Genomic DNA, 123,792 nt, shown 5'->3' with positions numbered 1-123,792 from the left:
CATACATACATGTATAACATTGCAGTACATTAAATAACAGTACAAATCGAATTAATGTAGACTTTTTAACATTATATTGAATTATATGTAGCTAGAATATCTGGAAACATTTAAGTTGGAATTAAATAGATAAACTAATTATAAATCAATTATTAATAAATAAATGAAATACTACTTCTGTCATACGTGTTCAATTAGTGTGTAAGGTGATGGCACAGACGTATATATCAAATACATTTACTCAGAACTAGTACTGAACGTCTTTTGTAACGAGAACGTCAATACCATCTATTTCGTTTCGTTTCTATTTATATCGTACCATTTCTAGTTTCATAATAACCATGATTTTTCGAGTATTTTGAAAGGTATGTTATTGTTCAAAATTTTTCATTTGTATATTTTTGATCATTATACTAATGTATTATTATAACAACAACCAAACAATGTAAACTTATCTGATATATTTATTTATGTTTATTAATAGTGTATCATGTGACTTTTTGGTTTGAACAAAATGGCGACGCAGCTATGGCTTCCTGTCATATCGAGTGTTTGCAAGATTGAAGCGACGGGAGACATTCCCTATCTAGACGTAAGATGTGACAGTGGTATATGAATTTAATTCTACCAAAATGCTAGATTTGATCTTTGTTTATCATCATATAACAATTATGTGGATTGCTTTGGGGAAAAAACAAAAACTTTAAACTGATTAGCTAGCGGGAAAAATATCACATACTGACATGAAAAGTCGTGCTACAAAACTAGCGAATCAAAGCTCTAAACTGAAAGAGAAATTCAAGTTTTCAAAATTTTAAATCCATTTAAAGGCAATATATTTTAGTGACAGTGAATTTCACTTTTCAATTTCGATTTTGTAGCAGAATTGTGCAATATATCGTGCTGCATGACGGAGTACATCCTCGATACTCCAGGGTTCCGATCACTTACGATCTCTACACCCCTGGACTATCTCATAGTAAAACTGGAGGCAACAGAATAGAAAAGGTAATTTAGTAATTTGATGTACATCAAAAGAGCCGTATAACGGTACACTGTGGTTGACTGTGTGGCTTTGATGTTAGGCGTCGCTCTCTCTGTAGTCTTCAAAGGAAGTCTTTGCTAGCCTGTGATTGGTCAAATGTTTTCCGCTGAGCCGCCTTCAATTTCACTATGAGATAGTCCAGGGGTGTAGAGATCGTAAGTGATCGGCAGCCCTGGAATATCGAGGATGGACGGAGTACATTATAATTGTTGTAATTTCACATCTCTATAAAGTTTGTGTGCAGAGACACCGTAGCTTCATGAATTACAATTAATAACTCCTAGTGTCCGAATTTAAGACTTGTGATGTAATTATCAGGTTGGAGAAAACCACCAAAATGCGTATTATAGCAAACTAGAGAATTATACTCTAATTGGAGTGTGGATTTGTTACTAAAATATATATAGATACAAATGCTTTAAACTGAACTTCTCCGAAATATTTTCGCAAATCACATTTATCTAACTATGAAACATGATAACACAAATGCAAAAATTAGATTTATTTGCATGCCAGAAAGTAGTGGTGGTTAAATCTTAATGTATCCCGTACCACGCCTGCGCCGAGCTGTGGTTATTTTCACTTTTCTACTTAACGAAAGCATACATTAAAATTATACTTTGCAAAATTAGTCTTTGTGTTAATCAGTATCTTTCCGTGTAAGTTATGTTATTTGAGATGATTCGAAATTTTGTAAAATCAACAATTTCAGTTGGCGAGTCAAATTTGTTTACCCTGGACTCAAGCGGTAGGTTTCAAGGTTTTATGCAGATTATTTAAAATTTAGGCATTTATTGTATGAATTTTTATAATCCCAACAACAAGTACTCCTAGCTGATATGAATAAATAGATATACATATTTCAACATAAAGTACAAATCCTTTCATTACAAATTCTGCCTTTTTTGTAACCGTGTCTACTAGCGCGGGCCTTGTTGATCTCATTCGTTTACCTGAGACGCGCCTGCGCTAAGGGTAGACAACTCTATTGACCATATAAAACGCACGTGTTGATAACCAATTACTTCATTCCATGCAGGATATAGTACTTTTGAAATAATCTGCATAAAACCTTGAAACTCAACGCTTGAGCGCAGGGTAAACAAATGACACATGACAAACTGAAATCGGCGGTTTATAAAGTTCCGAGTCATCTCATGTAACATAATTTACACGGAAAGATAAAATATAATTCTCAGAATATATGTACAAAAATTGTTTTCGTTAGAGAAAAACGAAAATAACCAAAGCTCGGTGTGGGTCCCCGGCACGGGCGCGACACTGGATACAAGATTAAACCACCACCCCAGAAAGTATTGAAAATCGATACAATGCTATGACAAAACTTGTATCAAGTTCCTTAGTAACTAACTTTTCTACTGCACAAATAGTAGATTGCAATTAAATTTGGTATACCGGTATATATCAATGTGATTTTTTGGAAAGTATAGCAAAAAGTGAAACTATTTATTAACAAATCCATACTCCAATCTTGGGCTATGATATGCTCATTTGCTTTTAATGCGCAAGTTGGTGATTTTCCCTAACCTAATTATAAAATTTCACTTTCATCAACGTCCTTGATATGGCTTTTTGGAATACTGGTGCTGAAATCAGGATTATTTAATGACCTGACAGTTCAATTAAACAATAGTTAAATGTATTCTATGTCATATTGGAAAATTTTAAGTAATACAGTTAACTGTGATAATGTAGCCTTGCCGAAATACTTTTTAAGTTATGATATATACATACTGAGTTTGTTACCTGTCCTAGAGGTAGGCCGAAGTACTCTCTGGCAAGTCACATTTAATAAGCGGAACATCTTTAAAGGCCCACTACCTTTCCGAAACGGCTTTTAATTTTTAAAATTGGAATGTAAAATGAGATTGATGATTTTGTAGAGTCGCAAAAGTTATTAGCTTACCGTTTAAACTACACCTATCGTCATCTTCTGAACAATTATATCTAAATAAATTAAATGTCAAATGAAGGGCGTATTATGTTTCCCGCCGTCGTCCTAATTACCGAGCTTTAGTTGACTATCACTGCGCCAGACGTCAAAACAACAAAATTAATCTTCACTGTAAACATAGTTTACATAGGAAATCTTGCATTTGTTTTGTATTGTAACTTCATCTTAGGCCATCGATATATATTTCCTGATGTTATAAATGTTTTTAAGGAAATTTAATTTTTGGTTTCGGTAAGGTAGTGGGCCATCTTTTAAAGAATATGTCGGGTTTCTGCTTTATCTACGTTTCACTTGGGTGTCTAAAGCTAGCTGTTTCATTTTATATTTCCTGTGTAACTGTATACATATTATACTTCAATTCTGTTAGTATTGTTATAGAAATATTTTAAATAATTTCTTTTAAAAATCTCTTGTGAATGATTTTATCATTCTATATATGTTTAGTTCAGATTCCTGACCATGATCAATGTAAAATACTGCAGATTAAGCTAAAATTAACATGATGTTCCTGATAATAAAAATTCTACAGAGATTAATTGTGAAAAATTTTCATGTTTGATGGATTGGCTGAGAAAGAAAATCAAACATAAATGAAAAAAAAATCCAGGAATCATTTGTTAGTTTAATTGTACATTTGTATTTCAAATCTGTAATGGTATTACATGTACATACCTGTATCAGGGCAGTATGATTTAAGATTTATTCTCAGCTTTCCATCTTTAAAGATGCTCCACCTCTGACAGAGCATAAATGATATTCCTCAGTTGAACAATAATTGGCGTTTGATCGTGATATATATGTCTAATTAACACAAAAAATAATATAAAAGAATTTATTTTGCCTTTGGTGCATGCGCAATCAGTACTTCCTTCCATATAGGATATAGTGACACGGAATTTTTTCGGGATGCAATTAATTATTTGTCATATTTTTAACTTGAAGTAAAATAAGAAGCTCAAACTTTTCAATGGTGGTAATGGTGTAAAGTAAGTAACTTTTGTAACTGAAGAAAAATACTAAATCGTCTGCTCCTGTTTTTGATAGTGAAAAAATACCATTTGTCAGCGATGGAGCATCTTTAAAAATTCAAATTATTAGTTTTGTTATTTTTAAAACCAAGAATATTATAAGAAGTTCCTCTCTTTTTAAATTTAGATTATAAATCATAGCTAGCTTGGTGTGTAATATGATATGTATGCTTGTTTAATAATAATGATAATAATAATAACTTTATTTAGAGTCGATAACACTTTGAGTCAGAGACTCGTCTTTCAAGTGGTCGACATAAAAATATACAATATTTAAAACATGGAATATATCATAAACAATACATATTACAGTGCTACATGTATTATCATAATGGATATCACAGTCAGATTATCACAGAAAATAGTATTAAAATTAAAAAGGCACCCATAAAGCTCATGGTGCATAAATATATGGAAAAATAAAAACACATCTTTATGAATTAGTGTCTAATATACATACATATGTGCCAATATGACAAAAGAATAAAAATTGACAGAATATATGTTACTATAGCTTGTTTCCGCTTTGTTTGCCCCTGTGAATTATGATTAAAAAAACGAAATGCAGATTTCCTATGTGTCATCCCATACAAAAGGAGTTTATAAATATCTTACATATTCATGGAAATACCAATTTCTATCTTGGAAAGGATGTATTTGTCATTGTTTAAATATGGTAGCTATTTATACATCGACCTAGTTTTTAACCTCAGGAGCAAGAGGTTATTGAAACAGTGGATATGACATGTCGTATTTCTTAAGTCAAACATCAGTGATAGCATGAGTACCTATAGATTAAAGGGATATTAACCCAAATTAAGTTGTTTTGTATGTTAAGATATGACTTTCAGATGCTTTTAAGTGTTTTCGTTACGATGTTTGCTTATCTAAAACATGGAAAAGGGTGGTATATCTGACATGTCATGAATGTATGCATTTACTCAAGTTTTCAAACTTTCAAGTTTTTTTTTTTTTAATTTTTAATTTTCGAACATTTTACACAGTATATATAAATGGACACTAACACACAAACACTTGCATATGCACTCATTCACAATACTTAAGAACATCAAATTGTACGTTATGAGACATCCATAAAAACATATATTAACCATTAATAGCAAACCATAATGCACATATATGCATGCTCTCACTCTCTCTCTCTCTCTCACACATACACACACATACACACACACTCACATAAATACAGACAGACAGACATACTAAAGAAGAAAGATTTCAAGTTTTATTTAGGTTCATGTCCCTTTAAAAGTAAAAACAAAGTAAGTAGTCATTAGGTAAGGTTATAATCACATGTAGTAAAGTTTTACTTGTATTTTTAATCAGTTTGTACAAGGTCTTACAGGGGTATATCAATTGTTGTCACAATCAAACAAAATGAAACAAGACTTTTATTTTGCTAGACTTGCACTATTCTGTAGTTACATATTACAGAGTTGTCTGCCCTTGCGGGCAGCTATTGATTTGTGATGTCACGTTTTACGAGCGTAACATCATACTTTTCAGAGACACAATAATGATGTAACGATAGATACATGTACCTACCTGCAAGGGAGCTAACTCTGTAATTAGCAAAGACAAAATAAAAATTCACTTTCACAAAGAGACAAACATACTGCAGTCTCCCAAAACATGCACACACATCATACTGCATACACTGTTGGCAATCCTTAAATTACCCTAGCTAGCTTTTAATACAATGGTAATCTAATTAACCAACCAAGCCATGCATCCGTATTTTTCATTACCTCCAGTGAATGTTTATTATATTCTATATATATACCAAATCAGATGAGAATATGTAGATGATATTTCTTATTAGCCTATAAAGACTTGTCGCTGAAATTTTAATAAAAGTTTTGATAAAATAAAAAATGGATAAAAGAAAATTTTTATATATATACAATGGCTTGTACTCCTAGACCTTTATTGAATATTGGAGGATGTGGTTTGTATACTCAGTAACAGGTATGTTTAAAAAAAAAATCAAAATCTTAGGTTTATATTGGGATGCAAACGCTGGGGTGACAGTATTGGGTCATAGTTATTGATAATACAGGTGACCTATATATTTTTTATGTAGGCTATCTGGTATGATTCTAAATGAATAAAAGTTCTAAAAATATAAACAAGTGTATTTGGTGATAATGCATTGAAGATTAGATGATCACCTTATTTTTAAACTTACTGTTATCCTATATTTATACCATATTTATTCAAATCAGAACCCATGGCGATGACTAGAAATATTCAGAAAACATACTGTAAATTGAAACTAGAAATGCTTAATACAAATTGCTTTGAGCTAAATGTTTTTTTTTTGCTTTAAATATATATGTAAAATGTTAATTGCGATGTTTCCAAAGGCTAAATGCAGAAAGCAAAATATCTGTCTATAAAAATCATTTTTAGTTGCTTTATGCATCACAATGATACTCTATTACAAAGTGGAAAAAATGTTGCCGGTACAGTACATTGTATTTATGGATTCATAATACATCAACACTTCTCATTTAGTAATGGGTATTTCCCATATAACGATATACCTATAAGCATTTCACTTTTGGCAATATCAATTAGCAATGCATTTCACATGTAGGGCAGTTGCCAGGTACTGACTGCTGACCAGTGTTTTTTTCCCTGGTACTTAGGTTTTCCTCCATCAAGATTCATTTAAGGACATTCAAGGCTTAAGAAGTGAAGGGAAACTGGAGTACTCGGCAAAAAACCACCAACTTACAGTCGGTTTATATGGTAACTTCCCCACATTCAAACTCAAAACCCAAAGGTGGAGATATATAAATGTAATATGTCATAACACCTTAACTCATTCACCCCTGTAGACACATTTAGACTCTTCTTAATCAAAGACTAGACCAGTCCATTATGAAATCTGAGGGATGAGTGAGTTAATCACTCACCCACCAAAATAAACAAAACTAAACATAAAGAAACCACTTTAAAAATGCTAGAAATGCTCCTCTTATAAAGAGGCTTATAAAATAGAAATATTAAGATCAGGATTTGCTATCAAGCTGTCCCCAATCATATCCTTTTTAAGCATAGAAAATAAAAAAAAACAAACCCCAATTTCTGTCTGAAACTCCACTCAAATTACACAAGGGACCCCATTTTATCTGGGAAGGACCCGATTTAGGGAACACCCAACACAAACCCTGGAGATGATTATATTATTCTGGATAAGATACGGCATAAATCAGTTATACATTGAACTGACCATGCATATTAGGTAATGCCTATTATGTCTCACTTAATATCCCCTATCTTCTGGTATATCTATACATGTACATGTATACTATAGATAATACCTACATCTGTTGTATTGGCTGTCCATATCTATATCTTCAACCTACCAGGTATGAAATGAAATAATTGATAATGTAGATATATATGTACATAATATTTAAATTGTAACATTATTTCCTAAATTGTCTGTTTTTAACCATTTTTTAAATATAAATGTACTAATAACTGTGAAATAGTATTATAGTGGTTCTAAGTTGGGTTAATCGCTGGTGGTCAGTTATTAGAGCAATCATTTTATGTGTTTAGGTGGTCCAAGGTTAGCGTCAGGTTTGTCTTTGCATTTTTCACATCTGCTTCGACTAAACCTTGTTTTAAGTGAGGTTGACACATACCTAGGGACCCCATCCTCGATACTCCAGGGGTTACTATCACTTATGTTATACCCACCCCTGGAATACGTCATAGCAAATCCAAAGGCAGTTTTACTATGAAATGATATGGATATTAACATGGATATATAACGACAGTGATAGTAACCCTTGAAATATCAAGGATGGAAGGATTCTTGATAATCCGGACACTTTATTCACCAGCCCAGCCTGTCCGGATTGCAATTTTCCATACTCCATCACTTATTCAATAATCAAATTCTTTCCCTGGCATTTTCATCCACATTGAAAGTTTTCCGGGCTATCAGCGGGCTATATTTCTCCATATGTAAATTTCCATGTTTACATTATAGTACATGTATAACCATTCATGTAAGATCCTTGATAATTTACAAGTACCTTATTTGACCCAATAAGCCCCCATGGCGTTTAAAACAGTGAATCACCCAGGGGGCGCTTAATAGAAACAAATTTGGACTTGCCTTTCATAAAATTATTCTACAAATTTAGCCATAAATCAATTTTCAAAACAAATTGGTAAGAAAACCAACAACGTTTTCATATTTTTAGTCTGCATAAAATTTAAAGTAAGTGAAATTGAAGCCTAAAAAAAGGGGGAAGGGCACTTATTGGGCCGAATACGGTATGTGTTTTATCAGATTGTATATCTACCAGTTTTTGTGATAGACATATATAATAATTTTATCAGGCTTATGGTTACATGTTGATAACATGATAGCCAGTTGGTTTTTCCCTTGGTACTCTGGATTTTTTTTATTAACCATCAAAACGTTGCAGTACTTCAATCAATGACAAATTGAAAATTGATAGTATTGACCTGCTTTACTGAACACATTGACATGCCAGGTTGATGTGGTGGAAGAAAGCCGGAGTACTTGGAGAAAAACTACTGGGGTACACTGAGGTAGATTGCTTGTGGTAATATGTCGAGACATCTTAACCACTCGGCTACCACAACCCCATCTATATCTAAACTGAAAAAATTTCAGTTGAATCTTATTAAGGTTTATCAATGCTCATTCAAAATTGTTGTTTTATTTGTTGTAGATGATGCTGAAGTAGATTGTGTATCGCGATGGCTAAACCAAAGACTCCCGCCCCTCAGCTGCTGAAACCCAAAGTGGTGTTACAGCAGGTATCGGAGAGTGAGGAGAGATTGTGGACTCGCCTAGATCTGACAGACAGTAACGACCACACACCTGATCTTGGTAGCAGGCTCCTCAGGTGAGGATCACAAATTATGATTGATTTAAAATTTTATTCCGTCTTTGCATATTACAGAGTTATATGCCCTTGCGGGTAGGTATTGATTGTGAAGTCATGTATTTACGAGCGTAACGTCATACTTTTTAGAGTAAACAACTCGAGTTTTGCATACAAAATAATGACATCACAATGGTTACTTAACCACAAGGGAGGTAACTCTGTGAATATGCACAGACGGAATACAGTGTTACTTGTCTAAGCCGAATGTCGATGAGATCAGCTTTATTGGTTGTTATAGCCAGGTTTCTGGATTATACAGGTTTTAATCATTACAAAGTAAGAAAGAAAAATTTGCCATATAATTCCATGTTAGACAAGGATGGGTTTTAATAAGTTACACTGAATGAAATTACAACTGGACTTTAATTTGGTCACTGAAACTTGCAAAACTTAAGTTTGTTGGTTCCAACGGTACTTTTATAGTATATAATTATATTTAAGCATTGAACGTCATTCAGTTGGCATTCATAGCCAATATGAATGCCAACTGGACAGCTACAAATTCAACATGAAGCACCCGCTAGCGCTTCATGTTGATTTGCCGCTGTCCAGTTGGCATTCATATTGACTATGAATGGCAACTGAATGACGTTCAATGCTTATATATACATTTGGCTACAATTTTATGTTGAAATACCAAAGGATTTTGCATCTATAATGAATTAATTATTCGTTATCGTCAAGGATGGAACAGCCATTTGAACAGCCGTTTTCTGTAATCGCTGGCACGACAATTGTGTCGTCACAATTATAATGATGTCATCATAAGCGATTGAAGTTCATAGTCTATATCACTACCAACTGGGCTTGGTAAGGTTACATAGTGGGACTGCAGTGAAAATGTAAATATATACATATGGGGCGAATCCTGCCTTAACGACCACCTGCTTATTATGACTGCTTTCTTAGGGTCTCAAATGGCCATTTTAACACATATTGACCTGTATATAATGACCACCTGTCTATAGAGACCAATTTCCCCGTTTTCCTTTGGTGGTCTTTATACACAGGTTTCAGATAACTAAAAGTGCTAGCCATGGTCCCATTGGCTTAAGTTAATTATACATGTATATAGTATCCATGATATATGATGGAATTTATGATAGTTGAACTCTCCTGTAGTGTTTTCTATAGCAGCCATTTACTAATTTTCTATGTACATTTTAAACGTTTTACAAGTTTTGAACATGTCAATTTAAAAAAAACAACTAAATCTTGTGCTAAAGGTTCAGCAGGTAGTTATTACAGTAGTGAATGCTGTACTTAAGTTATCAGCAACAGAAATACACAGCTGAAATCTTTTACCTGAATTGTGGCAATATTTTGGACTATAAGATTGTTTGTGGTCAATCTGAACAGGATCTAGAAAACATCAAATTAACAAAGTCTTATATAAATTGCAAACATTAAAATGGCAACATTAAATCACTGTGTTAATTTATTTCTGTTTTTACTGTAAAAAAACTCTAGCAATACTACTTTTGCTAAAATGATTATTTACAGATTACCAGAATCATTTTTATTTTTACATTTATTTGATAACAATACTATTAAAGAGACGCTCCACCGCTGACAAATGGTATTTTTTCATTATCAAAAACAGGAGCAGATAATGTAGTATTTTTCTTCAGTTACAAAAGTTACTTACTTTACACCATTACCACTTTTGAAAAGTTTGAGCTTCTAATTTTACTCCAAGTTAAAAATATGAAAAATAATTAATTGCATCCTGAAAAAATCCTGTGGCACTATATCCTATATGGAAAGTACTGACTGTGCATGCACCAAAGGCGAAGTAAATTATTTATATATTATTTTCGTGTTAATTAGGCATATATGTACACGATTAAACACCAATTATTGTTCAAATGATGAATATCATTTATGCTCTGTCGGCGGTGAGATATATATTACATGAGTAAATACTACTGTATCTACAAATACACAGTATATCATCATATTGCAAGGTTATCTGGCATGCTGCCAGAAACTTATCATTATGTTCAGATATACATGTACATATTTATAATCAGGATATTTGTACCATAGGGTAGCTATAAGTGCATAGCATGTCATTAAATTAGTTTATAAGGTATTACCGGTTATTTTTACGGACCAAAACTTTCGCAATTTGATCTAAAAACGAGAAAATCCAATTTTATCGGTTTTTAATTTTCGCGATATGGAGTTAAGGGTATATATCATTTAACCATTTTTCAATATTTCGTGGATCAAATTTTCGCGATTATAGCATAGAAAATATAATTCCCCCAAAAATATCTAGGTATACGATAATATCAAAAGGATTACAAAAATGATGTAAAAGCGCAGTTAAACCTGCTCTAACGACTGCCTGTATAAAATGAAAACCTGTTTATAATGACAACCTTTCTATTTTGACTCGGTTTAGACTCCCTGTGCATTTTTATTGTAAAATAACACTGTACCTAACCACCACCTGCCTTAAATATGGCTAACGACCGGTCATTTTGGTCCCATCAGAGTTGTATAACAACCGGTTGCTGAGACCGATTTCTCGAGTTGTATCTCTTTGACCCTGACTTCTGGGATTAACTTCTTTGGTATTAAGCAAATGATGGTCACTGAAACCCAAGCTATGAATTGCTTTTACAAAACTGCATAATAACCTAGGGGTAATGATGTTTGATGAGATATGGTCGACGACTGGAGGTTTGAAGTAAGCTTTTGAAGCACAATGTTTTAACAAAGTTGAAGTCAACGTTAACATTGGTTAGAAAAATGACAAATAAATTAAAAAGAATACAAGTGTGTCTATCTACCTATGTGCATTATATATGTGGATCAGCTAGCCTAAGTAATGGTTTCCAAGCAGAGCAAAAGAAAAATGGCTACCCACATCCTTGGATACGGCACTACCATTACCAGGGGGTGTCCAAGAGTTGATTTTTGAAACATGATACTTCACATTTTTTTAACAATCTCAAATGCATGTGTTGTATCTTGCATTATCAGTTTGATTATATTCTGTCTATTACAAAGTTACCTCCCTTGCAGGTATGTATCCATTTTGACGTCATTATTTTGAGCGCAAAACTCATGTTGTTTTCTCAGAAAAGTATGACGTTATGCTCAGAAACACATGACATCATAATCAATACGTACACGCAAGGGCAGATAACTCTGTATTATACAAAAACAGACTTAAATAATTTTGTATATTTTGTACATATATATTTACAGACATGGAAAAACTACCAAGACTATACACAGATACTTTGGTGACTTGGAGTAAGTTTTTAAAAAGTTTTCCTAAACTTTTTTATCTGTCTCAAATGAACCTGTTTAGGTACATCAATATATTTACAATACAACACATTCATAAAATTATACAATTATTGACATTTTAGTGGTTAATACAAGGAATTGTTAACCTTAGAAAGATGATATTCCCCATCAAGATTTATAAAGAATTTTTTCTAATATGTGTATAACAAAGTTTTTATAATGAAGTAAATTCTTTGGTCCCCATAGATGTGTTGTGACCATGTGACATGTTGTAGATTGAGGTAGGATAGTCATATATGAAAGAAAGTTTTGACAATATTTTTTTTCAATTTTAATTTCAAAATTGTTTTTCATTTGATCTCTTTATACAGACAGAGAAAGTGCTGCCTATCTTTGACAGGATGTAAGGCCAAGTTCAACCAAGTCAGACTGGTAATATAAAATTGACGATTAAATAATATAAACTCATACAATCTCACTGAAATCAATAGTTATTATATTTATCTGATAACGAACCATCTTAATTAAGTATTGTTGGGCTATCATTATAACGGGAGTACTGAGGATGCCCTCCTGCAGGAATTGTGCAATGTGTTAGAGAAGTCTGAATTTAAATTTATTTCATTAAAAAATCCTCATTAATTATGATTTTATGTCACTAGTCAGTTTAAAAAAAATCTTCATTAATTATGATTTTATGTTAGTTTAAAAAAAATCCTCATTTATTATGATTTTTTTGTTAATTAACAGGTGAGGAATGATGGGAGAGACTCTGGAATTGAAGAAGGTAAGACACGCTATGGTCTAAGGGAGATAACTCAACACCCAGAATTATTTCCTAGCTATTTAGCAAACATTCTCTCTCTCTCTGGAGCCAAACTGAATCTGCCATCTTCTACTTCAGTCAATACTGCCAAATAGATCTTAACCACCACCTCTGTATACAGACTACCTACTTAATAATATCTTTTTCTCTGGGTACCTTGGGTGTTTTTTATAGACAGGTTTTATTGTGTAACTTCTGGCCAATGAATGTATGGCTCTTCAGCTTCTGATAGCTCTTACATCTATCAGTTGAAATATATTCGGAGAAGATTTTTCGTCTTAGAATTTTGCAAATCGAGTTGGCCTCAGGGGTCACTTATATCCTTGCTTAAATAACGACAATAATTATTATCCCCCGCCCAACGAAGTTGGCGGGGGATATACAAATGGGTTCCGTCCGTTCGTCCGTCTGTCAGTCCATCTGTCCGTCCATACGAATGGTTTCCGGAGCATAACTCTAAAACCAGAAGAGATTTTTCCACGAAACTTCATACACACATTGTTCTTATGGTCTAGTAGTGCCATTTGCTATTTTTAGGTTTTCATTTTTTGCATTTTTTCCGTAACCATGGAAACATTGCTGAAAATATCATATTTTTGTACCAGGTTCGTTTCCGGAGCATAACTCTAAAACCAGAAGAGATATTTCCACGAAACTTCATAGACACATTGGTCTTATGGTCTTGTAGTGCCTTTTGCTATTTTAAGGTTTTCACTTTTTGTACTTTTTTCTGTAACCATGGAAACATTGCTGAAAATGGCAGATTTTTGTGTAAGAATCGTTTCCGGAGCACAACTCTAAAACCAGCGGAGATATTTCCATGAAACTTCATAGACACATTGTTCTTATGGTCTAGTAGTGCCTTTTGCTATTATTAGGTTTTCACTTTTTGTGCTTTTTTCTGTAACCATAGAAACATTGCTGAAAATATCATATTTTTGTACCAGGTTCATTTCCGGAGCATTACTCTAAAACCAGCAGAGATATTTCCACGAAACTTCATAGACACATTCTTTTTATGGTCTAGTAGTACCTTTTGCTATTTTTAGGTTTTCATTTTTTGCACTTTTTCCGTTACCATGGAAACATTGCTGAAAATATGGTAAATGGTAAATGTTACTTTGCAAAACTCCACCCATCTTTGTGTATATAGTCTAATATAGATGTCAAGGCTGTATACCTGATTCAACAATTGCAGCCCCGCTCTACCCGGTACTTGAATTATACTCCATCTTTCTTTAGCTCAACTTCCCTTTTCCTGTTTTTTAGCTCACCTGGCCCGAAGGGCCGGTGAGCTTATGTCATGGCGCGGCGTCCGTCGTCCGTCGTCCGTCGTCCGTCCGTCCGTCCGTCCGTCCGTCCGTCCGTCTGTCCGTCAACATTTCCTTTAAATCGCTACTAGTCATAGAGTTCTGCATGGATTGTAACCAAATTTGGCCACAAACATCCTTGGGGGAGGGGGAACAGAACTTGTATAAATTTTGGCTCTGACACCCCGGGGGCAGGAGGGGCGGGGCCCAATAGGGGAAATAGAGGTAAATCCTTTAAATCGCTACTTGTCATAGAGTTCTGAATGGAATGTAACCAAATTTGGCCACAAACATCCTTGGGGGAAGGGGAACAGAACTTGTATAAATTTTGGCTCTGACCCCCCGGGGGCAGGAGGGGCGGAGCCCAATAGGGGAAATAGAGGTAAATCCTTTAAATCGCTACTAGTCATAGAGTTCTACATGGATTGTAACTAAATTTTGCCACAAACATCCTTGGGGGAAGGGGAACAGAACTTGTATAAATTTTGGCTCTGACCCCCCGGGGGCAGGAGGGGCGGGGCCCAATAGGGGAAATAGAGGTAAATCCTTTAAATCGCTACTTGTCATAGAGTTCTACATGGATTGTAACCAAATTTGGCCACAAACATCCTTTGGGGAAGGGGAACAGAACTTGTATAAATTTTGGCTCTGACCCCCCGGGGGCTGGAGGGGCGGGGCCCAATAGGGGAAATATAGGTAAATCCTTTAAATCGCTACTTGTCATAGAGTTCTGAATGGAATGTAACAAAATTTGGCCACAAACATCCTTGGGGGAAGGGGAACAGAACTTGTATAAATTTTGGCTCTTGCCCCCCGGGGGCTGGAGGGGTGGGGCCCAATAGGGGAAATAGAGGTAAATCCTTTAATTCGCTATTAGTCATAGAGTTCTACATCGATTGTAACTAAATTTTGCCACAAACATCCTTGGGGGAAGGGGAACAGAACTTGTATACATTTTGGCTCTGACCCCCCGGGGGCAGGAGGGGCGGGGCCCAATATGGGAAATAGAGGTAAATCCTTTAAATCGCTACTTGTCATAGAGTTCTACATGGATTGTAACCAAATTTGGCCACAAACATCCGTGGGGGAAGGGGAACAGAACTTGTATAAATTTTGGCTCTGACCCCCCGGGGGCAGGAGGGGCGGGGCCCAATAGGGGAAATAGAGGTAAATCCTATAAATTGCTACTAGTCGTAGAGTTCTGCATGGATTGTAACCAAATTTGGCCAGAAACATCCTTGGGGGAAGGGGAACAGAACTTGTATAAATTTTTGCTCTGGTCCCCTGGGGGCAGGAGGGGCGGGGCCCAATAGGGGAAATAGAGGTAAATCCTTTAATTCGCTACTAGTCATAGAGTTCTGCATGGAATGTAACCAAATTTGGCCAGAAATATCCTTGGGAGAATAAGAACTGAGTTTGTAAAAATTTTGGCTCTGGTCCCCGGGGCAGGAGGGGCGGGGCCCAATAGGGGAATTATAGGTAAATTCTATAAATTGCTACTTAATTGTCCAAGAGTTTTGTATGGATTGTAACTAAATTTGGCCACAAACATCCTTGGGGGTAGGAGAACAGAACTTGTATAAATTTTGGCTCTGACCCCCAGGGGGCAGGAGGGGCAGGGCCCAATAGGGGAAATAGAGGTAAATTCTATCAATCGCTACTTGTCCTAGAGTTCTACATGGATTGTAACCAAATTTGGCCACAAACATCCGTGGGGGTAGGGGAACAGAACTTGTATAAATTTTGGCTCTGACCCCCTGGGGGCAGGAGGGGCGGGGCCCAATAGGGGAAATAGAGGTAAATCCTTTAAATCACTTCTTCTCATAGAGTTCTGCATGGATTGTAACCAAATTTGGCCAGAAACATCCTTGGGGGAAGGGGAACAGAACTTGTATAAATTTTTGCTCTGGTCCCCTGGGGGCAGGAGGGGTGGGGCCAATAGGGGAAATAGAGGTAAATCCTATAATTCGCTACTAGTCATAGAGTTCTGCATGGAATGTAACCAAATTTGGCCAGAAATATCCTTGGGAGAATAAGAACTGAGTTTGTAAAAATTTTGGCTCTGGTCCCCGGGGCAGGAGGGGCGGGGCCCAATAGGGGAATTATAGGTAAATTCTTTAAATTGCTACTTAATTGTCCAAGAGTTTTGTATGGATTGTAACTAAATTTGGCCACAAACATCCTTGGGGGTAGGAGAACAGAACTTGTATAAATTTTGGCTCTGACCCCCCGGGGGCAGGAGGGGCGGGGCCCAATAGGGGAAATAGAGGTAAATCCTTTAAATCACTTCTTCTCATAGAGTTCTGCATGGATTGTAACCAAATTTGGCCAGAAATATCCTTGGGGGAAGGGGAACAGAACTTGTATAAATTTTGGCTCTGATCCCCCGGGGGTAGGAGAGGTGGGGCCCAATAGGGGAAATAGAGGTAAATATTAAAATTCCTTCAGAAAAGAAACAATGAACCTGTATTCAGAAAATTATTTGGCATTACAAACCAGGTGAGCGATACAGGCCCTCTGGGCCTCTTGTTTTTCATACACATAAGTCTCCACAATCAAACTTACTTCAGCTTTGATATCTCCATTGGCGGGGGATCTGAATGACTATGTCCTTGTTTTAATTAACTTACAATTAACTTACTTAAAGCTGATAGCTGCATATAATTTAGCTCGTTAATGCTCACAAGCTTGTCATGGTCATATTACAGTCACTGCTTGTAAACTCATTCACCCCTCATGAAGACACATTTTAACTCTTCCAAAAGATGAATTCAAATGCAGTAATAGTTCATTATGAATTTTGAGGGGTGAATGAGTTAATAATATAGTGTTGCTGTAAATATTTATTTTTTTGTAGGTGCCATGATGAAAACGGCAACAGACAACAGCGCTCGAGTGAATGAACTAGACGAACTGGTATGATTGATTTACTATATATATCGCTTCTCAAAATTTTTTGATAGATAGTAACAAACTTTATGACAAGTTTCAGATGGGAGAGCTATTGGAACTTACCATATAGATGGTTATGATCGCGGACCAAAGCTTTTGCAATTTGATCTGAAAAACGAAAATCATGTAATAACGATTTTAAATTTTTGTGATTTTATTCAACCATTTTTCAATATTTTGCGGATGAAATTTTTGCGATCCTAGCAATGTCCCTCGAAATCGCAAAAAATATCATCCCCGCAAAAATACCTGGCTTATACCGTATCTGAAATGTGTTATAGAGTTTTAACCAAATAAATGAACTTTTACATGAAAAGAAAGGATTTTACACCCAATTACAAAATGTGTATATTGAAGTTTTTATTGCGCCCATTTGTTTATAAAGAGACATTTTCATAATAAAATCATTGATATATTTAAACTGAATCGTAGAAGTGTTTTCCTTCTAGGAATTTTTTTTTTTTCGGAAGAAAATATAATTACATGTAATTTATTTTCACTAAGATGTTCATTTCAACATATAACTAAATAGAGAGATCGGGAGGTGAAGTGGTTGAGCTACTTATCTTTCACCTAGCCGGCCGGGGTTCAATCCCCGGCACGGACGTGAAAAGGTCAGGGATCACCTTCCCAATCACGTGGGTTTTGTCATAATCAGGGCACTCCGGTTTCCTCCCACTATTAAGACCCCTCGCGGGCTTGCATCCAGGCCATCAAAAATGATTTGTATAAGTTGCATAACTTGTTTCTTAATAAATGAAAATTAAATATAGTTTATATTTTAACATATACATGTAATTTTAAAAGGTTTGGGTTAGGTTATAGATCTCACCGATCTTGTCCAAACTTGGAGATGATTCGTAATTCATAAATAATGAAATGTCCTATCAACAACCAGGGTCATTTAAGGACATGCCAAGTTAATTGATGGAGGAAAGCAGGAATACCAGGAGAAAAACCACTGACCAGCAGTCAGTACTTTGCAACTGCCCCACTTGGGATTTGAACTTTCGACCCAAAGGTGGAGGTCTTGTATGTCCAGACATATAAACCACTCGGCCACCGCAGCCCCTAAAAATAAGTAATAAGGGTTCAACAGATAAACAGAAATATATAGGACTTTGTTCATCACTAACCTGTCAATCATGTTTACAGGAGTTACGTGTGTTTTGGTTAGCGTACATGTGTGCGTCCCTCCCCGTCCTCGGAGCGCCTGAACCACCGTCAGCTTTGTCTCCCTCTCCAGTCTTCACACCTATCGACACCAACAAAAAGTAACGATTTTTCACCACATAAATATCAAAATATGAAAAAAAAATATGTGGTAATCAATTCCTGCTAAAATATTGTAAACTATTTTTTAAATATAATCTAGAATAAAACAAAACAAAAAATAATATTCACAAATATAAAACACTGTTTTCTTAAAAAGTTATATAGCTATCAATTCTAGCGCAAAAACTGCAAATTCTTTATTTGAAATTTTGAATAAAATAAAAAAGAAAAAATTATTTATCAAAATTCTTAAAAAGTCTTGAAGAAATCAACTTATGCTCAAATGGACAATGAATATTAAATGTCTTCATTTCAAAAATGATCAAATTTGAATGCAAATATTTTTTTGATGTTTGGATGTAATTTAATTTAATTCAGAATTATGATTATTTTTAACATTTTGCTGTTTCAGGTTCACCTACAACGTTCGAGCCCGAAGTCCGACTCCCCATGATAGTGGTGTGGACGAACAAGATGATACGTCAGTTGTTCCGGCGGAAACTTTACGAGAGCTTCTGATGAGGGCCTTTTGTCTTGTTCCAGAAAAATTCCATCAATACGAACAAAAAACTCGCTACATACTATGGCAACAAGCAAGCTGAAAAGGTATATCGGGTTTAAACTCATTCACCCCTGAAATACATTTAGACTCATCTAAATCAATCGCTAGATCAGTCCATTATTGGCCTAGAGTAAAACTATTAATAGGAGTATCCTTTTATGTACAGAAAAAAAACTAGGGTCTTGGGTGAAAAATTAGGGTCGGTTAGGTAACCCTAAACAGACATTATATCATTTTTTTGGCCTTAGCCTAAACCTTGACCCAGAAACCAAGTTGTTCAAAAGCTGATTAGCTCAAACTACTTGATAAGAAAAAAACATTTCTCATTTACCTCAAAACCTAAAAATTTGTTTGAAGAAAAGGGAAAATATAATGTAAAGACTAGGTAAAATGTCATTGACACAAAAAAATTAATATATGCAGACATCACGAAAGTTGAAAAAAAAAAATATGTGAATTTTTTAAGTAAACATAACTTCCTTCTATTAGTATCCAGGCAGCTGTTTTCATGACTATCTAATCTATCTTATGCAGTTTACACATTTGCCAGGTTGATCAGATTTTAAAATAGGAGGTCCGAGTTAAATTTTGCCGGACATGTCCGTCGGACTGGCAAATTTCGTGATGTCTGTACATGTAATACCAGTATTTTATGGAAGTGTTTTCGTTCAGATTTTAGCAGAAGAATTAGTTGGACAGTTAGCAGCGCTGGAGAAAAACAGCAATCCTTTCTACAGTCCAGACACATTCATAGTAAGTAAATACACCCTAGAGGGGATTGAGCTACTAAATACCAATGAGACACATGTAAGATGCCTTAGTGTGGTAGTGCTAAGCTATTCTTTCAAAACTTTGTCTGCCATAGCGGTCAGCTCTGTATAAAGACCACTTTTTAAGGCCACTTTTTCAGGGTCACAAATGGTCAAATTAAACACAATTTAACCTGTTTTTTTTTTGTTGGCGCCTTGGTCTTAACACACAGGTTTGTCTGTATATAAACTTTTATTGGAAAAGTAGAGCTGTTGAGTGGTTAAGATGGTCTGACATTACCACAAGCCCTCCAGCTCTGGGCTGCGAGTTTGAATCCCTTGTGGGGCAGTTGATGAAAACATATTTTATTTGCCTTTCTTTGGTATTTGACAAAGAGGATTGGGCACAAGTTCTTATGATTAAGAAGTGGGGCAGTTGCCTGGTACTAATCACTGTTCAATGGTTTTTCTCCCAGTACTCTGGCTTTCCTTCATCAACAAACATGGCACATGCTTAAATGACCCTGGCTGTTAATAGGACATTTACCTAATAAAACCAAAATTTGAAAAAATTGCTTTTATTAGAAATTAGGATGCCAAGATTTAGGAGATTGAAAAATTCTTGTTTTACTACAGAACATTCAGGGCTATGATAAATGGCAGAGAAGAGAATTTGCTCATATCGCCGATCTGATGAAGAAATTCTGGCACCTGTCCTATCCACCACCATCCTCGTCGCACCTCCAAAGTCTACGTACAATCCACGACGATTACAGAACCTTGATGGAGAAACTAATCAGGTAAATTGTTTACTGTGCGAAATCAATCTGATTAAAATACAGATCCTTATTATCACTACATTTGATAAAGGATCTGACAGCATTCAATTAGGGGCCACATTCTGGTGACCTTTCAAATTGGCCAATCAAATTGCTACGTCTAGAACCTTGATGGTGAATTTCAGGGGACGAAATAATTAGCAAGAGCCGTCAAAATTATTTTCGTGTACATTGTCATCTTGCCCAAAGAGCACAATAAAGCTTAATGTATATGACATCTTACACTTGGATGATGTTTTCAGATTGATGTAGCTAGGCACACAAAATGTGTTCGAATGCATTCTTGAGATATTATGGCCTCAAGTATCATTGGTGTAAGGGAGATAACTCTTTGCAGTATCTCGAAATAGGGTAAAAAGTGTCCTGTTCTCATTTTGCTACCTTAGCCTAAGTCCTATCCCCCCTGTCATCTGATATAGCAAAGGGTATCTTTAGTAGCATCCAGGTGTTTATTATTGATGTAAGGGAGGTAACTTTTTACAGTCTCTCGAAATATCATTAAGAAAGTGACATGTAGTGCTTCCCCTTGTCCTTTATTGGTGTAAGGGAGATAACTCTTTGCAGTATCTCGAAATAGGGTTAAAAGTGTCCTGTTCCCATTTTGCTACCTTAGCCTAAGTCCTATCCCCCATGTCATCTGATAAAGCAAGGGGTATCTTTAGTAGCATCCAGGTGTTTATTATTGATGTAAGGGAGGTAACTTTTTACAGTCTCTCGAAATATCATTAAGAAAGTGACATGTAGTGCTTCTCCTTGTACTTTATTGGTGTAAGGGAGGTAACTCTTTGCAATTTAGGTAAATTCCACTCATCAGATGCTGGATTATAAAACAGGATTTCTGTATAATTGGAATGGACTTTCAAAAGAAAAGTTAGATTCATTTCATTATCTGTGATTAAAAAGGATATGGGGACGGCATAGACACAAATGCTACTCATGTATAATTGTTAGATTCCTGAAATACGTTACATAAAGGCTCGCTACCTTTGTGAAACAAAAATCAAATGTTTCTTAAAAACAATAATAATATACGCAGTTGTATATTACTTGCCTCAGAGGATGCTATAACACCAGCCAAATGCAGGATTCCCTGTGTAAACTATGTTAACAGTGAAGATTCATGACACTTTTTTGCCGTCTGGCGCAGTGATAATCAATCGACACGCGGTAATTAGGACAACGGCGGGAAACATAAAACAACAGGCGTGATGAAATAAGCATTAAATTTATTTAAATTAAATTGTTAAGAAGGTAATGGTTAGTATAGTCTTAACAGTAAATTAATAACTTTTGTGATTCTATAAAATTATCAATTTCGTTGAATATTCCCATTTTAAAAATTAAAAGCCGTTTCGGAAATGTAATGGGCCTTTAAAGTTTGCTCTGAAATTCTTACCTCATCACCTGTAAAGTGTGATATGTAGTGGAACCTGCTCAATTTGATATGTTCAAACAAATGCTGATTACTTTAAATGAAATAAATCACTTTCAACATGCTTTCTTTGTCTTTTATAATGAGAACTCAATAATGTGAAGTAATTTTTCTTTCCCCAATGACTTCTATATAATACAGTTCAACTGATTGTTTTTGATTAATCACAAGGTATGTTCACTCTCCAGATATGAGTCCCCATACCGACTGGAGGGAGAGTTATCTGCCCCTGGCCCCACAACTCCACTGTCGTCTGCTTCTCTCAGGCTCCTGAAGGAATTTGGTCTGCGATACGGAATAGTAAGTCTGAATTTCAGAACATTGGAGTCTATTTCATTTCAGATAAGTTTTTAGTGAATATTTTGTGATAGCAGAAATATGTTGAATACACAAAAGAGTCATTTTTGTTTATCTTACATTAACTCATTTTATGACAAACTAATAATATAATCCATTATTGTAAACTAACTTATTTTCACAGTGACTAAATTTAACGTTTTCATGCCTAACAACCTTTCTTCAGCGATTTCTTTTCACGGTTTTGAGTCTCTTCAGAGGTGAATGAGATTTTAGACTATGTTTCTTTGCCCGACTATTCACTTTAAAAGTACTAGCCACAAGAAATAGCATAATGGCAGAAATAGACAAACAGTACGAGCAACGAAACAGATAATAACATGTGCATTTTTGTTTCCTATCATAGCGTGAGTTGTACCGTAAGATCGTCTACCTGTTTTACCTGTCGAAGAACTTTGACCCCACCATCTGGTTCATGAAGCATACCTGTGCCGTTCTCACCTGTGTGCTTGACGCTCTTCCCAAGAATAATGCTCATATGGTGCTAGTGAAAAAGGAGGTGAGTCACATAAGCAAAGAACTACATGTACTTACTATCTTCCCTTCGCCGCTACTTTATTTTGCAATTTTCATTCCTTAGAAAAGAAGTGGAAGTGACAGAAATCTTGGCCATATTACCAAGTTAAACTTTCGATTTCTTTCTTGTGTTATGCTAGACTGTTGAACTTTAGATGACCAGGGACTTTGTTATTGAAATTTAATTTTCCATTTCTTGGTTGTAGCATGCCATACTGGTGGAAAGTATTAATGCATTAGAGACCCAGGTTACTAACACACTCACAAAGATGAAAGTCCTGTTTCCTACCAACAGGCCTGCAGACGCTATAGGTAAGACATTGATGATTAATAATTATGATACTGAAGAAAACGTTTATAATGAACACGTTTATAAAGAAAACGTTTATAATGAACACGTTTATAAAGAACACATTTATAATGAACACCTTTAAAAAGAACACGTTTATAATGAACACTTTTATAAAGAACATGTTTATAATTAACATGTTTATAATTAAAACGTTTATAATTAACATGTTTATAATTAACACGTTTATAAAAAACACGTTTATAATTAACACGTTTATAATTAACACGTTTATAATGAACATGTTTATAATTAACATGTTTATAATTAACACGTTTATAAAGAACACGTTTATAATTGACACGTTTATAATTAACACGTTTATAATGAACATGTTTATAATTAACACGTTTATAAAGAACACGTTTATAATTAACACGTTTAAATGAACACGTTTATAATGAACAGGTTTATAATGAACATGTTTATAATGAACATGTTTATAATGAACACATTTAAAAAGAACACGTTTATAATTAACACGTTTATAATTAACATGTTTATAATGAACATGTTTATAATTAACACGTTTATAAAGAACACGTTTATAATGAACACATTTAAAAAGAACACTTTTATAATTAACACGTTTATAATTAACACGTTTATAATGAACATGTTTATAATTAACACGTTTATAAAGAACACGTTTATAATGAACATGTTTAAATGAACACGTTTATAATGAACATGTTTATAATGAACATGTTAATGAACACATTTATAATGAACATGTTTATAATTAACACGTTTATAATGAACATGTTTATAATGAACACATTTAAAAAGAACACGTTTATAATGAACATGTTTATAATGAACATGTTTATAATGAACACGTTTATAATAAACATGTTTATAATGAACACATTTATAATGAACATGTTTATAATGAACACATTTAAAAAGAACACGTTTATAATGAACAAGTTTATAATGAACATGTTTATAATGAACACGTTTATAATGAACATGTTTATAATGAACACATTTATAATGAACATGTTTATAATTAACACATTTAAAAAGAACACGTTTATAATGAACATGTTTATAATGAACACGTTTATAATGAACATGTTTATAATAAACATGTTTATAATGAACACGTTTATAATGAACATGTTTATAATGAACATGTTTATAATAAACATGTTTATAATGAACACATTTATAATGAACACGTTCATAATAAACATGTTTATAATGAAACGTTTATAATGAACACGTTTGCAACAAATTCATGGTTATAACGTAATGATTTTTATTCTCCATCAAACTTAAAGATGCTCTACAAATGTTATTTTTTCAATATCAAAAACAGCAGCAGACGCTTCAATATTTTTCTTCAGTTACAAAAGTTACTTACTTTACACCATTACCACCATTGAAAAGTTGAGATTCTAATTTTACTTCAAGTCAAAAATATTAAAACTATTAATTGCATCCCGGAAAAATTCCGTGACACTATATCTTATATGGAATGAAGTACTGATTGCGCATGTACCAAAGGCAAAATAAATTATTTTATATTATTTGTGTTAATTAGACATATGTATACGTATATATATACACGATTTAACACCAATTATTGTTCAAATGATGAATATCATTTATGCTCTGTCGGCGGTGGAGCATCTTTCAGGTTTCTATAGGATGTCTGTAATAAGTGCTTAACAAACTGAAACTCATAACAAAGTCCCCAGTGGTTCGTTATAACCGTGTTTTACTGTAATGATGATGATAATAATGATGATTATGAGGATATATTTTGTAATTTCGACTGACAGCTCAATCGCAAATTCAAATGTTATGAGAATAATTGTATAAAAAGCACCATATTCGACCTGTTTTCAAGTCTCAATTTCACTTATGTTGACATAGATACAGTCGGAAACTTTGAAAATTTTATGAAATGTTAGTCCAAATATGGTCCTATTCTATCTTTGCACATCACAGAGTTATCTCCCTTGCAGGTATTTATCAATTATGTTGTCATTTTTTATGGGCGCAATTCAAGGCAGTTTCTCTGAAAAGTTTGATGTCACACTTGCAAACACATGACAATCAATATCTACCCGCAAGGGCAGATAACTCTGTAATATGCAAATACAGAATTAAGCCTCCCTTCATTTTAAATATTTTTACCTGCCCTGGGCACTTATTGGGTCGAATACGGTAATTACAAAAGTGAATATTATTAACAGCCCTTAAATGTGAATTTATGAAGTTACGAATTTATTTTTATACATGTATTCACGAATATGTTGAAAATGAAGACGTGAAATAAAGTAAACATGAAATACAATGGCTTAAAGTATACAAATACCATTTAATTAATTATTCTATTGTTTTATTTGTGTACAGACAGTTTGATAGAACTCACAACCTGTGCCCTACAGGCCAAATCCTTCCTCACTAGGCACAAGAGTGAATCCCTACAGAACTACCTCCTAAAACAGGTCCAGGTCAGTTACCATGGTAACAGTTTATAGTTGGGTAGGAAAGTATAGCTACAGAAAATTAAAAAATACTCACAGGGGCACATTTTTATTTCAATTTGATTTTTAACTTTTGATATCTTTGACATGTTACAACAATGCATGTTGATGTCCCGCATCTGAGAATAAATCTTTAAACTCCTAAATTCTGTGATGTTTTTAAAACAAAATTCGTAATTATATTTATATTATTTAAAATATAAAACCATCTTGTGATGTATATATTATATATGTTTTAATGGAAAGGGTGTTTGTTAGTTTGAATGAACTTGTGCCTGATCCTGTTGCTATTTTGGAAAAATATGTTTATACTAAAGAAAAGAAATTCCTATCAATGCAAAATAGTTACTAAACCGGGAAGAATGTATGATAAACTTCATTTGATTTCTTACAGAAAATTTTCCCAACATGTTATAAGGAACACAAGATGGTAATGAGTAGTGACCTTGGTTTGACCTCCCCAGAACAATTGTCACCAATGTTGGTAAGTGTTACAAACTTCATCCTGCATGGAGTTTTTGTGACAAGCGATTTCATTGGCTGATACTGAAAAAAAACTTTACAGGAATATCCAATTTAATTGTCTAATATAGAAAGCACCACATCACAATCTTTATTGTGAAAAACATTTCTCATCTAATATTGTAACAGAAAATGATTTAAATTTCTGTGTAGCAGTTTCAGTGGCTTACAGAAATATTCTTTTAAAAAGCAGATTCATTGGCTTCAGCAGAAATTACTGTAAATTTTCTTGTATTTGCATTGGTTAATGCAGAGATTTATAAATCTTATTGTAACAAGGATTTTCATTGGCTAACATAATAAATTTGATCTATACATTGTCTAACTTCCAGCTCAACAGGATGATTGGACAGATCAGAGATGAAGTAAAAGAATATAAGTTACATTACCAGAGCACCTTTGAAAAGTAGGTATTTACATGTAGTGTTTTTTCACATCTTATGAACAGCTGTGTTCTATCCTGTAATTTTCATTTAATCCTTACATCGAAGAAAAAATAATTGTTGAAATAGACAATATGAATGATTGTAAGGTAAGGTAGATGAATGCGATGATTGAATGAACAACATAAGATGTGATGATCATAATGATAGTGAGTGCAGAATGATGGATATGAGTCATGATTTGATGAATGATTAGAGCGCAGTCATGAGGATGAAGATAGTTAAGTGTATGTAACCCTGGTCAATACTAGCCGCAATATATCGCTGGGCTAGAGAGAACTTCTCTTTAGCTCGATCGGTTGAGCGTCAGACTAGTAATTCAGAGGTCCCGAGTTTGATCCCTGGCAGAGGCAGTTAATAAATTTATTGTAAATCCTGCACCCTGTTACATTGGCGCCCACGTATGGACTTGGGAATGATACTTCACGATACCTGCAAAGGAATCGTTGTGACCCCTGGACACTCGAGGACGAGTTTATTCCTGGAGGGGGAGTATGTAATCCTCCGGGTACTCTGGCTTTCCTCCACCAACAAACCTGGCACGTCCTTAAATGACCCTGGCTGTTAATAGGACGTTAAACTAATCAAACCAAACCAAATACTTGGCAGCTACCCTAATGACCATATTAGCCTAATTAACTTCGGACCCAGATGTGATTGCTGGGGATAAAATGGTACTCAATATGGGATTGGTTTACTTGGTTTGATCCAAGACTAATATTCAGTAAAGAAAGTGTAAAGTCAATTTGTAACCTAAATATAAGTCACCTTATTCCTCAGGAAAATGATGATTTTGGTGTCTAACAACTCAGCCAAATATCCAATGTTCTAAGCTACTGCAATTGAAAATTAATTATCTGCATCTGTTTTTCAGGCATTTTTCAATAGCACGAGAGGCCGCCCAGGCCCTGTATAAGTTACTGATGGAGGACGTCACATGGCTCTGTCAACTACGACACAAACAGATGGTAGGTATCATACGACCTGGTGTTGAGCGTAAATAATGATAATTTTGTCTTCTACTCTACGACGTCATAAATCCACTAAATCCAAGCCTATTTTTACTCTGTACGTGCATATAACAGAGTTGTCTGCCCTTGCGGGTAGGTATTGATTGTGTGATGTCATGTGTTTGCGAGCGTAATGTCATACTTTTCAGAGAAAATTTTGTGAATTCGACCACAAAATGATGACGTCACAATGAATACCTAACCACAAGGGAGGTAACTCTAAAATATGCAAAGACAGAATAATATCTTCGAAATTTTCAATCATGCAGGTGAAAAAGACAGTTATGAAACACAGTATCAGTATGTTACCTTGTAAAATAGGTATTGCCAAAATGGTTGTTAGACATGAAAATGCGTAATTAAGTCGTTGTTAACATGGAAATAAGTCACAGTGAAATGCTCGTTGGGCTGGAAAATACGAAATTAAGTTGCCGTAAACGCGAAAACAACTTGTCGCGGAAAGAAGTTGATTTACAGTATTTTAGCCAGATAACCACAAAAATAAAATCACCCCTAGAATTACTAAGTGAGCAGTACATTGATGTTTTCTCTGTTGTAGATGGTGATGGAGATTGACAAACTGATGCTGGGACTGGGGTACAGGTTGAACCAGCTAGATCAGGACTGGTCCAGTCACATCACACCTGAGTAAGAACTTGAACATGAACACTTTGTTGTTATCATGAACCATATACTGAACTGATTCCAGTCGAATAGGTTGTAAACTACTGTAATATGTGGTTGGTAGTACGATAAATGGTTACTCTGTCTCCGTGTTGAAACAAATGCTATTTATTGTAAAATGCCAAATAACCATGTAAGCTTACCATGTTTGACCCACTAAGCACCTCGTCCCTACCAGCATCATTCCCCCATTTTGAACCCTCAATTTCACTTACGTTGACTTCAATACAGACAGAAACTATGAAAACTATGAAGATTACTCTATTTATTTTCTTTTGTTAATTGGTTAATGCCTTATTATTTTTCATTTTTTAACCACCCTGGGCGCTTATTGGGTCGAATATGGTACATGGATGATAATTTTTGAACCAGCTTTTGTACGAATTGACATTTGACAGAATATTTGTCAGTAAAACACCAGTAACTTAGATGTACATATCATGAATTAATTCTCTCCTGTAATCTTACTGATTGTTGAAATCAACCTACGCCATCTTTGTATGTTACAGAATTACCTCCCTTTTTGGTAGGTATCTATTGTGACGTTATTATTTTATGAGCAAATTTAGCGTTGTTTTCTCTGAAAAGTATCACGTTACACTCACAAACACATGACGTCACAATCACTACCTAGCCTCAAGGGCAGATAACTCTGTAATATGCAGGTATGGAATAGCAACTGATGATTGATTTTATCGTATGTTCCGTTTCCATGGTAATAGGATGCAGACGTGGAGGGAGATGTTTGTGAAGGAGGAACTTCATTGGACAGTGGTTCTCAAGGTCACTCTGCAACGCCTGGTGGTACGATCTATCTCGTTAGACCAGGTAATATTTCACCTACTGAAGATAGTAGAGAAATTAAGGGGGTGTCATCAGTCTGTCAGGATGTATTACATCCTTGATACTCCAGGGGTTACTATCACTATCATTATATCCACCCCTGGACGTTGTCATAACAAAACTGATTGCTCTGTATGCGACAAAGGATGAGCAAGTTGTTTTGTCCCTTGATGTAACAGGTATATCAAAGGAATAAAAAAAAAGGTATATTCTGGTTGAATGTGTAGTTTTGAAGTTGGATGTCGCTCTATGTAAACTTCAAAGGAAGTCTTTGTAGGCCTGTGATTGAAAGGTGTTTTCTCTTGAGCTGTCTTCAGTTTTGCTATGACTTAGTCCAGGGTTGGATATTACGACGAGGATGGATGCAACACCTGGTAATTATACCCCCCATAACAAAGTTCACAGTATATATATGCATCGGTGTGTTCGTCCTTCCCTCCACTATCAATGGAGTTATTACTTAATTATTAGGTATTAGTCGTTCACTCTGACGACATTTCTAGCTATTGATAATTTTCTATAATCCTCATTTATAAAGAGATACCTACATTTTGTATTTTTTTTCTTGACAGTTCCATATGGAGCAGTTTGAAGACGTACAGGACAATTACAGCAGTTCCCTGAGTTCATATCCGTCATTTGACAACAGACGACGAACGATCTCCACCAAATCCATTACACCATCAATCAACAGTGCTTTCAGTGGGTTGGTGTCATCGGTTCACTCTACACCGGTTCACAACAAACATGTAAGTCATCAGTTCATTCAACACCTGTTTATGATAAACATGTGTCATTTGTCCACTCTGCTAAATCTGGGCAATTTACCCGAGTTCATAGGAACTAGCTTTTCTCTGGAAATATCAAATAATTTAAAGATGCTCCACCGCTGACAATGGGTATTTTTTCACAATCAAAAACAGGAGCACATGATTAAGTATTTTTCTTCTGTTACAAAAGTTACTTACTTTACACCATTACCACCATTGAAAAGTTAGAGCTTTTAATTTGACTTCAAGTTAGAAATATGAAAAATAATTAATCGCATCCCGAAAAAATTCCATGGCACTATATATCCTATATGGAATGAAGTACTGATTGTGCATGCACCAAAGGCGAAATAAATCATTTTATATTATTTTTTGTGTTAATTAGACATATACATGTATATACACAATTTAACACCAGTTATTGTTCAAATGATGAATATCATTTATGATCTGTCGGCGGTGGAGCATCTTTAATTGGTAACTTCCATGATGGTTGAGATTATGAATTGTCTCAATGAAGTACCTGACATACATATATAGACGCATGTTGTCATAATTACAGTTAGATATACAAATTTTAACAATCACTCTCTTTTATCATGTACTGTACACTGTAACCATGTATGTATGTTTGTTTGCCATTGGGCCATAAGGTCCCCGGAATAAAGAAACTTTACAATCCTCCCAATCTGTACAGATTTCAATGACTATGTCAATGGTAGCTATCTGGTATTGTATTTGTAAGGTATTTCAGTTTGGAAAATACCATTGAAACATCCATTTAAGTGACACAGGCCCTTTGGACCTGTTTTGATACTGTGAACCAGCTTGCTTTCCATAGCTACACAATTTTGTGATTTCCATTTCAATGTACTTCCAAATACTAGTCCTCTAGAGGGAGAATAATATAAACTTTAAACAGTATAAATATCTCCTTCAAAAATTTTCGACCTCTTGGCCATCTTCAGGTACATTTCAATGTATTTTTGTAATGATTAATTTTCAGGTACATTTCAATGTATTTTTGTAATGATTAAGTTTCAGGAACATTTCAATGTATTTTTGTAATGATTAAGTTTTAGTTACATTTCAGTGTATTTTAGTAATGATTAAGTTTCAGGTACATTTCAATGTATTTTTGTAATGATTAATTTTCGCGGACTTAAAATCAAATTCTCATTGATAAATTTTCGTGAATTTTGCTTGATTGCGAAATTCCTGAAAATCAGTCACACATGAATGAAAGTTGGCTTACAGTAATATTTTCTTTGATATCTCTAATCAACTGTATATTTAATCAGTGTGTATTGTTGTTTTTTTAGACCTCGCTATCCTCTGGGGAAACGCACTATCCCACCATCCATGAGACTCCGATGGCGTCTCAGCAATCAGCTCACGGACCGGAGCAGGAACGAAGCAGAACTGAGGCAATCAATATTCGAAAGTTTACGGAGATGAGAGACAGCTCACACTCAAATTATGGGCTGCACAAGACTGATGTGGACACCAAATCTCTGGACGACTTTGTCGAGGAATGTGGCAATATGGTTACATTTAGTTACATCAGACAAAGTAGTTCACTCCCCGATATCCTCAGCAAGAGCTACGATCACAGTCTTAGTGTGTCACGTAGGTACATCAGCCAACATCTCAATGATAAAGACCAATCAGAAACTGGGAAAGTGTCACATGACCAAGAAATACACCAATCAGAAGGAAGGAAAGTGTCACATGGCCAAAACATGAACCAATCAGATGTTGAAAGAAATCCACATAACCAAAATAAAGACCAATCAGATGTTGAGACCATGAAACTTGACCAAAGTAATAATCAATCAGAAATCGGATCAGTGTCATGTGACCAAAGTATAGACCAATCAGTTATCAAAACAGAGCCATGTGACAAAGATAAAAATCAATCACCAATCCACAGTCTTTCTTCAGATAGCTTGAAGAGCCAATCAGAAAATCAGAAAATGTTACATGACATTGTTATCAGTGCAGATGTCCATCAGGAATTAGACAAAGAAAAAAAGTGTTACCATGACGACGATGAAGACTCTATTGGTGGAGAGTTCCAAAATGATAGTGACAATACATTAACAGACTCTGATGAAGGAAACTTGACCGACCACACGGAATCCGCAGATGAAGATTTTGCTTTCCCACCAATAGAAATTGTGTCCCTTGTAAGCGAGAAGTTAGACTCACAAGCTAATGTATCTCCTGTGCAATCCATGCAAAAGAAAGATGATTCCATTGCGGCAAGCTACAAAGAGATGAACAGCGCTGTGGGACAGTCCCGCGTTGTTCTTGATAGACACATATCCCAGGAAAGTGAAGGACAGGATTCTTTTACTCCTGTAAATTCGTTAAATTCTCCGATTTCTCCCTCGTCGCCACTGCCGAAAGTCATTTCCACGTTACCCTTATCAAGCTCAGTGATAGATCTCATTGTGATGCTACAGCGTTTGATTGGGTTTAGTTTTACGATCAATCAGACATTCTGTCAGTCTGTCTATAGAGGACAGGCTTTCATCAGTGAGGATTCTATTCATTCTTCATCCGACCTGGAGTCAGAAAATTTCCTAGTCAGTACAAAGATGGGCGAGGCCCGTCAGAAATTATATGACAATATTTTTGAGGTTAGTAAAATTATTATTTTTCCATAGAATATTTGTGCAAATAACATTGATAGAGAAGGTTTTAAATTTTTTATAATTAATTTTTATTCTTTGTTTTCATACTTGATTGATTTGGAAAGATAATTCTTTTGAAAATTAATGGAAGAGTACATGTAAACAAATATATTTTTGTTTATGAAGTAGTGTGCAAAATTAATTATAAGCATTGATGTCACTTTTTTTATATTTCATCGGATTATGAAATAAATTTTTTTTGCAAACATTTGTGAGAATCCGCTACACAGACTCACACAGTTTGCAAACAAATTTTTCTTTTATACCCCTATGAAATTAAAAATAGTGACATTTATTCTTAAATGAGGATTAAAAATTGTCTATTCTTAGGGGCTTTCGATTGTTGAGGTACCACTCCGTGTATATGGTAGCCTTTTGATGTATATTTTAGGGGTACCAGTAACTTGTATTACATTCTACTATACCAAGCGTTTCTTTGTTGACACAGTGTGCTTATGTACCATGATCTTTTCTCTGATAGGGTTTGTGTAATACTCTGTGTGCATTTGCTGATAACATGTTATGTATGGACCTCTGTGGAACTACTCTGACGGTGGCTAAGAGGCTGGTTGGACCACAGGTAGGTGGTATTAACATTCATACACAAGCCTCAAAGAAAATTGATAAAGGTATACTGTATATTTGAACTTTTGGATCGATCTTTCAGATAATTATGCAAAGATACAATGATCCTCAGGAAGACAATCCCTTTAGCAATTATTATACAAGGTTTTACTTCAACCTGAGCCCAGTCTAATTTCATTCCTTAAATTTAAAGATGCTCCACCACCGACGAATGGTATTTTTTTACTGTCAAAAAAACAGGAGCAGATGAACAAGTGTTTCTCTTCAGTTACAAAAGTTACTTACTTTACACCATTACCCCCATTGAAAGCTTCTTATTTTAATTCAAGGTAAAATATATAAAAAAATAATTAATCGCATCCCAAAAAAAATCCATTGCACTATGCCCTATATGGAATTAAGTATGTACTGATTGTGCATGCACCAAAAGCAAAATAAATTATTTATATGTATTTTTGTATCAGTTTGACACATATAAACACGATTATACATCAGTATTTGTTCAAATGATTAGTATCGTTTATGCTCTGTCGGCGGTGGAGCATCTTAAGAAATTCTCCAACTGAAAATTCTCCATCGGAAAGCATTACATATTTTAAGGAAGGCTTCTTACCTAAAGATTTTCCCGAAACTTCTGTGATACTTTCCTATGGGAAATTTTATGTTAAAGCATTTCTTGGACCCTGCTCCAGCTAATATGTTTTTATAAGGTTTAGCGTTTAGCACGATGAGACACTTTAATTTTGAATCATTACGTCATGTCTTCCTCAATATTTTTTATCAGAAGTTTCTCAACTCTCGTAATCTAATATTTTTGGATGAACTTTAACCTTGACCTATCCTTTTCAACAGTTGGTGTCCTACCTACAGACCCAGCAGACGGGCGGCCTCATTTGGGGCTGTCGCCATGACAACACCCGAGTCAAAGATTGCTTCCTGTATGTCAACAAGAAGGCCAACCTGCTGTGTGATAGATACGAACCCATCACAAAAGATGTGGGTAACACTTCAATTTTCAATTTCAACAAATTTGATTTCAAAAGAATATGACAAAATGATCCAACAATAGGCATAGCCTATTTAAGTTTTCTTCCTTCACTTCCATTGTTCTTAATCATTGCAACAAGTACCTATTAAGATGTTCCCAATGTAGAACTTCAATATTTCTGAAGTCAGTCTTATTGTATTATAGCCTTACTGTTATTTTTACTGGTTAAACATAATTAAAGTTCGAAAAATTTAATGATTTTAATGAATTCAAATTATATGATGAAGCTATAGTCTTAAAAGGATAGTTTGATAATAAAATCTTGAAGGATTGAAATCCTTTACCTATAATTCATTGTTTGTCAGACATAACTAATTTTTGTGAGCAAAGTAAGATTTTGAAAAAATCCATGAAAATTTTATCCCTTCCCAAAGCAATCTTAAAGGAATATAATATCATTTGTAAAATGAGGAAATCTTTTGAGTGTCATTATATCCTTCATAGGCCTCTTGTTTAGTGTATAAAAAAAAATCTTATCATACATGTTGAGAGGATAAAAACAAAATTTTAAAAGATATGTGTTTGTTTTGCCAGTCATAATTTCATTTGTAATTTCCTATTTGCAAATTTTTTGGTATTTGGAATACTTGTAATGTTAATGTATATAAACCTGTTAAATTATTTACAGCTATAAATTAATATATATGTAACTGCAAGACTGGAGAGAACTTATATTAGTGTAACAGGAGCGGAGAAAATGTAGCAGCCAAATGGAATTCAAACCCAGTACTTCCGGACACTAACCCAATGCTCTACCAATCGACTGAGCTGCCTGGTCACTGATGATCGATCTAGTCTAATTCTGCTACGCTAGAAATCCAAAAGTTCTTGTTCAATCTTAGAAAAGTCAGTGACATAGAATAAATATGATAATTTTCCAGATGTGTACACGAATTAACAACATGGCCGCTGTGGCAGATTACCTAGAGAGTTACAACGTCAAACTCGGTAAAACATTTGACGTCAACTTTGACTGGCAGCTAAAACGCAAGAGTCAGACACCTACAAGTGATATGAACAGTTGTGATAGAGCAGGTAACGAAAATTTAAAATTGATATTTCAGCTCTGTGAAAATGGTCAGATTATGATTTTACACATTTGTCTGTCTCTAGAATTAATGTATTTGCATATATGTGTATATGGAATTATCAAAATAAAAAGAATACATATATGCTACCATTGTGGAATCCTTGCTATAAACAATTGCAAGAAAATTAAATTTTAATCAATCAATCTGGATATAATTTAGAGAACATGTGTAAAAATAAACTTAGATAATTTTTATTATTTCAAATCTTGTACCATAATTTTTTTTTTATTTAGTCATTCAAAAATTATTAATTCTAATGGTACATGACTTGAGAAAATAAAAAATTTAATCATTCAGTGAAATTTACTTCAAAGAATATATTTTGTTTGTCTGCAGAGTTTGAAGTTTTAGGGGGATTCTCTTACAATCCTGAAGTTGACCGCCAATTCGTCATGGAAACAGCATCCCAAAAAACGTCAACAACCACTTCGTCACGATCGTATCATTCTGTTATTGTGCAGAGTGCCACGCGGCAGTGCCACGATCACCTATTGGCCGTTCTTCGTGCCCTCAGTAGAATCATGGCCTATAGGGTAGGTTGTGCTTTGTTTAACACCATTTAGGTGACTTGTGATATATATCATTCAAATATACAAATGCACCATCTGGTTTGTGAGTTCAAATCAAATGTCGAGCGGTTGCCAGGTACTGACTTCTGGTTGGTGATTTTTCTCTCGGTACTCTGGCTTTCCACCAACAAATCTGGCACATCTTTAAAAGACTCTTTAGAGAAACTATTAAAACCAGAGGTTGTCAATAAGTCATGCTTTCCTATATACAGTGAAACCTGTGTTAGTGACTACCTCTTTATCAAAACCACCTGCTTAATAAGACCACTTTTCTAGGATTGACCAATTTCAACACAATTTAACCTGTGTCTAAAGACCACCTGGCTATAAAAACATTTTTCACTTTTTTCTGTCTCTGGGGTGGTCTTTACAGACAGGTTTGACTGTACATGTTCTAAGAAATCAAGATTGTTTTACACAAAAAAAAACCCAAAAAACTTTCATCTCATTTTTCCCCCCAACAGATAAACCTGTTCGTCTGTGATGCCCTCCATGTGTTACTCGGCCTGAAGCGATCAGATGACCCCATACAGGTGTGTCTTCTACCCCTCACACAGTTCCTCCAGAATTACTTCGACTCACTACAGGCATGGCTCTACCCAGACTGCTTCAGAAGAGTCATTGAGTGCATCTGGATTTTTATTGTACAGGTATGAAGAGTTCTGTGTAAAATCTTTAAACAACTTCTTGTGGCTAACTAAATGGCCTAGAGACCTGATAGTGGACTTGTAGCATGCTCTGAAGTCAACCAAGCTTGTTCAAATAAATGACCTTGACCACATTCAAGGTCACACATGTTAAATAGGCTACAATTTTTTACAAACAGCAAAGATGTACTAGATTTTTAGTGCTTGAGGTAAACATGAAATTCATTGAGAGAAAAGAAAAAGGACATAAAGCAGCAACTGCCCCATGTGGGTCTCCAGGATATGGAGTTCCAATATATAGAATTTTTGACCTTTTCTAATTTTAGGATTTTGAAGAAGAGTTGGGAAGAGTCATGATAGGCGAAGGTCAAGGTGAAACAACAGCTCGGACTCTCATCCAAGCCATTTCAGTGAGTACATGTGTTTAGTTGGAATTTTACTGATGACAATGGTACTGTATCATTTTAAGCTTGGCTTTCAGAACATTTAAAGCTTCACCTGCTAAAGAGCAACCATTTTATGTAAGGGAGATAACTCTATTTCTGAGAAGTTAATGCTCCACCTGTTAAAGAGCAACCATTTTATGTAAGGGAGATAACTCTCTATTTCTGAAAAGTTAATGCTCCACCTGTTAAAGAGCAACCATTTTATGTAAGGGAGATAACTCTCTATTTCTGAGAAGTTAAGGCTCCACCTGCTAAAGAGCAACCATTTTATGTAAGGGAGATAACTCTATTTTTGAAAAGTTAATGCTAAGCAACCAATTTGTGTATGGGGAGATTTAGCTTGCTCAAATAATTTTCTATATTTTTAGCAGTCATGCATGGGAGATAACTCTAAGTTAAATCTGTAACTATCAATCTCCTACTTGTCTGTGGCTACAGTTTTTCTCTTTACTGTGCTAAATAGAATTCAATTCAGTTTGTTCTGAAAAGTGAAATGTCATATTCTAGTTGCAAGCAAAAAAACTATGAACTACACTGGATGAGCTGATAAGGGAACAGTCCAAATGTATTACTGAATAAATAACTAAATAAACTTTTTGTTTTCCTTTGCCAGCACCTGCTGACGTTCATCAACCGCCAAGACAAAGATATCAGGAAAGATCTGTTACTGTCTCAGGCTGTAAGTTATTAAAAATATATGGAGGTATACACTTATAAAAAAATTGTAATCTATATTATGCCACTTCATGAAATTGCATTACTCATATCTGTCCCATCCATTTCCTATCATCTGCTTCTCACTTTTCGATGTGATGCCATTTATGTCATTTATATACACATACATTTCTAGAATTTCATAAAGTATTTTGATCTTATTTTAAGATGTTGGGAAGAGAAATCTAGTTAAAAGCACTTGAAATAGCTTAAAACTTTTAGATACCTAGTCATTGACCTTGACCTTGCTCTGTGTAGATATTAACCTTGACATTTGACCCTTGGCCTTTTTTAGGAGGATGTCATGTTCAGGTTACAGTTGTTTACAGAATCAACATCTCAGCTGATGAAGCTACACAGGGCTCTGAAGGAACATGTGAGTAACTTAATATTTGAATGAATCTACACAGGGCTCTGAAGGAACATGTACATAACTTAATATCTTGACGAAGCTAAAAAATAATGAAAGTTTTAGAATAACAACAAAACATATGTTGATGAGGTTAGAACACTAAACAAATGCAAGATGTCCTGAATCATCTATCTTAATAATGAATATTCATTTCACTGTTTGCCATTTTGCGTTACTTAGTAGTCAAATAACGTGTGGTATATGGGACAATGGCAGGTCACATAAGACGGCATGAGTTATGAAAACATTTTATTTCTTTTAATTGGATTGTTCAGAAGGTGATGATAACTTAAGTAATGGTAATGATAAGCTGAATGGTAAAACTAATGGTAAAACTTTTGCAACTCTGCAGAATTATCAATCTTGTTTTACATTTACATTTTGAAAATTAAAAGCAGTTTCGGAAAGGTTGTGAGCCTAGAATATACAAAGTTCTCATAGATGGTCATTTGTATGCTCAACATTATAAGTATACCATATTAAATGTAGTTAGTTTTCCTTTGCGGGGAGGCATTGAAATCTCAACATCTGTCACCTTCACTCTATATAGGGTACTGTTCTTACAGTTTAGGCTAAGGCATTTTAAATGTTTTTTATTTCCAAATTCTTCTCTTTTACTGTAAGGCCTAGAGACCTGCTATTTAGGGAGTGGGGAGATAGGGTCTGATGGAAAATAATGGTCTCTCTGCACCAAACTAGTTAACATTTTTTTTCACCTTCTTCTCTGTTACTGAAGGCCTAGAGACCTGCTATTTAATGAGTGGGGAGATAGGGTTAGAAGGAAAAGAATGGTCTCCCAGCACCAAACAAATGAATATTTTTTTACTTCCAACTTCTCTTTTACTGTACAGCCCAGAGATCTGCTATTGAGAGAGGGGTGGAGGGTGTGGGGATAGGGTCGGAAGGAAAATAATAGTCGCCAAGTACCAATTGGTACTGTAATTTGACCACTACTGTTTTGTAGTATGTGTGGACAGACACTTCCAGTACCTGTACGATGGACGGAGCGTTACAGGCAACCCTTCACAAGATGAGGCGAGAACTACAAATGTACAGCAAGTGTTTTAGTGGAAGACAGCTGACAGACTGGATCATGGCTAACCCTAGTCCTTTTTGTAACATGTGTAAGTGGCTTAGTGGTTAAGGTGTCTGTAATATGTGTAAGTGAGTTAGTGGTTAAGGTGTCTGTAACATGTGTACGTGGGTTAGTGGTTAAGGTGTCTGTAACACATGTACGTGGGTTAGTGGTTAAGGTGTCTGTAACACGTGTACGTGGGTTAGTGGTTCAGGTGTCTGTAACACATGTACGTGGGTTAGTGGTTAAGGTGTCTGTAACACGTGTAAGTGGCTTAGTGGTTAAGGTGTCTGTAAGACATGTACGTGGGTTAGTGGTTAAGGTGTCTGTAACATGTGTACGTGGGTTTGTGGTTAAGGTGTCTGTAACACGTGTACGTGGGTTAGTGGTTAAGGTGTCTGTAACATGTGTACGTGGGTTAGTGGTTAAGGTGTCTGTAATATGTGTAAGTGGCTTAGTGGTTAAGGTGTCTGAAATATGTGTAAGTGGCTTAGTGGTTAAGGTGTCTGTAATATGTGTAAGTGGCTTAGTGGTTAAGGTGTCTGAAATATGTGTAAGTGGCTTAGTGGTTAAGGTGTCTGTAATATGTGTACGTGGGTTAGTGGTTTCGGTGTATGAAATATGTGTACGTGGTTTAGTGGTTAAGTTGTCTGTAATATGTGTAAGTGGCTTAGTGGTTAAGGTGTCTGAAATATGTGTAAGTGGCTTAGTGGTTAAGGTGTCTGTAATATGTGTACGTGGGTTAGTGGTTTCGGTGTCTGTAACATTTGAAAGTGGCTTAATGGTTAAGGTGTCTGTAATATGTGTAAGTGGCTTAGTGGTTAAGGTGTATGTAACATGTGTACATGGTTTAGTGGTTAAGGTGTCTGAAATATGTGTAAGTGGCTTAGTGGTTAAGGTGTCTGTAACATGTGTACATGGTTTAGTGGTTAAGGTGTCTGAAATATGTGTAAGTGGCTTAGTGGTTAAGGTGTCTGTAATATGTGTACGTGGTTTAGTGGTTAAGTTGTCTGTAACATGTGTACATGGTTTAGTGGTTAAGGTGTCTGAAATTTGTGTAAGTGGCTTAGTGGTTAAGGTGTCTGTAACATGTGTACATGGTTTAGTGGTTAAGGTGTCTGTAACATGTGTACATGGTTTAGTGGTTAAGGTGTCTGAAATATGTGTAAGTGGCTTAGTGGTTAAGGTGTCTGTAACATGTGTACATGGTTTAGTGGTTAAGGTGTCTGTAATATGTGTACATGGTTTAGTGGTTAAGGTGTCTGTAATATGTGTACGTGGTTTAGTGGTTAAGGTGTCTGTAATATGTGTACGTGGTTTAGTGGTTAAGGTGTCTGTAATATGTGTAAGTGGCTTAGTGGTTAAGGTGTCTGTAACATGTGTACATGGTTTAGTGGTTAAGGTGTCTGCAATATGTGTAAGTGGCTTAGTGGTTAAGTTGTCTGTAATATGTGTAAGTGGCTTAGTGGTTAAGGTGTCTGAAATATGTGTAAGTGGCTTAGTGGTTTCGGTGTCTGTAACATTTGAAAGTGGCTTAATGGTTAAGGTGTCTGTAATATGTGTACGTGGGTTAGTGGTTAAGGTGTCTGTAACATGTGTACATGGTTTAGTGGTTAAGGTGTCTGTAATATGTGTAAGTGGCTTAGTGGTTAAGGTGTCTGTGACATTTGAAAGTGGCTTAATGGTTAAGGTGTCTGTAATATGTGTACATGGGTTAGTGGTTAAGGTGTCTGTAATATGTGTACGTGGCTTAGTGGTTAAGGTGTCTGTAACATGTGTACGTTGGTTAGTGGTTAAGGTGTCTGTAATATGTGTAAGTGGCTAAGTGGTTAAAGTGTCTGTAACATTTGAAAGTGGCTTAATGGTTAAGGTGTCTGTAATATGTGTCAGTGGCTTAGTGGTTAAGGTGTCTGTAACATTTGAAAGTGGCTTAATTGTTAAGGTGTCTGTAATATGTGTACGTGGGTTAGTGGTTAAGGTGTCTGTAATATGTGTAAGTGGCTTAGTGGTTAAGGTGTCTGTAATATGTGTAAGTGGCTTAGTGGTTAAGGTGTCTGTAATATGTGTACGTGGGTTAGTGGTTAAGGTGTCTGTAATATGTGTAAGTGGCTTAGTGGTTAAAGTGTCTGCAATATGTGTAAGTGGCTTAGTGGTTAAGGTGTCTGCAATATGTGTAAGTGGCTTAGTGGTTAAGGTGTCTGTAATATGTGTAAGTGGGTTAGTGGTTAAGGTGTCTGTAATATGTGTAAGTGGCTTAGTGGTTAATGTGTCTGTAACATTTGTAAGTGGCTTAGTGGTTAAGGTGTCTGACTTTCTATCATTATATTCTTTCTGTAACATGTGTAAGTGGCTTAGCGGTTAAGGTGCCTGATTTTCTATCATTATATTCCTTTTGTAATCTGTGTAAGTGGCTAAGTGGTTAAGGTGCCTGACTTTCTATCATTATATTCCTTCTGTAATATGTATAAGTGGCATAGTGGTTAAGGTGTCTGACTTTCTGTCATTATATTCCTTTTGTTATCTGTGTAAGTGGGTTAGTGGTTAAGGTTTCTAACTTTCTGTCATTATATTCTTTCTGTAACATGTGTAAGTGGCTAAGTGGTTAAGGTGCCTGACTTTTTATCATTATATTCCTTTTGTAATCTGTGTAAGAGGCTAAGTGGTTAAGGTGCCTGACTTTCTGTCATTATATTCCTTCTGTAACATGTGTAAATGGTTTAGTGGTTAAGGTGCCTGACTTTCTATCATTATATTCCTTCTGTAATATGTATAAGTGGCTTAGTGGTTAAGATGTCTGACTTTTATCATTATATTCCTTTTGTAATCTGTGTAAGAGGCTAAGTGGTTAAGGTGCCTGACTTTCTATCATTATATTCCTTTTGTAATCTGTGTAAGTGGCTAAGTGGTTAAGGTGCCTGACTTTCTATCATTATATTCCTTCTGTAATATGTATAAGTGGCTTAGTGGTTAAGGTGTCTGACTTTCTATCATTATATTCCTTCTGTAATATGTATAAGTGGCTTAGTGGTTAAGGTGTCTGACTTTTATCATTATATTCCTTTTGTAATCTGTATAAGAGGCATAGTGGTTAAGGTGTCTGACTTTCTATCATTATATTCCTACTGTAATCTGTGTAAGTGGCTAAGTGGTTAAGGTGCCTGACTTTCTATCATTATATTCCTACTGTAATATGTATAAGTGGCATAGTGGTTAAGGTGTCTGACTTTCTATCATTATATTCCTTCTGTAATATGTATAAGTGGCATAGTGGTTAAGGTGTCTGACTTTCTATCATTATATTCCTTCTGTAATATGAATAAGTGGCATAGTGGTTAAGGTGTCTGACTTTCTGTCATTATATTCCTTCTGTAATCTGTGTAAGAGGCTAAGTGGTTAAGGTGTCTGACTTTCTATCATTATATTCCTTTTGTAATCTGTGTAAGTGGCTAAGTGGTTAAGGTGCCTGACTTTCTATCATTATATTCCTTTTGTAATATGTATAAGTGGCATAGTGGTTAAGGTGTCTGACTTTCTGTCATTATATTCCTTCTGAAATATGTGTAAGTGGTTTAGTGGTTAAGGTGCCTGACTTTCTATCATTATATTCCTTCTGTAATCTGTGTAAGAGGCTAAGTGGTTAAGGTGTCTGACTTTTATCATTATATTCCTTTTGTAATCTGTGTAAGTGGCTAAGTGGTTAAGGTGTCTGACTTTCTATCATTATATTCCTTCTGTAATATGTATAAGTGGCATAGTGGTTAAGGTGTCTGACTTTCTATCATTATATTCCTTCTGTAATATGTATAAGTGGCATAGTGGTTAAGGTGTCTGACTTTCTGTCATTATATTCCTTCTGTAATATGTATAAGTGGCATAGTGGTTAAGGTGTCTGACTTTCTGTCATTATATTCCTTCTGAAATATGTGTAAGTGGTTTAGTGGTTAAGGTGCCTGACTTTCTATCATTATATTCCTTCTGTAATCTGTGTAAGTGGCTTAGTGGTTAAGGTGCCTGACTTTCTATCATTATATTCCTTCTGTAATATGTGTAAGTGGTTTAGTGGTTAAGGTGCCTGACTTTCTATCATTATATTCATTCTGTAATATGTGTAAGTGGCTTAATGGTTAAGTTGTCTGACTTTCCACCAGTATATTCCTTCTGTAGCATGTGTAAGTAGTGAGTGTACAATATAGCCTGTCAAATCTGACCCTTGTCTAATCTGACTCTTGTCAAATCTGACTCTTGTCTAATCTGACCCTTGTCTGATCTGACTCTTGTCTAATCTGACCCTTGTCTAATCTGACCCTTGTCTATTCTGACCCTTGTCTATTCTGACACCTGTCTAATCTGACCCTTGTCTAATCTGACCCTTGTCTAATCTGACCCTTGTCTTATCCAGATACCTATGTATGCGACATGATTGTATGATATTACGCTTCATAATTCATGGTAATTTTAAACCTGCATAATCCAGATACCTGGCTATACAGGTCAAATATGCTGGTCGATGTACTGATTGGCTCACAGTTTAACAAGGCGATGTCATACATTCATTTAATGTTTGCAGGGGAGGAAGTTTCAGCAGAGGACATTATGAACAAGCGTTCTAACTGTATTGCTGTGGCTCAGTGGCTCATGGATCAAGGTCTTATCGTGGACATAGAACTGGAACTAGTCGGACAGTTTGGTAGGTGGTGGTAGTTATACTAGAATCAGTGATAGAATTTCTTGGACTACATTTGGTATACTGAATCATTTTGATTGAATCTCAAAATAATACTGTATACCATACACTCACTGTAGCCAATTTTTTCATGGGGAAAATATTTTTGTGATTTTTCTGGGTATTCCTTTGGTCGTGAAAATCTTATCAGTGAATTATTAAATGGATGAACTATAGATAAGTCTTATTTATCATATACTTACTAATAAATATAGGCAAATTGCATATATGATACAATAATTACGTTTCTAGTCATATCACTAATTACCTTTATCGCATGTATACCCCTTTATTGCACCCCTTTATCGTAACCCTGCTGAATACCTCGGAGGGGTAAAATAAAGGCATATGATGATCTCTATATATAGCAAGATCACGAAATTTTAATACCTTGTAGTATTTAACTAATATTTAGTTAAAAAAATAAAAATAAAAAATTTAGAAAAGAAATATTGAAATTCATTTGTAGAAATAACCAGCTAAAGAGATTTTAAAATTCATTTGTAGAAATAACCAGCTAAAGAGATTTTGAAATATATCTGGAGAAATAACCAGCTAAAGAGATTTTAAAATATATCTGGAGAAATAACCAGCTAAAGAGATTTGACAATTCATTTGTAGAAATAACCAGCTAAAGATATTTTAAAATATATCTGGAGAAATAACCAGCTAAAGAGATTTTAAAATATATCTGGAGAAATAACCAGCTAAAGAGATTTTAAAATATATCTGGAGAAATAACCAGCTAAAGAGATTTTAAAATATATCTGGAGAAATAACAAGCTAAAGAGATTTTAAAATATATCTGGAGAAATAACTAGCTAAAGAGATTTTGAAATATATCTGGAGAAATAACTAGCTAAAGAGATTTTGAAATATATCTGGAGAAATAACCAGCTAAAGAGATTTTAAAATATATCTGGAGAAATAACTAGCTAAAGAGATTTTGAAATATATCTGGAGAAATAACCAGCGAAAGAGATTTTAAAATATATCTGGAGAAATAACCAGCATTTGACAATTCATCTGGAGAAATAACCAGCTAAAGAGATTTGACAATTCATCTGGAGAAATAACTAGCTAAAGATATTTTAAGATATATCTGGAGAAATAACCAGCTAAAGAGATTTTAAAATATATCTGGAGAAATAACCAACTGAAGAGATTTTACAACCACAGGGAGTTTTTATGACCAAAGAAATGATGCATGTTGTTCAGATAATTAATTCAAAATTTTTGTTACTATAAGTTATTCAAAACTTTTGATTCTTCTATTTCATTGTGTTTCAGCTCTGTAATCTACATATATATATATATATATACATATATGAGGACAAAAGCTAAAGGTTAAAAGGACATAATTAGTGATATTACACAAAGCATTCAGATTATTTTTGATCGAAATTTAAACATACAGTTACATAGTCATAGTGTGTATGGATGAAGCTCTATTCCAAATTTGTATATTTCAGAGTTATCTGCCCTTGTTTGTTAGCTGACACCGTTTGGTATTGGGCCAGGACATCTCCGATTCAGACTGACCATCAAGAAGCACCACTAACCTTAGTCTATTCAACAAATGAATATTATATCTACCCAAATATAGCAATCTGTCGAGATTAAAGGTGATATGCATACTACGGGAAAATGGCGACGACGACAAGGGAAATTTAAAGTTGCGGAAAAGAAACTACTGTGTTGACACTATAGAACGTGCATGCGTGATGAAATTGATGGCTATGCGTAGATAAATTATCCATTTGTTGAAAAATCTAAGGTAAGTGGCGATTCTCGGTGGTAATGTTTTGTAAGTAGTCTGAATCGGAGATGACCTGGCCTGATACCAAACGGTGTCGGCTTATTCCAGGTTTTCGAGTACTACTGCGCTCTGGCACTACACCAGACATCTATCTGTCATAATGTCTAAGTATGGTGTCAGGGCCAGAGTATCTCGGGCTATGTCAGATCTTAACACTAGCAACAAATGTTACTAATTAAGGCTCTTTTTGGGTATTGCAGAAAGCAGTATGGCTCAAACCCACGACGTCTACTCGATGGACGAAACACTACTTGACTACCCTGCCCTCAGTATACACAGCAGTATGCCTACATCAGGCCGGGAGACGGACGTTAGTTCCCTTGATGACACGCCCACAGGGTCACCCTCGGGACCCTCAGCAATGAACTTTGTCCCGACCTCAGGACGACTTTCCAGATCAAGAGACAGTACTCCTGTCCCTAGGTGGCGCTCACAAGGGCATGTAATTCCACAGAGTCGAAGCAGGAAAGGTACGCCATTACCACGATTCGCAAACAAATCTTTATATGATGACCAAACCCATTCATTGAGTCCAACAGAAGACGATCCAAATGATATCAGTCGCTATGGTCTCGGAGTTCGTTGTCCAGGCGAAGATTTCATGTTCAGTGATAGCTACGAGGAAAATGACTACGCAGCACCCTCTGCTGGGATTTTCTCGCCTCGTTTGGATTCCGTGCTAGCAAATCGACTATTTCAAGATGGTGGGAAGCACTTTTATCACATAACAAGTTTAATGGACTCAAATATTTCTCCCCTTACAAATTCTCGAAGTCAGAGTGTTGTCAGCGAACTCAACACACTTGTGGAGCAGTGCTTTCAGAGGAAGATTGTGCCCAACTATATTACTACAATTCTTTACAGCAGGCGAAAGTATGATTCTGTCGCCAAGGTGTTCTCACAAAAATTGCTGGATGAGCCGGACAGTGACCTACTTGTACATAAGTCAGACTCAATATGTGTAACAAGCTAGGTATCAGCAAGTGTAAATTTTGTCATACAATTATTGAAAATTAAGCTATACATAATATTGTAAAAAGTAACATTACTGTACAATAAATGTAAAATAAACTACATGAGCTTTTACAAGACCACTAGATGATTGTTTTCTCGGTCTTACTTTGAGAGGAAACCGGAGTACCAGTAATAAAACCCACCTAAATCACAGTTGACTCAAGACCTTTTCACATCAAAATGAAGATCCGTACTACATAGTACCCACCAATATTTTTTATTTTGAATTTTTTGTGCTTTACTTCTGAACTTTTTTAGATTCTTGTCCGAAAGTTTTTTTATTCAAATGGTTTGTACGTTTTTAAGAGCTATATGTACAGTGAGCCCTTGATATTCCAAACACTTGCGTCCCAAGTCAAAACCGTTTTTGATTGGGAGTTTTTCGAACTACCCGGTTCTGTTAAAATAGTAGATGATCAAATCTGTTCCCTAATGCATTGTATTTCTATCTATAATATAGTTGAAAGATATTTCAAAATGATATATGATATCTTTTAGAGAAGAATGGGATTTAAATTTATTTAATAATATATTTTAGTCACAATAGTTACATGTGCAATACACATAAATCAAATCTCCCATCAATATTTAATATCCATGTAAGTGAATAATTGTAATGATTGAATGCTTTTAAAGTGAATAGTCGGGCAAGGATGGCTAAAGTCGGTAAAAATGGTGTGAATGTATCCAGTATAATTTCTTATGAAATAGAAAAACAAAATCTCTCGTCAAAATCTGTCTGCGTACGAAGAAATTAATTTAAAGTATAGGAATCCTAAAACGTTCTCCCGGCTGACTATGTCCGTGGTTACATTTCCACGCAGCCTCGCTTTCAATGCTTTCAAATTTTCTTTACTTTAATGGTCAGAACTGGGAAACGTAAGCAGAATTTGGCCGTCGTATTAATATGTGAGAACTTTTGGAAGGCCAATGAACGCATTTAGACTGGTTTTCTTTGCCCGACTATTCACTTTAAAAGAATATATTTGTATATGTCTTTTCTGTACATGTATTTTCAGTTATTTAACACACATTTTTATGCATATCAAAAATGTTTTTGAATTCTTGTTATCTAGATAGTAGAGTTATTTACATTGGTAAAGTTATCTATCCTTGGTAGAGTTATCTGTGTTTGATAGAGTTACCTGCTCTTGGTAAAATTATTTATATTGAACTACATTGATAGAGTTATCTTCTCTTAAGTAGAGTTATCTACCTTTGGTCGCCAATACAGTTCTTTGCAATACAAACAAACAGCACAGATATATATCAGTGCAATATAATTGTCCTATTTTCCATCATGAGTGCCAAACATATCAGTGCTAATTACATGTATGAATTATTGTAATATTATGTAACTTTCAACTTTGTATCATGATAGATATTTTTTAACTTATTCATGTAAATGACATTTTAATTGAACAATATGATGTGGTTTAATATGATGTTTGTAAGAAATCATTTGCTCATACGTTTGTTCTTGTGCTGATTTTCTTTATTGTGAACACGCTAATTTTGGTACGCTCAATATTACTATTACTCTGTATCAACATATTAATGCAATATGATGTCTGAATTAGACAGAGAATACATGGTTAGTATCTTACAATACAAGGTTTATTTTGGTGCGAGACTTAGGAAAGTCGAGATGACGAGGCTCTGCTGAGTCATCTCGGATTTCTGCGTCGAGCACCAAAATAAAACCTTTATAGTAAGATACTAACCATGTATTCTGTTTATCCTGCAACCATTGTGGCATTCAAAACGAAAGCATATAGTAGATGTATGATATATCACTGAAACAAAATGAAATACTCAAAAAACAATAAATACCCATTAAAGAATTACTTTACAATACATACCTTGCCATGAGCCAAGAAAAAGATGACACCGCCATACGAGAATTTCGATGTCCTAAATATGACGTCATTCCGGTGAATGTGACGTCACGTTTTAGCGGGACTGAATGACGATTCAGTCACTGGAAGGTTCAAGTTCTGGGTCAAGTTAGAAAAAGTTTTGTTAGATATGGAACAAATTCACGTGATCGTATTGATGGATAAAGCATTTCGTATCGACGGATAAAGCACAAGTTTATCCGGCAGTAATTATCGGTCAGTATGTGGGACAGTTACAGGATAAAATTAGATACATCTTAAAAAAGCATCCACGAACTGGTGCTAATATGTCACAATTCCATGTGAGCAAAATGGAGTTCACACAACTAGAATTTTGCACACTATTACTTTACGCTAGAAATATTTATCCAGGTAATTCTACATTCATTCCTAAATGTTTCATTAATCATATTGCATCATTCCATAAATAGTTTTGTAATCTTGTATATGAATGACGAATAAGTGCTCATTTTTTACATGAAAAAATTGTATTTTTATATCAATCTATGAGGCTGTGATATTTTTTTAAGATTCCATATACATGTATGTATGAATGAATACTGTAAAGCGTGGATGTTGATGATGCGGGGTGGAGTATACGTAATACTTATTGTATTAGTTTAAAGAAACGGGAAGGAAAGAGCCAAATACTCAAGTTGGAATGCATTTTATCATAGTTCTGTAGCATTTGTTGCTAAGCTCAAAATGTGAACAGAAATTAAATTTCGGTGTCCAAGCAGAGGTAACTTATTTGGAAATATATTGCGATCCATGCATGTCTCGTTTGTCTTGTCACTTTGTATCTCGCTGCGTCTATGTCCATTTCCTGATTTACATTTCTTGTTTTGTAGATATTTGAGCTGTTTGACTTAAAAAATATTGAAAACATGTTATATCTTTATCATGAAAAGCCATACTGATTTAATATGTAAATAATTTAATTTTCAACACAAAGTGTGCTGAAGCCAATTAGTAATTATTTTCTGTCACTGTTCATACTTTAATGCAATTCACAGTGTAGTGTGTCATTATTTGCTGTTGTTTGAGACCCAAAGATGATTGCACTTTGTCATGGTATAATTACGATCATAATTATATACATATACATAGTGAAATCAACTTTAGGTCTCTATTTTGCCTACATGCAATCTAATTAAAATTAGACTCGTAATTCCGCTCCCACTACGATACTCTACATTACGCTTTGTAGTGGAAGCAGAATTACAAGTCTAATTTTAGTTACATTGGACTACATTGTACCTATTTTCATCATTCTATAATTAATTTTCTCTTTGTTTCTGGCTTTTTGATTGGCCTATTCATTTTTTTCATCCCCCAATGAAAAAAAAATATCTGAGAATGGCGCAGAAACCAGACGTTATCGTAACGTCAAAATAGAAACATTGACGTTCCTATCGATTTGGAAAAAAATAATCCCTTGGAAAAAATCAATGGAATCGTACGTGTAAACGTATTTCATTTTATAAAGTAGCCTGGAACATTAATTATAGGTATTGAAGTTACTATTTTTTAATTTCATCGGGTTGACTTCAATGCTTAAATAAGGTTGAATTAGTTTTAAAACCGTAAATTGTTGCTGAATATATATATCTATGTTCATTTCACCATAATAATTTTTTTCAATAGTTTAAGTTTTAATTTTATATCCTGAAATGTATTACAAGATGTTGTGGTGCTCAATCATCGAGGAAAGTGAAATATCATTATAGGGAAAAACTAAATCTTTGATAATGATGTGCAGTCCAATTTTACTTGTTTTTGCCAGATTAATCTTTGACTCCTTGAGGGTTAGACAGGGATAATTCTGAAGTCAAATGTAAAACAGCTAAGTAATCTTATCTCGAGGGATCTCCTTTCCTACCCTAAAGAGGGTGAATGATTCTTTTTTTCTTACCCTGTGCACCGTTTGGTGTCTCTAATAATGATTAGTCACCAGTGCAAGCGAGGATGACATGACCTATATGAATTGTTGTCGTTGCGACTTGATTTTATTGTTGTCGTGACATTATATTACTGTACCATGCTACGCGACATCCTTACATTGTTGCCGCGACGTCATACACTTGTTGAGAATGTGCAAAGATCTCATGTAGCTTGTTTTTACTCCAGGGCGAGATAGAAAGATCTCAAAATGTTAAAATTACAGATATCCCTGTGCAGGGTAAGAGAAAGTGATATTTTACTCTCATCAGAAGTGTTGCTATCCAGGTTAAGAGAAAAAAGAATCGAGGTACATGTAGAAGTGAAAATGTAGATAATGTTAGTGTGAAATGATGCGATACATGGTTAAAAGTGGATATTTATAACAAGAATCCAGTGCCTTGGATATGAATGATTGATTTTATTATTATTGTTAATTGTATAATAGAGAACTTTTAACAACTGTTAAGAAATTGTTAAATCTATTAAAATGAATAGAAAATTTATGTGTCTTTTTTTTTTTTTTTTTTACTATAATATAATGTTTTTTTATTGATATTAGAATAATATTTTGTTGTCAACAGAAGCAGGATCAATGATAATATATGGTGAGAGAGTGGTAAAGATGTCCTCACAAATTATCACAAGCACAGGTGGTAGGCAAGTTCGAATTCCTGTGACTCAGTAATAAAGATTTGAAAGTACGGCCAATACACATGTCCTTATCGCTAATGTTGAGGACATGTGTATTGGTCGTACTTTCTTTTTCCAAGTCACTAGAACTTGCCTAACAACGATGATAACAAGCCCTCCACCTCTGGGTCGCAAGTTTGAAACCCATGTGGGGCAGTTGCCAGGTAGACTATTTGTCGGTGGTTTTTTCTCCAGATACTCTGGCTTTCCTCCACCTTCCTAACTTTGGACATCCTTAAATGACCATGTCTGCACATAAAAACCTGATTGGAGGTCCTAATTTGTTATTAAGGTTTAGTTTAAGGGGCCGCGATGGCCAAATGGTTAAGGTGTCTCGCCATATTACCACAAGCTCACCACCTCTGGGTCACGAGTTCGAATCCCATGTGGTACAGTTGCCAGGTACTGACCCCTGGTCAGTGGTTTTTCTCTGGGTTTTTTTTATCTGGATACTCCACCATCAAACAAGGCACATCCTTAAATGAACCTGGCTGTTGATAGAACGTAAAACAAAAAGTTTTTTCATATTTAAGATATCTAAATAAACAAAAATAAACAAATAGATAATTAGATAATCGCAAATAAGAAATGAAAAAAAAAATAAAATAAAATAAAGGGAATTAGATGATTACAAGTGTAGCAGTGGTAAGAAATTCATACTGCTCGAGGAAAAAGAAAGGAAAGAATGTAAAATACAAGTTGATACTTTCTAATGAATCTTGACAGATTGAAAGCGGTGATAGAATTTGAGATTCGGTTCTATTTATAAGACAAATCAGAGTCATCTCAAAATTTCGGGTTCTATTATCAATATCAGATCAGTTGATTTTAAGGTGCATTATTGACATCTATACCTATATGACTCAGAAACAAACTTGATTTCAGAGCGAAAAGGCAATATCATATTTGGACACTGTGTCCAGGAAAATAAGTAAAAGCTAGTTATGACAAAATTGAATACTTTTGAACAAGCTCTCCCATCTACCCTAGCCAAAGGTTACGATCCGTACAATATGTGTACTCCTCTTCAAGAAAAGTAGGCGTATCGTACCAATCGTAACTGTTGGCTAGCGCAGATGAAGCTCTCCAACGAGTCACTTAACCAGAGATTTGTCAATTATAATAGATTGATTAGTGTGTTTTCCCAAACAAATCAAATACTTCAAAACATATTGGCTACACGACTCGCTGATATATCAGGTTATTCAGTACACTAGGACATCATGTCAGACAACCACAAGTTAAACTTCTGTCCGACTTTCTACCGCTAGTCCTCCACTCCCATGTCACAATGGCCAAGTGGTTAAGGTGTCTTGCCATTTTATCACTAGTCCTTCACCGTTGGGTCACAATGGCTGAGTGGTTAAGGTGTCTATATTTTCATTTTCACTGCAACTACTTTTCTATAAAGGGTTTTCTTTTAGGTCACAGTTACTAGGTAAATTTTAGGTAATATGACTCAAACGGTCAGGATGACCTATAAAACGTCATGCTCTGTTTAAACAATTTGTCAACTTTTCACGCAGATAAGATCTTCTTTGACCTGATCATGAATGACCAAATCTGATATTTGACAAGTAGATACCATGCAGCTGGAATAAAAAGGCTACTATGTTGGTTCAGATAATCGACTTTGACCTTCATTCAAGGTCAAAGGGTTAAGTAGACCAAAATCAATCTTATATCGATATTTCATTTGGGGGACTTGTAGCTCGTGGGAATGAAAGTTGTTTAAGTCTACCGATCAGAAGCGGAAGAAGTTAACATTTGGTCTTACTAGTAAGCATTACAAGGTAAAGTAAGTGCTAGCAAATTTATTTAAAAATAATTACTTCATTTTCCATCTGATGTCCATATAAGCTATCTAAATATGTTAAACTCTTTTAATGAGTCCTTTTCAATTCTTTATTTACATAATACAGAGTTGTCTCCCCTTGGGGCTAGGTATTGATTGTGACGTCATGTGTTTGTGAGTGTAATGTAATACTTTTCAGATAAATTAAATGACATGGATTTCGCTCACAAAATAATGAAGTCACAATTGATATCTATACCTGCAAGGGAAATAACTCCGTAACATGCAAACACAGAATAACATTAAGGACCTAATATTAATTGCTCCTGTGTGTGAACACCTTCTACTTTATAAAGTTAATTGACCATAAGCCACTTTCAAGGTCATACATAATACAGTAGTGAAGAGTGAAATGAAGGGAAGTAACACTGAAAGATCAGCACTATGTTAAATAAATTTATTCATTGGAAAACATCAGTAATTTAAAGAACATAATTACATGTACAATAAATTTCAATAATAAGCATACAGACAACATTGTAGTGACATTTTAGTATAAATTATGTGAAACACAAAACACTCCCCTGAAACATATATGTTTCTCCCCGAATACACACATTTGCTATTTTCAAATGACATCATTAAAAACAAATTAATATCATGCTGCAAGGTGCTTTTTGTTTTGTCTTTTGATCAGTTTTTTGACAGATTAATTAAATATTGACATTTAAAACCCTGACCATGTACTAACATGGGTAAAAATACAAATACTACTTTCTAGTTTCATTAATTCTTGTCGTCCGTTATTGTTTCACTGTATTTCTGCATATAGACCTTCTTCTCCTGAAAGTAGAAACAAAATTTCCGGTCTACAACTGTTTTGTCCGTAACAATTTTTTCATTTCTGAAATTCCCAAATTGATCTTTTTTTAAACGAATTTGCTAACGGTGGAAAATACTCTTTTCTGGCATCATCATCAGTTTTTCAAATTTTTAGAAACATGAAATTGTGTTATTTAGCTGTGAATGTCACATTTAATAATGCATTTTTATAAACATGAAATAGCAGGTTGATTAAGGCAAAATATGTACCTCAAATGTTGGTCATTGATTTCTCATCAAGTACAATATCTGAGCAACATTATCTAAAAATTTGCGAAAGAAATTTGCACAATCTGGTGAAAATGTAATAATTAAAACAACATCACTTATGGAAATATTGCAAAGAAGTATATTTTTGTTATGTTGTTGTATGTTGTACAGTAAAACTTAGCTATAACGAATTCCATGGGACCAGATGAAATAATTTGTTATAACAGAAATTCCCTTAGGACCAGATGAAATAATTTGTTATAACAGAAATTCCCTTGGGACGAGATGAAATAATTTGTTATAACAGAAATTCCCTTGGGACCAGATGAAATAATTTGTTATAACAGAAATTCCCTTGGGACCAGATGAAATAATTTGTTATAACAGAAATTCCCTTGGGACGAGATGAAATAATTTGTTATAACAGAAATTCCCTTGGGACGAGATGAAAAAAATTTGTTATAACAGAAATTCCCTATAATGTTTCTGAATTTATAAGTTAATGAAAGTCTTAAAAATTAGGCTGATTGCACCCTGAATCATTTTAGTTTCTAAGCTAACTCACAAATTCCAAAGTCAGCAACAATATCTTTCCTTAGTAGATTTTCCTTTATTGATATTTAATTGTATACATACTTGTTTTAAATCAAATAATTCCACTTTTTGGTTCCAAGTTTCATTTCAAATCTTGCACATACAGTAAAACCCCTATAACTCGAACAGCAGGGGACCAGGTCAATAGTTCGAGGAATACGGGGTATTCGACTCAACCGAGTTTCGTTACTAGGACATATATATATATATCGACAGTCAAAATTTCCGGTCTCAAACTATGACAAACAATGCACGGCAATGAAATTTTAATTACCCTATCTTTCTGCATTTTGGATTTCTTTATTCAAGTGTTTTGTTGATAGCAATATCAAGTTGGAAAAATATGTTCACGAGTAGAGTTACAAAATACAATATACGGGAAAAGGTGCGGAACGCACTGATAAAATGTACTTTGCAATTCGTGCAATTCAATGAATAACATTGTGTTTGCCTGTCGAATGAAAACAACAAAGATTTCTTTTTTAAAATGAACTTATATAATTAGGCGGATGTCAGCAATATCTTCCGCCTATTTTGTCGTTTCACAATGCGAACTTTCTATTAACACGGATCAACAACTTCCGTATTTTCGCATTTACAGCGAAGATTATTATGAGAGAAATATCAATAATTTAATGTCTGTTCTGAAATGTTCAATTAAAGTTAGCATCAAACAACGACTTTCGAGGTAGGTAATAATGACACCGTTAATCCCTTAATTACCTAAAGGCTTGATACGCCACCTGTATAAACACAAGGTCGTGAGCAATTATCCATGTGGTCGGTGCAGTCAGGTGTGACACAGGTAAAAAAAATCTCAAGGGCCGAATACCTGTTCGATGAATACATGGGTAAATAATATGTATTTGATGAAACGGGGACATATTTCTGTTCGAGGAATGAGGGGTATTCGACGAATAGCTGTTCGAGCTATCCGGGGTTTTGTTACATAGATTATATAGGAACACGGTCGGGACCGTACGACCAGTTCGACGAATAGGGGGTATTCGAGGAATCCGGGTTCGAGTTAGAGGGGTTTTACTGTATGTATATCATAGTTTATCTCTTGCACCAACTACACATGTCGAAAATGGGGATATTTGTACATCAATATATAGATTTTTCCATTACTATTCAAACATCTACAACTGTAGGAATTACTTGGTGACAATAAGAGATAGATATCTTTTTGTTTGTCATATCAAATGAATCGAATAACTAGCGATGTCTGAACCATCTCAGCATTACGAAAAGCTCTCCTGGTAACTATTCCTTTTGCGTCCAGAGAAGAGAGACTTTTTATAGCCAGCCAATGAGAATGCAGCGCAGGCCTCACTCATGCATATTGTATTGGCAAATGCCACCATGAATTTTAACTAGACGACCGTGAAGAATTTTGAGTACTGTTTGTCCAAATGGGGCTTCTATCGTCGTAATGTTGACACTTTGTATAGATGTGTAGGATGATTTTGAAAGGAAAATGATCACTCTTTCCAACAGTAGTAACCGTTTTTATGAAAATGAGCCAGAAATGAGTTTTTTAGACACTAAAGCTAGACGGATTAGAAATTTCGAATCTGGGAGCTTTCCACCCTTCTCGTATATGATTAAGTTTAAGTAGAGTATGATTTTTACCGATTTTCGATCTAGACTCCCTAAAACGCATAAAAATGGTTTTAGGACACTCTGGTGGGTCCATAATTATATAATCTGTAACTAATTCTGTGGGTGAGTGCATACATGTATTTTTTTTAATTTCTGTGATCTTTTTGTCCATAGATTATATCTCTGATTTGATGTGTATAATACCGTATTCGACCCAAAAAGCACCCATTTCCATATAAGCGCCCCTCCTATTTTGAGGCCTCAATTTCAATTGCCCATGCATAAATAAGGACCAAAATTACATAAAACGGTATAGATTTGCAATAATTTCGACTTATTAGCACCTTTTCATTTTTATCAATTTTTTAAGCGCCCTGGGCGCTTATTGGGTCGAATACGGTAATGGTTATATCAACATCAGTTCAAAATCATGCCTCTTACATGTAAGTAGAGAATCTGACCGAGGTATTTTGAATTACATGTAATATATATATATTTGGAGGTATGAGGGACATATTAATTCTCATACTTATGGATTTAATGAAGTTTTATTACAAAGAGGCCCTAGGCCTTAGCTGTACCGGAAGTTCTTAAACGTTTAAGACAAAATGTTTCTATTAAACCAGCCCCCTGGGATCAGTAAATGGTAAAAATAACGAAGAGCCTCCGGATTGAGGGCTTGGGGACACTCCATAAGGAATTCATATGCTCAAGTAATGATTTTTTATCCCAAGGTGAAATATTTCAGTATAGAGATGTGCAAAAAATTATATTCTGAAGACCTATTATACCAAATTGCATTTTTTTTTAAATAAAATTTGTTGAAATTCGAAGCAATGTAAAAATGTATAAAAGGTCCCCAGTGAAGAATTTCCATTTAATATGTTTAAATATTTGATATGTTGAATGTGTAATTTAGTCAGAAAATCCCATAAAAACTATGACCTTGTTTTCAGTGATCTATGGTTGATAATTTATCATATTAACAATCATTATCATGGAAACTATTTCGTTTGGTTGAAATCAATTTCCTTCTTTATCTGTGGAGATATGTGAACGGAATGAGAATCCATGTGAAAACAATTATAATACAGATAAAATTACCATAAAAATAAGATCAATGAGAAAAATCTATGAAACCCGCCATAGAATACAGGAAATGATTTCCATGTACATTACATGTTTATGCCGATAGATTACTACGTAGAACTTGAGATATTGCCTTCCATGCCATCAAAACCACACATTTTAACATTCTCAGTCTCACCTTATAGTAGTTATCCTTTTCTTTCATGAGTCTTCTCCTCTTCGTTGCCTGTAGCGTCAGAAATCAAGACAATTACTGGTGTATAATAAAAATGACTCTTTTATTGTTAGGAGGAGATTTATTTATACTGTACTAAAATTTGATGTCACAATTATCCAGCCACAAACAGCTCTTCACTCAGATAATGTAAGGCTACCCGGTGCTGGCCCCTTGAGGCTAGATAGTCAAACTTGCATTATTATAGCCTAGTAAGCCTACCATAGTGTATTAACAAAAAGAGGCAGTTAACTATATGCTACGATAGGTCGTATTCTTGAAGACAGTTAACAAAATTCACTTGAATGCATGAAATTGCATCTTACTATTAAGGAATTTTCTCTGGGAAGGTATCCCCTCCCCCCCCCTCCCAAACGCCCAACAAAATATATATATGCTCTGCTTCCGGCACTCATATTCACGGGCCTCAGAACAACAGAATCAGGGCCCGCAGCCCTTTTGGTCCACTGGGGAGAAAAAGTTAAAGAGTCTACCGTTGGATAGGTTGTATTCTTGCAGGCAGGATGAGCTGCAGCACACCACTATTTAACTTTCAATACTTCTATTAGCTTAGCGAATAGGGTATTTCAATATAGGTCATCGTACAATTATGTATATCTTATCAATATAGGTCATCGTACAATTATGTATATCTTATCAATATAGGTCATCGTACAATTATGTATATCTTATCAATATAGGTCATCGTACAATTATGTATATCTTATCAATATAGGTCATCGTACAATTATGTATATCTTATCAATATAGGTCATCGTACAATTATGTATATCTTATCAATATAGGTCATCGTACAATTATGTATATCTTATCAATATAGGTCATCGTACAATTATGTATATCTTATCAATATAGGTCATCGTACAATTATGTATATCTTATCAATATAGGTCATCGTACAATTATGTATATCTTATCAATATAGGTCATCGTACAATTATGTATATCTTATCAATATAGGTCATCGTACAATTATGTATATCTTATCAATATAGGTCATCGTACAATTATGTATATCTTATCAATATAGGTCATCGTACAATTATGTATATCTTATCAATATAGGTCATCGTACAATTATGTATATCTTATCAATATAGGTCATCGTACAATTATGTATATCTTATCAATATAGGTCATCGTACAATTATGTATATCTTATCAATATAGGTCATCGTACAATTATGTATATCTTATCAATATAGGTCATCGTACAATTATGTATATCTTATCAATATAGGTCATCGTACAATTATGTATATCTTATCAATATAGGTCATCGTACAATTATGTATATCTTATCAATATATGGTCATCGTACAATTATGTATATCTTATCAATATAGGTCATCGTACAATTATGTATATCTTATCAATATAGGTCATCGTACAATTATGTATATCTTATCAATATAGGTCATCGTACAATTATGTATATCTTATCAATATAGGTCATCGTACAATTATGTATATCTTATCAATATAGGTCATCGTACAATTATGTATATCTTATCAATATAGGTCATCGTACAATTATGTATATCTTATCAATATAGGTCATCGTACAATTATGTATATCTTATCAATATAGGTCATCGTACAATTATGTATATCTTATCAATATAGGTCATCGTACAATTATGTATATCTTATCAATATAGGTCATCGTACAATTATGTATATCTTATCAATATAGGTCATCGTACAATTATGTATATCTTATCAATATAGGTCATCGTACAATTATGTATATCTTATCAATATAGGTCATCGTACAATTATGTATATCTTATCAATATAGGTCATCGCACAATTATGTATATCTTAATGTACTAGCTTAATATTTATGACTATTTGTAGGCTTGAAGTAATGAGTTGTGACACCTTAACCATTATGCCACCGCATTTTACTTTAATATTGATAATTTCCTTTCCTCGATACTCCAGGAGTTACTATCACTGACATTATATGCACCCCTGGGTTAGTCATTATTTAGTAAAACTGAAGGCAACATAAATCACAAATAATTTCAGCTGAATTTGGTCCTTTGGTACACTGTGGTTGACTGGTGACTTAATGAATGCAGGTGCTGCTCTCTCTGCAATCTTCAAAGGAAGACTCTGCAGGGCTTTGATTGGTCAGGTTTTTTCTCCTGAGCTGCCTACAGTTTTACTATGAGATAGTCCATGGGTGGATATAAAGTCAGTGATAGTAACCCCTAGAGTATTGAGGATGATTATGTCCATGATTTGATACTTACAGTGAAATGTTTATAGATACCGAAAAGGATAATACAAGTTAATTACGATAAATATTAATAGATTTAATAATCTTATTGAAAATTTCCATGATTGGAAACTTACTGTAAAGTGTATATATTCTGATAGCAAAGAGGATAATACAAGTTAATTATGATAAATATTAATAGATTTCATAACCTTATTGATAATTTCCATGATTGGATACTTACTGTAAAGTGTAGGTAGACACCAAAGATGGCGTGAAACATGACGAAGACGACACTGAGCGACACCATAGAATAGGTATCATACATGTCTATATCACTCTCTGGACTGAATCTAGTCAGGGCTTTGATACAGGCGTTCTGTGCTGCATGTAGGGTGAGGAACATCTGGGCACTCAGCACATAAAGATCCTGTACAATGAAGAAAAATAATGTGACATTACCTCTCACTACAGGAAGAACAAAGCAATAGGTTAGGACTCCAGGGGTTACTATCACTGTTGTAATATCCACCCCAGGACTATCTCATAGTAAATCTGGAGGCAACAGAACAGGTAATTTAGTCGTTTGATGTAAAAAAAATTTTTTATTATTTTTAATTTATTTAAAAGAAAATCAGGTTAATTGATATATTAATAAACAAGAATGTATTTAATGACAATTACCTGCAGATTTTCAAACAGTAATGTTGCGGTTGGACTGTCTTAAGTGACTCCCTGTCTTATGTGACTTTTTTGTAATGGTCCCTTGGAAAGTCACATAAGACAGTCTCGACTGTATATCAAAAGATCGTATACCGGTACACTGTGATTTGCTGTGTGGCTTTTATGTTGGGCGTTGCTCTCCCTGTAATCTTTAAATCAAAGGGAGTCTTTGCAGCGCTGTAATTGGTCAGATTTTTTCTCTTGAATTGCATTTATTTTTATGATGAGATAGTCCAGGGGTGGATATAATTTTAGTTATAGTTACCCCTGGATTATCAAGGATGGACTAGGTGAGGCACCCCCATCATCCAATACATTGTCTGGACTTTACATTGTGGCTGAGCGGTAGAATATTTGTCCATTCTCTTTATATATAGAAAAATTCAAAATAAAGATGAAATCAGCAAATTCCTGGTATGAATGGGGTGTGTTGAATTGATCCCCTCCTGTGAGAGGGCACAGTTGAGACTATGTCCTGTTTGGTGTTTTGGAACAAAACAAAAGATTTTGAATTGAAAAAAAAAGTTATAATCATGCAGTGTACTACACCACAGAAACAAAGGCTTGCCCAAACTTTCTTCATTATGACTGCACTAAAAGCCTGTGAACACTGAGAAAAATCACTGACCTTTGATCAGCACCTAGCAAATAGGTCTCATTTCAACTGTAACTTGGAAGTAAACAAGTGGTTCTATGCTAATTTTAAAATGCCAATTACCTTAACCACTTAGCCATTACATGAACTGAAACGTCAGTTTTGTGTTTTTGAAGAACATTTTTGTTTTAATGATGTTGGTAGTGCTTAAATTGACTAATAGTGAAGGGAAATTGAATCAAGGTAAAATTTTACAATATCATTCTATCTTATCTTTTTAGCAACACGCGAATCACAACTTATTTCTTCAAAACATTGTCTGATTTTAGTTTTTGTTCACATATAAGTCACACTGGATTATAAGCCGCATTCCCGATTTCCAAGGAAAAAAGTAGCGGCTTATAATCCGGAAAATATGGTAAACCCAAATTTATGATTTTGGATGGAAATTAATAAGTAATGTGTTTTATAGGTCGAAATGAGTTCTTCTTTTTATTTTTCATCTCAGTAAAAATATTTGAATTAATAAAAAAATGACAATTATGTTAAACTTACGAGATTTGTGAGGTAGGATATTGTTGGGAGACTCTGCTTCACCACAAACTTGAAAGCGACAGCTGTGAGGAAGAGGGTGATCGTCACCGCCAGCCGATCCGCAGAATCTGGTTCTATAGCAAACGTAGTGTAAATGTCAAACTGGCAATCAGGAGCTGTAACAGTTTGGGACAATAAAATAAAATCTCATTCACTTTGTTGCGCATCTGGAATGAGTGAAATACGTAACAAGGACATAGTCATTCAGATCCCCCGCCAATGGAGATATCAAAGCTGAAGTAAGTTTGATTGTGGAGACTTATGTGTATGAAAAAAAAAACAGGAAAAAGGAAGTTGAGCTAAAGAAAGATGGAGTATAATTCAAGTAGAGAGGGGGCTGCAATTGTTGAATCAGGTATACAGCCTTGAAATTTATATTAGACTATATACACAAAGATGGGTGGAGTTTTGCAAAGTAACATTTACCATTTACCATGATATTTTCAGCAATGTTTCCATGGTAACGGAAAAAGTGCAAAAAATGAAAACCTAAAAATAGCAAAAGGTACTACTAGACCATAAAAAGAATGTGTCTATGAAGTTTCGTGGAAATATCTCTGCTGGTTTTAGAGTTATGCTCCGGAAATGAACCTGCTACAAAAATATAATATTTTCAGCAATGTTTCTATGGTTACAGAAAAATGCACAAAAAGTGAAAACCTAAAAATAGCAAAAGGCACTACTAGACCATAAGAACAATGTGTCTATGAAGTTTCATGGAAATATCTCTGCTGGTTTTAGAGTTGTGCTCCGGAAACGATTCTTACACAAAAATCTGCCATTTTCAGCAATTTTTCCATGGTTACAGAAAAAAGTTGGGCGGGGGATAATAAGATATTTTTTCATCTAGATTTGTATGTATAGGCCAAGGGACATATTTTACAGAATAAAATATTTTTGTTTAGATTTGTAATTGATGCATTTACACAATAAAATTAGTTTCAATATTTTTCGTTTCACAGGTATGTGCGAAAAAATATTTTAATTTAGATTTGTAATCGGTGCATATAGGCTGAGGGACATATTTAGCACAATAAAATATTTTTATTCAGATTTGTAGTAGGTGCATATAAGCCAAGGGACAAATTTTTCACAATATGATTAGTTTCAATATTTATTGTTTAACAGGGATGAGTAAAACAATATTTTTATTAAGATGTGTAATCGGCCGAGGGACACATTTTGCATGATAATATTACTTTCATTACTTTTTGTTTCACAGGGATGAGTGAAATTCATAATCAAATATTTTTATTTGGATTTGTAATCGGTGCATGTAGGCCAAGGAACATATTTTACACAATAGAAGTTGACAATGTTTAATAACATTTCACTCCAAAGGGTGAGGGTAATTAATATTAAACAAATCTGTAATACTGATGAAAAACATCACCAAAGAAGTTTTATTGTAAAATCAAAAATTGACTCATTTTTAGGTCAACGATCAATCGGAACTAAGTAATCCTGAAATATTAGCTGATTAAATTAACAGAATTTATATCTAAGAATTCTAAATATGAGAAATGACAATTTCTAAACAGTAAAGGGAATATGCAACAAAACAATTTTTGTAGGAGCTTTCTTGGGCTAATAATAGGTCACACTCCCACTTGAAATTTTTCACTTAATTAAGTCTTTGAATCTTTGTCACCTCCTAAACTCAAGTTTTCTACTGAACGTACTAAACTTTTAAATCTTCATCCTCGTAGAGTTACGAGAGGGGAGGTAGGGAGAGAGAGGGCATTGGAGGTACAGGGTGGAGAGGAGACAGGGGTTGAGGTTGATGTGAGGAAGAGGGTAGAAAATATAAAACGAATGAGGAGATGGCAAAGGAGGACTGATAAACCATATTTTTTTAAAGTCACTGAAGTTATAAACGGCGGCAAGAATTTTCTCCCAATCACCAAAAAAATGATGATGAACTTACAACAATGAAGATGATATTCCATATGAAGTAGCCGACCTTCCTGGCCACACGGCACTGGACGTGGACTATAGGATGGACGGTAGAACTAGCGTACTCAATTGTAGTTTTGTCCCGATATGTCTCCACATGTCTGTACACGTTCCACTCGGCTGAATCCAGGAACGTTTTTGTGTTGATGGTGCTGAGAGAAAATTGATCCTCGATTAAGTCCACCTCATCTCCAGATCTCTCAGTCGACACCGATATCGTCAGGTCCTTCAAAAACAAAACGTCAAGTCAATAATTAAATATTCTTTATCAATTTGTTATATTGTGTTTTACGTCCACAGCCTGAGTCATTTACTCATTCACCCCTGACAATACATTTGAGCTCTTCTGCTTCAAAAGATGGAAGAGTTTATTATGAATTATCAGGGACCAATGAGTTAAGGATATGCCAGGATTTAGAGGTGGAGGAAAATCCACAGACCCACAGTCACCTGTCAACTAACCCACAGACTCGAAACTGAAAGGTGGAGGGCTAGTGGGGCCAGCCCTAATAAATTGTTTGTTTTCCCTTTACTGACCCGTACCAGACAGTGTTGGGTAAGTAGGTAGGTAGGGAAAACAAAACAGAGAATTTTATTATAAATATAAAATGATAAGATAATTCAAAGTATTTCGAAAGTATACAAAAAATCTTAATATCAGAAATAATAAGATATTTTTGTAATGGCAAATGCCAATAAAATATTTTGGATAGGGGGTGTTTTGGGTGGGTAGGTCAAAAAGGGGAAACAAACAATATCTTTATTTTAAGCCTGGTAATATGTCAGAATACCTTAACTACTCGGCCACTCTCGCCCCATCGTCAGAGACCCACGGGTGATCACACTACACAACGCTACACTTATCAACGTTAGTGTAAATATCGTCTGGGTTACCGAGGATGTCTCGCCCCTAGACTCTTGAATATCAATGGAAATAACATATTTATTCAAAAGACATTTTTTTTGCCATTCTATAAATGATCATTGGTATTAAACTCGTCTGACAATATATGTCAATATATAATTATGATTATCTATTGACATATATTGTCAGACAAGTTTAATACCTATGTAAATGATCAGCCCAAATATTATATACCGTATTTGACCCAATAAGCGCCCTGGGCGTTTGAAAAAAATAAAAAAATGAAAAGGTGCTAATTAGACGAAATTATTGCAAATCTAGACAGTATTTTGTAGTTTTGGTCTTTATTTATGCGTGGACAATTGTAATCGAGGCCTCAAAAAGGGGGAAGGCGCTTATAGGGACATGGGCTCTTATTGGGTCGAATACGGTACCTGGTACATGTATATGCATAACTATAGGCACCAATTGATAATTTAAGAAAAAAAAATCTCCATCTGAATTTCTTCAGCAATTGACATTTTAAGTACGGAAGGTGAATGATTTAAATTTCTATTTCCAATAAAAAAGAACTAACAGATTGCCAGCTGTCAATCAAACCGGCCATTAGTTCTGCATTTCCAAATTCTGACTTTGAAATTTATATTGTGTATGCCATGACATTTTCTCTGACATTGAATCGATACATGTACGCTTGAAAGCATGAGGTGTGGCTACGTACATAGCGCCTGGGGATTGATCATTTATCTGCTACGATTTCACTTTTATAGTCATAGTACAATATATGTAAACACATGTAAATCTTCATTGTGTGAAATTCCATTAAATGAGTCACTACAAACGTCAGAAATATTAACCGGAAAAATGCACTGTAAAACAATGAAAGTGACAAATACATTGTTCAATGATAATAGTTAAACTTGATAACAGATTTTATTTTCTAAGCTGCTAAAAAAAAATGAAGCCATTTCACTTTTTCTTGACCTGAAAATAACAATAGGCCATCGACCCACACCTCTGTAGTACTCTAAAAAAAGAAAAAAGAAAGATAAATAAAGAAATAAAACCGGCAGAGACCGTAAAATAAAAAGAGATAGTTAAATTCAGTTGAATAAAAAGAGTGCAAGGCACTTAGAAGTGGCCATTAAGGAGTGGCTATATGTGTAAAACGATAGTAAAAATACACGGACGTAGCAATGCAACATGTACAAAAACACTCCTTTTCTGGAAAAGAGTGCAGAATAGTAAAAATTCCTGACATTTAAAGCTTAAATCTGTCTTATCACTTACAGAGCAGCAGATTGATCTAGATGTGATGAAATTTACTAGTTTCCATAAAGAATAGATTTCCTCTTGAAAATAAATTATCGAATACAAACTTCCATTAAGCATTTCCATAATAGAATACTATACTGATGTACATCGGTAATGATTCGTATGACAGTCTCAATTTCAGATCTGCTTTAGCGAAAATTAAACCGTGTTTTAGAGCATGGATTGCTTTGCAATCTATTCTTTTTTAATCATACTCACAATCTATTTTTAAACTTTTGTGGGCTTCACTGCATGATTCTGGTGAGAAGAATATCATTTTAGGTTTGACACTGGTGAGTGTTTGAATATTTTCTATGTTAAGTTCATTTTATGTTATGATATATATAGTTTGGTTAAATACCATATTCGAGCCAATAAGCGCCCAAGGACAGTAGGGTGCTAAAAAAACTAAAACAAATAAGGACACACTTGATATAATTAAATTTGGACTAGCCATTCATAAAATTATTGCAAAAAATCATAAACCATAAATCATTTTGCAAAAGAAATTTGAAGCAAGTAAAATTGAGGCTTAAAAAGTCGGAGGGGCACTAATATAGGGATCTGGGGGCTGTTATTTGGTCTAATACGGTAGTTAAAGGGATCTGGGGGCTGTTATGGGTCTAATACGGTAGTTAAAGGGATCTGGGGGCTGTTATTGGGTCTAATGCGGTAGTTAAAGGGATATGGGGGCTCTTATTGGGTCAAATACGGTAGTTAAAGGGATCTGGTGGCTCTTATTGGGTCTAATACAGTATTTAACAGCTGGTGGCAGGGTCATGTATAAAGATGTGTCAGGTTTTGGAGGGGGAGGTAAGCAGGAGTACCAGGAGAAAAAACATCAACCTTTGGTCAGCAACATCTGGAAACAGCACAATATTTGGACCTCAGACTTCAAAATTTATATAGATCTGTGACTTCAACATACTATGTAATACTATTCCTCCATAAATTCCTCTAACAAACTACAACCAGCACCTTCAGGATGTTGGATCCATCCCCCAACCCTTTTATTTACATATTCTGTCAAACATTGACCAAATACAGGCAGTATAAAGCCATTCACCATGCTCGAACATGTACACATTTCCTTTCAATGTCTGAGATAACCTGGTTGCATACACAATCCAAATGCAGTCATATGGGATACCCGCCTCATTAGTGGGTGATTTGATTGACAGCTGCTAACTGTCAAGTATCTATAATTTATCATACCTGTACATCGACAGGGAAGTGCTCTAACTCCAGACTTTCTTTGAAGAAACCTCGGAACCTCCATAGTTGTATAACCAGAGCATGGCGATACTGGGGGACGTCGTAGTGGATGTTATAGGTATTCCTACTAAAAGAGAAGTCCCCATCCAGATTCATTATCATCAGTTTAGGTGTCCACATCACCTTGGGATCAAACTCCTGAAAAAATGATTAAACAAAAAATATTCTATTTATAGATATATACTAGAAATTTTCAACTATTTGCATTGGCTAACAGATGATCATGTGAGGTTCCATATATAGCATGTCGACTCAGTTTTTTCTGTTTTAGAAACACCGAGTCAATATTTCTTTTAGGAACTAATCATTGCTCCCATATTGAGTTTTTCAGGGTGGTGTCCTATGGTCATTGTTTTTCTTGTAATTAACATGTGCACATCAGATAATACTTTTGACATTTGTCAAAGAAACCATATATCTAATATATAGAAATTAAGGACCTTTGATTTGGTTCATATAGTGTTATGTTACCGCCATGATAGAATTTAAAATAATGACATCGGGTTACATCCTCGGTCATTATTAAATCTAACAGAGTATTAACACCATATTATCGACCTCAGCAAATCTCCATAACTGATAAATACAAAATTGATGAAAATAAAACAATTTTATGATTTATGCTTCAATATCAGGATTGATGATACCCAATCTCCTAGGCAAACATATCAAATGCATTTAGCATTGCACATCATTCGCATCCTCAAAAGAGGACATTTCAACCGACCATAAATAGGTTCATTCTTTCATAAAATGGGGTCCCCTAATGTAATAAGAATGGAGTTCCAGGGAAAAAAGTGGGGTCCATTTAATTGTCTATGCCTAAAAAGAATAAGGGGACAGCGTAAACACAAACCCGACTGATTTATTCACAAAAAGAAGAAATGACCAGGAACAGTTGACCAGCAAGCTTTGCTCACATTAGTTATTAGCCTTTTGCAGTAATTATTCTGAAAATGAACTTCATCATTGAAAAATAAAAGAAAAAAGTAAAAAAAAAAATATCATTGTGTAATGAGTAAAATATATCGCTACCAAGCAAAAATTATTTAACACTTTTGGAGAACACAAGAGTTCATATCAACTGCACCTATGGCAAATTTCTTCATAAATATATCATTTCCCTCTGGTAAAATGCATTCTGGTCTTTCAACTTCAATTTTATTTTGAAAATCATCACATTTCTAAAACTTACAATCCCAAATGGAATCTCTGAATAGAGTAATAAACCTATTGTGTTAAATTTTGAATGTTTTCCAAGTGGCTGATTCAATAATCTTCAAAATTTTCCATAAAGGATACAATTGTACCTTTCTGTTATATCTCAAGAGATTATGAGTATTTAGAACCTACATACTCAAATGACATCACTTGGCTGTACAAATGGTGTTTATGATTAGGAATTTGGTTGTTCAAATTTAGCTTTGTATGGAGAGCAAGAATATGATAAATATTAATACCGTATTCAACCCAATAAGCGCCCAGGGCGTATACAAATTGAAAAGAATGAAAAGGTGCTAATAGGATGAAATTGTATTGGAAATCTATACATCATGTGTAGTTTTGGTCTTTATTTGTAAAAGTAAAAAAAAATATCATTGTATAATGAGTAAAATATATCGCTACCAAACAAAAATTATTTAACACTTTTGGAGAACACAAGAGTTCATATCAACTGCACCTATGGCAAATTTCTTCATAAATATATCATTTCCCTCTGGTAAAATGCATTCTGGTCTTTCAACTTCAATTTTATTTTGAAAATCATCACATTTCTAAAACTTGCAATCCCAAATGGAATCTCTGAATAGAGTAATAAACCTATTGTGTTAAATTTTGAATGTTTTCCAAGTGGCTGATTCAATAATCTTCAAAATTTTCATAAAGGATACAATTGTACCTTTCTGTTATATCTCAAGAGATTATGAGTATTTAGAACCTACATGCTCAAATGACATCACTTGGCTGTACAAATGGTGTTTATGATTAGGAGTTTGGTTGTTCAAATTTAGCTTTGTATGGAGAGCAAGAATATGATAAATACTAATACCGTATTCGACCCAATAAGCGCCCAGGGCGTATACACATTGAAAAGAATGAAAAGGTGCTAATAGGACAAAATTGTATCGGAAATCTATACATTTTTGTGTAGTTTTGGTCTTTATTTGCCTGGGCAATTGAAATCGAGGCCTCAAAAAGGGGGAGGGGTGCTTAAAGGGACATGGACGCTTATTAGGTCGAATACTGTAATGGATAAATATGCACACCAACAGGCTAGATCCCATAAGAGATGTGGAAAAAATATACATGTATATAAAAGGAGCAGTTTGAAATATAAATGCAACAAAATTCCACTGATCTTTGAATCCTATCCTAGAGTTTCAACATATGTATAGAAACATCCTGATTAAATTTTCATTGCTTGGCATCATGACTGATACATAAAACCTGAAAAGCTTTTGCTTTAACAGCCAAAAACATTAGAAAGTAGAAAATAATAAAAACCTCCATCTGAGTCTTCTACATGCTTATTAAATTGATCTTTGTAGCATAAAGCCGCAAACTTTTGAGAGCTCCAAATAGCAAGTTGCAAAAAATAAAAAGTGTAAAACTTGGTGTATATATTTCTTACTGCCACAAGTATTATCTATCTTTCTGATGGAGAAGAAAAAATGTAATACCGTATTCGCAGTAATTAGCATCAAAATGAAGCTGTTTAGGAAACCAAACTGTAAGTTGTGAATAAAAACAATTTTTATTTTTTTTTAATTTTTAATTTTTCCACACTCATGGCACGCACATAAATCTGTCACACTTCAGTCGGTAAACATGGATATCATAATATGCCTTCTTTCCTTTTAAACGCATTATTAGTTTTTGATTAAAATGTGAAATCAAAGGACCCCCCCCCTCCTTAAATTTAAAACACATTGCCATTAAAACATTTGAATAATTTGATTTCATGTAAAATGGGATACAATGTTGATCTTATAAAAAGCATTACACAGTTGTAAAACATTGTTAAATCAATGGGATGGGAGGGGTGTGTGTTTATATCACTTTATCTCAAGAAGAGGGGAGGGGCGTTTATTGGGCCATTCACATTAATTACCACAAATAACGTACTAAAACCTTACAATTAAAAGGGACAATTAAAGTTTGAAGCTTATTTTACACATTTTTACTGTATTGTTAGGGTCTACAGTGGCTCAGTGGTTAGAGTGATGATAGTTAGGCAAAGGAAGGCTAAATTCAGTAATAATAATATATCCAGTATAAACTTCTTATGAAAAATAAAAATAAAATTTCCTGTAAAAATTGTTCTGCATATATTTATAGGAATCCTAAAATGTCCTCCTGACTGGCTATGTCCATGCAGCCTCGCTTTTGGAAATTTATTTGCTAAATCTACATGGGGCTTTTCCATAATTTCAATGGTGAAAATTGGACAACGTAAGAAGAACTGGACCGTCGTTGTAATTTGTAAGGACTTTGGGAAGGCCAAGGAATGCATTTCTACTGGGTTTTTTACCCGATTATTCACTTTAAGATGTACCTATACCATTGCATGTGTATAGCAGAGAGTGAACATTAGTTAGACAAAAAAAAAATGTCTGTATAGGGTAACCCGACCAACCCTAATATTTTATCCCAGACCCTAATTCCCCCCCCCCCCCCCCCCCCCCCCCCCCACCACTTTTCTTTGAAAAAAAATAATTTAAAAGCCCCCACTTTTCTTTGAAAAAAAATAATTTAAAGTCGGGATTTCAATCTAAGACTCCAGTTCCGGCCATAACTTTAGAGTGAAAGATACTAAAAAAAAACAAAAAAAAAAACAATCCCAACCTACCAACCCTATTATTTTTTTCAGCCAATGTAACCCTAAAAAGACATTTTTTTTTTTGCCTTTAGCATTGCACAAACCGACCTTAATAATGGATGTTTTGCATGTATGCTGTTGAATAAACCAGTGATATTAATGGTACCAACCAAACTCGAATGTAGTTGAGTCCCGCCTGTACTCTAAATTGATTTAAGTCTTGTCTCAGCAGCCATTAGAACAATGTAGCATATAAAGTTTTACCCTAGTTTTTATGATGCTGCACTACCACACATTTAAAGTGTAAATAATAAAACCATGCTGCAATTTATGAATACCTATAAACCATGAAATCAAAACAAAGCTAACACTAAGGTCACAGTTCAACAAATTCAGAGTTTGCTTTTGCACTGTCCTCACATCCTTTTTAAAGATGCTCCACCGTCGACAGAGCATCAACTATTATCATCAATTTAACAATAATTGGTGTTGAATCATGTATATATATGTCTAATTAACATAAAAATTATATGAAATAATTTATTTTGCTTTTGGTGCATGCGCTATCAATACTTCATTCTATGTATGACATATTGCCACGGAATTTTTTCAGGATGCAATTAATTGTTTTCAATTTTTTTGTCTTGAAATAAAAAAAGAAACTCACACTTTTTAATGTGGTAATGGTGTAAAATAAGTAACTTTTATTACTGAAGAAAAATACTTATTCGTCTGCTTCTGTTTTTGATAGCAAAAAAATGCCATTTGTCAGATGTGTAGCATCTTTAACCATAATCGATGAAAAGGGTCTTATTTTTTTCTGAAAGTCGATCCATTTTTACTGTACAGAGGGACCCCAATATTTTATCTAAAAAGGACTCTATTTCTGAAACACTCAGCGAATGAAAACCCTGCCAATTACTCCAACTTTTATTATAATCTGTTTTAATTTGAATATAAACCCAAATTTAAACGCACACTTTAATTTGATTGTAGCTTTTACTGGTAGCTGCAACGCAGTATACCTTGACTCGGATATTATCCAGCAGAGGTTCTTGCCACTTAGCTTGTATGAAGATGTCCGCTTCGAACTGCTGGTTCACCGTGTCAATGTCAGATATTTTCATGAAGGCCAATTTTACCTCCACAGTTACCTAAGACACAAACCAAAAAAACATCAATGAAATAGATATATCGTATTCAACCCAATAAGCGCCCAGGGCATTTGAAAAAATGAAAAGGTGCCAATAAGACAAAGTTATTGCAAACCTTTATAATTTTGTCTTTATTTATGCCTGGGCAATTGAAATTGAGGCTTCAAAATGGGGAAAGGGCGCTGATAGGGACACGGGCGCTTATTAGGTCAAATACGGTAACCCAAAATATTTTGTTAAGATAATGTTGGGCTAGCATGATGAGAAATGAACTTCTGAAAAATGAAAATCTTCCATTATGTAAAGACCAAATATGCCTACGTTTTACAGACGACCAAAAAAGCTTCTGGATCCACTTAAAGGCATTGTCCAGAAACAGCCATAAACTGTTCTGTATTTGCATATTACAGAGTAATCTGCCCTTGTTTGTAGGTATTGATTGTGACGTCATGTGTTTGATAGTGTAACATCATACTTTTCAGAGAAAACAATGTGAATCGTACTCACAAAATAATGACGTCACAATAGATACCTACCCGCAAGGGAGCTAACTCTGTAATATGCAAAGACGTAATACATGTTCTTCAATCTTGACTCGAAAGAGGTGAGATTAAAATATTCCTTCATTACATTACTTAAAATTTACAGACAAATGATGTATATCAGTATTGTAAGCGATGCATCAGGATTCACAAATGTAGCTGATTTAAACCAATGTTGGGCTAGCATGATGAGAAATTAACTTCTGCAAAATAAACACCCCTGGTACCCACCAAGGATAATGATTTTATACAGAATCCATTTATCTTGAGTTCATTAAACTTTAGATGTTCCATTTAGAGACAAATAGGCCTGAAAATGGTCATGGACTTAATGCCTTAATGGGCAAAAACTGGCAAATAGGAACTCCCAATTACCCTAGTATGATGTGAATGATCTATCAGTGCTTAAACATTACATCACATTTAATTTCTTTTGATCCCTTGGTGTTAAAGGATTTACGAAGAAATGAATTGATAGAATTACAGTATCGATGATGAAGGAAGCTTTTGTGCAAAAAGCCTTCACATCACAGAGGAATTCATTACTTCAAGACAAGCCTGGTTTTCGTAATTGATTTTGTTTTACAACATATAATAAGATAAATCTTTAAAAGATAAGCCTGGTTTTTGGTTTAAATTTTGTTTTTCAACAGGCAAAAAGCTAAAGCTTTAAAATACAGTTGGCTGCTGGACCAGTAGTCGGTGGTTTTTCTCCAGGTACTCTGGCTTTCCTCCACCCATACATCTGGCACAACCTCATCATACTGGCTGTTACTAGGATGTTAGAACAACCAAACCTGCCAAAAACAGCAGCACTTTGATAAAAGCCTCAGTCAGGGAAAACAGCTCCGAGCCTTCCTTGCAAGGGTGAGTGCTCAATACAGAGGTTTTGAGATCCAAAAATAACGTGGGTAAAGTACAATTTACTATCGATTAGTCTCACTATCCGGTGATTATGACATCATCATTTGACACGATTTTTGTGACGTCATACTCACCAGAAAGTGGAACTAATCGTTGGAAAATCATACTTTACCCACGTCATTTTGGGATCTCAAAACCCCCGTATTAATTCATGGAGAAATTAAGTCTTTGCTAAGCAAAACTACATAACAAATCATGAAATGTATACATTTATTTTGTATTATGATTTCTAAACACGAAATTAATAATTAATGCTTTGGTTTTGGCTTGATTGGTTTAATGTCCTATCAATATATACATATCCATGGTAATTTATGAATATTCCAGGTTTATTGGTGGATGAAAGCCAGAGTACCCAGAGAAAAACCACTGACCACTGTGACCAGCAGTTAGTTCCTGACAACTGCCCCACATTCAAGAATCCATACAAGGACCTGGATTCTTTGAACAGTTTAGACCTGCACATCATTACTCATCTTACCAATGAAAATACTAAGGAATGGTTTTAATGTCAAATAAAGCAATTATGTCTAGTCAATCGTTTGTTATGTGTTATTTTAACTAACCATATTCATCCCAATTAGCATCCAAGTGCTTAAAATGAAAAAAAATGAGGGGCTGCTTAATAGAACCAAATTTCATGAAATTATTGCACAGAGTAAGCTATCAATCAATCTGCAAAAGAAAACAAATGAACAAACCTACAAGATTTTCATATTTTCAGTCTGCTTTAAATTCAGGTAAGTGAAATTGAGGCCTCAGAAAGGGGGAGTGCACTTATTCTGTATTTGCATATTACAGAGTTATCTGCCCTTGCCGGTAGGTATTTAATGTGGCATCATGTGTTTGGGGCATACTTTCCAGAGAAAACGACATAAATTGCAAGGGAACTAACTCTGTAATATGCAAAGACGGAATAGGAACAGGGACACTTATTTGGTCAAATACGGTAATAGTTTCTTTGTTCACCTTTTCTTCCCTTTTGATATCCAATACTGCCTTGCTTATGCAACTAACTGTAGACATACAACTGCCAGATTTTTGGACCTTTCTGGTTCCTGGTCCAATTTGTTCCAACACTTGTTCCATGACAGCATTATTCCTCTCCAGTGTGTGTACCAGTTGCCGGAATACCTGGGCCAAATACCCCTCCTTCTGGGGTGAGGTATCATTTTCTTCTCTATTCTTATGGCTCATTTTGTTTCATTTGTGCGTTGATGAATAGGTATTTGCCTAAAAGAAAGAAAATTTGTTTGATGTACATATGCTGCATTGTCGAACCCATCCTTGATACTCCAGGGCTTCCGATCACTTACGATCTCTACACCCCTGGACTATCTCATAGTGAAATTGAAGGCAGCTCAGCGGTAAAACATTTGACCAATCACAGGCTAGCAAAGACTTCCTTTGAAGACTACAGAGAGAGCGACGCCTAACATCAAAGTCACACTACAGTCAACCGTTATACGGCTCTTTTGATGTACATCAAATGACTAAATTACCTGTTCTATTCTGTTGCCTCCAGTTTTACTATGAGATAGTCCAGGGGTGTAGAGATCGTAAGTGATTGGAACCCCTGGAGTATCGAGGATGTGTCGAACCACACCAATTAAAATCATAAAATATAAGCTATTAAGGAAGTAGGCCTAAGAATTCGTTTGCTTTATACTGTAAAAACCGAAAGGAAGGTTGTTGAAAGCACAAATTTGGAAATCGTTCTTTTTACAAAAGCAACAGGAGCAAATAATGTGTGATCAATCGAAGTTGGTGTTGGTGAAGAATGAAGATGCAGTTTGATTAAATCTTTCAGTAATAATATATACTTGTAAAGTTGTAAATTCAGAAGGAGTATCCGAGTAAGTAGCCAACAAATGATCCAGAGGGGATTTTGGTGGGCTTCAGGAAGCCACCATTCCCATTTTTGAGATCGTTCTCTACTTTCTTTAAATCATGTATTCTCGTTATTTCCATAAAATGTTGCATTTACAGAAACTGATACTTGAAAACCCTTAAATTATTTCCATGGATCCGCCAATGGTTCATAAAATTGTTACTAAAATAAAAATCAACAAACCTCATAACAGCAGACGACGTCGACCGGATTTCGTTATTGCATACTAATATCAAAACCGACAATAACATATTAATATCCGGAATTTGATAAAAAAAAAACCAACAACAAACAAAAAAAAACAGAGAGAAATTATTTACAAACGAGACACACGATAGTATATTATAGATTTACAAAATAAAACAAATAATTGTTACTTTTATTCACAAGTTGATTCAAATACGTGTGTACACGTGCGTTTTTTTTCCAAATTGGTTTGTCCCTTGTTTCTAGAAATCGGAGCCAGGTCAATACCCTTTAGAAATGTCAATAATCCGATCATCACTTTGAAACGATAGCACATCAAAGCATCACGATGTATACGACAAGGCAAAAAAAAAAATGATTAAATGAATTGTTCACTCTCAGACAACTCTCTTTGTCATCTATTACTTTTTTAATTCATATTTCTATATGTTATTGATCAGAACAGGGAAGTCCTTTGAAGTTATATTTAGTTTTAAAGATTCTTTATTTGTTCAAAGTACTTTTCGTAATCGAAAAGAGGACACTGGCCTCATTATAAACACTACGCACTATTATGAACAAAGATAATATCGACAACTATAGTCGTCCGTTTATCTTCCTCATTTTTATATTGCGATGCGTTTTGGCGCCTGCTTGCTTTACCAATGGCGCGTAGTTGCGCATTAAAACAGTTTAGAAAGGAGTGTTATCGCTGTAGTTAGCTATAATATTGTAACTCACTCAAAAGACTTTTAAACAGATAATGGTGTCGTCTTTAGAGCTACAATTGGTGCCTATTAATGCAAATGGAGCAAAAAAAATGATTGTGTAAATCATTATCAAACGTCTGTATGACTTACCCGATACAACTCAATTCACTACACTCATGGTCCTAACCCGCTGTGGCTACTGAGTCTAGAATACCCGAAATATACATATAAACTTGTCGAACTGATAAAATTAGCATATCGTCATGAGAAAAACACGGTGACATGTAAAATATGAAAGAAAGAATCTGATAATATAACTGTTCATTTTCTAGTCCAGTGTCCGGCACTATTCAAAAGGGTGTCCGCCTTATATCCCTACTGCACAATAGTCCTAAGGCCCGATACTCCTAAGGCCCGTTAGTCCGAAGGCCCAATAGTCCGAATGCCCAATAGTCCGAAGGCCCGATAGTCCGAAGGCCCGATAGTCCGACAAAAGATAATGTAACTGGAATTTATATGCGAACAGTACCCAAAATGAAATAAATATTTATAGCAGTTTTCCATAAAAAAGGTACCGTTGTAAACTTGCTAAGATATACTTTTTAGATTTGGCACTGAAAATGTTAATTAACAACGAAATGTAGCGAATTTAAAAAGAGCATAATCTTGAAATACATCTTTGATGTTAAAGTATATACATTTCATATTTTAACACTGCAATCCTTTTTAACATATTCCCTAACAATTTCCATCATTCAAGGGGGATATAAGTCAGAGAAAGGGGCAAGGAAACGCAAAAATAAGTCGTTAAGTACATACGTGTATTTTTCAGTTATGGACTTTTATTGAGGGCCATATGGTGCTATAACGTCTTGGTATCATTAAATAATGGCCGAGGATGTAGAGTGAGATCATTAATTTCTATATTAGGTTAATTACAGGTTACAGTCACCCTGGAGAACTCAGCGATTGAGAAATGATGTCACAGAACGTATATTATTATAACTTCGAGTAGATATGATCGGGTGATGTAGTGGTTAAGCCGCTCGCCTTTCATCTAGCCGGCTGGGGTTCGATCCCCAGCACAGACGTGAAAAGGTTAGGGGTCACCTGCCCGATTACGTGGGTTTTCCCCGGGATCTTGGGTTTCCTGCCACACTAAGACCCCTCGTGCGCTTACATCCGGGCCATCGAGAGAGATTTACATAAGTTATATAACTTGTTTCTCAATCGATGTAAAATAAATTAAGTTAAATAACTTGAATTATAACAAGGATATAACTTGCAATATTTACTGATTTTTGGACTAACGGGCCTTCGGACTATTAGGCCGTAGGGATATAAGAGTGTCACCTTCAAAAGTCGCGATGTATTATTAGAGTTTTTAGTAAACGTATTAGACGTATCGGATTACGTTAAATTCGACCATTTAACAGACGAAAGACAATAATTTTATACTTGGAAGTTCAAAGGACATATACTTGGACAACGAAAAGTGGGCTTTAATGATGATGAACACTCGTCTATGATTTTGTATATACTTTGTTGTTTTGATTTGATGTAAACAAAAGATATGATTGATGTAAATCTCTTACCAGAGGAAATAAAGAAATCTATCTATCTATGACTTACCTGATAGGCAATAAAACTGAACCGTATAAAATATATAATTCACAGCGAGACATTATTTTTTTTTTACATATTAACGGGATGGCCTTTTCCAGGGAAAATTATACGGTAACTAAGTCTACAGATTATGAATTTGACGTCCTATGAGTAGTAAAGAAGATATTCAGAATGGTTGTAATGTCTATTTTGGACAAAAATAATATATATTATTGCACGTATACTCTTCAAATAATAGAAAAGCTACACAAAAGTATAGAAAGTTGTGCCCGAGTGATTTTCGGAGGCAGTGCTCCATTACGACACATGGCACCAATTAGTACCCGGCCGAAAGGTATAGTAGACCGGGTACGTACTTATAATTAATTGGCCTTCCCGTATGTTTGATCTGTTACAGCGTACAAATTATACACTTACATAGATCTACGTTTTCTTCGGTGGTGGGTGGATCGGAGGTCCCTACTGTGGTCTTCCTCGATACTCCAGGGGTTCCGATCACTTACGATCTCTACACTCCTGGACTATCTCATAGTAAAACTGGAGGCAACAGAACAAAATAGGTAATTTATACACCAAAAGAGCCGTATAACGGTACATTGTGGTTGACTGTGTGGCTTTGAAGTTGGGCGTCGCTCTCTCTGTAGTCTTCAAAGGAAATCTTTGCTGGCCTATGATTGGTCAAATATTTTCCGCTGAGCTGCCTCCAATTTTACTATGAGATAGTCCAGGGATGTAGAGATCGTTAGTGATCGGAACCCCTGGAGTATCGAGGATGTACTGTGGTATGGCAAGGTGTCCTCTTACACCTTCTAGCGATTGTTTCCTTGGGGCTCCCGTTTTTGTGGTTTGCTGACTCTTGAGATTCTGGCATTGGCTCATCCTCTATACACTAGGGGTTACTATCACATACGTTATATCCACCCCTGAACTATCTCATGTACACCAAAGAAATTGTATAACAGTGCATTGTTGACTGTGTTGCTTTGAAGTTGGACGTCGCTCCCTCTGTAATCTTCAAAAGAAGTCTCCGCAGGCTTGTTATTGGTCAGTTTTTTTTCTCCTGAATTGCCTTCAGTTTTACTTTGAAATAGTCCAAGGTTACGTCAGTATCTCATTGAGTATCGAGGATAAGTCATCTGATACCGATTGTGATTGCCATTTGTCGGACATAATCGATATTCCATGGGTTACTAGCATTGACGTTGTATCCACCCTCTGTGACGTGTTGCTGCCTTTTTATCGCGTTTTGTCTGAAGATCTTTGTTTTCATTTGGCGCGTTGTCGTTATTTTGTCGCGTTTTGTATGAATATTTTGTTTTCGTTTTGTTTGAACAACTTTGTATTCGTGAAGGACGTTGTCGGGTTTTTTAGTCATGTTTTGTATGAACAACTTTTTTTCATGCGTCGCGTTGGCGGTTTTTTGTCGCGTTTTGTATGAAATATTTGCTTTCGTTTGGCACGTTGTCGCTTTTTTGTCGCGTTTTGTATGGACAACTTTGTTTTCGTTTAACATGTTGTGTTTTTATGAACATCTTTGTTTTATGTGGCGCGTTGTATTAACATCTTTATATTCTTGTGGATTCTTCGTGTTTGTCATCTTTGTTTTCATGTGTCGCATATTTTTGTCACGTTTTGTATGAACAATTTTGTTTTCGTCTGACACGTAGTTGCTTTTAGCAAAGTGCTTTACCAATTTTCACTGATTTGTTTCCTTTGCATTTATTTATTATGAATTTTTCTCTAGAGAGCTGAACGGAGGAAATTTAATTTCCGTGATGTCCATTTGTCGTTGTAAACGTGTCATATCTCTCGGAGTGATTCAGTTTAGTTTTGAGTTACGACTCAACTCTCTCCAAAAGTACAAAGGGTTTAACAAACAGAATCGTTTGGATAGCCGTTAGTGTGGTGACGTCCTCGATACTCCAGGGGTTACTATCACTAACATTATACCCACCCCTGGACACTGTGGTTGACTGTGTGACTTTGGAGTTGGGCGTTGCTCTCTGCTCTCTCTGTAGTCTTTAAAGGAAATCTTTGCGGGTCTGTGATTGGTCAGGTTTTTTTCTCCTGGACTGCCTCCAGTTTTACTATGAAATAGTCTAGGGCTGGATATAATGACAATGATAGTAACCTCTGGAGTATCGAGGATGCGATTATACTGGATGGATTTTTTTTTATAATTACATGTATACATGATATATACCAACTTATTGATGTTATATCCACTCTCCTTCCCCCCTTTCCCCTATACATCACTCTCCTCCATCTTTTCTGTTCCTCTTTAAGAAAAATAATTATGGTAAAATTGTTAATGTAGAGGACGTTTGTAAGTTAGAATAAACATGCGTCTTCTCCTGTTGCTAATCATCCCCGATACTCCAGGGGTTCCGATCACTTATGATCTCTACGCCCCTGAACTATCTCATAGCAAAACTGAAGTCAGCTCAGAGGAAAAAAAACCGAACCAATCACAAGGTCAAGCCAACAAATATATCCTTTGAAGACTACAGTCAGAGAGAGAGAGAGAGAGAGAGAGAGAGAGAGAGAGAGAGAGAGAGAGAGAGAGAGAGAGAGAGAGAGAGAGAGAGAGAGAGAGAGAGATCAATTAGGAAATAGGACTTTTTGGACATTATACAATTTACAATAAGAAATTATGATAGTACAATAACTTCATTTGTGTAGGTAATCAGTTCATGGCTTGTTGTTTACATCCGTTGGGAAGTAGTTTATAAGCAGTCAATGCAGCTGGTTTTAATCATATTGATAAAATATCATGTTTCTAATGCTGATCGCTTAAAGCTTAATTCCTTATTTTCCATTCGTTTTCATTTGGAAGACAAACAAGAGGTTGTAAACGTCCACGACAAAGGACTTTGTTTAGGATTTTTCTCCCTTTGTCATTTTTGTGTTCAAACATCCACCGATTGACTATCACGAAACAATAAATGTTATGACCTATTTTTAGATACTAAATTATATTTTCAAAATGTTTTATTTTTAACATGTAAGTGCATTATAATTCATTAAAAATCATTCAAAAATATAATTTGGTTCCAACAAAACTGGGCAAAACAGAAACTTGCACCTCCTGTTTATCCCCCATAACTCACAAGGGACTCCGACTTGACCTTAATCATATGTCATAACATGATGTCCGAATCCCCGGGTATCTGTAAACAAAACGTGATGCTTATCGGTCATGGCCACCAGAGCCTCGGGCCCAAACTGACACTCATCCTTTGTAGAGGTTTTTCTCACTTTTTCATTTTTGTGTTTAACATCCGCATATACAGACAAAATAGAAAGTATATTTGTTTATTTTTTCACTAAAGAAAATTACCAATTCGCCATCTCCTGATTTTGATAGAGAAAACAAATACCACTGGTCAGCGGTGGAGCATCTTTAAAGTTCAATACCATGTTAATCATGTAAGTAATTTATATTCAATCTTAAGTTAACGTCAATAAACGTATACATGTACTTAAAGTACATTATCATTACACAGTATTTTGGTAGCATTCATCTGTGAAAGTAGTTTAGAGAAGTGTCGATTCATACAACACAATGATAATTTTATGGCTGTTTATCATTCCAGAAATATTTCTATGATATACTGATATCATATTTAATATTGAGAATGATATACAACTAAGCTTGATCTAAAAGCAAATAAGTGCATTAAAATGGGTTGAAATAATGACACTGCTTTTATTAAACAATATTTGAATAAAGAAACCATATCAAAAGAAATTCATATTTGTTGTCATTAACAAATGCATATTATTGACATCAACTGATGATGTTACTTTTATCTGAAACGTAATTACTCAAACATATTGTTTAGGTAAGTGAGGATTGATGCATATTATAATATTTACTAAGTGGACTTGCTCATCTTCGGTGTAATACAATTCGTTTTTTTCTAGCTGAGCTAGTTTTCATTATTTGTAACCGGAAATCTAGAATGTACGGCGATCATCGTACAGGAAAACGTTGTTTGTCAATTATGTAATCGTTATTCTAACGGTACTACATAAAATACGACAAACGCAGTATAGCTTGTTTATACACGTTTAGAAAAATCCAACTAACATGTGACAGTGCTTGTTAAATTTATTAAAAACCTTTTCAATATTACCGGACCGACAATATTAGTATTTTGTGCTTCTACATTAATTTAATTCGCCGTAATCATTAACATTGTCTATTTTAATACATGTACTTGTCAAACACGTCAGTCCAGTTTGTGTGTCCATCAAAGTGTTTGTCACGTGCATTATGCTAATGTGTTATGTTATCACGTGACTGTGTCTTCGTACGTACCGTGTACATGTGAATTATATCTGTCATTTCTGCACACGTCACGAGACCGTCTTGACGTACCAACATTATAAAGCTATCTACAGTAAAAACATATATTCTATATATTCCAAAGTAAGTGGACTGTAACAATAGTTATATTTTATATGAAATTATATATATTATCTATAACCTTTACGGGATTTCACCTTTTTCCATTTGAAGTTAAATTGTCTTTTTTATAAGTTTATTTTGGGCGTGGTTCGTCATTGTTTTTTTATAACTAGAACCAGTATTAATTTATATGTACTTAACTAATTTAATTATTATTTCCACAGATACTATATAACTATGCAGACAGAAGGAACTTATACAGTTCCCTTGATAACCCCTGTTGGACTGATCGGGTATGTACACTTTGTAATTTCCATTTGAAGTTAAATGGTCTTTTTTATCAGTTTATTTTGGGCGTGGTTCGTCCTTGTTTTTTTTATAACGAGAACCAGGGTATGTACACTTTGTAATTTGTTAAAGGGACAATTCGCTCAGGCTAATTCTTTTACATTACCAAGAAGCAAACTATAGCACAAATGTATTGTTCTACATTTCTTATGAAACATATAACATAAAATATTGACAAATTCCACGTCATTGTTTCGTATTTCAATTAATATCGTTGAAATATCAAATCGTTGATCAATACGATTAAGTAGGTACAATATGGCCGCTGTACCCATGCATGAGCCAAAGTCACGCACGTTAAGCAAATAAACTACATAACCACCGAGAAGGTGATGAAATGGTTTTTGGGCAAGACAATTCACCTAATAAGGTAAACACACTACTGTCAGAGCGATTTGAGCAGTTCTAGACAAAAGTTGCATTACTCTACGAGCAAGGGACAGGGTTCGGCATACAAGAAGTTCGACCACAATGTGTAATGGCGGACAGCGAGCGAGTTTGAACATCTACACACATGTCACAACCATAGGCTTTTCAGGCATATCACAGTAAAACCGAATAATCTAATTTCCATTAGAACTGGTTTTTTTCCGAAATATGTACAAATTTTAATGTTCTCTTAGACTGAATTGTCCCTTTAAGTTTTATATGTAAAATAGAAGTAATGTACAGATTGCCTTACTGATGTTTGCTGTCTTAATCAATTCTATAATTTATTATAGATAGAATAATATACAATTATTTACGTTGTAACGTTAATTGTAACTGTTACGGAGAATTTGTATCTAATGTATAAGTGATAAAAAATATCGTCTAGTTGTATTGTATTTGTTCTTATACGTTGTATTTGTTATTGTAGGTTTTTTTCTGCTACGCTGAATAAATGTTTGAAAAGAAAACTTCAGTCTTTAGTAGTTAATTTTAATCTGACTCGGTTACAAAAATATGGAAATTCCAATATTTTACTTCATAGTGTATTATATATACAAACCGGAAGTAGTATACCACATCAATATATAGCAAGCGTAAACAAACCGACAAGGAAGGAAATCTGGATCGTTTTATCAAAATGTGAAGTGTTTACGTAAAAATATTCAGTATGAATAACTTTTTATCAAAGTAAGCTGATATTCAAAGGCGAAATGTGAATTACCTTGATATAACCATGGCAAAGGTCCTCAATATTTTGTAACCCCCCCCCCCCCCCCCCGCCGCACCTACAGGAGGAGATTAATTATGTTTTTATGTACATTTTTCATATATCATTAAATTTAATCCTTGTACACATTTATAGACAGTGGGGTCACTAAAAGGAAATTAACGAATGCGCAAATTGGCCAAAATTAGCGTGTGACCGAGACATGTTTGCCCCCCCCCCCCACCCCGGTCCTGGGGAACGGGGGAGCAGTTGCCCCCCTGCCCCCCGCTTCCTACGCCCCTGCAAACATAACCATTGTTCTTGAGGCAATATATGGAAATACCTCCAGCACAATATGTTTTTCTTATGAGTGTTTAGAAGCATTCAACTACGTATGGAAATTTCTATCTGCAATGTCATAGTATCTTATCGTACAAACCGAAAGTGGAAAAACCCATCTATATAAATGATACTGTCATACTGAAAACATGTATTGAGGTTATATCAACGGATACCAAGCAACAAACCACAGGGACTTTGTTCGTGGTTTGTAAACATTTGATAAATATAACAGACTACAAAGTAGAGTTAAAACGTACCGTGTCTGAGACTAATAAACTGTCTTAAATTATCTGGCTTTGTAACGTGTAATGGGGGTACGTTACGAGTTAATGCTCTACATCACTGAATGTGAGGACAGAGTATATTGTTCTATATCAGTGTATATATATAGACAGATAACAGGGGGACTGTAGAGCTCTCGTGTTATCAACTGAGCTACAGGGACCCCATCCTCGATACTCCAGGGGTTCCGATCACTTACGATCTCTACACCCCTGGACTATCTCATAGTGAAATTGAAGGCAGCTCAGCTGAAAATATTTGACCAATCACAGACCAGCAAAGATTTCCTTTGAAGACTACAGAGAGAGCGACGCCCAACTTCAAAGCCACATAGTCAACCACAGTGTACCGTTATACGGTTCTTTTGATGTACATCAAAGGACTAATTACCTGTTCTGTTCTGTTGCCTCCAGTTTTATGATGAGATAGTCCAGGGGTGTAGAGATCGTAAGTGATCGGAACCCCTGGAGTATCGAGGATGCAGGGACCCTACAATATACATATAATACGCTACTCACAAACATCGTGTAAAGGAGCGGATATCATCGGTAGGTGTGTTAATCTTAGCATTGAGCTCCTGTACGTTTAGGGATATGTACTATATGAATCGTACATGAGCTCAAATCTAACATCAACACACCTAGCGACAGAAACCGTCTATCTTTGGTTAACAAAACGTGTCTACGCTGTCGGTCCCCTTTTATATCTTATAAAATGGTGGGTAATCTCGGTCTCCTATTTGCTTTCAATAGGTTAGATACATGTAACAATATTATTCAAGACTCTTTTCGACTTAACACGGAAGTAACATACAATCGTAGATAGCCTCTGCGTTACGACAGGAGTATTTCCGACGAAATAGCTCTGTTTCGGGTTAGTGGTAACTCCTGTGTGGAGGTAGAAAAAGGCGATCATGGAAACGAAACTTTAGATCTAGGCATATACACTTCCGGTTTGCACCGCCATTCCACGTGGAAGGCGGCATTTTCAACATTCTAAATGTATATCTTATCCTTGTAGGTTTGAAGGATCGTAAGTCCAAGTATTGAGATAGTAATCGCAGGAAAGATATATTACATATGCAGTTTGTACCAAAATAACAATTGGATAGCACTGTGAAGTGTTCGTTTGCGAAGCGCACATGGACTGGCTTAATCTGTAAATGACGTCAATGACTTTATGGTAACGTTAGAGAGAATTTGACCTTACATATGACTTCTTCGAATGTATATATAAATATTATTGTGATATCTTGACCTTTTTACGAACGTTTGTCGCTGACATGAATATAGGTCGATGAACCATAACAGAATATTTACACGTGTTACCTCAGGTAGACTTTATGTCTACATGCATAGATGAAACAGGTAAACGGATGTCGGTAGAGCGCGTTCGGGTATTTTCGGCCGTCTGCTTTTTTCGATTCACAGACATATCAATAACTTTTTGACCCAAAACCGTTCGTCAATAAAACAAATTAAAATAAACATTTACCGACAGATCTCGTTTAATTATTTTCTTTCTAACCATATAATGTACAGTGCTTCATCAATAAATAAAGTACAGTACTGACGTTAATCCATATAATTTCATATAAACTATAGTGTAATGATATTGGTTTCTAGCTTTAATTTTTACATAGCCAATGGAGTTGAATTTAATGGATAGTATAGTGTTATCACAATTCATTTGTTAAAATTTTCTCATATTTTTCAACATAAATAAATCAAGCATGTTTAATGTACTGCCGTTCATGAATTGCAAACATTACTGTACTGACAAAAATTGACAAAAACCAAGGATTTATAAGTACATGTCCTTGCAAAAATATTTTTTGCATATTTAATATGCGTAACCCTATAGAAGTAGGCAGGCTGGTAGCCTTGCTTAAGCCCCAATGAAATTATTGGTTATAGATGATTGTAACCATATGGAGATAGGCAGGCTAGTAGCCCTGCTTAAGTCCCCATGAATATCATTAATAAATATGATATTTGAATATTCCCGCTAGGTAAACAGGAAGTGGGGTACCTGTTGAACCTTGACAGAAGTTGTCATGTTAGCCGCGTATAATTGTGGATCGCGGGACTGAGTTAAATTATAGTGTATTTTATAAGAGTACAAGTATTAGTTATTTAATAACAACCATGTATATATTTATTAGGCTGTGTTTAATTTCATAGTGCATTATTGTGGTGTATATAATGTTGCTTAGACCTAGTACCGATGTGTAGTATATTTAAAGGTCAGTAACGCGGAATTGTTTACTCATACTTGCAGTCAGAGTTAGGTTGTTGTTTTAAAGGTAGGTTTCGCCCAACCAAATAAATATTTTTTTTGTGAAATGCAATAAGCGGAAGAAAAGATGAAAAAACACATTAAAATATCTCAATTTAATTTCTTTAAGTGTTTGAGATTGAACAAATTTGTCTTGAATACATAATTGAAGGAAATCCTTGATTTATTACGGTGTCCGTCAGACAAAATAATATGCAAATGAAGCTGCGATGGATTGTGTTGTCGAAGTTTGACGCATGCGCATTGTCACGCACTAAAAGTAAACAAAGTGGCTGAACGAAAGTGTGTGCGATGAAAAAAATATATCTGAATCGGCAACAAAGTGGAGGAAATTATAATGGATTCGGTAGCACCCTAGGATATCTATAGGGAATTAAATTCAGAAATGGCATGTAGCAATAAAAGAAACAGAAGCCACATCTCAAGCGGAACTTGCCGGGATCTGTTGGGGCTCTTGTAACGGCATTGCACGTGGTGAGTTAAATTTCAACACATATGCCAGCGCACAAACAGCCGCAGACTAACTACACGTATATTTGGTGTACAAAGTTAGCGAGCGTATGTAAGTAACATGAAGTGTTTTAGATTATATGATATGTATAAACAGTCCCTCGCACTTCGATTTGTTGTTGTTTTTTAACTAAGCATGCCGTGGCAAGACTGTCGCTTCTATTTGACATTTTGTTGCACGCTTCCGTATGTTGCTGCGGCCTCGTTTTGGAAAAAATACGTCATGTTCTATGTAAAGCTTGACTTCGCTATATTTTTAGAGGAGTATTTTCCTGGTCAAGCTAGGCAACTGACCATCCATATTGTTCGCTGTATGCATTGAAAATGATCTGAAGATTATATCTATGTATAGGATAAATTTCGATTTCGTAGTCTTTATATTTCATTGGGCGAAACAAGGTGACCGAAATATCAGTAAATTGTTACGGCACCTACTTAGAAGCGACTACGTGGGATGTTCTGGAAAGCACGGTCTATGCACGTGTTAAACTAGGTGACCAACTTATTAGTTAATTGTTACCGAATAGGTATGGGTATGGTAAGGACTACGTGGAATGTTCTGGAAGGAATGCCAGGACATCACGTGGTCCACACACCTGTTTAACTGCGCAGTATAGTTTGTGCAAAATGTGCATATTACAGGCAGTTCTGTCCAGCCTCAACCAAGTCCAGTCAGAAAATCAAAACATTTCTACTTTGTTAAGCCTGCATCAGGCGCCGGTAAGGCTGTATTCTGAATTAAAATTAGTAAATTTTGACAGTTTATGATGAGCTTGGTAACCTTTGGGGCAAGCATTGTCCCAACGGCACGTGCACCAGTCACGTACCCAATCATTATAAATAGAGGGTCGCAATAGGCCCCAGTCAGACAGACATTAGACGGGAATCAGACTGAAACGGACATTAGACTGAAGACTGAGACTGAGGTTTGAGACTGGGTACTTCCGCCTCACATACACTTTACATCTACCTCTGTCACCGCCTCCTCTAGGGCCACATATTAGAGAGAGAAAGAGCTCTTGTCTACACTTCAGATTGAATAAATAAGCCATCAACAAGCTTCTACCCTACTCCTTGTCGTCATTTCAACCGACACAGCCATCCATAGGACGACATATGTTTTATTTTTGTTGGTGAAATACTAAATTAAATTACAAATTGCAAATTTATTATCATTATCAAAGAAAAGAAATGCATTGATCATGACGAATGCGACCAAACATATAACAAATGCCCTTATATAGGGGTTATATGTAGCTCACATGGACATTGCAACAAACACTTCCCTATTTTAGGATCTGCCACTACAGGGATTCCAAAAGTAGTTATGCCTGGAGGCACTAATGATACAACAGAGCATAAATGATATTTATCATTGGAACAATAATTAGTGTTTAATCGTGTTTATATTATATTACGTTAAATTAACACAAAAAATAATGTAAAATAATAAAAGTTTTACCCTAGCTTGTCCTATTGGTATATCACTTATTCCACAAAAATCGAAATTCCACTTCACGTTGGTATTTTATTGTATACCTTTTGGTATTAATTACCATCGACTGTTGCTTTTATGTCACTAGCATTAAACAGTAGATGAGGTGAACCGCGCCTCAATATTCAAAATATTGTAAATATCAGTTATATGATACTAATGACAAATTACTTCATATTAATATATTATTTAAAAAAAAACAATTATTCAAAAACAATATCATTAAATGTAAGCAAGGGGTATCCTGTTAAAATGGAAATAGGAAAAATAACTAAAACTATAAACGCAGGATTGAAATGGGTCCTTTTAGAAAAGGAAATATCACGTTTCACAATAGAGAGCTTCAAGCTTTCATTACTGAATTGCTTCCTTGACTTAATACAAATTAGGAGGAGTCAAACTCTTTATCGATGATGTCTCTCTTTTGGGGATTTTGTTCTCAAATATGAAAATAAATATTTCTTTTTGTCTGATTGTAAAAGTATAAAGTATATAGTAACAGACGGACATGATAACGATCATGTTTAATTCAAACATTGTAATATCAGGCTGCCATGACCTTAATCATGATGTCCTAACCCCGGGTATCTGTAAACAAAAAATAATGTTTATCGGTCATGGTCGCCATAGGGCCCAAATTGACACTTTATTGTATGACTGGAATAAGAATGTTTTCCATGTATTGATATTTTACAGAAATGATGTAGACCTGTAAGGCACCAACTGGAGTCACTATCACATCCACATTGATGGATAACTGTGTAACATGTGGATCCTCTGATGTGGAACTGGAATACTGAATAATGTAATGATGATAACTTAGGTAAGACATCGCTCATGAATATTATACACCGTAACCTGAACGCGTGACATCATCCTCGGTCCCAGGTGTTCGTCGCACTACCGCTTCCAAACCCCTGGGACCATCGGCCGCATTTGCACAGCCCACCAACGAACATGTGCAGGTCGAGTCGAGCACTATATATATAAGGAAATGAACAAACATGATTTCAGTATCTACTTACCTGGTATCAATAATGCACTGCGTAACTCGTCCAATCGACTAAATGAAATGAGGTCACATGGTCATCTTTACTATGTATTTACTATGCGAAAAGCACGTGTCATGTGTTCACTTATTTCCTTTTATTCCGGGAAATTCATTGCATAATTCAATTAATTGATACGTCGAATTATAAATATAACTTTATATAATTATTATAAAGTCATCTTTGGAAATTGATATATTTAAATCAAACCGGTCATGCACTGTCACTGTTGATAGGCTTTTGACCCTATAGATATGCGGTTCACATATAAAGGTCTTCTGTATTTTTAACATAAATAATTTCATATCTATTGTGTTGAAAAACAACAAAGACACATAATTTCATCGACTTTAATCAGCTAAGACAACAGTATATGTCACAGCAAGACACAGGTACAATATGTCAGCCATCACGTGCATAGAGACAGGACAGTGCTGTAGCAGACGACTATTTTGGGCTGAGAAGTATTTCATATCAAACATGTATAATAAATAAACTTAAACAATGAACCTAATTAACAAAATTGAAAGTTATGTAGCAGTTGCGAGTAGTATTAAATTTATAACAAAATATAAAGAACGTACATGTATTGTATATATCATCTACGTCCTTGAAATTTATAAACAAAGTATACCATATTATACCCGAAGTCCGTTTTGAGACATGAAATGTGATTGCGTATGCCTGATTAGAGCGGAGCCAATCAAATGACCAGAATTTGGATAATGAATGATTCATATCACGGCATATGCGGGCCATGTTCCCAGGGTTAGTAATTTAAAGCGATAGCGCGAATAACACATGGGACCGAGTATGGACATATATGGGGCAATCCGTACTTACGAGATTTTCCGTTGGGTCCGCATCCATGGTATATTTACAATATCTGGCACCTTTTTGTACGCAATAATCTGCGTGCCGATACGTGGTCTGTTATTTTGGCAATATACACTTACCCAATCTACCGCCGCTAATTATCTTTAAATAAGTAGATCATAGTTATCTGATATACACTAAAATAATTAGTATCGATTAAATTTTATATTAAACTTTATTATGTTTATTTACATCGATTGAGAAACGAGTTATACAACTTAAACAAATCCATTTCGATGGCCCGGATGTAAGCGTATGTGTGGGAGGAGACCTACGTGATCAGGCCGATACCCCGACATGTTTACGCCCGTGTCATGAATCCTACCCCAGCTTAATCACTACAACACCTATTGTCCAATCGATGATCACATTTACATTAGAAAAACCCGTTGAAGACATTGGGTGAAGTTGATATCTATACACTGTACAATAACTATTATGAATATGTATGTAATGTATCGTTTATTTAGTATAATGTCTCAATAACAACTACTATCAGTTATACTAATGATATGTCAGGTTCGGTTTGGTGTGAGAATAGACCGAGTAACCGGAGAAACAATCACCTACCTACGGTCAGTTACTAGTAAGTGTTCCTTACTCTTGTGAGGTCTATACTCGTAATCCAGAGGCAGATGCCTTGTGATAAAATATCTGGTCAATATAATCGCTCTATAACAGTCTTGTATACTCCTCCATCTAACATAGGAATCTGAATGAATACATCTCGAAGCTGCAGTTGAGGGTACAAAATCAAGCACATATCTGGGAAGTTTTCAGAAGGATTCTTGACGATTTGTATATTTGAACGTATCCAACCATAAATCTGAACGTGTACATTGACATTCCTCACTCATAGGTCTACATGAGTAGAGATCGAGCAATAAAGGGGCCTTTGATTGTGAAATAACTTACCTAATCATAATGCTTGTTCTTCTACAATCATATTTCATGCTATGTACATAATATTGCAAATTCGTTCAAAATACTTCACAAACCTAGTATTTTGTACAAAAACATGGCAGTTGTTTGTAAATATGTGCTGTTCAAAATAAGCGAAATATCCAGAAATCCACTTATACAAGAATTTATTACCAGAACATCCCGAATTGTATAACTTTCGTTATGTCTTCATGTATGACCCTAAGTCCTATTTACTTATGTTATAGGGGATATAGAGTAACTACGATAAGCATGTCAGACCAAGGGGAACTGTACGGAGATTCGTGGATTCTGCACTACATCCTCAACAGGATGATGGGAAACCAGGAGATGGTTGCTATAAGGAGAAAACTGACACTTGTAAGGGAACATATAGACAATGCGGGGAAAGACAATGTTCATATGATTCGAACAGGCAGTCGGGCAGAAGGAGCATCCGTGAATGGCTCGGACGATGATCGCATGTTAATTGACAATGAAGTTGTGGTTATATGTCCGGAACAGGACATAAGTACTACACCAGATATTGCTGATAAAACTGTATTTATTATGAGAGATGCCCACAGCCGACCTGGATACGTACATTTAGAGTTGATTAAAGGGGGACATTGTTCTTGTAAACATTTGTGTGAATCAATCGTTCCTGTAGGGGATTTAATGTTCATATCCAGTGAGATGTATAGGCGGTCATTTACAGATGAGTATAGTAATCTGTTCCAGTTTACGGCGGATGCAACTGGACCAGCTACTACCTTGGTTAATGAACACACTAGGACAGGTCGTGATATGGACTTTGTCAGCGCATTCATATGTAGTAGTTGGCCTAGAGAGGCTGATGAATGGGTTAATAGACCACGATTACATGAATGGCCAGGTAAATGTTTGATAGATCAAATAGTACATGACGGTTGTTATCTTGTCCCTGTAGGAGACAAAACATCACCCGACCCATTCCTTCAGTGGAGAATTTCTTTCGTAACTGCGGAACGCAAACTCATTCATTCTATCGGCCATGTCCAGTTCCAGGTGTATTGTCTTATCAAGTATCTTAAAAAACAGATATCTACCAGGTTAAAACAGATATATGGGGATGCAGATATTGTATCATCGTATGTAATCAAAACAGTTTTATTCTATGCTTTAGAATTTACACCGTTATCTTTTTGGCAAGAAAAAAACCTATTTTTATGTCTCATGCTGTGTTTGAATATTTTAATCACTTGGGTGAATGCAGCATTCTGCCCTAATTACTTTATCAATACAAACAACATGTTCCTAGGAAAGGTCCATGGCGAAAATCAACAAAAGCTTCTTCATATCCTCGAAGATCTACACAATATGACTTGGGGGTGTCTGTCAATAGGAACATTCTTCAAACAATCAATAGGAGAGTATATCCGCCGTGTAAAACATGGTGCCTGGGAATTAGTACTAGCAACACCAGCTCGGTTAGAAAGAGAATATGATTTGAACATCATCCAGGGAACCATGACCATCAATGTAACAGCGACACATCATAAACTATTCAAAGATCTTGGTAATCTCCTCTGTAAATCAGAATCGGACATGGATGAATATGTCGCTTATTACCATATGACCAGGGCATTATCCCGTAAAGGAATGGAAACATTTGAAAAGCAATTGCCTTCCAGAGGAAATAAAGATAAATACAACTGCCTTAGGAAATCTAAGAAAACTATGACACCATTTGCCTCAGTGTGTTCTAGTCCTGGTCTACTGACGTTAGCTACGTATCACTATCAGACTGGAAATTACAACAAAACACTGGAAATGTGTGGATATGTGATCTCGTCATGGAGAGTTTGTGTTGATCATCTTGATGACGGGGATGAAGACAGGTATGAACATCTTTATTGTGGGCGTGGCTATAACCTTCTATACAAATGTCAGCAGGCATGGGTAACATCCGTAAAGTTTTCAGAGACATGTCGTCTTATGTGTCCATCTCAGTTGCATCCTGAGCTACCATTAACTGGTAACTGTATAATTCCCCCACGACCTTACGCCATATTCCTATCCTTCCTATGCTACTATGACCTTGGTGATACCAGAAGACGTGACGCAGCACTGACTCAACTCCAGACCGTGAAGAATGACAGGTCCCAGGGAGTGAGTAAATGGTGGATTGTTCACAATATCCTTGGGATCTGTTACGAAATGATCGGGGACAAAGTAAGAGCTCTCCGTGAGTACACGGAATCTCTGGGTGCTAAAGTACCTTTGCAGTATCTTAACCCTGCCAAGGCAAGGATACAACAGCTGAAACAGTCACATTATATGGAAAACTAATTCCCATCTCACCGACAAATCTTTCATTTCGGAACAAGAAGACATGGTTCCTTAACGTAACAGATTTGTAATCATTTTTACACATTGATATACAGACATCATATACAATTGGTATGTAGACATACGAGTGTTACGTGTACATGGAGATAATAATCAAGGTTATCAGAATTATGTGAATACATCCATATAGATAAAGAGATGTATTCTTTAAAACATAAACCTGGATATACAAATTGTATAGATGAATGCGCAAAGACAACATGGCGGCATATTTGAATCATAAATCACCAATTACGTTACATTAAGTACTAAGGATGTACACTACTTAAACATTCCTATCTGCACACAATATGCGCATTACTAATTCAAAAACGAACTTAAATGAACATCAAATTTAAGTGTAATATATACAATATATCTAATGTAATATATATATATATATATATATATGATATATATAAGACAAAACGACTTTTTAATATCATTTTTATATTTCTACATTTGAACATATTTCATCAATAGTGATGTATATATATAAAAGAAGTTAATAATTAATCTTATGGTACATGGCAGTGTGTTGAGACAAAATTCATAGTTTTTTTAGACTGTGTTACGGATGCTGTAATGACCTGTAACATCAATAATTAGTGTTAATTAGTATAGCATTGTCATGTACGAGATCTGGAGTGAAATTCTGTATTGAAATATTCATATGGCCAAAGTAATGTGGATTTCTATCAGGTGTAATGAAAAATTATATTATACTGTAAAGTACTACTGAAGGTTTTACAGATAATCATCTTGTGTAAACAATGTTACTTTTCCTGTATAATCGTAATGCAATGCATTAATTTTCAATAAGCAAATGATAAGGGTAGAATTTTGTCATGTCGAGATTTCAACCCTTTAGAATAATACAGAATTCACAGTTCATAGAGAAATGACGAGGTGGTTAGCCACCTATGGTAATAATGTATATACTCACAGGATTTTTATCTGAAATACTCTTGTTTTTAAATCTACGATTGAGTTAGAATTCGCGTTATTTCAAAGATCAATGGTTTGAACAGTTCAGAAACACTGGGATAATAAAAGTAGAAAATTTCCCCTGATATGTTTAAGAAGTTGTTACTTACGTGGTTGTATCCTCTGAAGGGTAAATAGTCTATAATACAAGATAAATATTTTACTTTGATGTGTAAATGTAGGTGTTGATCTCGATTTCCACACAGCCATTTATGTTGTCCGCGGAAAAGAATCGAAATGATGATCTTATTTTGAAAGATTATTTTGTCGAATATTGTAATATAATCCTGGCATATTGCCGATATCAAACATACGTGAAGAGAGAGAGAGAGAGAGAGAGAGAGACAGAGAGAGGGAGAGAGAGAGAGAGAGAGAGGGAGAGAGAGAGAGAGAGAGAGAGAGAGAGAGAGAGAGAGAGAGTTCAACCACAGTGAACCATCATTCGATTCTTTTAATGGGCATCAAAGGACTAAATTACCTGTTTTGTTATATTGCCTCCATTTGTTACTATGAGATAGGCCAGGGGTGTAGAGATCGTAAGTGATCGGAACCCCTGGAATATAGAGGTTGGTTGATAATATGACAATAAAACATGTTTAAACAAATGACTACAAAGAATCTCGTTTTCACATTCACCACAGTTTATTGGTGTCAGTATCCTACTAATTAGAAAGCCTTATCACTAATTAACTTAAGTACGGTTTGTATTTAGTTAACAGTCATCGATCATGATGCTATCAACCTTGTCGTAACATCATGAATTTAACGAAACGACGTTATCAGACAGATAACTAAAACATTAAAAAAAAACCACAAAAAATAAACAAAACTGTATAGTAATATAAATAAATAGGTTAAGAATTAGATAATGAGAAAAAAGTACAAAAGTAATCTAAAAATGATAATGATGTTTACAATATAAAAGGGATCATGTTGAAATTTTAAGATAGCTTTTATTAATGATTTATTACACAAAACTTGATATAGGCAGACAACGCGAAGCAATAACAATAACGTTAGTAAGACTGGCCATTAAATGTCTGCGATTTCATTGCCTTTCGGCGAGTAATAAATAAGTTGATCTGTCAAAAAAGAATAACAAAAAAACTAAAAAAAAGAGGAAAATAAATAAATGGTTACTGGGGTATATAAATAAATAGGGCTTTTCATCTATGGGTAAAAAGACGTTTTTGTTCTGTTTTTTATTTTTCTTCTGCACAGAAAGTTGTATATTAAGAATCTCAGATTTGCCAATGAACAAGTCACCATATTCATTTGTAGGTTATGAGCTGAAGGTGTGACAGCAGCATTTTAATGTTGGTTAAAGTCCAATATGGCCGCTATGACCTCACTTCCGGTTTTTAACTTATGCCAATATCTCATTAACGGCTTATTCACGAATGCCTTTCTGTTTTGGTTATGCTATGTAGAATAAAAAATGTAACAAATTTCTAATGAAACACTTTTCTGTAAAACGCCGCTTTCCGGTTGGAAATAAGAGTCAAAATTCAAAAGTGCAATTTTTCGAAAAAACAATCATTACAAAAACTTCTTCTCAAGTTCTAGAAGGCCCAGAGACCTAATGTTAGACCTGTATCATTCTGACATAAATGTCCTTTTAAGTTTATTAATATGAATTATATTGGCCTTCACTCAACGTTACGTGGGCCAAAAATACTAAAATCGTCAAATAACTTCTTGTGAAGTTCTAGAAGGCCTAGAGGCCAAATATTAGGTCTGAAGTATCTAAGGATTAACTTGAATAGATTTTTTATGTTACGGAGATATAACACAAAAATCTGAGTGTACTCTAAATAAACCGCTATTCAAATTAATCCTTATAATTCAATTTACTAAAGATAATCTCTTCAATATTCAAAATTCATTTCGGGACTCTTTTGTCTATGAAATCATTACGCCGTCATCTCAGCCAATCAGAAGCAACGTTACAAACGGCGACACCATTTTTCCCTTTATGGGCTGATAAAGTAAATTTTGAAGCCAATGAAAATGCTCGTAACAAGCAAAATTGAATTATTTAACATAAATGGCTACCAAGTTTAGTAAAATGAATGACATTGACCTTCATTCAAGGTCACATGGGCCAAAAATCCTAAAATCTTCTTGAGAAGTTCTAGAAGGCCTATAGACCTATTATTAGGCCTGTAGCATGCTGACATAAATGGCCATGAATTCTGTTGATTTGATTGACCTTGACCTATATTCAAGGTCACAGGGGCCAAAAATCTTAAAATCTTTAAACTGCTTCTTATCAAGTTCTGAACCGATAATAGGCTAGAACGAATATACGTACGGCCTACTATACCTTTCGGCCAAACGACACAATTTTCTGTCAAAAAGTCTTTTGAGCTACAATATTGCAGCTAATATTAGGCCTGTAGCATGCTAAGGTAAAAGGCCAACACGTTTTTTTAATATCAATGACCTTAACCGAAATTCCTTTCCATCCTATTGTCCAATGACAATTACAAGTTGATTGCTGACTTTACACTCTCGTTTTACAACTGTTTTTCATGTTTAACAAAATCCGTTATATTGTGCTTAATATAGCTCTGTTAGTATATTGATTTCATATTTTTATAGCACAATGACGTGCAGAGAGTAAATTAGTGGAGTCATATAATATATCTACAAACAGGCAGATATATCGATATGTGACTGTAGGACCGGAATAGTGTATAGTGAACGTAGATTAACAAGCGACAAAAATCGGCGACTGTTTTGACACGTCCGGAGTACCACGCGGCCATTATGTTTTTATCGGAGTAACTTCAAACAGAACGCGCGTGAATTTATGTACGCCACTTCGGCTGTCTAAAATTACTTTATTCTGTCGAATGCTTATCGCCAGCAATAATGTTTTACAACACTGGCTAACACAATGTTCATGTACATTAAAAAAGAAATTTTATTTTCAGCTGTCGGTACATGCGTACGTGCGTCGATAAAGGGAGATAATTTGAACATATATCTGCAGTGATTTATGTGGGTTTTTTTTACTTTGGCAACATTAGTTTTTTTTATAATAAATTCAGTAACATACTTTCCGTTCTAGATTTTTTTAACAAAAGTAGAAGCGCAAAGTCTCATTCATCTACAGAATTTTAAAATTTGTTTTTGTTATAGACAAAAAAATAAATGGAAATTAAAAAAAATATCAATAACATTTGCTTACACCTTAAGTAAATAAATGAATAAATAAATAAAAGGGTTCAATGATTTCACCTTTACGAACTTTTTTTGAAAGTTTGAAAAATTGTTATGAAATAGCGCCAGTACTAATAAAGATTTACAATAGCAGTTGCCTTAAGATTGATCCCTGTGGCAACCTACTTTAAGAATAATACCCAATAGGATCTTCTCGTCATATGTTCAGATTGAAATATTCTGATTGGTGGATGAAGTGTTGTGATAAGTGGGCGAGGTGTTCTGAATGGCGGACGAGGTACCTGATTGGCGGACGAAGTGTACTGATTGACGGACGAGGTGTACTGATTGACGGACAAAGTACTGTATCTGATTGCCGGATGAAGTGTTTTGATTGATGGACGAAGATTGTGAAAATCATGTTATATCACTAACGTGAAATAACACATAGTGTATGTAATTAAGTATCAATTAACTATTTTTTTCTTTTAAGTTTGCATTATATTGGTTTGGAATAATTCTGATGATTTTTTTTATTTCAAGTTACAAATTGTATTTGATAAAATTTGATATGGAAAAGTTTAATGGATCATTTTCAATGCTTGATGATGTTAGCAATTTTTCAGGTTGAAAGATTAATGCATTTGGTGGGTATTATAATAAATTAATAAATGGATAGATTCACGGCAGAGACCTTCATTACGCAAAACAATTTGATTGGTTGATATCTGAGACTTTCTTCTTATCAAGGAAGTGAATAACATCGAGAACGTACCAATCAGAAATGTTGATGTCAAAAAGAATTCTAACATTTAACATTTAAGAGAGGAGATCGAAAGTGGACTTATTAATAGCAGGTTATATGGAGAAACGATTGTTAAAAGTATTAGCTTTATCGAGATCGCCGTGTATGTGCAATGACGTAGATTGTTTGCACAGTATATTTACTATGACTTCCGGGATACAAATGTATGTGTCTGTCTGTCGTATTATTAATACGACAAAGAGTCATTTATTTAAACGTATGGTTAAACAGCTTTAATAATCAGTGTCAGACCAATAATGATGGTATATGTTTGTTTAAGTATCCATTGAAATGTCGATCATTTTACATATAACTTTTTTTTACATAAATCGATACTCCAGGGGTTCCGATCACTTACGATCTCTATATCCCTGAACTATCTAATAGTAAAACTGAAGGCAGCTCAGTGGAATAAATCTGAACCAATCACAGGCCAGCAAAAGAATCCTTTGAAGATTACAGAGAGAGCCACGCCCAACTTCAAAGCCACGCGGTCAACCACAGTGTAGTACGGCTCATTTGATGCAAATCAAAGGACTAAATTACCTCTGATACTTCCAGTTTTACTATGAGATAGCCCAGGGGGTATATAGATCGTAAGTGATTGGAACCCCTAGATTATCGAGGATGCATGTCAACAGTGAACTATTCAAACTTCCTCTTTCATAGAGGGGTGGGACGACTGGTTTATCCGTTGTCAATATCCATAATGTGACCGGTAGAAGTGTGTTTGGTTATTATTCCACTATTTAGAAAGTGTCACAACACAAACATAGTACAGTGGTTTTATTTTGGGGTTTTATTAATCTAACGTCCTATTAAAAGGCAGAGTAATGTAAGGACGTGCCAGGTTTGTTGGTGTAGGAAATCCGAAGTACCCGGAGAAAAAACACCGACAAGCGGTACCTAGGAACTGCATCACGTGGGATTCGAACACGCGACCCAGAGGTAGAGGGCTTGTGGTAATATGTCGAGACATCTTAACCACTCATTCACTGCGGCCCCTACTGCATACTGCAGTCTCCCAAAACACGCACGTACTTCATACTAGCATCACACCGTGTTAATAAGACGCTTAATATAACCAACTTACCATCCCATCTTATTTTTCTTCCATTTTCATTTTGAATCATCTTGCATTCATTGGAAGCTTTCAGAGCCTTGATGTTTGGATTACAGATACAACGTACAACAAATATAAAACAGATTGACTGGTGAATTTTCTTGGGCTTCTTGGGCTAATGAGCATTGCTTCACTCTTTAGGCAGTATTTATGAACAGATATATTCAATGTTCCCTAATTACTTCAAGGAGGAAAACACCTAAATAATATCTAAATATGTTCAGTAACCCTAACATTTTATATGCGCTATGCGTGTATGCTACAGTTTCTATCATTCAATACTATGTCAAAGCCACCCAATGGACCAAGGTATTATCCAGCTTAACTGTACAAAAAAGATAACACATTTCTTATATCATGTTTCGTCACGATATTTAGACTAGCTAAGTGCAACTTCCGGGACATATCCCCAAAGGAAGACCAAGTGGAAACTGACAGCATTATCAAATGCTTCGCTGCTGCTAGATTTGTAATGCCAGAACAAATCGCTGTTTAATTTGGACAGCCAGATGTTGACGACGCGGGGATATTCTGAGTTGGGCAATGTCCGACTGTAAGTTTGTTTATAATGGATCTGTTTGGTTTTAAAGAACTTGCCGACATTGATGCACCCTCGATAATCCAGGGGCTACTATCACTCTCGTTATATCTACCTCTGAACTATCTGATAGTGGAAGGCAGTTCAGGAAAAATAAAGAAAAATCACAGGCCACCAGAAACCTACTTTTAAATTTACAGAGTGCGACGCCCAACTTCAAAGCCACAAAGTCAACCATAATGGACCTAATGTGTATGCATTGATATTAGAAACGATTTTTGATACAGATAATGGATATTTTGATGTAGGAAAACGAATGATTTCATTGTACCTTACCGCATTTTTATGTCCACTTACCTACTGTTCACCACTTGTAAACAACATTTCACTTAAATATCTAGGGTTTTGTATCTATTCCTTTACATGTTGGATTAGGTTTTCTAACACACGAGTTAAAAAAATATACCTCGTGAAAGATTTTGACCGTCAACCCTCGGCAAGCCACGGGTTGACTAGGTAAAATCATTCACTCGCGTTGAGATATCCCTGTCCATTTGTCAGACCCGTGTAAGCATACAATATATTCTGTACATACCATTGACATTTCACGAACGTGCTCATGGGAAATTTGTTTGCGACCAGTCGGTCCTACCCTACATACATATGAAAGGTATCCTATATCATTAAGAATTTGAAACTGTTGTTTTGGTGTCTATGTAATCATAGGGCTTTACTACTTTCGAATTTAGATAGTACCATGGATGACAAATTGCTCCAAGCAAACGTTAAATGCCAATCTATCAATTTCAAAGCCAGAGAAGCGGTAGTTTCATATATCGATCGTATATAATTCGACACTATGTAACTGATACTGTAGGTTTTGTTTCAAAGTTAAATGCCACTATAAACAGGTACACGTGCACTCCTATCTGACATGTAACCTATTCTTAACCGAAATTTTTTAAAGATATCAGCTTAACTATGATGAATGTCTTTATTTCTTCGATTTCTCTCTAGATTTTGGATAAACAATTTTGTTTCCTGACTCCTCTTGCAGGTAATTGTAGGAAGGCATGGTGTCGATGACCGGTCAAACTAAAAAAAAGAAACAAATAAACAAATAAACAAGATGCTTCAGCGCCGACAGAGCATAAATGATATCCACCATTTGAACAATAATTGGTGTTTAATCGTGTAAATATATGTCTAATTAACACACAAAAAATAATTCAAAATTATTTATTTTGCTTTCGGTGTATGCCCAATCAGTATTAGATTCCATATAGGACATAGTGCCATGGATTTTTTTCAGGATGCAATTAATTATTTTTAATGTTTTCATCTTGAAGTAAAAATTAAAACTAAACTTTTTAATGGTGGTAATGGTGTAAAGTAAGTAACTTTTGTAAATGAAGAAAAATACTAAATCGAATGCTCCTGTTTTTTAAGAGAAAAAATAACCATTTGTCAGCGATGGAGCATCTTTAACTAAACCATGTTAAATAAAAAATTTATATGAAAGGTCATGTAATGATGGAATGGTCCTATTATAATGATTAGGACACCATATTCAATCAACACATAACTGTAAAACAAATACATAACTCAAAAAATGACCATTCCAATAAACATTTTTACAATAGCTGTTCTTCAAATAGAGAAAATTAAAGATTAAAACTGAACATTGCAAAATAATGTTCCTATTGTCGGGATTCGTCTGAATTACGCCACACAGTGAAAATGCTGACAATCTTACTAATTGCAAAAACACTATTAAAAAAGTTAGCATGTTCACTGCCCCACATGTAATTCTGACTTTATGAGAGCGGGAAGTAAAATACCTTCTTCCAACATAATATCCCAGAATATGTTGGATAAAAGAAATAAATCAAAACTATTATAAATGTGACATACACATGTCTTTGATATTGCTCTCGCCTAGCTTCAGTTATCATCTTTGTCAAAAAACGAAATAATGCAAATAAAAGGAATAAAAGTAAATAAAAGATAAATTGAAACATATTAACTCTAAGATGTTAGTTAGAAAGTGTTTATGGCTTGACTCGGTTTCTATCGTTACAAGGCCCCAGAACATGTAGCTACAGACTTCATCTTATGACACATTCGATACTTATCATTACTTATTATCCACAGCATCTGCCATTTAATTACTCTTACACTCTATTCGGGTCTCTCGGGATTCTACATGCTGGTGGAGCATGTCGATGGTATGTTGTGCTTCTTTTGTGACACGCAGCCAAAGTGAATTAGTATGTCGGAAGTAAGATGTGATTCTTAAACGGAAGAAAAATCCTGTATTATCTTTACACGTTACCCTCATCTTCACGTACTTTTAAGAATTCCCTCTAGATCGGTACACAAAGTAAAGAAGATTACGCTTCTAAACTTAATTGAGGAATGACATTTTCGTCTACAGAAAAAAGTTCATGTTTTTATTTACACAGAAATCGGCCTTCGAGCTCTTAAAATACTCTCGGGGTTGCAAATTTGTTCTCACTCGCAAGATTTCTTCCTCTTTTTTTTAGTTTGAAAGTTGTTTTCAAACATTTATTTTTATTTCATCGATCTTCCCAGATTTGTGGTTGCAAGGATGAAATAGCTAACATTTCCGACATCTTTCTATTTTATCTCACCACCAGATACTAACTGGTGGACGGCATTTTCTCTCTGTTTTTTCTAACAATAAAATGTAAACGGTCTCTGCGACTAAAACTGTAAAAGGGTATTTATGGTAACAAAACCAGCCTTAGCTGTCTCGCATGGTTCAAATGTACTATATGTATTTGTGTTTTCATTGTATAATATGGCTTTATCACTATATTAATTGATCTTATCAATATATATTATCGTTTTATCAATATTTGATTTGAAATGACCAATGTACCATTTGCTTTCACCATTGTTTTATATTCATTTGTCATAGTATTATTTTCTATTATCATAATATCAATCGATTTCATCAATATTTGATTTGGTGAAATATACATTTTATTTACATCTATCATTGTTTTATTTGGTGTTATCATTTATATTATTTTCATTTATCGTTATATTATTTGATTTCATTTTTATTTGATTTGATTTTACCAACACCATAATTTTATTGCATATATTACTTTGTATGGGAATACTTTTCCATTATATGATTGTATTTAATCATTGTTTGGATGTACATTTTCATTTTCATTGTTTGATTGTACTGTTTCATTGTATGTATAAAAATAACTACTGGAAAAAAGTTCTGAATCGGCAGAGTCGCAGAGACGCTTACATCACTCGTACATATAGTGAAACAGCAAATGAAATACTGCTGGTCAAATCAAATCAAATATTGATAAAATATTACCATATATTGATAAGATCAAACCATATAATGATAAAACCATATAATATAATGAAAACACAAATTCATATAGTATAATCGAACCATACGAGACAGCTATGGCGTTCGATACGTTGTCCTGGCACATCATGGCGTCCTTTTCAGACATCAAAATAATAGTATACGAACGACAAAAAACACTCGCAGGCGTGCTCAATAGCAGTAGTTGATTGCAAAAAGAAGCAACACGTTTTATGTAGGGGGAAGGCGTTAAATAATGCAAGAAGCAGTGATAGGTACCACTTGTTGCTTTAGATACGTTATCATTATCTGTTATGAAGTTTTTAGAACTTCAATATTGCAACTGGTCTAGACTATACTATGTAGATGACGAGACAATTTTAAGTACAAAATAGGTTTTTCCAAAGTTAATGATTGGTAGTGAAACTATGACCTGATAGCGAGGCGGCTAGATATCATACGATAGGAAAGTTTATTCTTTTTAATGTTGTATTCTGGCCCAGGAGCGAAAGAAGAATTGAATACTGTAAACTGACTTTCTTTCGCGTGCGATTTACTTTCGCGAATTTCGCGATCAATGTTAATTCGCGAAACGTATCTCCGCGAATTAACATATACATTATTGATTCTTATAAAACTTTCCAGTCAATTTCTAAATCTGCGAAGATTTCGCGAACATGTTTTGATCTTTAAAGACATAAAATTGTTGTCTTCGGTTTATCTTCGACAGTACATGAAATCACATGAATGTGGAGGTAGATGTGGGAAAAGGTTATGCAACGCAATAAAATGGGTAAATTATCGAAAAGATGTATTGTAAAAGCAGTATGTTAAGCCTTTTGTCTTAACATGTCTGCCTTCAGGGGATTTCAAGCAGTTGGTTCAATATACTTAACGTAAGTCAAAGTGAAATGTCAAGTTAGGATTTAATAGCTATATCGGTCATACCATGCCATCCCACCAATAGTTATGTAAGAACGTGCCAGGTACGTTGATGAAGGAAATTCGGAATGTCCAGAGAAAAATCACCGACGAACGGTCTCTACTTGGCGGCTGCCCCACATCATTGTAGAAACGTGAATAATAGAACTACTGTAAAACCAACTAGTTTTCGCTGCGAATTGTTTCGCATTTTCATGACAAACGCTATTTTCATGACAATGACATTTCGCGATACTATGGTCCTACTGTATATGTGCCTATAATATTTTCAAGGCCATAAAATTTCACGATTGAGAGTCACATGGCTGTACTATACCAGTGCCGTAAATGTTTTCGTGACAAATAATTTTCGCGGTTTCGTATCGTGCCGCAATTACGCGAAATTTAGTAGCACGCAAAAATACGTTGGTTTACAGTATATATCGACGTGTTGTATACTTGAGATACAGAGAAAGGAATTTATATAAGCTTTAAGGTTATTTCCAATTCCAAAAAAAAAAAAAAAAAAACAATAATCGAAAATTTATATTTTGTATGTGCAGGGTATACCACAATTCCTGTTACATGTTCAAAATGGTTAATAGATTTTGACAAACATGCGCAACAAAAATATATTGATGGTATATGAAGGCATACAGTCAAAAGTTTTCTTTCATAAATAATACAAATAATTAATAATAAATACATAATTTGATACATGTATAGATATATAAATGAATATTGTTTAAGGGAAGTTATGTGGACTATTGCTGTTATGCTGGTGAGATGGGTGGAGCAGGAGACGCTTAATCCCTTGAAGCACATGGTCGTATTGTAATTTTGTTAAAAATCTGACACGTCCCTAGGGAAAATAGAATCGGAACAAAGATGAGAACTCATTACCCGGCTATCTATGTACTGCTGTAACCGTAATTATCTTAGAGCAGTCATTTTAGGGCAAATGCGAAAAACTTCAAGAACGATAAATTAGAGCGGATATAAATTAGCGCAATTCGGTTATTCAATACTTATACCGGAAACATCATTTTACAAAATTGAGCGCTGTACGTGAATTAGCGCTCCAAATACAGCACGAAAAGTGCTGAAATAAAGCTACATATGAAATAAATACATTTCAGTATTTGGAATAGGGCTGCTTTATAGTTGTCTTCATAGCTTTTACAAAGATGAACTCATCTCGAGTCGATAGCGCAGTGCAATTGACATATACATGTAGATTGCATATTCCCTATGTGATTTTAAATGACGGTTATGGCACAGTTTTACGATTGACGGCAATAGAATCAGAATCAATGATTTGTCAGTGCATGAATACGAAATACAGTAATGTGATAAATTCAATTCGAGTTCATGGAAAATAATGCTTGTGCTGCATTGGTTTTTGTGAATTAGAATCATACATACCTTGTGGAATACCTAAAACCACGATACTGTAACTTAGTGATGCATGTGGGATCAATTCTGTCATGTCAGTCTTACTTGAGAAGGGACGTACTTTTATCCAGACAGTAGCCACGTTGTTCATGAAAGAAAATATCGACTGACGAGGAAAATAGTGTAGACACATTTTTCAATTTCACACCGGTACAATCTAGATGACGTGGCAGAAACTCACAGAAAGACTATCTGTAGGTATGGATTTCTGGGACATGTATTGCCATGAATTTGTGTCAAGGTACTTTGATAACTTATCATCAGTTCTCCTGAACTATCGGGATCTCCTGGAGGTGAATGTGTGATTGTGATGTTACTGGCTGCAGACTTGAATTGAATTGAAGGTTCGCGACATACCATTAATAACAATTTAGGTAGATAGTTTATAAACCAAAAATATTAAAGAGAGTGCAAGAATAGATGTGTCTTTGGCCTACTAGGAAATACATGTTGCAGAGAAAATGACACTGAGAAGGAAAGTTGAAAATAGAAATGGAATCTAGAGAGAAAGATTTTAAATCAAATAATGCAAGAAAAAAAAGTAATAAAGAAGAAATATAATAAAACAACGGCCTGTTTGTCGACCTTTTGAGAAACAGAAATGGAAGAGAAAAAAGAAATCTTATTCTTCGGACAAAATGACAGAGAAAACAGAAAGAAAAATAAGAAAGAAAGGGAGAAAGAAAAATAAATAAAATTGCAGCGCCTTTTTGGCCTCGTGCAAAACACAATGTACAGATCTAGAAAAAAAGAAGGAAAATAAGAAAAAAGAAGAAACTGACTGTTTCTCGAGGTAGATATACATGACAAAATGAAGGGAAAAAAGGAGAAAAAGAGAAAGAAAGAAGCGAATGTTTCTCGGCTCGTGAAAATCACGTGAAATTCACATGAAGAAATATTGCGTGTGTATACCCATTTATCTATGTAAAATGAATTCAAATTCCTTCAAAAATGATAATCGTGAAAGAAACCTAAAGCCGCATATCATATTTACTGAAAATATAACATGTGAAATTCTTGTCTGTTTGATGTCGAGTTCAGACAGGAGTTGCGAAAAATTGATGAATTATGAATTCGTCACTGAAAGTGTTTCATGCCTGCAAATTGAATTTGGGAAGCAGGAGCTTAAATACAGTAACACAATAGGAATTGACAATTAATTATTAAACCGAATTCCCTGATGGATTAGCTAGATATGTGGCGTTTTGTTTCCTCATAAGCGATGTCTTCACGCTATCGCTAAATTTATTTTATTACAAAAAAAAAAAAAAAAAAAAAAAAAAAAAAAAAAAAAGAAAAAATAAAAAAAAATTGATCAATGAAATTCTATGACATTTTATGAAGGTGTTTTGAAAGAAGAACCTTTTATTCAACTTGGGATCACCTCGTAGATTGGAATTGGAACCCTGGAGGATTCTGAAATATGTAGATGGCTTATCAAAAGGGGAAGGAAAAATTAAATGAAAAAACCTCCAAAAAAACCCCCCCAAAAAACATGAAAATATTAGAAGCTTCTATTATCTGGTCCTTACTAACTGATGTCGTATTCCTTCATTCCACCACAATAAACAGTATGATGCATATTGTTTTGGCTCAATTTTAAGGGGAGAAAAGTTTGCGGTATTCCATTTATGCTAATTCATGTTGAGAAATATCCAGATATATAGATAGCTTTGACTGTATATAATAACTAAACCATGTTCAAGGTATAGGTAAACCTGTCTATAAAGACCACCTTAGGACAAAGGAAAATAGCCTTTATAGTCAGGTAGTCTTTATACACAGGTTTCATTGTTTCGTTTAGTATCATAAAAAGCGGTTTTATTAAGCAGGTGGTCTTAATACCGAGATGTTTACTAAGGAAGTTTTAAGGTAGATGAAACAAGGACAATTGCACCAGTAAATCAGATTTATCTATGCGGGCATGACATGGTACAATAAAAATAAATCCGATTACTCAGGAAGACATACATGTACACCAATCAAGACCAACTTTGGTTCTAGGCAATATCTCCGTTTAGGGCTGAACGAATTCTCCCTTTGTCTTCATTAATCTTTTTAGCCACAGATTTCTCTATCACTGGCCAATCGACTATGTCACTGTTATTCGGTATATTACTGAGTTATGTGCCCTTGAAGGTAGGTATTGAATGAAACGTCATGCGTTTGCAAGCATAACGTCATGCGTTTAGGAAAAAATGAAGTAAAATTCGTTCACAAAATATGACGTCACAATCGATACCTGCCCAACAGGGCGGCAACTCTGTAATATGCAAAGACGGAATATCAATAATCATTGTAATAGTTAAATCTAAAACAGGGAGACATGTAAATACATGGTATTTAGGAATACTATAATGCTGGTCGGTTATTTTTACCGGGTACTCCGGCTTACTTTAAAGGAAGACTTAGTAATCAATGTAAGTAAAATAAAAACAAAAACAAAAACAAAAATAATCACCGTTTATGAAGACTCTTTGAAAGAAGAATTATCAATAAAATGAAGGGATTAAGTTTTTTTTGCAAAGTCCATTGGTTTTAGTTCTACTTTAGCACATTATTCATCAGTGTAAAGTTAACACTAGCTGCTCCGATAAATCTTGATAAATTTTGAATCTAAAATAAACGAGTTCAATCTCCACATACAATACATATTTCCATTAAAAGGTCGTTCAAACAGAAAAAAAAACCCGTGTATACCGCAATTAACTGTATAGCCTTGTAAATGCTTTTTCAGAATGAAACAAATCAGACCCAGTGCAAACAACTCAATTTGGGGTTAAATTTCTTATTTACTCAAGTAGGGGCGACACAAATATGCTTAGTGTTTTAAGATAAAAAACAACAATAGATTTAATTAAGCTAAATGTTTCGTTTTTACGGGTTTTGGATTTCCGTTTATTCCTAGAAATAATTTAAACTAATGGACGCTATACCAGTCTTTTTAGACTCGAGTTACAAATTAGGAACATATTTGAACGAGTTTCAGTGATACATCTATAACTATAAAGGAAAACTACGATATAAAGAACTTAACAAAAGTGTTTAATGACTGCGCTGGCGACAGAAATATCCATTAAAACACACGAAGATTGGTGTAGTATGTAAGAATCCTTGATCTTTGGGTCTTTAGAGCAATTTAGCATTTTCATTTAAATTGTTGAACTTTCCTTATAATGACTTGTAAAAGGTGTTTTCAGTACCGAACCTCTAGTTTGCCTTTATGTTTATGAGAAATGAATTGATATAAGCTTTAAATTATGCTTGTTTTCCAATTATCAAATATCATATGTTAATAATATATATATATAAAATATTGATACCATGATTTGTCTACTTTACTTTAAACATATTTTATTTACCAAATGGAAAAAAGGATCTGGCACAAGTTATGACAACTTATGAAGCCATCTTCTTACAAAGTTAGATATACAACAGATGACAGCATAGACAGGTTATATACATTAACATAAAAAATAATGACTTACATTAACATACAGATATTTATTTATATAAACATTTATGAAGATTTGTCAACATAGTAATTATCGGGATATGTAAATTTTAGTCACGTTAAGTCTTTTCATATGATACGAAAAAAAAAATAAGATAAAAAAAAAATAATAAAAAAAAGCAACACCCGACAAACAAACAACAACAGCATAAGGACATATTATTGACATTAACGAGAAATAAAACAGATTTGAAGGCGGGTTAAATTATCGATTCTAAGTTGTTAACATATAGATTTCATATACTGTAAACAAACTTATTTTCGCTGTGACGTAATTTCGAGATTCTGAGTCGTTTATGGTTCTACTGTACTACCGCCTATTTCCAACAAAATTAGCAAAATTTATCGCTCGCAAAAAGTGTTTGGTTAACATTACCACGCTCACACACTCGATACTCAAGGGGTTCCGATCAGTCAACGATCTCTACACCCCTGGACTTTCTCATAGTAAAACTGAAGGCAACAGAACAGAACAGATAATTTAGTCCTTTGATGCACATCAAAAGAGCCGTATAACAGTACACTGTGGTTGATTTAGGCCGGGTACGAATTGGTCCCTATGTGTCGTAGTGGAGCACTGCCTCCGAAAATCATTTGGGCATAGTTTTCTATACTTTTTTTGTAGGTTTCCAATTATTTTATGCGTATACATGCATTTACATATAATTTTTGTCCAAAACAAACAAAACTACCATTCTTAATATCTACCGTACCGCTCACAAGACGTCAAATTCACAATTTGTGGACTTGCCGTATAAATTCCCTTCAAAAAGACCTTCATATGTACATGTATTATGTAAAAAAAAAAAAAAATCCCTCAATGAGAATTTGATATTTTATATGGTTCAGTTTAATTGCCTAGTAGGTAAGCGATATCAAACAAGTACGATAAAAATGCAAACAAACGTTTTATAATGGTTTGCATAATCATTACTTTGCTCCATTAGCAGAAACAGGCACAAATTGTAGCTCCAAAGACGACACCATTTTCTGTCAAAAAGTCTTTTGAGCTACAATTTTGCAGCTGTGGGTGACTGTGTGGCTTTTTCAAAGGAAATCTTTGCATGTCTGTAATTTGTTCAAATGTTTTTCGCTGAGCTGCCTTCAGTTTTACTATGAGATAATACAGGGGTGTAGATATCGTAAGTGATCGGAACCCCTGGGGTATCGAGGTTGCAAGTCTCAAGGCTATTGTTTAAATGGTGAGTATGAATGACGTATCGATTCTTTCATTAAAGTATTCAAAATCTGTTTTTATTGATAATGGGAAATCTGATAATGACACGAAAGTGTGTTTATTGCTCACACGACACGACTTCTCCAATCACGTTGTATCGTCTCATCGACGTCATTGTACTATCGGTGAGACATAAAAACTAATATCGGTTTGCTATCTATAACCACGGCAGCTATCGAGTGACAGCAACACGTGTGTAATATTATCCACTTTCCAAACACTAAGTACTTTTCGAAGGGTAATCAATCCATCCAATAACCTATTTTTATTTTATGCGTCAATATGACATTATTTTTATTGGAGAATTTTATACGCTGACAGATTCAATAGGATAGTGTGTAAACATTGGCGTCACGTACCACAGAGCCCTCCGCAGTGAAAATAGTTCACACAGACCAACTTTAAAGACACTTGTCGATCAATGCAAATGTTACTAGTATACATTTCCACCCTTAAAAGCTGCATACATGCTCATTTTGAAATGTTATGGGCTCCAGTGTAAGGTATCGACTGTTGAAATGTCGAAATGCCGCTGTCATCTCCCACTTGCCATCTACGTATACGTCGACAGTGGTTGGAACGAATATTTTCTTTAGATCAAATGGATGCATAATATATATACAATACAATGATACATAGCATAAATATGATGATTTGGAAAAAAACCTGGTAGTGTACAAAGGTATATTCTCATTAGATAATGTAATTAACTCCCAATTTACATGTTTGATTTTTATAATAGCATATATATATCATTTTAAAGAAAATATAGGTAAAACAACATAAGAAAAAAAAATTCAGAACAACAACAATAGGAATTTCCATCCGAAATGGAAATCCATGTGAAATGGAAATCCGTCCAAAATGGAAATCCGTCCAAAATGGAAATCCATCCTGTCTTTAAAAGGTAGATAATTTTCATCAGACATCGTTAACACCTATAACATAATGCAGGAATGTTGATTACAAATTTTGTTTTGTCTATTGTTTTTTGTAGTGTGTGGTGGTGTTGGTAATGACAATAACACTTACGTATCTGTGTATTCACAGGAGTTTGACGTTCTGTCAATGATATATAGTATAAATATATATAAAAAATACCCCTATATACTATATATTATATATTTTTTATATATAAAAAAATACCCCTATATACTATATATCATATATTTTTATATATAAAAAAATACCCCTATATCCTTTATATATATAGGGGTATTTTTTTTTATATATTTATACTATATATCATTGACAGAACGTCAAACTCCTGTGGTGTATTGTTTTTTATTCGGTTAAAATACACATTTTCTCTTCATTTGTTATTTTTACAGCCCAAAACAGTTTCAAATACAAAATAATGCTCATTTATAACTTTCATATACTGAAGTCCCACTCTATTCAATGTACAGAAAGTTTGCGGATTTACAATTAAGTTGCGTTATGTTACAACATGTACAAAACATAGGTGGAATAACAATAACGATCCACTATGCTATAATATGCTCAAAAAACATCTGCACAATGACAGTAAGTAAAATAGTTGCTTGTATCGATATATTCATCCTCGATACTCCAGAGGTTCCGATCACTTTCGATCTCTACACGTCTGGACTATCTTATGGTAAAACTGAAGACAGCTCAGCGGAAAACATCTGAACCAATCACAGGCCTGCAAAGATTTTCTTTGAAGACTACAGAGAGAGAGAGAGAGCGACGCCAAACTTCAAAGCCACACAATCAACCACAGTGTACCGTTCTACGGCTCTTTTGATGTACATCACACGACTAAATTACCTGTTCTGTTGCCTCCAATCTTACAATGATATAGTGTAGAGATCGTAATAGTTTTTTCACTGGCATTACTGACGATTCATGGAAAAACGACAAAGATGTGCGTGCGACCTTTGCCTGAGAGTCTATGTATGCCCTGACAGCGAGACTCTCTCACTTTTAAATACATCGCATCTCATCAGCTGTCTAATTGTCGGGCAGAAAATGTCACATCACCAACTCAAAGTATGTAGTTTCCTGGTTGTCTTCTCGTCTGCTCGTCATGCAGGAATACCGTCGGATACATTTTATAATCTGTAATGCATTTGGCTTATGTGTGTAGATATATGGCGGTGAAATGCATGAAGTCGGTATACCTTTTCTAAAGCAGTAAATATTGTACTCGTGTGCGATGTAAGATTTCGTGCCCGCACGCACCTTTACCGTCTGAATCGCGGCCCGCCACTAATACCATGGTTTCTTTTTATTACGCTTTCATGGTGAATACACCAAACATCGCCTGGTATTCTCAGAATCAAACGAGATGCACGTGATTGCCTGGGTAAATGCGTGATTGTCTCAAAACTATTTTCATTAACAATACTTCTTATTCAGCGAGGGACCACCGTGGCATCGATATAGTGTTTTTTTCATATTTTTTCATGTAGATTTAAGTAGATTCAAATAAGTATTACTCTAGTTGATGCGGACATACGCTTGTATTGAGATGGATACGTCATGTGAATTGAGTGACAGACAGCATCATACTCTGAAAAATATACTTTTTTTTAAAAGAAGCATTTTTTTTCTATCACAAGTCTTTTTCTAAATTTCCTCAGCATAAAGCATATTTAGAAGCGGGGAATGCATGCAAAATGCTTTATTTTACGATATTATGAAAATATTTAACTCGGTTTCCCTACAGACAAATTAACCAAATTTTGACTCCTAAATGTTAATCAATCATATTGATAGATTTTTACAGACAAAAAGTTTACTCTATCTCCAAAATATTCAACAGGGACATTATACAACTATGTCACAATGTATACTTAATCTCTACAATGCTTAAACCAATTTTGGAAATGTAGCTTCATGAATATCATGGAAAAGTTTTAAGGCCAATATATGTACATGATAGTATCGGGAGGGTACCAATTATTTCCCTTTGCTATCTTTAACGTTTGTAATTCCTTTATGATATGTTAAAGGCCCACTACTTTTGCGAAACAAAAAATTAAAGTTTCTTTAAAACAATAATAATATACGAATATGTTTATTAATGCAGTAAGAGCATGTTATAACACCATCCAAATGCAGGTTTCCCTGCGTAAACTATGTTAACAGTGAAGATTCATGTCGCTGTTTTGCCGTCTGGCGCAGTGATAATCAACCGACGCGCGGTAATTAGGACGACGGCGGGAAACATAAAACGACCCTCGTTATGAAAATCAAAATTCCATTCAAATTAAGAGGGTAACATGACCCTACAAAATTATCAATCTTGTATTACATTTCCATTTAAAAAAATAAACAAAAATTAACAAATACAAAACAATTACTTCAGAATTGATTAGGTACATTATAAAATTGATATCAACACAAAACACATACTGCATAGCGCTTAAAATACACGGTGATCAATTTTTCACGGTTTTCCTATTCTGTATTTACATATTACAGATTTATCTGCCCTTACAAGTAGATATTGAATGTCACGTCATGTCTTTGCGAGTGTAACGTCATACGATGTTGATTTTTCTCACAAAATAATGACGTTCAATACATATCGACCCGCAAGGGAGGCAACTCTGTCATATGCAAAGCCGGAATGAGGAACAAATTCGCAGTGGGTAAGTTTCGCAATTTACTGATCCCTACAATTCTTGAATCTATGCAACACTGTAGATTTTAGATTCGTTGATGATTTACTTATTATTTTAATAGTGTTTAAAAAATTCGCGGATTTCAATGAGAAAGCGAATACAGCGAAATTAACCACCCGCACAATTCAGCTGTTATACAGTATACAACCTAGAGAAATAATAATTACAGAATCAATTCATTTCTAAAAGGTTTTCCAGATGACTCATGTCATAGGCAGATCGGAAAACTATAGACCCTTTGTCTTGTCGTTCCATTTAGAATTCTCTTAACACTGGTATTAAAAACCTTTGTTTATATAAAATGCCACACGTAATAACTACTCATAATGTTCAAAAGCCTTTGTTCCAACAGTTGGTCCATTCATTTTTTACTCCTTTCTGCATGGATGGTTTCTCATTTTATCTATATTTACTTTACACAATGCGACAAATTTATATACCACGTGATACTCTATAACGTTTTTGCTGTTCTAGTATCTCCAGTGGTGATGGAACGGGATATCTTCTTTTATCGTTATTTCATGACCAATAGAAACAATAGTCCCGCACAAACAGTATCAGGGGTCACGTGGTACGTAAATTACGTAAACTTTTCAAAAAATTGACGTCACAACCTATTTCCGGTAATTACAATCTTCGTTAAATGCATGTCAACACCACTCCTGTCATCACACGGATTCTTCCGTGGATGGTAAAGTTATGTAACATGTTGTCTTCATACGGTTGCATAAAATGAAAAAAAGGTAAAAATGTGTTTGTGAAACTTTTGTAATGATTAGTTGTCATGTAAATTATGTTTAATGCCCCAAAATTGAAACTAAATACCAAAGCTGCTATACTGAGCGATATACTGTCTTCATATTTCAAGTATAAAAAACGGAAAACCAATCGATCATAACTTTCCATTATACACACACAAATAAATGCACAATTTTAAACGAATATCCTTTTCATAGTTACAGATTGAACGTGACCATGGTAGGTGCAATATTCGATCAATCTGAAATGGTTTATAGTTCGTATTTTTTGTCGTGAAACAGTCGATAGCGATATAAGGAACTACCGCTTCATTCCACTGCATGCTCTGTTAAAATAAAGGGTTTTCAGAGAAAAAATGGAAGACGAAATAACAAGTAAGCTTCGTACTTGGTTTTCAATATGAATTATCAACAATTGTTAATTTGCTTTCGATTTTTTTTACATGTGGAAAGGGTTCCAATTGCAACATTTGGGTTCTAAAGCTTTCTTCCAATCTCGTCAATTTGCGATATTTGTCTGTTGATAGTGAGAGTCTTAATCTTTGAAAAATTGCAGTGGTTGCTGTTTCCATACTAAATCAAATAACAGTTTTTATCACGGTTTATCCAGTGACTTAGGCCATGGAATACTTTTTTCATGTCACAAGTGTTATATAACTCGGAGCTCTTTTCATTGGCTTCATTCTTTGTCATTGTGACGTCATGACCTGATGCAAAGATTATGGGACTTGGTTATAAAATGGCGGTCTCCGCTAGATTATAACAGCACATTTTGACGCTGAGGTTCTTCGGTATTACAGGGCTACCCATTTAATACAACCTTTAAACCGACAGTTTTTGATGTTAAGTCAGCCTTTAAAAAAAGATATGGATCGATTAACATATAATATTCCCCTTGTTATAAAAAGTGATTTTGCCGACCTGACCCAATGCCGGCACTTCGCTGGCTGCATTCGGTTATTTTCATCATCGCGTAAATCAAAATGATGCACAAATCGAATAAACAAGCATTTTACCACGTACCCGACTTAAAATAAATGCACGTTATTACATATAACCACTATAGCATATATCCACTCGTTTTCTGATGAAACAATTAATTAAGGTTTCTGTTATTTAATCAGTCTTTAAAAAAAAAAAATTGAAGTGACGTCACGATGTCAACAATAAGGTTTTTTTTCTCTCTCGGTAAAATTTGAGCTTCAGTTTCAGAAACTAGTCTGGTGTAGTTTTAAAGGACGCAACCTTCACATTAAATATCGTCTATTTTTCTTGGAGGATTTATTTGCAGTTGCGGTTCTCTTAAAACTTATTACCAAAACACAACAAACGTTGAAATATAATTGAAAATACCTTTCATATGTTGATAGGAAGGATAGGATATTCTACCCACGTGATCACAATATGTTATTAACCTTCGGCAAGCCTCGGATGTTACTATATTTTGTAGCCCTCGGATAGAATATCCCTATCCTCTATGTACATGTATGAGCCTTATAACCGAACCTGTTTCTATATCACCATTTCATAAGTGTGACGACATGATGATAACGTGAAAGAAAAAACAACTTTTGAAAGACTTCGTCTCCAATTTTGCTACAACATGCAAGGCAGACTCCTACACATGAACGCGTGAGTTTCAATACAATATTTTAAAGGGCGAAGCCAATAGAAAATCTAAAAGATATATTTGCAGTTTTTTTCGAACGTCAAAAAAACCAAATTACGTTTATCATTGTAGTGTTTTCACATTTGAGTTATCATTTTTTAATATTCTCATAAAAAACCCATGTTGCGTGTTATTGACATTGTCTGTTTTTGTTATATATTCATACCACCAGGTATAAAGAAGTTGAAATACCTGATTATTGAAACAGACTGCATTTTTTTTATTGTGCCTTAGTGGGTTTTTTATACATCCAGTGTATCGCTTGGTCCTGTATCCTCTCGACACACGAGATCAATCATAAACCAATAGTAGTACACAAGCCTGACTGAGGCCATGTCTTTTGTCGGACACATTAATGCCAACCATGTCACAATAGTCGTTATAAGACAAATATTGACCTACATAGGTTTGTCTTCATAGACACTCACTGCTTTCACACTTGTACTATTCGATCAAAACATATACTGTAACAAGTAAACGTTATTTTTTCATGTTTTTATGTTTATAATTACATACATAATTATTTTTTAAAGTACGTTATAATGAGCATGCGCAGTGGGCAGCGCGAGGGGGCAGAGTGAACTCATTGATAAAATAATCAGAGCTTCATTCATAAATGACACAGGAGGAGAGCCAGCATCAGTGTGGTGTGCGTAGTGCGATACCGTTCAGGCAAGGCTGACATAGTCAGAAGGCAATGCAATAAACCTTTAAAGGAAAAAGTGAAGAACGTTTCAATGGAGATGGCGAACGGCACAACAGACGAATATTATTATTCAAACTTTGATTTAACAACACCTTACCGTGAGTTAAGTACTAACGGAGTGGTCAGTACTAGTGGTCAGTTTCTAATGACCAACAGGACCATGGTGATAGTCCCTCTCCATACACCTACCTATATCTATATTTGGGTATCGGTGGTGAACGTGACCATATTTCTTGCTGGATTCATTGGCAATATGATGGTCATTATGGCGGTGGCCCGAGTTAAGAACATGCGAACACCAACAAACTTCTGTTTGGTTAATCTTAGCATGGCGGATGTTCTTGTTCTGGGAGTTTGTCAAACGTCAGCTTTCATGGAGTTTTTCGCTGAAGATCGATGGCTTTTAGGAAGATTTTTATGTAAGTATTATATTTCTGTGCATTAAATTTTATTATATTTAAATGTAATTAACAGTTATAGCAAAAAGATAAAATGATTTTATCACATCACTGGTCCGTTTAGCCATACAGCCTTGCCATAAATATCGTAAGACACACGTGTTATAAAACTATCGTGATGTCATTTGTAATAATGACGTCACCATCAAAATGTGACGTCGTCCAACTGTCTTAAAAGAAAGAAATGTCAAATCTGAGGGTGATTTATCAATTTCTGGTAAAGAAACGAAATTGAAAGTTTTGTCCAGATTTCCATTTACTAGTTATGTGATAAATAGAATCTTACACTCTCAGCAACGAAATATGAAAATGAAACTAGCTTAATAAGGCCGTAAAGGCTCGTGACAGATTAAATTCTTAAACTCGTTTTATGAATTTCATATTACATATCTGCTGGTATATGATCCTCTTCATATACATTGTACTATACTATGACGGACCAATGTGTACAACGTTTTATTTGGATTTCTATTAAATCGTTTGAGACGCATTTTATATCAATGGCCACAGTAATGAAGCAGTCGTATCGCGACGACTATATACCAACCATTAAATCGAGTCTTTATTAAACAATGTCTTGTTATACAGTATCAATATACACGAGTAATGGCCTTGTTTGCGGACAAGTTGTCAAGGTGGATGTGGTGATTTATTAACCCAGGTCAATGTCCGAGGTCATTTTTAGGTTTTATGGGCTCCAAAATTTAGAATATCGATCACGACGATAAAGCGGTATAATTTCGAATAAGTTTACACTTGTGTGTATCATAATGTCCATTATGGAAAGTGTTTGACACTACCTGACATACTGGAAGTCAATATCATAAACCACAGCAGGCTTATTGGACTTAAAATGTGATGAAAGATGGCGCCTATCATTATCTGATCATGTTGGGATTTGTTAAATACTGTGTTAGGACATAAGAGCAAATGTCATTGTTCCTAATTAGGGTTTGTTTAAATGTCAACAGGCTCATTTTATAGTTTGATAGTTTGGGTCGGTGATATAACACTAAATCTACCTGATTCACCGAATACTCGACCTTTTTAAGCTTGAAGCTGATGTTTCTCCGCGATGCCAGTAGGAGATAACATAAGAGACTGAATCGTGTTTACCAGAGTTTTTTCGAGATGTATTGGCAGTTCGTTTCAGTGATAAAACACTATAAATTTACCTGATTCATCGATTCCTCGGCCTTTTAAAGATTCTCGACCACTTGGATGTTTCTCCGTTATGCCAGGAGATAACGTGAGAGACTGAATCGTGTTTGCCAGAGTTTGTCTAGATTACATTGGCAGTACATCTTAGTGGGATGACGCTATAAAGTTAAAGATAAACGCATTGTATAACGACATTTGAAAAGTAACCACAATTACAATGAGTAATTCTGAGCACCACGGTTCATTTTAAACAACTTAAAATAGTGAATAAATGAATTAAAAATTAAAATCCAATTAAATAAAAAAAAAAATAATAAAGTAAATAATGCAAAGTTGGAAACGCAATACACACTTTCTCTGAGGATTTTTCTATTGATTTAACGACCAGCGATCAGTACCTGGCAATTGACCCACATGGGATTCGAACTCGCGACCCAGAGGCGGAGGGCTTGTAGTAATATGTCGAGACATCTTAACCACTGGGCCACCGCAGCCCCATTTTATATTTAGGGTCATTCAATCTTACCGAAACGGACACTTTTCTGTGTTTTTTTCCGTGTGTGTATAATTATTAATCTACATATTAGTGGTTAACATCAAATGATTTTAAACAACTTTATCACAATTAACGACAAGAAAACAAGATGTCCAAAGTCAGATATATATTTCCAATTGATATAAGAACGAACACCATTTATTGGTTGTGTGTGGGAAGTTTTCGGGAGCTTTTGTGAGAATTCTTTTGTTTCCCGTTCAAGGAGAATATAATGTATCATAAAGGTTATTTTTACCCTATCTAGGAGAACTGGAATCAATTTTCCATCCGCTCTCATTTTTTCTGATTTTTTTTTTCTGTGTGTATGTATGATTGGCATCCGTCCCGCTATGTCACTGCCTTATACGGAATCGTTAAACATGCGTAACCTAAAACTAAATCAATGGCTGCGATAAGTATTTGTAAATACCGTACAGCAATATATTGCAGTGTTAATAGCGATCTTATGTCGATTTGAAATATGCTTAGGAATACATTTCATGCAACATAACATGATTGATTGATTTCTATGAGGAGTAATATTTCAAAGCAAGAAAGCATTGTGGCATATGTTGAATGGTATTTGTAAATATTCTTTTGACGACGAGTCCCATGGTGAATATTATTCCTGATATAAGATTTTGGTTCTCTAACACTTACAACTTAACACTCAATGAAATGAGGTCGACCAATCATTTCTGACATCAGGAGTTTTGCTGCACTAAAACACATCTCACAAAGCAAAATACACAATGATAAAACGGTCCGCGTCATAATTGAAGTGTAATTCGAGTCGAAGTTGATTTGTGATATATCTTGTGATGAATGATTTCGGAAACAGCGAGTTGATCAATTCCACGTCGAATAAAAGTAGTATTAACTAGAATTAAGTTAAACTGTTATTAATGATTTTTCTGTTAATTATTGCTCAATATTAAATGTAAATGCTAGTGAGTGACTGTGTAAGAATAATGTCATCATGTACCAGAGTTATGATTTACTGTAAAGCATATGGCGTAGGTTTACATAAGTGTCACGGACTTTATCCAGTTGATTTCATAACCATTGTAATATATATGCATTTATAAAAATAAAAGAAAGTTTAAACTAACCCTTACATTATGTTTCGTCTGCGTCATTTCCAACATATTACCGATTAAGACCAAGCTCTTACTAACAATTCTGCATTACTATATTTTCTTTTATATAGTTATTCGCGTAACATAACGATTCGAGAGCGCTGGAATGCGATATCAGATGTTTCGCGAATAATTGTGGTTTGCAGAAACAAAATCATTGAAATACCGCGAATTGAATCTAAATCTTATATAAAAATTGGTGTAAAAATCAAATTACTCAATAAGTATTTTTTTAAATTTCTTCTCGTTTTAGTAAAAGCGGTCAGCTATTTTTATCGTGGATCGCTTAACTATATCCATCCATATATTCCAATTAGGAAACCTAAAAATACTTTTATTCTCTTTATTACTGTGGTAACGGCTAGGTGATAAAGCGAACACAGACACAAACAACTGTATTCTCCATTGTCTAGGAAATTAATAATTCATTGACGATGGAAACTGGCAGTCGGTAGTTACAGTTACTTAGTAAACATAAAGTGTCGCCTTAGAATCAATCTCAAACAAATGGTCTCGCTAAAAACACCAATGTTCAAAGTTTATCACGAAATATCCAAAAACCAATAAATGCCCCGGCAGAAAAAAAAAAAAAAAAAAAAAAAAAAAAAAAAACTCCAATTTTCAAAATTATTAACTTTCAGTCTTGCAACTTATTCATTCAGGTATTACAACGATACCATGCAAAAATATGTATTAAAATGCAAATATATTGAATAAAATACAAAAATATTCATTAAAATACAAAAATATTCATTAAATACGAAAATATTAATTAAGATAGTGCTTTCCCGCATAATTATAGATATGTAATGTACATTACTTCTGGAAACCTCTGTATTTTTTCGCATATGTAATATGCCGCGTCCTCGTTCTTTCAACATATTCCCGAATGAATAAATTCGCGTTCAAAGCTTTTACGGACTTTTGGGACTTTTTTATTCGCGAAGTATTTGAATTCGCGGTCGAGCTGAACAATTAATTTAAGTAAAAATAAGATGGTTTAGAATAAGCAGTTCATTATTATAAAAACTGCAAGAATCGACTTCATTGCATTTAAAAACTATTTCTAAATCAACACCAAACAATGAATAAACATGAGATGTTTTGTATATATGAATAATCATAAGATGTGTTATTTGAGTGAATAAACATGAGATACGTTATAAAAATGAATAGACATGATCTGTGTTGTATAAATGAATAAACATGAGATGCGTTATAATAATGAATAAACATGAGATTGGTACACAAGACCTACTTTGAACTAATGTCATTTTATACATGGATCAGCAGGAAACTCTCGGAGGCTCAGCAAACAGATGCCGTGTAAATATTTACGCATATGTTGCTCAATCTGTGTATGACAAAAGATATTTAGGTCAGCCATTTCGAATTCCTTACCCGAGGAACATTTATTGGGGGCACAATACGACGTATTTCTTTTATTGTGGATTGGAATTCGAGTCTGGTCTACAAGATATTCATTACACATGTGTTGACTTATAGACTGATGGACCAGATAAAAGTGGTCTGCATATGCTATGTAAGCAAAGATGTATGCCCTTGAGCTATGCTACAAAATGTCTTATTACCAACTAACCCTAGTTTGATAAAGGAGTATTTTTTCAAGGGCCGGATGGTCAAAGTTTATCATTCTGTAGCAATGCGATTTGCAATGACCGAAACCTACTGCGGTAGTTGCAAGGGATTGGCTATAGGTCGATCGTTGTTATATTTTCTCTGGATCTCCGGTTTATACTTGAACTTTATTCTGTGTATATGATATAAAGAAATAAAATTCAATGTGTATGTTCACAAATGAAGTAGAGTCATGTGTCTGTTTTAATGTACTATGCCATCATCAAGTTTCCTTTAAACATCATCAGTTACTTGTATTCATTTAACATCACGGAGTATCATTCACGCTCGTAATTTAATGTTACTTTTCATTATCAATGATCCTTTCCTCAAACGCCGCCGTCGTTTTGCTGGAAGACTCGACGACAAGAGACTTCACTTAGTCATAATTAATTAAGATAAAAAAGATGATACCAAACTATCTTGTCAACGGGGATATAATGTTAGTTTTATAGAACGAAATCTAAAAACTCATCACATACTGAGATCTGTAAATTGATGTTATTGGAGAA

General features: G+C 34.8%; 2 protein-coding genes and 1 pseudogene across 4 annotated transcripts; 2 read left to right on the top strand and 1 right to left on the bottom strand.

The window, feature by feature from the left end:
- Positions 1–7,367: 7,367 nt before the first annotated feature.
- On the top strand, positions 7,368–51,404 carry LOC138335506 (uncharacterized). The gene is given in 33 exon segments (XM_069284620.1): positions 7,368–7,446; positions 8,794–8,970; positions 12,235–12,282; positions 12,651–12,711; positions 13,030–13,066; positions 17,273–17,331; positions 18,523–18,641; positions 19,055–19,208; positions 19,210–19,248; positions 19,877–19,957; positions 20,590–20,753; positions 22,413–22,524; positions 22,928–23,080; positions 23,304–23,409; positions 25,814–25,914; positions 26,342–26,431; positions 26,802–26,875; positions 27,787–27,880; positions 28,482–28,570; positions 29,329–29,434; positions 30,022–30,198; positions 31,542–32,864; positions 33,400–33,498; positions 34,356–34,499; positions 35,433–35,586; positions 35,979–36,175; positions 36,676–36,861; positions 37,185–37,268; positions 37,918–37,983; positions 38,314–38,394; positions 39,395–39,554; positions 44,073–44,192; positions 46,248–51,404. Coding segments are annotated over 32 exon segments (5,400 nt in total). The 5' UTR covers positions 7,368–7,446; positions 8,794–8,821; the 3' UTR covers positions 47,021–51,404.
- A 2,426-nt stretch (positions 51,405–53,830) lies between these two features.
- Positions 53,831–76,106, bottom strand: LOC138335505 (cys-loop ligand-gated ion channel-like; annotated as a pseudogene).
- A 6,441-nt stretch (positions 76,107–82,547) lies between these two features.
- On the top strand, positions 82,548–100,138 carry LOC138335504 (uncharacterized). Of its 3 annotated transcripts, XM_069284619.1 has the most exons (5): positions 82,658–82,840; positions 83,044–83,112; positions 89,929–90,055; positions 91,677–91,743; positions 92,327–96,041. In XM_069284619.1, the coding sequence occupies exon 5, from the start codon at positions 92,352–92,354 to the stop codon at positions 94,407–94,409; it is 2,058 nt and encodes a 685-aa protein (XP_069140720.1). In that variant the 5' UTR covers positions 82,658–82,840; positions 83,044–83,112; positions 89,929–90,055; positions 91,677–91,743; positions 92,327–92,351; the 3' UTR covers positions 94,410–96,041. The 3 variants fall into 3 exon arrangements, 2 of the variants coding, with proteins under 2 accessions (XP_069140720.1, XP_069140719.1); XR_011210291.1 differs by lacking the exons at positions 91,677–91,743; positions 92,327–96,041 and adding an exon at positions 98,833–100,138 and having other exon boundaries at positions 82,548–82,840; XM_069284618.1 differs by lacking the exon at positions 91,677–91,743 and having other exon boundaries at positions 82,659–82,840.
- Positions 100,139–123,792: the final 23,654 nt, after the last annotated feature.

The sequence above is a fragment of the Argopecten irradians genome, chromosome 11 (genome assembly GCF_041381155.1).
Source record: "Argopecten irradians isolate NY chromosome 11, Ai_NY, whole genome shotgun sequence".
NCBI lineage: Eukaryota > Metazoa > Mollusca > Bivalvia > Pectinida > Pectinidae > Argopecten > Argopecten irradians.
Note: the sequence above shows the minus strand (reverse complement) of the source record. Positions and strands in the feature narration are given on the sequence as shown.

What these genes read in the sequence shown, in the direction of transcription:
- LOC138335504 (XM_069284619.1), top strand. Translation starts at nt 92,352, where the DNA reads ATGTCAGACCAAGGGGAACTGTACGGAGATTCGTGGATTCTGCACTAC.